Here is a 134,334-nt window from a genome sequence, read left to right as displayed (position 1 = left end):
CAAACGTGTTACTGTTGGGGCAGAGATCCAGATGGTCTGGATTGCCTAAAATTCTACAATTATCAAAATAGAAGTCTTTCCACATGATTTTTTGAGTAGGGCTATCAACGGCCGGGCCGAGTCAATTCAAAATTATCATATTGTCAGGCAGAGCCGGGCCCATTGACACCTCCATTTTTGTGGGGTAACATGGTTTTATCCTCCAATCAATGGCTTATTGGATTATTTTCTTTTCTGGTAGCTACGTCTGTCGTGCAGAGCGGATTACATAGAGTGACTCAGGACACTTTTAGGTTACTGAGTAAACCCTGTGGGGCCCAAATGTGATGTGTACTGTTTTTCAAGCCATTTTTATGGGGCCTGAGCCCAAAAATTGAAGCATATCCAAATCTCAAGTGGACCAGATCACTGGAAACAGTGGGGATGAGATTGAAAAATTCCTATGGCCCACAGTGATGTTTATTTGTCATTCTACCTCTTCATAAGATCATACATGCATGACAAATATCAGCTTCATCCAAAATTTGTGGCTCCCAAGAAGTTTACAATGGTAGACATTCAATTCCCACTGTTTACTGCAGTGTGGTCTACTAGCTTTTGATTTGCTTCAATTTGGGTTTGACCTGAAAGAGCTGGAAAAACAGATGAACAGTGTGGATACCACGTACCCGCTCGTTTTAATCAAGCCCTGGGCCGTACTTCAGCTAAGGAGCTGGACGCCTGCCTCACTGTTATTTTGGCAGCAAAAGTACATTAACCGCAATCAACCTATGTAGAAGTGTCATCAGAAACTTCTACACGCCACAATGGGTACTCAAACCCATGACCTTAGGGCGTGTTTGGCCGGACCGATCCCATGGGATTTGGTGGGATGGGATCAATTTTAAGGTAATGATGATGGTGTCAGTGGATTGTCTCATGATCCATGGGATTGCTTATATCCCTCGGAAGTTCACCGGGTCTGTTTGGCATGCCCCGCTTATCTTGGGATTTTACCGTCCAATCCATTCAACCAAGGGATAGGATCACTGTTAAGGTAATGATGGTGATGCCAGTGGATTGTCTTAAGATCCATGGGATTGCTCGTATCCCTGGACAAGTGCACCGGATCTGTTTGGCTCGTCATGCCGATCCCATCCCTCCTAATACCACCTAATCCCACATCCAGCGCCCGGCCAAACACACCCTTAGTGTTGATTTTGATCAACTTAGGTTATATAGACTATTAGGCATCACTTAATTCTAATCAACCGATGAACCAGTCTATAACATTTTGCCTGTAGGAGTTTAGTGCTCTTTATTTCTGGTCCTGATCCTGAATGAATCTGAACAACATAACATTTCATTTCAAATGGTCTAACGAAAGTTATGGCTAAAGTGGAAAATGATGGCGGAAATGGATTCATGTAGATGATGACGACGACGACGTTTTCCGGATTCAATTTTTGCAGCTCATCATTAGAAATAATAGTTCTCCAGCTCAACCTGCAGGGAGGATAAGAGTTTCGGGTACTGCTCATTGCACTGATGGGGAGAGGTTTCTCTTCCTGCAGAGTGAGAAGACGACAGAACCATTCATCTAATTGGCTTGGATCAACGGGCATTGGATTCTGCGAGTACAAAAGCTCCTATCCTTCATCAGGAACCTGCAAATCCTGATGAAAGAAAAGGTCTACTGGTAGCCATGCCAAAAGACAAATCTCCAATTCTCTAACTAGGTCTCAAGGGTCAGGGAATTGAAGCGTGCAATACCTATGTATGGGATATCACATTCTTCACTGTGTTATCCCCGTCAAGTGGCTCCATTAGGAAGGTGCATTTCAAGAACCCTGTCAAACACATGATCCTAACCATTCAATTGATAGGCTAGCTTGGTTTAACCATCCACTTGCAGGCTATGATGGTCCTTCCAACAATCCAATCTCAGGAATTTTGCACCATCTGGCATGGGTCCCATAGGACTGATCACATGAACCAGAATTTGGGAATTCCCTGCCTGCTTCGTCAGGCAACTCCAAAGCTCCCTAAGTGGAAGGATGGTCCAGTGCATTGCATGTTCCCCAGGAGCAACTAATTTGGTGAGTGAGCAATCCTGAGATTAGAGAGCTTTTGCAAACCTAGTTAGACCTAGAAGCACGAAACAAAAGCTTTTACCAGATGATTTTGAAGCTTCTGATGAGATCCCAACTGCACAAACCTTTTTATCTAAGTGCAAGATCAAACACATGAAACATGCTGTAAAAAGTATCCGAAAATGGGGCCCTCAGTTCTCATAACTTAATGCAAATCAAGACCTAGAACCGATATGTAGTGTATATTTTCACATGTAATACTAACCAAACCAAGCCCACATCAGCAGTCTGGCATTCTTGGTTGCACTATTTCATGTGGTGGCCGCAGTGTGCAGACCATCTCCTTTGTCTTCCCAAAGTAAACCTGCCCATAAAAGGTGCACATGAACCCAAAATGTATGCCTTCCAAAGAAGATTAGTCAGGGAGAGCTGAACTGGGATTGTGCAAGGGTGGTAAACTGATATTTACCTGATCCAGTGAGTTTCTCAGCTTACTCTCCATTTCTTCAATCATCCTTCCCATGTTACAGAGATGGCCCTCCACGACCGATAGGTCTAGATTCATCTGCAACAATTAAATATAAATCATCTCATCCTTCATTCAGAGGACAATTCAAATAATCCTCGTCAAACACTTAGTCGTGACCTTAGATCAGGGTCAAAGAAAATGACAAGCACATGACACATCATTAACTGAGATTATATCGACATGACAACGTAATGGAATTAATATCTGTGCTTCTTGGGGCATATATATATATATATATATATATATATATATAAAGTCAGAAAACCATGACTAAAGGTCCACTTCCAACATATGTATGGCCAACTTTCTAAATCAATGCTCAGTTGTTCACCTATGGCGACTAACATATGTATGCCAAGAACCGTGCCTTATCTTCATTTTTTTTGTTGGAGTGTGTGTGTGTGTGTGTGTGTGTGTGTGTGTATATATATATATATATAAGGAACACCAAAAGGCTCAAAGCTACAGAACAACTACGTCCCGGACAGCAAGGACCAACCACTTTGGTTGAAATCCTTAATATAACATGCCCACCCTATTACATTCAATTTAGCCCTCTTAAAGACTTCCACCTCCATCCCACTTTTGCTATGAAAGCACCGAAGGTTTCTCCCCCTCCAAATAGCTCAAATTATAGCCAACAAAACTAACCTCCACACCATTTTTTCTTTTCTCCCAGTCTGTTCCCCAAGCCAAGCCAGAAAAAAACCCTCAATGGACCCCAACATTACCCATGAAATTCCAAAGAAAGCATAAAATTTCTCCCCCGCCCATGTTATTCCATAACGGCCACCACCGTTACCGTTACAATACAGGCTGTAACGGCCATTACAGCTTCTTCTTCTTCTTTTTTAATCCTATATTGGGCCCAGTAAAAGCCATTACAGGGCTGCTATGGGCTGTTTTTTCTGTAATGGTTGTTATGGCTGTTACGACTTACAACCCCATAACGCATAATGATGACCACCATTACCTTTACGTAACGACCGCAACGGCTTGTTTTTGCATACCTTGCCCACACCTGAGCAAATGAACAATGGGCGAAGAAATGATCCACCAACTCTGCATTCCCCAAGCACATCACACAGCAATTGGGAATCACCATCTCTCTTTTCTGAAGATTGTCAATTGTGGGGATCCTGTTATACCAAATATTGTTCAAGTGTATCCAATGATTAGTCAGTTAATAACCACTCTATTGTTGTTTTTATAACAATGGTTGCTGATTATAAGGTTTTACCAAAAAATGCTGAACCATGGATTATTTGTATTCAAGTATTTGGTTTAACACATGGGAATCTAGTGATCTCTAAGCTAGAGGGGTTGATCTAGTTATGTTGTGTATGATTGAAATGGCTATTTTAGCCTTGAAAATGGTTACTTCTCATATCAACTTCAACTGCAGCTATGGCATCATTTCAGGACTTCATTAGGTTGAAATCAAACAAATATTAGATCTAGGGAATGGTGGCAAAAAAGTAGGATCAATCTAGATTTAGAAGGACCCAATCAGTTGCATCTTAAATTCCAAAACAGTGATTAAAGATAGGCCACAACAATTCTACCACAAGACATAGATCCAGTGATTAAAAACTAAATTCAGAAAGAAAGTTCCAACTCCAATAATTACAAACAATATCCAGCAACTATTGAACAGTTTCCAGCAGATAAAATTAACTTCTCGATGGTAAGTCTACATCCTATGAGATTCAAGAAAATGCGCTGAGGGGAGAGTATCTTCAAAACAAGGAAGAAATACGTTTAAACCCACTAAAATACTCAAATGTACCACATGTTTTATTTTCTACTGAAAGAAAAAATATCAATTATATTCTCCATAACCACTAAACACTCCATATGGCTGACTAAACACCCTTCATACTAGAAAATAAACCCAAAAATACAACTCTAAAGCTAGTTTATTCTCAGGCCTTGTAACTCCCATAACTAAGACTTCTATGGGAAAATAGAAAGGAAAAAAAAAAAACCCTAAACTCAAATTTTAGTATCAGGCATTGGCTGATTTAAGCCTAGCCATTGTAAAGATTCCTAACATTAGTTAAAATTAAAACTAAACTAAACATGTGGGGTCCATGTTTGAAAAGGTAGGAAGGCTCAAAGCCTTCCAAAAGCAGGTTGTTCAGCTCCATTTCTAATAAATAAGAGTTACAACCCACTCATTGTTTGCTATTGGAATCCTTGGTCAAACAAAACCCACACATGTCATCGACACACCACTTCGACAACTATCACTGACATGTTGAAAATCCCGCAACATATTCACAAAAATATCATATCATCATTTTAACACAAATTATTTGATTACAAAAATCATTACATACAAAAATAATTAAAATTTTAAAATATTTAATAATTTATAATAAATATGTAAATTTTTATTTTTAGTGAGATTCTCAGATGATATCTCGAGAAAGCTTCAAAATCTAAAAATCTCCCGAGAAATTCCCGAACTGAAAAATTGCCATGAATGAGATTTGTTGCTATGGTCCACACATGCTTCTGATGATGACAGCATGATGTTAGTTTCTGTTTAGGCCTCAAAAGAAATCTCATGTCTTCTCTTCCAAGCTGCTTGAACTCCTGAATGTGTCATCTTAAAGAGCCAAATCCAGCCCTCTTTGCTGTTGCTGTTGAAGTATCTGCTGAGCTGGTTTTAGCACTGTTTTTGGCCTGCTTTGGACCAGTTTCCTCTCTGACTGAGTCCTTGACCTCACTATCAAAATAAGCCCCATCTAACACTAAGCCTCAAACCCTTCTTCCTTCTCTCATTTGGATCATAAAACCTTAAGAATGGCTACTCATCAACCTTATCTAAGCGTTACAGATATGTAGTTGGAAGAATCTGTTTCCAGTTAAGAGTGGCCTTGAGTAGTTTAGTCTTGAGTCTTAACTCCTACAGTAATGCATACTAAAGCCCACAGATGAAGAAGTGGAACGAGTGTGCAGAACTTCTATACCTCAGTTGTCCAAATACCAAAGATGAACTCGCATACAGGACAATACATCTTTGCCAGACAAACTGTTTGACAAAACAAAGTTTAGCATGGGAAAATAAATATATAGTATTCACAAAGATACGCACCAAACAAGATCATTTAATCATCAGCAATCATGTAGAGAACTTGCCAACGCTTAGTAGAAAAGGTTGAACAGTATAGAATTGGAATATATATATTCAAGTCACCAACTTAGACATTATGATTTATGAAAGAAGCACGTACTTGTCTTCTGATTGATCCAGACAAATTGAAAGTTCCTGATGACTTGTCGTTCGTGGTTAATGATAGCATGACAGTACTAGTTAAGCAGTAATGAGCTGTTCCCTCTTCCTCAGGACCTACCTATTAAGAAAATTAAAGAAGATCATCTGTCATGATAATCATGGAAAGGGAACTACTATACATGCATAGGAACTTCGAAATTAGAATAGACAAGGCAGCAAGCAACAAATGAATGCCAAAAAACTATTCTATTACTTAATCACATTATATCATCTAACAAATAGATCTTACTTCGATAACATGAATAGCATCCCATGCACCTTCTTGCAAATAACCTCTCCGGCCATGCCCTGTCTTTGAGCCGTCTTCATCCCCAACAACCATCACAAATCAGTGCAATCATATAATATTTTTGGTGACAAAAAATATGCATTCTTAATTGAAAACTGACCTTTCTTTATTAAGAAGCAAGCCACAAAGCCTTCATTATCATCTTCCCACATGTATACTGACGAAATCCCCCCTTCATAATACCTACCAATGCAGTTGTGCAAAAGAGTTGCTATTACTTCTTCAGAAACAGAGAATGGTTTCTTTCATTTTCTGCAAACTGCCATTACTTGCCAGCTCATTAGGTGAATGTCATCACAGACAAACAATTAAGCCTACTGTAATATATAAAGAGTAAAAGGAGAATACAGTCATGTGGACATGCATGCGTGTGCTTGTGTGTGGCATCTAAATGAATATGAATGCAATCAATTATGAGTGAAGTTAAGGACCTCACTGGTCACGATAAACTGAAAAGATGTCATTTGCTTCAACTTCAAGTTTCCTCAAGGCATTTGATGGGAGGAGTCCATCTTCTAAAGGTGGGTGGTATTTATTGGACCAAGGTGACCTACAAAGTTAAAATGGTAAATCAAAGATCGATCTTGCAACATTCTGTTCTGAATATAACAAAATAGTGAATGGGCAGTGAAAAATATCCAATATCTGAAACATGATTTCTAAGTACAATGCATTTTTATGATTACCTATAAAAGAAATCCATGCATAAGCATTATTTGATAGCTTTGCTTGCCTTTAAAAAAAAAAAATAATAAAAAAAAAAAACAAAAAAAAAACTATTATTGGTTTGCCTACTTACCTATATGAATCAGCATCTCTGTTGTATTCGCACAATATGAACTCCTTTCCGGACTCCAGATCGCATAAGACCTGTTTGCTTGACCCAAAGCTTTAAATCACTCAAAGGCAGGAAGAAAATACAGAACATAACTTCCAAAAGAAGAAGAAGAAAAAAATAAAAATAAATCTAAAAATCAACTGTCCATCAGCAGATATTATGATATACTATAGGCTTCTATGAGGCTCCATTTCAGAAATGCACTAAAGACAGTAACGACGGTGTTTAACCAAGGAACTCAACTGAAGGTCCTTGACAAATAAGTTACTGGCCAACAGTGGCAATGTTAGATAGAAAAGCTGCACGTTAATCTGACACTTGTTTGGAGCAGTTCACTGCCTGATAGGCCTCGTTAAAACAATATCAGAGCAAGTACATGCAAGAGAGAAATAACAGGTTTGTTCAAGTCCAACCAAGCAATCAATCCAAGCAAATGAATAACCACAACAGTGCTTGTGCATGTACTATAATACTGACTACAAACTCAGCGCATCACTATAAACAGAGACAACCATATGTCAGCAAAAAAATATGTGGCAACTTGCTGATAAATAAATCCTTCTGGCTAATTCAATCCAACTAACACTAAATATGCCTCTCATCCAGTCTCTACCTGAGGAAAACATTGAATGGATAAGAATTCACCACCCTTTTGCTTTTTCTCTTCAATAAATATTAAATGCCAACAAAAAGCAAGAATTAACATTAGAAACACAATTTACTTATCAACAACCAGAGATCGATTTGACATGTCCAAGATTGAATATACAATTTAAATAGAATAAATAAATAAAATAAAATATACTGGATATGCGGGTCCTCTAATTTTAATTAATCAGACCCTATGATAAGATTGCTTAGTCTTAGGGGTCTAGGGGTTTGTCTCTCTTTCTAGGTTTTCTTCCGGGTGGTCCCAGCTTGGGCACTGGATTGTTGTATCTTTAGTTTTAGTCTTTTCTTCTTCTTCTTCTTCTTCTTTCTTTTCTTTTCTCTTTCTTTTCTTTGTAGAGTCTATCGAGTCTTTGTTTCTCGTTTGGCTTCTACCTAATAAATTTTCACCTTTCAAAAAAAGAAATAAAAAGATTCCTTTAAGAAAGCACCACATTCACTTGAATAAAGAATTATAAGGTTCTGTGCAGTATCAAACAAAGAGTCTGCTGATTTTTAGGATTCTATACAAGTGGAATGTGGTCTGTGATCCATACTGTTGATCTAATGAGCCTCACTGTAGATGTAAGAAATACTAATGGCCTGTTTGGTAGATGCGTAAAAATGAGTTCATCTCATTTTAGTTAATCATAATTATGCATTTGAGATCATGATTGTTGGTTATCAATATCATTTTTAATCGTTACCAAAAAAAGAAATTATCTCTAATGCATAATCGAGATGAACTCATGTTTAGGCGTCTATCTAAAAGGCCCTAACATTTAGTAGGCTTTTCCGTTGAACATGGACTGTAGCTGATTTTTTTTCCATTCACCATATTTTGAATCATGAAAAAACGGTAGTACATGCATGCATCCTGCACGTCAGCAAACCATACATTTCCTAATGTACAAGACCCTATAATTCCTCATCCTGACACTGCGTTTTAATGCACAAGCATATCGCGTAAGCATAAACCTAGATAATGGAAGGTGTTTTAGAATCAACAGGATTTAAAATAAAATTAGTCAGACAAAAACAGAGTATATGAAGTGCAATTTTAATAACAATAGGAGTCAAAGTGAGAAATTAGTTAAGATTGTTGACCAAGTAGTTTCCCCAAAAAAGACCGCTTTTGATACCTTGGGTCAATAATTTATGAGTGGAGAGATTGAGAAGGATATTGCCCATAGAATTCAAGCTAGGTGGAAGAAATGGAGATGTGCCTTTGGAGTTTGATGAGATTGACATGTACCACTCAAACTAAATAGTAAAATTTTAGAGGGTAGTTATAAGACCAGTAATGCTCTATGGCATTGAGAGGGCATTTCCCTAGTACAAGAGGACTAGGAAAGACGCACCTGTAGTGTACCAGTTATCATGACCACAGTAAACACTGGGTAACAAAAAATGGTAGACGTCAGAGACTCAAAATCTCAGGCTAAAGAATATGGATGTTCGAATTCTCTTCAAGAAAAAATGTAGGCAGTTAAGGAACAATATGTTCATAGGATGAGTGTAAATGAAATGCGGATGTTGAGATGGATGAGTGGTGAGATGAGAAATGATAGAATTATAAATGAATACATCTGAGGGAACTTAGGAGCAGCACCAATAGGTAATAAAGCGAGGAAAAGTAGACTTAGATGGTTTGGTCATGTGTAACGGAGACCAAGAACCGTGCCGGTTAAGAGTGAGTTCGTATAAGTTGAAGGCTCTAAAAGGGCAAGGGGAAGGCCCAAAAGGATGTGGAAGGAGATAGTAAGAAAAGACGATGATCTATGGTCTAACTGAAGGATGGCCCATGATAGACTTAATGAATTGAATCTATTTAAACTTTAAATGCACCCTAGTGATTTCAGATATGCAGGCAGTCTAGCCATCTATTTGGACTATCCATTGCCTCTGGCCAGCCATTCTTGGACCGCCATGAGAAAAAAAAAATAAAAATAAATCACATCAATTGGAGGATCCTAACACTCAGGATACTGAAATGTTCATTCTGTGCTATCATCAAGAGAAACCATATCTCAAGAAATATCAACTAATGAAGGAACTAAGCAACATTATTAATGCTCAAACAAACTCAACACATTTCTTTAGCTGGAACCTGTACAGATAGGTCCGCTTTCAGTGACCCAGGGCTTTCATCTGGTGGAAAATGTAACAAATGGGCCACGCCCCATGAATTTCCCTCATTAGAAAAGCTTTATCCAAACACCTGATGGACATTTTTCCTATCAAATGTTGACTGCCAGGCGCTGATCAAACCCTCCATTTGCAGGACACAATTCAGACAGCCCAGATCATTTCATGGAGGTCTTTGGCGCATGGCTTTTGTCCACCCGATGAAGAATATAGATCACAAAAGGCAGGGATGAACCCATAAATCTGCTCGTCCGAACAACAGATGCCACCTCATCTGCTCAAGCATCATATTATACCTCCCAAAAAAGAAAAGAAAAAAACATTCATGCAGAAAGCAATAAATAAGTGATATTTAAAAATTCAAAATAAAAACTGTAGGGGGGGGGGGGGGGAGTGGCTCTTTCTTCCAATACAACACAAGAGAGACCGGGTTTGCATTTTTTCAGAAATTCTAGTACAAGTACATATACCAAAATCACAAATTACTTTTCTCTGCTCCTGAAATGGCTGCAAGCTCTAAACAATCGATTCGGCCATAGACAGAGAACAACTAAAGAAATCCCTATTCACACTGGTCGGAGCTGAAAGATACAGGAATAACAAAATCAAGCTACGGAAACCAACCGCCGGAGCTCGAATTCAAATCAGACAAATCGAAACCCTAACAACAACAAAATCGAGCGGGAAAAAGAGAGATGCAAGAAGAGAAAATCTCATTCCAGAGGTACAAAAGACACAGATCGAGAGAGGGGGGGAAGGCACACCTGGAGCGGCTGATCGACTTGAGAGAGGAGACTGGAGGAGTGGTGAGGGAGAAGAGTTAGGAGAGCTGAGAGAGCCGTTTCCGCATGGTTCGGTGAGATTCTCCGCATCAGATCCAGCGCTGCTTCCATCTGTCTGATATTGCAGATGCAGATGCAGATGAGGAAGAAGATCTAAGAACGAAAGAGAGCTGCGGGGGTGCGCAGGATAAAAGATGGTTGTGGAGGGAAATGGAGAGGAGATGGCGTAAGATAGTGGAAGGTAGCGGTCTTCCAGAACGCGTCGTTTGAGCCGAGTTTCCCTCGCGGGAACCGCATTTTATAGTGGCAGTATATGATAGTCGGGCAGACGCCTGATACGCAGGCGCTCATTACACGTGGCATGAATAAACTCAAGTTAAACCGATTCAATTGTCGAACCCAATGTCAGAAACTCATGGTCTCAAAATCAGATTTTTTGACCAATCATAACCTCTGATCGTGGACATTTTTTGCTGGAATAGGACCAATGGATTCTTTTCATTTTTAACCGTCCAATAAATGTTCTCTAATCGAGTAGTCAAATAATCGAATAAGTCTAAATTTCGGATCACGATATGAGGACCGTAATTTGGGCAATTTGGACTTCTCGTGTGCCACGTATGCAATTTATAAGTAATTCTCAAGTGCCTGCGTAGCATCCACCACCCTCTCGCAGAGTATCAAAGTTTTTGCCCTTTTTCTATACTTCCTGAGAATTGTTTTTTCCTTTTGTTTTTGTTTGGCGTTTGGAGGTTAAAGGCGCTAGGTGGTGCGTATCTGCGGTTTTATAATGTGTAATGACTAAACTGCCCTTCTCATGTATCTCCATGAGGAATGATCATATGCGGCCCTTCTTTCCCATTCTGTGCAGAACATCAGAGCCGTCCAAAATGCGGGCCCCACTAAAAGATCGAACTAGTGTGAAATTAGGCCGATCTGCTCATCAAGAACAAGGAATATCTAAATCAATAGACAGCCGCTGCTATGACTCAAATTGATTTTCATGCCAGATGATCTTCATGGTGGGGCCCAACTTTTGAGCGGATCAGATTTACTGCACGTGCATGTCAGCGGGGAAAGGAAGGACTACATTCGACCATCTGTTGAGGAAAAGAAGAGAAAAAAAAAAGTGGGAGAGGATTAGGTAAGATCCCGGATCCACCGTGGGCGGGACCTGGGGACCACTGTGATGTATGTGACTACATCCACGCCGTCCATACGTATTAATATATCATTTTAGGGCGTGATCCAAAAAACGAAGCAGATCAAGATCTCAGGTGGACCATGATACAGGAAACAGTGGTAATTGACCATTAAAAACTCATCGTGGACCACAAAAGTTTTAGATCAAGCTGATATTTGTGTGCTCTCTTCATCCAGATCTTGGTGACCTTATCAACAGGTTAGATGGAAAATAAACATTCTGGTGGCCCATGAAGTTTTTAATGGTGGGGATTCAATCACTACTGTTTCATGTGGGATCGTCCACATAAGATTTGGTTCTGCTTCATTTTTGGGTCGTGCCCTAAAATTAGCTTTCAAAAAGATTGGACGGTGTGGATTTAAGGCACGTACATCACTGTGAGCTCCACAGTCAGGGTCCCACCCACCTCGTGGATCCAGGGTCTCACCTAATCCAGTCCCGAAAGAAGTACGTTTAAATGACTAGATTACCCTGGAACAGACCCATCATCTTGCATGACCAATCTACCGTACACGTAGCATGTATATGCATTGAGGGCGTTGAGGTTATTTTGTGAGGTTTGATGGTCAGTTCTAGAAAATTTGTCGTGGTTTCAGCTCCCTCGGTTTTTGTCAGTTGCGGAAAGTTAACATCAGACAAGCAAACTGCACCTTACTTAGGTGCAGCTACCCATCCACCATACACGTGGCATATATGCAAGCCAATTCAATTTTGACAGTCCAAAACTGGCACATTTGACACGAACGGTGGATGAGTGAGTAGCTTCATCTGAGTGCAGTGCAGCTCTGCGTATTTTTCCGAATATTAAGAATCCAAGAGAAAGCAAGTGGGTATTTTGGTAATTTTGATACGGTGCGTAATCAATTTTTCGCCGTTGCAGAGTTGTAATGGCGCCCTTTTTTATAGTTCAAAAGACGAACGCTATAATATGCGTTTGTCACGACGTTATTGCAACTCATTCACATCCGCCGTTCATTGCGGGCATGACCGTGCGCATCGTAGGCCTCAATGTCGATGGACCATACCCAAAAGTTACTGATTGGACAACCGGACCATCGTACTTCTGCACAATGGGGTAGGTCCTTCTTAACCATCCATGCGATGGACACCAAGTGAACGGTCGGATTGTCCAGTCAGTGTAATTTTCATATTTTTCTCCATAGACAATGGGCCCACAACTGAATGGTCGAGATTGACACGCACGGTATGCAAAATTCCACAAAAAAGCGACCGTGTTTATCAGAAATCTAGACTGTAGATATTTGTTGATATAAGGGGACCTACCGTTGATGGAGGATGCCCCAATAATGTCCGAGATTAGGAGATCCTGGCCCATTTGATAAGTGGCCTAAAAAGTAACATATAAAGTTCACGTAAAAAAAAAACAAAAAACTATTGCCCATGAAAAGGCAATGATTACACGGCCAGGATCTTCTGTTATGGATAACCTTATCTGGCCATCCCCAGTCCATAGCGGGGCAAATCATTTCAACGGTCTGGATAACCAAATCACGGGCCCCACGACTGGGCTGCATCACAACTGGACACACCCTTTTAAACGGTAGAACCGTCTATGGGTGTTAACAATAAATAAATAAATCTATGGGTATTAAAAAAATAATAAATAATAATAAAAGTACCCTGGTTTGATAGTCCACAGGAGCACCAACTTTCGGCACAAGGAAACCTGTAGGCCCACCCAACAAGCGGGTAATCCATCTTGTGTGGCCAGCCATATATCGTCCATTCAGCGTACTTTCACCTGGTGAATCGCCCAAAAGAAGATATGGACCATGCAGGTGGGGCGATGGACATAAAATCCAGATGAGGACCGCCGGATGCAGGGTTCTCCAGTTTTGAGAGCGGATTGTGTACTGGGTAACTCTGTGGGCCCACTGTATTGTATGTGTCTTATCCACGCCGTCCATCCTTTTTTCCAGCTCATTTTAAGGCATGAGCCCGAAATTGAAGCATATCAAAATCTCAAGTGGACCACACCATGGGAAACGGTGGGAATTCATACCGTCGAAAACTGCTTGGCGGGCCACGTAAGTTTTGTATCAAGCTGATATTTATATTTTCCATTCATCCATGCCCGTGTGACCCTATGAACAGGTTGGATGACAAATAAACATCACTGTGGCTCTAGGAAGGTTTTCAACGGTGGACACCATTATCCCACTGTTTCCCGTGGTGTGGTCCACTTGAGTTTCGGATATGCTTCAATTTTGGGGCCATTTCGTAAAATGAGCTTGAAAAATGGATGGACGGTGTGGATAAGACACATACATCACAGTTGGGCCGATAGAGTTTACTCAGTACGCAATCCGCTCTCTCCATTGTAATAGCATCCATTTCCCTGATGGGACAAAAAAAGAAAAGATGGGGGTATATTGGGTATTCAATTATCCTTAACCATTTTCAGTTGGGGATTTTGGGCATTATCAAATTGAAAAAAAAAAAAACAGAAGAGGTGACATGGGTTGAAAGCACGTTATCCACAGCTCATGGCTACAATCACCGCAAATGAGTTGTTGTTTTTTGCTTTTTCCTCCTTTCTCTTTTGAATAATAATAGTGAATGGAGTTGATTGGAAGGCACTCCAAAGAAATGGCTTTAGTCACACCACTGATGGCCCACCACAATCATTCCATGTCTTGTTGGCAAAAAGGATTTTGAGTGGGAGAATACAATCAACCTTTGACACGTGTAATGCACATGTCACAACCGGGCCCATATGGGTGCGCATGATGATACCCCTTGACAACTATGGTATAAGGTTCAAATCCGTGTAGAAATCATTGAATAGGCTCCACAACAGCTGGAAATGAACCAAGTGCTCGTAACAATAAATATCTTGAACAAATAATTAAAATAAATAAATAAATAAATAACGCAAGCCTTTTGATGGTACACATGCAAAGATAAAAACTTTCGTGCAGTTCGGCATCTCGCTTGAGAAAAATAATTTCACCCAATGGACTTTGATTCAGATCACTTCGTTCATCAGCTCATGTGAAGTTGAAAAGCTCGCGCTCGATTTGGCACGTCGCTCCTCATAAGAAGCTGGAAATAGTTCAAAAGCAGAGTGAAAATGAATGCATTCATTCCTTGCTTGCCAACATAACAACGTAATCATAAAGGGTGAAGAAATGCAAGTTAGGTATAACCCAAACAGAAGTTGTCTTATCAAAGTGTGAAATTGTCTTTAATGTTGGAAATCATGGAGTTCATTTTGGAAAAGGGACTCACGCTCCGTTGGACGTGACAGGAGAGGAACATGGGCTCGTTTTTTCTCACCGAGTTCCAAGGGACTACCACCTGCAATTTAAAGAATCATTGCATCAACAATCCACAACACAGTAAAGCACAATCCGAGAATATCATTGACTTGTGCACCTGGTGGAGGCAAGCTGCTCAGGGCCTCATCAAAGATGGTGGCTTGCAGCATGCAAGTTTGGAATTCACTCTTAAGGTGCTCATGCAAAGTTCGCCTGGCACCTATTTAATAATAAAATTTTAAAAAAAGACCTTAGCTATAGGGAATTTACATGTAGGCTGCATTTGGATGCAGTATTGAATTGAATTGGAATAACTAGTTCAAATAAATGGAAATGACCAAATTGTTACAAATTAGCTTTCATAATGAGGAAGCAGCCCACAAGCCAGGAATGCACAGCCTGATGACCCGGTAAGTGATTTGTGTGCAATTTGGAGCCTGCGAGCCTGCTCCCTCCATAAGAATGGTTTGGAGACACCGAGTTCTGCATTGGCAATGCCCACAGAAGAAGAAGAAAAAAAAAAAAAAGAATACCACCAGATGCATCTCCTTTAATAGGCATTTCTGAGGATACCTGATGAGCAGATGAAATCGAGACCTTTGAATTCACAGGATTGAAGAACCAATGGAAGCTCAGACGCCATGACAAACTGTGGTTTTCTAGGTGTCCTGTTGGTGTCCAGTAAAACATCTATAACCTGCATCATATCCAACAAACAGAATGAGTTCTTCTGACACATAGCAGAAGCAAGAAGAAAACATAGCAGAAGCAAGAAGAAAAGACAGAAGAAGCAGCTTGCTTGAAATCTCCATCCCTTCATCAATCCTGCTAAAGCCTCCAGGCATCGCACATTTAGAGATGAATCCTCATCACCAATGAAATGCCAAAATGTGGAAGGAGAGGGGGAGACAGCATAGAGATTAATATGATCAATTTCACATGATGACCTCTTTTTTTTTTTTTTTTTGAGAACAGGCCTGTGCTTCCAGCCTTTAATTCAATAATTAGGAAAAGAATGCTCAGCCAACAAGGGTGCATACCTTAAAAATGAACAAGCAGAAACTAAACTCTAATATCAAACAACCCGGCGAGTCTAAGAAAACCTTGGACTTCACATGCACAGGGGGCAGAGCAAAATAAGGAGGAAAAATTAAAAAGGGAATTCCACAGCCAATGTACTCCCCAATTAGCTAATGCATCTGCCGGCCTATTACCCTCCCTCCCTCAAGATGACATCCTTAAATTGGGCAGATCTCCATTAATTTGTACGAGTTCCAGGAAGCACTAAAGTCTCTAGTCTATGGTTGGATGAGGTCATCTTGCTGGTATTAGTATGACCACACTGCAAAATAATTGAGCACAGATTGGACTAGGTAATAGGATGTATGTGAATCATTTAAAAAAGTATCAGAGTATATAAATACCCAGATACCAACCCATTATTGTACAGTAGGTATTTATCATACTGTGGACAAAGCAGTCACTCTACCCAGAGATGGTAGGTAGAAGTTATTACTAAGACTAGGAGTCACCACAAACTGACTTTGAAAAGACTAGGAGTTACCACTGACTATGAAAAATCAAGGACAGTTAGAAACCTATAACCTAAGTTTTTCAAAAAAGGTTTGAATTGTGATATAAGTGATCTGTTACAGTCTGAAACATAGATTCAGCAAAAGGGCCACAATGATGGGGAAGCACCACTTGTGTTTCCAAGCAAAATTCCTGAGTTCATGTCAAATGCAGAGAGAGGATATAGAAACCTTGCCTTGCAAACTCAAGCTTCAAATGTACACCGGAGGGTCTTGTCTTGGAATGGATCATTTGGATGTACTAGAGCTATGGTATAGAACAAGAAACTAAGAGAATTCTAAGGGACGTGAGAGTTATTGAATTCCCTTTTTCTCAAGCCCTAGAGCCATGCTTCCCAGGTTTACCATTTTTCTATTTCTTTTGAATTTTGCAGGATTTTCTGTAAGGGTGTTAGCTAGGCTTCTAGAGACGGACTTGCTAAGAGAATTCTAAGGGACGTGAGAGTTATTGAATTCCCTTTTTCTCAAGCCCTAGAGCCATGCTTCCCAGGTTTACCATTTTTCTAGATATTTCTTTTGAATTTTGCAGGATTTTCTGTAAGGGTGTTAGCTAGGCTTCTAGAGACGGACTTGCTATAGCTAAACTCAGGGTTTTGAGATCAAGAACCTCCTCATGGGGGAAAGGGGGTTTCGATTTATAAAGTTAGAGAGGATTAGCAAGGTAATTGCTGAGAATTGAGATTCTTCTAAATGGCAGCAGGGATTTTGGATTTTTGACAAGTGGCTTCATCTGGATGGTTAATTGGGCAAGTAATCAAGATGAATTAAAGCTTGAAGGAAGTTTCCTCGAGGTCCTGGCTTGGCTGAACGAAAATTTGCCAAATGTCAAAATCCTATGGTTTTTGAAGGGTAGAAATGTGATTTCACAAACCACAAGATTAGTTGAGGTAACCTTGTAAAAAGAAGGAAGGTTGGGGACTAATTACATGTCCTAGGGTCAATCTGGTCAAAAATGAGCCGAAGAGGTCAAAACAAATGGAAATTGGGTTTTGGATTTTCGTCCAGGATGTCATTTTTCAAATTGTTTCTTGCATGGAACTCGCTGATTTTTAGACCATGCACTCTTCAGTATTTTGATAGGATCTAGTCATGCATCTGTTTTGGCTGATTTTTGGTTCATTGAAAAGCTAATTGGAAAGGCTGACTAATGATTTTGGTTTCCAGAGAAAAATTCAAAAAGGGTTAAGAAGCTACAAAGGTTGAGAATCAGATCATTTTTTCTGAAATCTCAGTCCAAACTATCTTAACGCACCTTCGGTAATTCGATCAAATCTCGGTACTCAGAAATTGGATTGGGCTGATTTTGGACTTGTTGGAAAGATTCCTTGATAGCCTAAACATTGGCGCATGAACCTTTGAAAAACAGATGGTAAAAAGCTAAGGAAAATTAAAGAATGGGGGATTCACTCAGGCGTGAAAATGGGACTTCCATGTTCCAAGAATTTGGAAAAAAAAAAAAAAACCTCTGAGGCATGGAAATTTTCCATGCCCTGGAGAGTTTTAGATCAAAGGGGTGTGCGCCCCAGATCCGGGTTAGGCTGGGTACCACAACACTTGGTCATCTTTGGGTAGGTTATTGAGGTTTTTTTAAAAAATATGGTTGCCTATGGGTTTTAGTAGGCAGGGTCGCTAATCCCTGGTTTACTTTAATCCTGCACAATTCAAAAACAAGAACAGGAGTCTCAGTCTGAGCTCCACTGGATTGCATAATCTAGGCTGCTTTTTCAAGATGGGGTGTCTACACAGTCCAAGCTCCTCAACATAGTTTTAGCACTTGATCACAGTATCAAACAGAATATAAAGGTCCACCAGATGGATCAACTCTATACCATCGACCATCAAGCAATGTTAACCTCACAGACAGCAGTAAGGAGAAGGTGCCCACACGCCCTTTGATTGGGTCCTTTTAGGCCATGGGACCCACACACCCAAGTACGTTGCCTTTTCCTACTCAGGTTGACTGCTGATTCAACCTCTCAAACTGCATGCAAGGACCATCTCACACACACGAATGGCATTAGCAGGGCTCTGATTTTTAAATTAGAAGCAACAGACTCCTCTTCTCACTTGACATTAATTTTGGTGTCCCATCTGATCAATCAACAAATATAAACTAATGCACAGAATGAAAAACACCAGCTATTGACCTGCTAAATAGTATGGTAGAGTATCTCTCAAAACCTACTGGTTTAGTAAGGATTTTGTGTACGCACTCTAGGAGATTCAAGACCTTGACCAATCATAAATAGCACAGCAACCATGCATCGGACCTGGTGCCATAGAAAAGCACTACCTTTAATTGTCATTGCCCATACTCCATTCCCATCAGACCTGCAATATCATGAGAAAGCATTACTTATGAGTAAAAACAGCATGCAACTAAAAGCATTGACCGAAATCCTGAAAGAGATGAATGGTATCAGCTCCCAAAATTGAGATGAAGTTGTGCATAGTGTCACCCCTTCAACAAATGGAAAATTAATAAAATTCTTTTGTAGATTACCTAAAGGAAATTAGCCAAGTAAGAAGTTCTAGCATGAAAACTATATCAACAAGGAGCCAAGCCCTCAATATGATGTTGTTGAAATCAATATGACGTATGTTTTTGAAACAAAATGGTGGGCACAGTGGAAAACAAAACAGATTCAAACAATAACAACCGTTAAACATGAAGCAAGCAACAATAACCCTTCAGTAAGTTAAGAAGTAATCCATAATATCCATTACTACCATATCCCATAACATTAGGCAGGATCAGAGCGGCCACACCTTTGCTCTAGGGGAAGGGACCCCATCAAAAGAAGAGAGAAGCAGGATGGGAGTGGGATATACATTTGCCCTTGGATAAGGGACCCCATCAAAGTGAGAACTTGGAAGGACTTGGTTGAAAACATCCTGTCAAAATTCTTTTGGCAATGCTACATCATGAGATATATGCTTCATCTAACCTGCCTAATAGCTGAAAGATAAACACCAAGTGCCACACTATTTAAACCCCAACATCTCATAACAATCCTCAACTAACACCCTTCAATGCTAGTGTGCTTCAAACAAAATGGCTCATGACCTGATCATAAATATTTCATCCCCTACATGCGCCCTAAATCCAATGCCTTTCTCAAACCCATTAATAATTATGGATGAGGACCACATGCTCCATGACCTCTCCTCTATCTACCCATAATTAGCCACAATAAGTTCCCTCCAAAGAGTCTCTTATTCTTCCCCAGATCTCCATAACCAATTATCCAAGAGAAATTTGTCTTCATTTTCTTCAATTCCAATTGCAACAGGTCCATTCATATTTGGTTTGTGGACCTCCAACTGCTCCAAAATGTTATATCGATGCCCTTACTTCCCATAAAAGATTAGGGATAATCTATTGACCAAATAAAATCTAACCTGATCATGATTGTTTAAGTGAAACAAATACATGTCACCTTCATCAAACTCCATTCTAGGAACTGCCAGCTATGTTAGGAAATCAGATCACACTATGGAATCATTTACAACGGGTCCATTCAGATTTGGTTTGCGGACCTCCAACCGCTCCAAAATGTGATATTGATGCCCTTACTCCCCATAAAAGATTAGGGACAATCTATCGACCAAATAAAATCTAACCTGATCATGATTATTTATGTGAAACAAATACATGTCACCTTCGTCAAACTCCAGCATGTTCTAGGAAATGCCAGCTATGTTAGGAAATCTGATCACACTATGGAATAATCTGGTTGAATGGAGACGGGTCACGCTGTATAAGAACGTGAATAAACTTGAGAAAGAAAAGAGAGATAGAAAGTTCAGATGTATTTTGTCATATACAATAGATCAAATGATGTATATTATAAAGGATATACAGGTGGATGGCATAACATGATCAGGGACATTCTTTTATGGATAGGTTTTTTTACCTTTCATTGCATGAAGAGATTTCAAAAGATGTGATCCGACGCCTGTAGTTGTGCACATTCACTGCATCCATTTTACAGAAGTTCCTGAAGTCATGTTCCCCAATTAATTTCTTACTAGCTATCTCCATTGCCTGTTGAAGCGTAGAGCAAAAGAATGTCGAGGGATTCTTGTGAGCGTCATTTAGGAATCACACAAGAAACATAAAGACATTCCCAAACAAGATTACAAAGTACATGCAATAGGTATGTGCGTACCGATATATCCAGATTTTCTTTCCAGAAAAGGTACTTATATTGCCTGCTTATACAGCTAAATCTGCAATATAAGAAAACACAAGTCAGTGTTTTGAATTCATTTTTCTGACATAACCCAGACAGTGCATTGGCCCATTCAAAATAAGAATACTGTCTGCATATTTCAAATCCACTTTTACGTGATACATGATTGCATAAACATTAATCATTTGAGTATAGTAGCCAGGTAACACTAAAACAGCTAGAACCTGAAATGTGGTCCAATCAACCAAGCCAGCCATTCTAAATACAGGTTATATAGTTGTTGACCATGGCTTACATATGAAGAACAAGAGCTATACAGAGGGATATGGGACATGTATTTAGTTCTCCTATTTACATAGCAAACTTCATGGCCATCATGATTTGAAGTGTATATTTACAAGCATAAGAACTAGTCTTAGGTCTGACCAACCTTACAGGCTATTAAAGTCAAACAGACTGATATCTATTAGAAAACAAGCAAGAGCATGCAATGATTTTGGCAACGTACAGATTCACTACTCTGTCTTTTTAGAGTTCAAAAATGAAGCCAAAAGGAGAAGTTGAGGAAGAAGAAGAAAAACAGAAATTAAAGAAAAAAAATTAAAACAGAACAACGCAGAACCTTGCGTGAAGGTTAGTAGGGGCAGGACACCAGCCAACGACTCGGATATCTTTGGGAAGTACTCTATTCAGCACCCTCACATAATCAATTTCTTCTTCTGGAGAGAAGTTTAAAATGGTTAACAATTCTGATATGCAATGCTGCCAATATACTTTGTGCCATAGAAATTCGTATCTCAGTGGAGGGTGTAGTTATATGAGAAAGCAGCAAGCAGTTTCCATGTTTATTGCCAAAAATCTGAGAAAGATTCCCATCTTAACTCTAGGAAATAAATTCTGCCTTGCTCAGTCCTGCACTCTTTTCTCATAAACTAACAGGATGATCAAAATGCAATTCTAGTAAGCATATCAAATTAACATGTTTATCAGATCACAAACTAACGAAGTAAAAAAGATGCACTCGAATAAGAAGAGAGGATAATGGCAAACCACATAATTGTTTTGGAGTGATTTCCTCATAATTTTCCAGGCCCCCAGTGTCCTTGAGATTTGATCGTAAAAATAGAGCAATCACCTACATCAAATCCATCTTGAATGAGTATGTTGATGATGGGAAGTCACAGAATTGCACGACTGAAAACAGAACTATGATATTTATTTATTTTTAAAAAAAATCCATTACCCAAACATAGATAAACCACAAAGACATGATATCAGAGGATAAGAAAAATATAATGACTTACGATCATATGTCTTTTGCGTTAAATAAAGAATGCCTTCACTTCCAAATCTTAGGAGTAGCAGGCAAACCACCACCTACAAGAAAGGACCTAGACACCAATCAGTTTTTACATGACACACTCTAGATATATCTAGCTCCAGGTTGGCTACCAATTGCCAACAGAGATTGATTCAACTCATTATTGCAAATTCCATTGCCTACTTGCAATGAAATCACAAAAACTTTGAAGAATTTTGCAAACCCTTCTTCCAATAGACATGTCCTAAATCTCATGTGGATATAAGATCATTACTTTTCTTTTTATTTTGACACCCCTTATACAAACTTTCTAACTTGTTCAAGAAGGTACAGAGGGAAAACTTTGAGACCAAATCACATATCCGAACACTTGAGTGGAGGTGCACACCTAACTTGTGAAATGATCAAATGAATTACACAAAACGCAAAGCATAGCACCACAGGCATACATCTTGAAGTATTCCTTGTGCACCTTGCCCTTGGGCAGCCCCTGAGGTGAATGTTTCCAGTAGTGTGTTCTTAAGTGCTAGATACTTGAGGAAAATCACTAATACAGCATAGGTACAATAGTAACTTAAAAGATTCAATCATTCCTTGATATGAAAGGGTACTAAATTTTCTGAAAATCACTGAAACAAGAAATATCATCTCCATGCTTTTGAAATCAACTTCATTTTGACAGATACTTTTGAAATCAACTGACCTGACCAGTAGCGGAAACCCCCTTGTCTGTTCTACCACACCGTGAGTACTGTATGTCCTTCTTGTCACCACCCAAAAGCCTTGTCTTCTCGAGTGCCTTGAAAATTTCAGACTGGCACAAACAAAAAAAAAAAAAAAATTTTTTTTTTTTTTTTAAAATAATAATAATTACAAACATCCAAAATGCACCGATGAAAGTCTTCTATAACCCCAAATGATGAATTATTTGTCCTCATATTTTCAGCTGCTCAATTTAAACAGCAGAATGCAATTTCATTTGAAGCAAATATTATTTCTTCCCACCAATAAAAGCATGTTGCTAGTTCCACCCGCACAAATGGTAATATGGTCAGAACATGGATTGTAAAAGGCAGATATAGTTACAAAAAACTCCATAACCAAAATTTCCCAACTAAAGGAAATAGCATCCCCTGAATTTAGTGTTCTAGAGTTTCCTCAGGCAAATTCTTTTCTGAACTTGACCTAGGTAACAATCCCAAGGAGCATCCCTAAATTATGAAGTCCTTAGAATTTTGTTTAAATGAGAGAAGTGAAAAAATTCAACGGACACCCCGAAAATTTAGGACACAATTACATAAGCAGAAACAAACATGTCGCAAGAAAAAACTTTGGATTGGACACTACTCTGCAAAAGGAAGGAAAAAAAAAAAGGAAAGCGAGAAAAACACGAGATTCTTCCATACCATAGCCTTTGCTCACGCTAGATATAACAGGATCAACAGCCTAGTTATAGATGGGTCTCAGATGGAGGACAAAGACAGAATTGCTGCAGAGTCCATTCGTTACTTCTCCTCTCTGTTTCGAGATGAAGGTTGGATCAAGCCGAAGTTAGATAATCTGCAGTTCGATGGCATCTCTGCTGAAGAAGCCTCCTTTCTAGAATCGAGCATCTCGAAAGAGGAAGTAAAAGGCGTGTTGGACATCATGAAAGGAGACAGCTCCCGGACCTGACAGTTTTCCTATAGCTTTCTTTCGCATTTTCTGGGAGGATCTAAAAGGGGATCTTATGGATTTCATTTCCGAATTTCAGGAGAGAGGTCGTCTTTCAAGCGATTTGGGGGCCTCTTTTATTGCGCTAATTCCCAAATCCTTGGAAGTCAACTCCTTGTCAGGCTACAGACCGATTAGCCTTATAGGTGGCCCATACAAAATCCTGGCGAAAGTTCTTGCTACTCGGCTGAAAGGAGTGTTAGGAAAGACAATCTCCGACAATCAAAGCGCATTCATTCCTGGTAGGCAAATTATTGATAGTGCTCTCATAGCTTCCGAATGTTTGGACTCAAGACATAAATCTGGCACAAAGGGTCTTTTGTGCAAACTCGACATCGAAAAAGCCTATGATCATGTAAATTGGTCTTTTCTCAATTACATGTTGAGTCGCATGGGCTTTGGCAACAAGTGGATAGGTTGGATGGGGGAATGTGTCCGGTCAGCGTATTACTTGGTTCTCCTCAACGGCTCTCCCAAAGGATTTTTCAGAGGCTCAATAGGTTTGCATCAAGGCGACCTGTTGTCTCCTTTCCTTTTCTTAATAGTAGCAAAAGCTTTTTCCAGAATGTTGTCAAAGGGGCAACAAGAAGGTATTATCAGTGGGTTTAAGGTGAAAGGTATGAGTTTCCCAATATCTCACATCCAGTTTGCTGACGACATGTTAATATTTAGTGAGGTAGAAGAAGAAAAAATCAGCAATTTGCGATTGATAATCATATGCTTTGAGGCAGTTTCGGGCCTTAAAGTTAATTTGGTAAAGTCCAAGATGTTCGGGGTCAATATGGAGGATGAAGAAACCGAAAGTTTTGCTCATCTTTTTCAATGCCCAATGGGAAAGTTGCCCTCTACGTTCGTCGGTCTTCCTTTATGCATCAGTAAGCCCCCAAAGGGCTCTTGGGACAAGGTTATAGAAAGATTTGGGAAGTACCTAGCTACATGAAAGTGCAGATATTTATCCTTGGGAGGCTGGCTCACTTTGATAAAATCAGCTCTATCTAACCTTCCTTTGTATTTCATGTCATTACATAAATGCCTGGCTTCGGTTTTGGCAACCTTAGAAAGACAAAGAAGGAATTTTTTGTGGCCCGGCAAGGAGGTTAAGAAAATCCATTTGGTCAAATGGAAAGAAGTGTGTAAGCAAATTCAAGAAGGGGCCGCAGGGGTGAGAGATTTAAAAACCATGAACATGGCCCTCCTAGGCAAATGGACGTGGAGGTTGGGAACAGAAGACAGGTCGTTATGGAATTCGCTTATAAAAAGTAAATACGGGAGCTCAGAGGGAGGATGGTGGACCAAAGATTCTTCGGCTTACAAAGCTTGGGCTATTTGGAGATGCATCTTGTCTTCGAAACGGGAGGTTCTCAAAGGGATTAGCATTGCAATAGGTAAGGGAGACAAAACTCGCTTCTAAGAAGACATTTGGGTGGGGGATTCACTCCTGAAAGATGATTTCCCAAGCATATATCGTCTCGCTCCGTTTCGATCTATTCTGGTGGCGGGGAGAATGGCATTTGGAACATCAATTGTAGAAGAAATTTACAAGATTGGGAGTCCAAAGAATTTGTGTCTCTTCATAGTCGTATCATTAGTTGTCATCCTAAAAATACGTTTGAACTCTACAATAACCTTTCCATGCACATACTTGCATTGCTACTTGTTCCCATCTTCATCACCTACCTCGACCGTCCATTCCATCCATTTTACTTTTCTAGGATCCTAGTAAACTTCATGCCGATTGGATGACCCAAACCATCCATTCACTGGCATTTGACAAGATCAGTCCAAAGAGATAGATAGGTTCAATCACAGATGTTTAGGACCATCTCACAACCTAGTTTTTTGCATGGTATTGTAAGAACATAGACTGGATTTGATGGACGGTCCAGATAGGTGATGTGAATGCCAACAAGCCCAAATGCAACAATTTGCATGGGAACCTTCCATGCACAGTAGATCATTTCACCATTTGAATAGGATGATATATTATAAAAGTCAAGATGTGAAAACTCTATATCCACCCCAAGTCCTGTTTACATTCAAATAATTTCCCATTCTATTATGAGGTCTTCCCTACCACGTGATGATCCAGACCGTTAATCTAGAAGGTCCTTTGAATGGTTAGTAGGGAAGAAGAAAGTTCTGACTGTTGAAAACTTAAGGAAGAGGGGCATGATAATTACCAGCATTTGTCCCTGCTGCATGGCAGATGAGGAATTGGTGGATCACCTTTTCGTTCATTGTCCTTTCATTGTTCAAGCATGGTAAGCATGGTCGGCTATTCTCAGCTCTTTCAATATTTCGTGGTGTCTCCCTTCCTCTTCAGATGGTCTGATAAAAGCTTGGCTTGGGCCTAAATTAGGGAAACATAGAACAATGATGTGGAGAATGTGTCTGTTGGCAGTCTGGTGGTCGGTTTGGGAAGAAAGAAATGGGAGATGTTTCACCGGGATCTCTAAATCACCGGGTTCAACAATTCAGAGAGTTCAACATTTCTTAAAAGAATGGGGTCTCGTATTTCCCAATCTATAGGATTGTATTTTGTTTTTGCATCGGAGGTTGCTTCTCCTGCTATCTCAGCAGGACTTCCCTCTTTCTCTTGCACTTTGATTTTATTAATATAACTTCCGTTTACAAATGTCATCCTAAATCTCCTATCAGCTATCGGCATGCACGAAAGCAGTCTGAGGGGCAATTTGGGAAGAAATCTGTTGATTGTGCACTGGCAACATGTCATGCACCTGCGCCGCAAACTACTGCTTAAGAAACTATACTTATATCTCCACCTTGAAACAAGAAATACATAAATTTCTGAAGGAAACAAAGATTGAGAGGAGCAAACTCTTGGCACCCTATTGCCTTTGATTATGGACCTAAGGTAGTCTGTAGCACACTAGCATGGGCCAAAGGGGATCTATGTTCAGGGTCTGCCGAGGAGGGAGGAACCATTGCATCCATCAAACATCTGATCAGATAGAAATTGCCAACCTCTCTCACATCATAGTTCTTCAGATGTCCTCTCCCCAAGGTGCATCCATTGAAAACCTCATCTAACAGAAACTACCAAGCTCTCAGTGCTTTAGATGTCTTCTCACCAAAGTGAGATGGATATAACTTGTGGCATGAGTAATAGAATAGTAAGGTTGAATTAATCATTACCAAATGAGGTTTAATATGGGTGATGAAGGTGGTTCCTAGCTTTTTCGGTGCTTTGGGCAGACAGTTGATAAATTAGGAAAGAGCAAATTGTTGAGAAAGGGGATGAGATTATACGTGGGTCATTTTATTTCAATATTCCAATTGTGAGAACAAACTCCCTAAATGTAATCATACTGCACTATTAGGAATATAGGAGTTTAGACATCCAACAGATGGAAAGACAAATCTTCTGTGATCAACTATGCTTCATGCATACTGAAAATCATCTGCAACTACCATGTAGTTTGTGTCTTGTGCGCTCATGAAACTGAAGATGGGTATTCAGATCCTCTCACACATCACCATGGAACCATGATCAGGCTGGCAGGAATGCACATGTATAAACGCATGCACTCATGCAAAAAAAAAACCCATAAAACCTGTAACATATATTCTTATTGAAAGATAAAGAAGATCACCTCAACAGTTGGATCCATGTGGGCCTCTGAAGCAAAACCATAAAACCTGTAAAATATATGCATATCAATAAGTCCTATAACATGAAATGGAAGGAACTGATACACACACACACACATACATATAAATGAGTTCATGATGCTAGTGTTTTAAATATGAACAACATGCAGTGTAGCATTCACCCCTCCGAAGTGTGAGGCGTAAGCCATGTAGTGTAAGCTGCATGTACTTCTGAGTTTTTAAATCAAATAATAGGAAAACAGGGAAATGAGTAAATATAAAGATTACAAAATAGTAACAGAACTGATTTAATACTGTTACTGATATTATTTCACTGAAATCATTCAAACGTTAACTAATTTTTAGTGACAATAGCAAAATGTAACAAATCATTGAAAAAATTAATTGATTTTACTATTTTAGTGGAAAAAAAAAAAAAAAAAAACATATAGTGGACACGAAGATGCAGGTAGACACTATGTAGCATGTAGCATACGCTACATGTTGTGTAGCGTAGCCTACATGCAAGTTAAGCTACTTTCATGAACATCGTAACGCAAAGACTTCGCTACACTACATAGCATAAGCTAGATGTACGTAGCCTAAGCTATTTAAAAACACCCTGCATGTGTCACTGTGCACGTGTGTGTTGTGTGTGTGTGTGTGTGGGTATGTGTGGGCATGCTCGTGTGCATGTCCACACATACACCTATGTGTGTATCACTATACTATACATACACGCATTATATGTATATTATGTGTATGGACTTTGATCCCATAATATCAACCTGGGGTGGTGCCCACCTTGATGTGTGTCAGACATCAACCATGCATCAGGGGTGATCAATCCAGAAAATGGGATGCCCCAAAAATTAACCAGACCCAGATTTCAGGCAGGCCCACTATCAGAAATTGTGTACAAACCAGGCATAGAGACCACTAAATCGTGTGGTGGGGCCACCGGAGTTTGGAATGGCCTAAGTTTTTAGCTGTCCCTTCATCCACATAAGGCACACAACAAACAAATCAGATGGTATGTAAAGAACATAGTGGACCACAATCAAAAATGAACAGCGGGCATCCCCTCTCCACTGTTTCCTGTGGTGTGGCCCACCTAAGTTATAGATTGGCTGTTTTGGGGCTCTAGGCCTAACATTGTGGGGAACGATTGATGGATGGAAATCCAGAACACATCATGGTGGTATGCAGACACCAGGAACTCGACACTATTGGATCAAAACACATCATGTACACAAGTCCATATGTGTGTGCACATGCAAACATGTGCGCGCACGCACCCACACACACACCCAAGGCCTATGCCAATATTAATATGTGATATGCAACAAGTAAGACTTTGTTTTTAAGAGAAGCACAGTAACTACTCAACAAGTTCAATGCAATCCAAGCATGGAATGAAGCACTTCCCTTCTACAAACATAGTTTCTTGACAGGACATACTAGGAAAAATTACTGAGGAAGAGGGAACCCGAAATCAACTTCCTATCAAGTTATAGCATCACCATCATTACCACCACCTAAGCCTTATCCCAAATAATTGGGGCAGGCTACACCTATCCTATCCTGCCATTCCCAGGTATTCGCATATGAAAGAAAAAAGAAAAGAAAAGAAAAAGAAAAACTAAACACTTTCCCATCAGGTAAACAATGATAGCTTGTGCAACAAAAGATGTATGCATGAAGTAACCTAGTAGTAGCCATGGGAAAATTAATTTGCCAAAGCAAAAATCATAAACTACATATATCACATGAGAAGGACCAAAACAAATAACTGCCCCACAAACAATGATTACATGGCACAATCAGAATTTGGAAGCAGTTTACAAAGAAAATGAGGAAGTAACCACATTGAGTAGTTAGAGACCACGAATGGACCCAAAAAAGAAAAAAGAAAAAAAGAAAAAAAGAAAAAAAAAAAGGATATTCTGAATTAAAAATGTACCTCTGACCAAAATACATGATTTTTAGAGCAACGAATCTCTTGACATTATGAGGCATGGTCCTCAGGTCACAACCTGTACCCAAAGCAGCCAAACTGTAAGGTTTGAGTTGTGATTGGTGTACTATGTTAAGAACAAATCCCATGAGAGACACTCAGCATGAACAGAGGCTAATTTAGGGAGATGCAATCTGCATCTACTTCTGAATATGTAACAGTAAGCATAAACAACATTGCCAGTTGATATTATTTTTTAGGAAAATAAGTGAATTAATTAACAACAAAGAACCTGCAACTCAGGCAATGGGAAACAGGGATCGGGCAGCAAGTGTCGCCACTCCCCCTTCTGCAAGGGAATGGGCAATCCTGTTCACATCCCTCGAAACATTTCAATAGATTACATCTAAATGAGAGGTAGGACCTCTATCTCAGAGATGATAAAAGCTCATTTTCATGGCCTGAAGAGGAAGCCAATTTAACAACATTTTGAGTCTCATTCAATCACCAAAACCCCAGATAAGGAATTACTGAAACTCGCACAGGAAAAAAAATAAATTAAGATATCTTTATTCGAGGATGGTCAAAGGCAGATCTCGCGGACCATTGGGAAGTTTTGTAGCAAGTTCTGCTGATTTTATGAGATCCAGTTTTTATTAATCTTATTGGAACGGCCTAGCTCAAAAGTGAAGAAGGTCACTTAAACGAGGGCCTGATCTATATGTAATGCTGTCATTTTATTAATGAATTGAAAAGTATCTACAACAATAAAAAATCCATGTTGATGTTGGTTTGTTATTTAGGCCTTGTACTTTTCTTTTCTCGTTTTCCTTTTAATAAAAGATTAAAGCAGTGCATCAAAAAGAAATCACAGACTTTAGATGACAGGTGAGAAATGCCCCTGCACCAATTACATAATCTGACGTCCAAGACAGTTCATGTGGGGCTTTTCAATATTAACATTTCCAACACAAAATAGAGAGCAGAAGTTACCTCGCAGTCTCTCTCTTGATTTTTTCCTTGTACATTTGATGGGCCTCTCATTGCATAATCCATTTAAGTGTCCACATGCATCCTTCTGGCTGGTGTCCTTATCTCTTCCATCTTCGGAACTTTCTTGGACAATATCCAAAGTACACATGTCTTGGGATGCAGTCAACCCCCTGCTAGAATCAAGAGAACCATCCACACACACAGCAGAGAAATCGGAAGTAAACCCATCAACAGGCTGCTCTGTTTCATCCTCTATCTGCATAGCAAAAACCTAATGAATTCATTCAGGAACCAAGTTTCCATGGTTCAAAGAATCAGTTTTTTTTCCCCATGGTTCAAAGAATCAGTTGTAGACCGGAAATTATAAAGAGATATACAACGCTTCACAAAGAGGATTCTCATTATTGCTTGGAAAAAGTTCCATGATCAGGACATCAACCCTCTTCCATTCACCGTGAGTGGATATTGCCCTGAGAATCTCACCCATCAAAAAATCCCAACCTTGATATCCACGTATTGTCTCATCAGTTATGAAAATTTGTCTAAACAGTCCACTTGCAGCCTACCATATCCATGCATGGGTCACCAGATAAACGGTCTGGATCACCAAAGGGTGGAGCCCATCAGTACAGTTTCTGGGCTCAACTGAGAGAGAGAGAGAGAGAAGAAGAAGAAGAAGAAGAAGAAGAAGAAGAACAAGAAGAAGAAGCATTGAGTGGTGAACCTTCTGGCAGCGGCAATCGGCCATCAGAGACGACAATCTCGCGTTCTCGAGCTCGAGTTCCTGAAATTTTTCATGAAAACTTAATCCAGGGCTTGAAAGAAAAGGAAATGCAGAACCCTAGTTCCGGAGAAATGCAATTGCTGAAAGTATCACCTCTACTCTGTAGCGGAGGGATTTGAGCTGAGACTGCAGGTTGATGATGAGATCTCCACCGTCCATTCTTTCCATCGGAGAGTCCAAAACCTCTGAGGTGCGATCTCCGCTCTCCGCCATGCTGCTACTAAGTCAGTCCGACCGAGGTTGCGCTGCGTTTAAAACAGTTGTTTGCAGCGGTGGCACCGTGCCAAGAAACCGGGCCAGGGCCCGACGACCTAAGCTCCGAGATGTTTGTTGGGCTTGACCCGAGCCTGTCCCGAAAGTTGATAAAATCTCTTTTCCACCTGATCCGTCCGATGAGAAACAGGTCACGCAGGCACAAAGAAACAGAAACCAGCCGTTCAAAATGGATAGGTCTATCAATCGAGGACTGGAAGTCTGGAATAGTTTATTTGTAGAGTGACAGGGCTGTACACGAAGGGTTAGCTCGGTTAGCTCAATCGACCCGACTGGAAAAAGCTTGATTCAACTCGGTTCCAAACGGAGTTCGAGCCAAGTTGGGGTCAGCAAGTCGCCAAGCCGAATCGAGTTGTGCCAATCTTGACTCATGTACACCTCTATTTGTAAGATATATAATACATGTACACAAAAAGTTGGGGCAGGCTGCGGTTGGCTAGGTCGAGCAGGCTACGATGTGACTTGAGGTGAAGCCCAACTTGAAAATTATTCAGCCACGCATGTAAGACCTAAGCCAAGCCAACGGGCCAAGTTAGTAGGTCCAAGCTTAGCCAAAAGCTGGTTCAGGTTCATGGGGCCAGGCAGGCTGCAGCCCATTTCCAACCTTACGTTTGCTTGGTAAAAGAACCCTGCATGCAAGATCCATGTGGCTCAAACTTTCATGAGATCAACCTTGTCCTTCGGTGCGCTGCGTTGTATTTATTTTGGAACCCAAAATTCATGAGCCAAGCCAATGGGCTTAGTTAGTAGGTCCAAAGCCAGCGGAAAGCCGGATCAGGTTCATGGGGCTAGGCAGGCTGCTGCCCACTGACACCCTTAAGTTTGCTTGGTAAAAGAGCCCCACGGCATACCTCATGCAAGAGCCATGTGGGTCAAACTTTCATGAGATCAACCGTATCCACCGGTGCACTCCTCATATTCACCTTAGAACCCAAAAATCATGAGCCAAGCCGACAGGCCAAGTTAGTAGGTCTAAGCCCAGCTGAAAAGCTGGTTCAAGTTCAACGAGCCATGCGGGTTGCGACCCATTGCCACCCTTACATTTGCTTGGTAAAAGAGCAGCACTACATACCTCATGCAAGAGCCATTTGGGTGAAACTTTCATGAGATCAACCCTGTCCATTAGAACCCAAAAATCATAAAATCAAGTGGGGGATTGTTGTAAAAAATATTGATTTTAATAAAATATATTTCAATAATAAAATAATATATAATATATAAAAAGTTATTTTGAAAAACACCTTTTTGTGTGTTTTGGAGTATTATAATATTTACTTACCTAGGACCTTGCGTGTTTGCTCGGTCTCGGTCTCATTGCACAACCGAAACGGCCATAAAAGGCTTAAATGGCTTAATGAAATTTAAGTCTCTGACCATAACCCCTAGCCACCATAGCCTTTATAAAGAGGGGGCCTGGATGGGTTTCCAAACCATCTTAACTCACTCCAGCAAACGCCAACCCCTCTCCACTCATATATTATAGTGTTTCCAACAACATAAGAAGGCTTAAATATTAGCTTTAAAAACAGACTAGCGGTGTGGTCTGGTTGAACTGACCTGTGCAGCAGTCGAAACTACTTTTTCTCTTCTTTTGAAAATTTTCTTTTATTGTAATATTGTCAGAAAGTGTGTAATTGAGTTCCATTTGGTGGGCCTTCGTGTCCTTCGTGTTTGAAAGCTGTTTGCCTGTAACCTATTAGCATACTCAATTCACTTGAGTAAGGGTAAATAACGCTTTAAGGACACGATTTGATTATTTTATAATTTTTGATTTCCACATTATACGAAATACATTAATATATATAATTTCCAAAACTACACCCTAGGAAAAAGAAAATGGAATGGAACATTTATCATTAGTTTTTGTATTGGCCCCACCATGGTATTTATATGTTATTTAAATCATTCATTTGAAGTGTCTCCTCCCGTGTGAATTTAGAGAATTTTAGGCATGAGTTTATGGGTTGGCTCATTTAAGTGGTGAATGAGCATTTTTTATTTTTTTAATTTATTTTTTATTTTTTAAAAAAATCAAAGGTGATGCGCCTAATGGATGGGGTGGATTTCATGCGCATCAAGTCATTTACCACATGTAAGAGAAAGTGACTCCATGGGTACCTAGGCCGGATATGCCAGCACCTTTCTTTTATGAATGACCCTTATTCCTTATTCTTATTAATTTTATCCACACCATCAAAAAATAGATTTTATATTTGTCATATTTATAGATGACAAGTGAAGATTCTAAATTCATTAGATAATTAATTAAATGAGATAGCTTAAATTATGGATAAAGTTAATAATTACTTTGTGAAATGCATATATCTAAAAAGAAAGCATTATCTTGAATTTTAAAGGTCAGCATTTTGCAAGGTAATGGTGATTGATGTGTGCTCTCTCCAAAATCTGCGTCAGCTTGCTGATTCAATAGAAGTCCCATCTGAAGGAGAGGGCATACGCCATTGTGTCACATGTGAGTGGTAGGGTAGGCTAAGGCGTGTGGCATAGCGCCCAACTCTAAGTCCTTAGGGGCTTAAGAGGCCCAAACTAGGCTGGTTTTATAAGTTAAAGAAAAGATAAATGTTTGCCATGTTTATAATTGGTATACGATTATTTGTATGAGAACTCCATAGTCCATACAAATACCTATATATTATATGTAATATATAGTAAAGATTAGAGAAATTGGTTGGCTGCTCCGAGCATGGTGGAATACTCATCATTGGCTCTAGTCCAGCCCAACCTGAGCATTGGACCTAGATTTCAAGACTTAGCTCGACTCATGGGCAAAGTTTAGTGGCCCAAGCCCTAGCCCTTGAGGGCAAAGAGGAGTTGAACAAACCAACGCATTGTCACCCTTAGCCGCAAGAGCACATAGTCATGATGTATCCATACATGAAAACATGAATTCACTATACAAGTTATCATGAATGATGAGCTAAGGCCCTGCATGAGTGTGTTAGTTAAAAGCAAGTTCAACTCATTCTAGTTAATAGTAAGATGCTTGTGCCACTCCAAAATTCAACTGATTATAAATTTGAGGTTATTAGATAAATAAAATATCATTTCATAAAATTTTCACTTTATGTTTATATTTAACTTTACATTTACATTAACTTTCTTGTTCATATTCACATCCATACTCACATGAATTAAAATTAATAATCATACAATTCTTTGCACAGTGCCAACATGAAACTTCCTTATTTGGTAGGGAATCTAGGGGGAAAATGATCATTTTCAAGTAGTAACCATCGTAAACATGCAATGACCTAAAAATAAGGATGTTCGTTCATCAGGTGGGCCCCACATATTGAATGTAAAATGTGGTCCAATTTTTTGAAACTTTCCAGCTCATCCGCTGAGTGGAATTATTGTACCCTAATTTTGACAATTATGAGAAGCAATAAAAGAGTGACATGTGACATTGTATAAAAAATAAAATTAGATAAAAAAAATCTTCAAAGATTTGGAGTACTTTTAGAATTTACAGTTGGCATAAGTCTATTTTTATACATCAATGGATGATCGACAGAATATTATGATCGATATATAAGAAGTGCAATCGAGCGCAACCGAAGACAACCAAACAAGAGGATTTGGGCGTTTGGAAGAGGAATGGTCATAAAACTGAAACGTAATAAGAAAATGACATAGAGGTTTTTCTATTGTTATAACAATTGCAGTAATGGAAGATCCAGATCTAGATGAATAAAAAATTTATAAATTAAAAAGGAATTAACAAAGAAAAGAGTCATATACTAATCAAACTAAATAGATAAATTTATCAATTTACTTTATCTGTTCTTTATCCAATATCAAATCATTTTTTCAAGAGATCATTCTCACAGTTGATCCTAGTGATCGATTGTGACTTTTTTCTTTTGTTTGATTTACCAGTATTCTAAAAAGTCATTCCTTGTACAAGGCATAAAATAACCCATTTTCATATGAAGAACCCCACCCTTATCATCTAATCATTATCAAATTTTGCAGTAGCCGAGTAAGTGATTGATCTTCTGAGAATTTAGTCATATATATTCATGTTAGATGTATCTACTTATTTTAGCGCTTGGGGTTAAACTTGATCAATTTGGATCAAGCTGATGTATCGATTCTAGCAAGCCTACATAATTAAAAACAAATTGAGCAGCCAACATAACAAACTTTAGGGCCTGTTTTGGGGCGTGACAAATATACATCATTATTTTCTCCATGGCCTACCATGAAAAGATAACTTAAAACCAATCTCAACCGTCCAAACATATAAACATATGCGCCCAAGTTCTCAGCCACACATCCCAACACCAATCACCTTCCTACTCAAAAGAGAACTTGTACAACATGTGGTGACTGTAAACCTTCCCAGGTTTCACAATCTGTGAAGGAAAGTTGGGGTGGTTCACTGCATCTGGGAATCCTTGAGTCTCCAAAGCAACCGCTGCATGGATCTGATACACATAGCCATTCTTGCCAAGGACACCATCCAACATGTTGCTAGTGTAGAATTGCAAGCCGGGCTGATTAGTCCACAGCTCCAACTTCCTACCAGTCTTGTTATCCTTCAGCACAGCTGCCTTCCTGAGGTGGTGGCGGCTCAGTGGCAGATCGAGCACGTAGTTGATGTCATACCCATGGGGGAGCTTGTCGATCCGGCTGCCGATTGTGTTGGGCTTCATGAAATCGTATGGTGTGCCCTTAACCGGCACAATCTTGCCGGTTGGGATGAGGGAGTCGTCGACCGGAGTGATGTGAGAACCGAAGAGCTGGATGGTGTTTGATAGGATATTACCACTGTTATGGCCAGCGAGGTTCCAGTAGGTGTGCTGGGCGAGGTTGATCGGGGTGGGCTTGTTTCGTGGTTTAGCTTTCATTGAAACAGCCAGTTTGTAGTGTCCAACGATCTTGTAAGTGACCGACACATCAACATCGCCGGGAAAGCCTGTGCAATTCCAATACAAATCAAGCGCGAAAATGAAAATAGGATGAATCTAATAAGAAATTGTTACCTTGTTCACCATCAAAGCTGTGATAAGTGAATGTGATAAAAGGAAATTCCCCATGACTATGCCTTTTAACAGTCCAGATGACCTTGCTAAATCCTCTATGTCCACCTGAAAAGAAAAGAAAAAATCTACTAAATTGCTTAACAAATATAAAATTATATTTAAGAATTAAAATTAAATGAACATATACCATGAAGCATGTTGTTCCCTTCATTAGGGACTAATTTATATTGAATCCCATCGTAGCTAAACTGGGCCCCACCAATTCGATTTGCGACCCGCCCAACGATGGCCCCAAAATAGGTTGTGTCATTCTACAGGATAAAGAAACCAAAAGAAAAATGACAGAAAATTGTATTAAGAAAAAAGCAGCAATAATGAATGTAATTACTGAATTAAAAGAGGATGGTCCATTTTATAGTCCAAGGACCTCCATCAAAATGGGAACCAACATTGATTTGGTGGGCCATACTGTAGATGGTCCATAGTTTAAAATTCAATTCGATCATAAAGTCCCAACCATCCATCAATGGAACCACAAATTGGAAGCGGATTGTATCCCACCTACCTGAACGATAATCCATCCAGGCAGGGCTCTGTGTGGGGCCATCATGATGCATGGGGTTTATCCACACCGCCGGTCCATATTTCCATATCATTTTGGGTATGAACCCAAAAGTGAGGCAGACCTAAGGCTCACGTGGACCACAAAGTGGGGATTGAATACCCACCATTAAAACTTCTTTGGAGCTGCAGAAGTTTTGGATGAAGCTAATGTTTATTTTTTCCCTCCATGGCAAATAAACATCCCAGTGGCCTATATAAATGTTTCAGGGTTGGGTGTCATTATCACCACTGCTTCCTGTGGATGGTCCACTTGAGTTATGGATGTGCCTCCTTTTTTGGCACCACAAAGTAGGGATTGAATGACCACCATTAAAAACTTCTTTGGATCAAGTTAATCTTCATTTGTTTTTTCCCTCCATCAAAGGGATATTACCTCATGAAGACGTTGGATGGCAAATAAACATCCCAGTGGCCCCTAGAAATGTTTCAGAATTGGGTGTCATTATCACCGTTGCTTCCTGCGGGTGGTCCACTTAGAGCTATGGATATGACTCCTTTTCTGGCCCATGCATCATGGTGGGCCCCACAGATCCCTGCTTGGATGGATTATTGTTTAGGTGGGGCAGGACATTAGAAAATTGGGCCCCACTCAAAAAGTAAATGAGGGATACAGTTTCCCTAGTGAAACCAAAAGCAGCCAGCTAGTTGGTGTCAAAGCTCAGTGAGCAGCACCATGATGTGTTTATCAGCTCATTTCAGGGCATGAACCCAGCGAAGGCAAATCCAAATCTAAGGTGGAACACACTGCAGGAAACGGTGGGGATTAAATGCTTACTATTGAAAACATTTTGGGAGGCAAAAGAAGTGTTGGATCAAGCTGATATTTGTGTTTTCCCTTCATCCAGGTCTATGTGACCGTATCTACAGGTTAGATGGCAAATAAACATTATATTGAGCCCTATGAAGTTTTTAGTGGTGGATGTTCAACCAACACTGTTTTCCAAACTGTTGATGGACTTGATTTTTTTATCTATACCTACATTTTAACACTGTATCTAACAATTGGAATGGATTTGATATAATTATAATGGTGGCCTTGAAAAATCAAAGGGTGAGTGTCTCTCTCCTAGCTATTCCCTTGGTATGGCCCACCTCTCCCACCAAGCTGATTTTGTGCTCTACGGTTAAATTAAAGGAGCTCTCAGGTGGTGGTAATGCAGTTCGAAAACACACCTTGACTACACCTTTAGCCAAGGAATTAAAAACGTGTGAAAAAATGATAAATGAAATTAATTTACCACTCCCCAAACACACTTACTTTATGCCTTTATCATCAATTTCACTCTTTTACCATTGTTTCCACTGTGCTAAACAACTAGTTAGCTATGAACCGACAGTGTTGTGTACTAAAAGCTAACAAAAAGAAAAAAGAAAAAACGCTCCTTAGCTATGACCCCGGATCTAGCCATATGGGTGAAACCTTGACCATGAGCCCCACATTGATGTATGCATTGTATGTCTACACCTTTTTGTTTTTCAAGATTATTTATGTCACGGACCACAAAGGACAATGGTGAATGAGCATTTAAAACTTTTTGTGGGTCAAAAAAGGAAGCGGATTGCGTACCGAGGAACTCAGTATGCTAAGTGTACTGTGCAAACTCTGCGGTGATTTATGTATTTTATCCACTCCGTCCATTCATTTTAACAGATAATTTTACGACTTGAGCCTAGAAATTAAGTATATCCAAACCTCAAGTGGACCACACCATAGGAAATAGTGTGAATTTAACATTTACTGTTGAAAATTTATTGGGGGCCACAGAAGTTTTAGATCAAGCTTGTTTTTTTGTTTTCCCTTTATCCATGTCTGTTTGATCTTATGAACAGGTTAGATGAGAAATAAATATAGCTGCAGGCTCTAGAAAGGTTTCAAGGGTGGAAGTCATTATTCAACTATTTCCAGTGGTATGGTCCACTTGATCTTTGGGTATGTTTAAATTTTTTGATCTTAACCCCTAAAATAAGATGGAAAAACGGATGGACAGCGTGAATATATTAGATACATTTATGGTGGGCCCAACAGAGTTTACGCATTACCCAATCCGATTTCGTCAAAAAAGTATTGGCTAAAGCTGTTATTTATGTTTTTCCCTTTTACCTTATCCATATAACATTTGGATGACAAATAAAGGTTAAAAACGGCTCTAGTTTTTAATGGTTAGCATCCAATCACAGCTTCTTTGCTTTTTGTGGTGTGTTAGCATTCAATCACCACTTTTTTATATGGTGTGGTCCACTTGAGATTTGTATCTGCCTCATTTTTAAATTCATGCCCTAAAATGATTTATATCTGCCTCATTTTTAAACTCATGCCCTAAAATGATCGCATGGCCCTAAAATGATCTGAAAAAATGGCTTGACCATGTACATAAAACATATACATCATGGTGCAGCCCACCTAGCACTGTCCAGTGACCACCTCGCTACTGGTAGCTTCGGTAGGCAATCCGCGTCCAGCTAAGTTTCGCTGCTTGATGCTTTGCATGCATGCAAAGTGTAAAGCAGATAAGCTGTAGCTGGTTGTCCTTATCCCCACTAGTCACGGACGCGGATTAGATACTGACAAGAGGTGGCTACTGAAGTGACGTCACCAAGCTCTGTGGACCCCACCATGATGCATGCGTTGTATCCATACGGTCCAACCATTTTTACATATTTTTTTATGGTATTAAAAAAAGAATGAGATAGATCTGAGTTCAAGTGGACCCACCACAGAAAACAGTGGGAGCAGTCACCCACCGTTGAAACGTTTATAGGGCTGACCGTGAGGTATTTTTGAGATCCAACCTATTAATAAGTTAACATAGATATAAACGAAGTTAAAACAAAAATATCAGCTTGATTGGAAACTACTGTGACCCCTAAGAAGCTTTGAACGGTGGATGTCACTGTCCCCACTGTTTTCTATGGTGGGGTCCAATTGAAATTTAGATCTATCTCATTCCTTTTGTAATGACATAAAATTATCTCTCCAAATGGTTGGACGGTATGGATACAATACATGCACCATGCATCATGGTGGGGCCACAGAGCCTGTGACGTCACTTCAGTAGGGATTTGGCTACTGACCTTGTCAATATCTAATCCGCGCCCACTAATCACGAAATCACGTGACTGAGGTTTCCTAATTCCACAAGACTGTGGGCCTTTCACATCCACACGCAGGTGATGTTCCACAACGTGACGTGTGTGTGAGATCTGAGCTTCACACCAGGGAAACCACACTGTTTAGATCTAGTCAGGCAATTCCACGGAAGAATTTTTCAACCGTCAATTTACTTTGTAAATCGTGGGCGCCGACACCTCAAGATTGATTTACTCATATCTCACACACGTATTCATATTGCACATGTGCCTGCACGCGTGCATGCGTAAAATTAGCAAACCTCATAGTAATTTACGTGAATGCCACTCTCATCTTAGATGCGTGTTTGTAGAAATAGAGAGAAGACTTACAACATACGGTGCAAGTTTATCAAATCCAAGAACAACATCAGCCAAATTCCCTGCAAAAATATTAAAAAAAAAGAAGGGGGGGATTCAAAATCTACCCTCAAATAAGGAGGGAAAACATATTTGAAGCTGTCAAGTCCAACGGTTGGAACACAAGTTAGGGTCCACGCAACCGATAACCTCCAACCTGTTAAGTTCATGTGAAATCCAACCCTTCCAATAGGTGGGCCACACCATGAGGATCATTTTCTAAGAAAATACCACGATCTACCGATCAAGTGGGCCACACCATGCAAAATAATCTCTAACCATTGACAAATGGAAAATGCAGATGTGGTCCACTTGACAAGTGGATGTGGCTGATTTTTACACAAAGGTAAATCTCATGATCCTGTAAGAAGGGTTGGATGCTGCATGCGCTTAATAGATTACAAAAGAACCCAAAAAACAAGAAGAAGAGGAAGAAGAAAAGAAAAGAAAAGAAAAGAAAAAAAAACCTTTCGAGTCCGGAAGAATGACCGATACAACAGTTGCACCCCAGTTAGTGAGCTTTACAGAGAAATTCCCTTTCTTAAGCTCATACATCCCCACATACTTCCTCGTTGCAATGCAACCATCAAAGGTAGCAAATGCAAAGATGAGAAGGCTCAAGATCAGACGGATCTTCGCCATCTCTGAAGTATGAAAAGGATGCCTATGAGAGAGATGCACCGTAAATTGCTTATATAGAGAGAGAGAGACCGGATTAGCTGTTACCCGGGGAAAAGCTTAGTGGGTGACCCTGACAGTGTGGGCCCCATATTGATGTATTTTTTATATATCCACGCCGTCCATCTGTTTTTCCATTACATTTTAAGGTCGTGATCCCAAACCCTAAGAAGATCCAAATCTCAGGTGGACCATACCACTAGAAATTTTGATGAATGACTATTAAAAACTTTTGGTGGTCCACAAAAGTAATCTTCTTGACGTTATCGACAAGTTGGATTGCAAATAAACATTACTAAAACCTTATAATAGGCTCTTTGGAATTTTTAACGGTGCGGCACCCGATTACCATTGTTTCCAGTGGTGTGGTCCACCTCAGATTTGGATCTTCATAATTTTTGTAACCTCGTTGTAAAATGGGCTGAATAAACGGATGGACGGTGTGGATATAACACAAAGACCTGTATGAAGGGAAAACATAAATATTGGCATGATCCAAAACTTCAATGGCCAAGCTTTCTATGGTTAGCGTTTAATCCTATTGATTCCTGTGGTGTGGCCAATTTGAGCTTTGTATCTTCTTTGTTTTTGGGCTCGTGCCTTAAAATAGTCTGAAAAATGGATGGATGGTGTGGATATAATACATACATCATCACACTCGAGCATCATAACTTTGCCACGTCAACACGCAACGGGAGCTGGTGGTGTGGGGGCGTGGATTGGATACTGACATCACCAAGCTCTGTGGACCCCACCCTGATGCATGTGTTGTATCCATACCGTCCAACCATTTTTAGAGATCGTTTTATGAAATTACAAAGAGAAAGAAATAGATCTAAATTTCAAGTGGACCCACCGCATAAAACTGTGGGAACAGTCACACCCACCGTTGAAACATTTGCAGGGCCCACCGTGATGTATTTTTGAGATCCAACCTATTCATAAGTTAAGATAGAGATAGATGAAATGAACAAAAAAAATATCAGCTTGATTGGAAACTACTATGGCCCCCTAAGAAGATTTGAAGGATGGATGTCACTGTCCCCACTATTTTCTATGGTGGATCCCCTTGAACTTTATATCTATCTCCTTCTCTTTGTAATGCCATAAAACGATCTCTAAAAGTGTTTCGACGGCATGGATACAACACATGCATCATGATGGGTCCAAAATACTTGGTGACGTCACTTCAGTGGGGACCTTGTCATTATCCAATCCGCTTTCGGTGGTGTGGGACACATTACGCGATACGATGCTGTTTGAATTAGGAAAACTACTAAAAAACCGGAAAGTAGATACAATCTTATAAAAAGATAAGGATGAGATTAATGAGAGATTTATCGGGATTTTGGGTTGACATTGTCAAAGCTGGACTTCGATATTAACGAGGGACGCGGATGCCTGCGACACCCATGGCAGCAAGTAACTGCTAATGTGAGGCCCACCGTGATGTTTGTGAGAAATCATCTCACCCATCCGTTTTTCTAGCTAAAAATGTTAGGCCACACGATAGGAAACAGTGAGGATTGAACATCCACGGTTGAAATTTGCGGGCCATAGAAGACCTGGATCAGGTTAATAGGTTTGTGTCTTAAGTTCATCCTGGTAGGAATGACATTATGAACGGTTTAGATGGCATATAAACATCATGGTGGACCCATTAAGGTCTCAACGCTAATCATTTGGCTACCCACTTTTTCCTTAAATTGCGGCCCACTTTCGGATCTGACTCAGGCAAAACAGATGGATGGGGTGGATTTCTCACAAATATCACGGTGGGCCCACCTTCCATAAGAGAACAGAGACTTCATGCGACACCCTGTCCACATCCATTTATGATAACATGAATACGCGGAAGGTGGGCCAATGTGGGTGGGAAAGGTAGCGAGTGGGACCGGATGTGAATCAGCCGCTGAAATTGACGCAACCATATAATGTCAATGGCCTGCAAGTGTGACGTGAACACACAAGGATTAGGCAGCCATTGAATCTGGGTTCATATTTTTATGATCAGAACCGTTTATATGATGGGCCTCATATTGGGGCACCCAAAAACAAAAAGTTTTTTTAAAAAAATCAAGACAGTATCTCCCGCGTTGAAGATTCTAAGGGCTTGTTTTGCTTAGGGGATTAGGTGATATTAAGTGGTATTTTATTTCAAATACTATATCTTAAAGTCATGTCTTTCTTTCTCCACCATTTGTTTTAATGGTTATCGTTGAAAAATGTGCCTATATTAAGAGAGATTTCGGCAATTCCTCTTCTCTCCTACCAAATCTATATTTTTATATATACATATATATATATATATATATATATATATATATATATATAAAGTCATGCTCCCCTGCACACCTTTGCACACGTGCCATGGGTGTCTAATTTGAACTATCCATGTGATGCGGAATCCCATGAAACCATATGTGACAAATTTCACCCCGATCTAAAACAATGGTGGGCCATAGCAAAGAGAAATGCAAATCAAGGGAGGAAACTATTTTCATTTTTCATGGCCCATCAAAGTTTTAGATCAAAGTAGAACTTGGGTCTGGGGGGTTTCACGAGGTGCTGCTTCACATGAACGGTTCAGATTTTGGATCCACATCACGTATGATGGGTTCTTGAAAAAGTTCGTACGTAGTACGTACGAATTGGTTCGCAGGTGAGCGTTTCCGTGTGTATATATATATGTGTGTGTGTGTGGCAAAAAGGTACTATGCGCTCAACTTCACGAGTCCGTCCCATGAGGTTGAGCTATGTGGGCCCCACCGTGATGCGTTTCAAACATCTACCCCATGAGTCAAATGCACTATTCCATCGTGGGCATAGGTCTCAAAAATCAAGTCAATCTATGACTTGTGTGGGCCACACCACATACAGAAGTGGGGAGGAGCCGTACACCATTAAGACATTCATAATCATTTTTTGGGCCCACCGAGATGTGGTTTGAAAATCCAGCTCATCCATTATGTGTGTCCCACTTAGATGAGGGTTCAGACCAAGTTTCAGCAGCATTTAAGACTCAGGTGGCCCCGCCAAGTGTTTTTATATGTTTTAACGGTGTCTTCACATGATTTTATATGGTATGGCCCACCTAAGTTATGTATATGGCTGATTTTTGGGATATCCCATAATTTAGAGGGGAACCATCAAATGCACGGTGTCGATGGCCGACACGCATCACGGTGGGGCCCACACAGCTCAACCTCACGGGAGGCGCTTATAGTGAGGTCGAGCACATAGTACCTTTTCCATATATATATATATATATATATATATTTTTATATATACATATATATATATATATGTATAACCTTTTCAAAATTATTTTAAGGCATGGTTACAAAAATGAGAAAAATACAAAACTCAAGTGGAATAGGCCGAAAAAAGAAGTGAGGACAATAATGCCCATTGTTAAAGTCTTCCCATGGCCCACCATTATGTTTATTTGTCATCCAACATGTTCATAAGGTCACACTGACCAACATGAAGGGAGATTACAGATACCAGCTGGATCCAAAACTTTTATGCCCTTGAGAAGTCTTTAATGATAGGCGTCCAATCTCCACTACTTTGTAGCATGGTTTACTTGAACTTTGGATTTGGTTTATTTTTCAGCCCAAGCCCTTAGATGCTACCACAAAGTGAATGGAGAGTGTTGATACAACGCATACATTATGATAGGGCTCACAACTTGCTGGCAATCTTATATCTATAATTCTCAGTTGAAGGCAATACCATTTTAAAAGCCGTACATCAGATGTATCGCTGACCACCCATAGATATCTTACGATCAAACATGGGGTAGAATTTTGAAAAAACATTGGTGTTATAAGACATTCCATTGCCACATGTGATAATTACTTTTTTTCAAAATACATGCCTTTGAATACCATATGATTCACGATAACCCGTTGTTCCAGCCATAAGGTACCGGCCCGTAATCCCACGGCTCAATTGCAGCAAACTGGAATTTCCTTTCATGTACCGAACCCGGATGGATTGCATTTCATAAATCACACACGTTATACAATTCTAACCATTCGATCTCTCCCCTCAAAGCGAGGGTAGAAAATGAAAACAGTTAAATGGTCAAAAATCCAGTGGGTTAAAACGAAGAAAAGTCATGGGTAGATGCTCATGTATGTTTGGTTTTTGAAATACAAGTCATCAATTACAATGATCATTAGATGGATGGGTTTGATTGACGCCCGTACAGAGATGACACCTGTGGGGCCCACAATGTTATTTGAGTTTTATCGGCGATGTCCATCCACTTTTCGAGTTAGTTTTAAGATATGATATATATGAAAAAAAAAGGCAAATCAAGAACTAAGGGCTTGTTTGGCATTTCTACTCAAATATAATAATAGCTTTTTATGCTTACTCTCATTTTAAACAAGTTTGTTTGGTAAATTAGATGGACGGAGTGGATTTGTCACAGACATATATGTGGGCCGCACACAGCCCCTAGCCTCTCCGGTTGGATGATTAAACAAAAACCAAAATTACAAAGATTCCCAAGAATAAATCATTACCATTTTGAAATTAGTGATGACTCGTTACATGTGGCATTCAATTACATTTATACGGTCTATCTAAGTTGAGGGGCACCTTGTGGACGGATCAGATCTCTAAAATCTTAATGATCAAAAGAATTCTAACCATTCAAACTGATGCTTATGGATGGTTAAAAGTAAAACACTGAATGTTACGAATTCCGGGGTCAAAACCATATGGTTGATACCATCTTATTAACGTAAAATTTGAATTATACTCCCTTTACGATCGAGTCGGCAATTTTGACGGTTCTTATATTTGTAAACATGAATATGGCTGTCTAGTCACACCCCATTTTAAGATGTGGTGAACTACCACAGGAGTGTAGTCGTGATTTCGTAATCGGGCCGTTGAGTCGGGAACTCCGCTTCTGAAGGCGATGAAAGCTTTGATTCGAGCATTTGAAAAGGACCGGATCTGGATTCGACCGACGGATGCCGACTGGTTACAGTTTTAGGATGTGGAGTAGGTGGAGACGTTTTTGTCAGAGAGAGGAGGGGCCTCGTGATGCATGGGTTTTATCCACGCCGTCCATCATTTTTTTATATGTCATTTTAGGTTACAGACCCAAAAGCGAGACAGATTCAATTTCAAGTGGGCCACACCATATGAAGCAGCATTGCTAATGGTTCCTACCGTTGAAACCTTCTAGGGCCCACTGTGATGTTTATTTACCATCCAACCTGTTCATAAGGTCATATGGACCTGGATGAAGGAAAAAAAAGTATAAGATTGATCCAAAACTTCTGTGGCCCCACAGAAGTTTTCAACGGTAAGAGTTTAATCCATATTTTGTGGTCCAATTGAGTCTTGGATCTCCTTTCTTTTTTGTGTTGTAGCTTAAAATGACATGGAAAAAATGGACGGACGGAGTGGATAAAACCCTTACATTACGTGGCCCCTCAGAGCCCCAGCCTGCCCTGAGCTCTGGACAGGCAGGGGAAGTACCCAATACGCGTCCGAACGCCCCTTTTCCACCACCTAGCTGGGTGGTGTTTGGGTCATCACCTAATCCGAATCCGGCGTTAGCCAGCGTTTGTACTTCGACCCTTCGAAAACCCCCCCAAACCCTCTCTCTCTTTTGATCGACTCTCCCCTTCTCTCTCTGATCGATCTCTCCCTATTCCCCTCCCTCTTACATTGGCCAGCGGCGCTCTACCGCAACCCAGCGGCGCATCAGCCGCATCGTGACGGTGCTCTGACCATACCTCAGCATCTAACGAATAGGGTTTCTACCCTGGAAGGTAATTTTTTTTCTTCATCTTGTTTATATGCTTGTATTGGGGATTGGAATTAGTGTTTTCTGTTTGGGATTGGAATTAGGGTTTTTCCTTTTGGGATTGGAATTTGGTTTTTCGTTTGGGATTGGGATTTGGATTGGAATTAGGATATTTCTTTTGGGATTGGGATTGGAATTTGTGGTTTTTCATTTGGGATTGGGATTGGCAAACTTCTCCCCCATCACATAATCTCAGCCATCTGATTAGTGGTCTGCAATTGGTCAGCTGGTAAAAGAAAAATCCACCAGATGGCCTGTTGTGATGGATGAGATTTTCGGCCATCTGATTGTAATGAAGGAGATTTTCGGGGCATGGCCTGTTTGTGATGGGGCTCACCAGATGGATGCTGTGGATATTAAAAACACAGGACAAATGTTCATTGCAGACCAATCTGGCAAGTGCACATAAAGATATCAATGGGCCAGAGTCTGTTTTTGCTCTACTGATCCATTGGCAGGCTAAATCATCAAATGATTAGGATGTTCGATTCGATAATTTTGTTGATGGCACATCTTGGTGGCCCACCAATGACCAGACAATGTCAATGCATGGTTTAATGGCACCCATGGCTTCTGCAGTTCGCATTTCAGATGCATTCAAAGGTTTACTGTCATTGCAATGCACCCATGGGTTGATTTGTTTTTCTCCTTCTGCATGCATTCTACATGGTTTGTAGTTCGTATGCATCTGAAGATTGACAGCATCAGTTCTATAGTTCATGAAAATATTGTTGCTTTTCTTCTCTCAATTTCCTTTTCTTCAGGCAAACTGGTTTTTTTTTTTTTTTTTTTGTTTGCATGATGCTAGTTTGAGTTGATGGGCTGCTTTCCTTTAATGCATGAATTTTATAATTGTAGTTCGTTATGATGAATGGTTGTTTTACAATGTACTTCAATTTTATTGTAATCTATGAAGATCTCGTACAATCTTTATTTTGGGAACTTTTCAACAAACAAACTGAATAAGGAAAATAATTTGTTGGTATTGTGTGTGTATGCATTTAGATGATGATAATATTGGTTGTAGTTCCATGCCTATATATAATATTTACTGTTAATTAGGCCAATTAGTGGTGTAAATTCCCATTTATTAATTCATCTACTCATTCAATAATTCATATAGAATAATATATATTGTCTAATTTCTATAACAAGCTTGTGCAACTTAAATAAATGCGTTTTATAAGCCATTTTGTTATAGTTATTGGATTGAAAATGCCTGTTCTATATGGATTCTTAATTGTCCAGATTGTGGACAATTTGATACAATATCATGTGCATAGGATATTCTCTATACTATACATGCAGTTTGAGCTTTGAGGCACCACCTCTTATATTCTCCGAATATATGCCTCTTTATTGATTGAATGCCTCCTCTGTGAATAACGATTTGTTGATGGCAACAAATCAATAGAGAACTGTTCATTTATTTGGAGAATTATTGGGAGATGTTGCCTAGTTTTTGACTCGCATGTAAATTGTGTGAGGACAATGCATGATATGTTATTCAATGTGATAAAAAGTGGAACTAAATCCATTCAAACGTTAGATAGTTAAATCATCACATGTATATAATACATTATGAATGGTTTATTTAAATGGTTTGAATGCCTTTTATTTTTGAAGGTTAGGTGAAATGGATGATGATACTGTGGAGAGTCCAGCATTTTCTCAACCATGTCAGAGGTTAGATTCTAACATTGAAATTGATGATCAAGTAGCAAGTCAACAAGTAGATGACCATGAAGAAAGACAAGATGTACCGGTCAATATAGATGAGGAGTTAGATGAAGAACCAAAACTAGGAATGGAGTTTTCTTCGGATGAGAGTGCATATGAGTTTTACAATGGGTATGCTAGGAAGAAGGGGTTCAGTACTCGAAAGTCATGGGTAAAAAAATCAGATGATGGTGTCATAACTAAGAGGCACTTTTGTTGTTCTAAAGAAGGTCGGAAACGTGAAAAGAAACATATTGATCAACCAAAGTTTACCCGCCCGATTACAAGAACTCAATGTCTAGCAAGCATCATTATTAAGCTTCAGGTGAATGGAAAATACACTGTGACTAAGTTTGTGGCAGAGCATAACCATGAGGTTGTAACACAATCGAAGGCGAACATACTAACCCCTCAGAGTAGCTTGACTAATGCTCAAAAAGCTAAAGCGCATATGGCGAATGATTCAGGAATAACACCCAAAGTTTTAGATTATCATAATATAAAGGTGCTTCATCCTCATTATATTATGAAGAGATGGCAAAGAGATACAAAGGTAGGTTTTGATAGAGATCATACTGGGTTAACAATACCAGGTGACTGCAATATTCCTTTAGGTAAGCGGTACAAACATTTGTGCCGCAAGCTTCTTAAAATTGCGGCAATGGCTGAGGAACATGATGAGGTCTTCAAATTTGCTGATAAATATGCAGATAAATTTTATGATAAAGTGATGGAATGTATGAAAAGGATCAAGGAAACTCCACAAATGTTGTCTCAGGTTGTTGATGAAAGTGTAGATACTAAACGAACATGCCCTGAGCCAATTGAAATTGTAGATCTTGAACGTACACCCCTTGAGCTGACTGAAAGTGTAGATACTGAATGTGCACGCCGTGAGCTGACTGAAAGTGTAGATATGGAACGTGCATGCCACGAGCCGACCGAAAGTGTAGATATTGATTGTGTACACTCCAAGCCAACTGGAAGTGTAGATACTGAAGGTGCACACCTTGAGCCAACTAAAAAGCAAGTTACTTCTGTTGATAGTTTGAGTTCACAAACTGTATGTGGGATTAAAGTAATGCCTATAGTTAAGGACAACCGTGGTGCGCATAAAAATACGCTAGATAAAGTAAGGAAGAAAAGATCTCGAACTGAATCCGTTCAGCCACAAACAGATCAAGAGAAACAAGAAACAACTGAAGCACCAAATATCATGCACCCTCCTTCATTTCAACCTTCACATTATCCATTTACATTTCCTTCATTGAATCATTTCAATCAGGTATCATTAAGAACTTGTTTACTAAAGCTTGTCATGCCATATGTTTATGTCGTTAAAGTTTCCAATTCTTTTATTTCCTCTATTAGGGTTCACATATTGCGGTTGTGAGTCCTTTTGGATTACCAAGTGGATACCATGCGGGACATGGTCATCATGTGGTGATGGGCTACACTACTGGCCCTAGTGGATCTATCAATGCATCATTGCCTCAATGTGGGTACCAACTACATAATGTTAGCATGTTTCAACAAAGCCCTTTCAACGTCGGATCTCAAGTAAAAGTAAGATTTAATTTAGTAGACTTATAATATTAGACATAACATTCATATCACTTGTAGTTGTTGAAGTTTTTATTACCGTGTTTTTGCTATACTAGAGTTTGAATGTTACCAAAGCGAGTCGTTTAAAAATACCCAAGAGTGGTCCTAGTGGATCCATGAGTGATCCCTTATGTCAAGATTCGTCTAAAGGAAGTGTCGCATTTAACCAGGTAAAGCAGACCATTTCTATTTGGCATAATATTGAATAAACTTTTTGAATTTAAATATTGCAAGACATCTTATTTATTCAAATGTGCAAATTTATATGCAGTCGTCATCAGCACCATCCGATAGCAATCAATTGGTGGGGTGTGAAGACCACCACCTACGTTCGAGTAATTAGATTTTCTTTTATCAAAGGTGAGCGTATGTTCTAACCCTTTTATGATACTTCCGCTTTCAATCCTTTAGAAACATTAGTGATCTATAATTGATTAGACCTATTTTTATGTTGATGATCTTGACCGTCCATCTTCTTAGAGAAGTGATGCTTGTTAGTTTTGATTAGGCGCATTTGACTGCATTTGTAGTGGTTGAGTTGATTCTGGGCACATATATCTAATTATCTGTAGTCTATTGGTTTTTTTGTATACTAAGTTTATGTGCCTATATTTCTGAACAATTATTTTCAGTTGAGACTGGGATCATGAACGCTGAAAGGTCACATGCAGGTGACTGCCCAAATTTGTTGTGATTTATCATCTGTTCTCACATCTTGCAAATGAAACTGCTTGTCTTTTCCACAATCCTGATCTATTCTGAAGTTATCCCACCATCTATAAGCTAACCTTGCGCCATTGTTGTCTCTAGTAACATAACCAAGAAGGCCCTAAGATGTAGGCATGTAGCTGAGTACTTTTTTCTTTTTCTGTCTGAAGTATACGTATCAACAACGATCTCCTCTTTGAAATTCTGTCATGAATTTTCCCTTCCAAGAGGCTTTACTTTTCACGTGAAAGTTACCATATACTAGTAAACAATTATACATCCACATGCCAGAACACCAAAACCCCATGGACTGTACTTGTCAGGTTTCAGGAACATATAGACGGATGTATGCAGATGTCGATCTTTTAAACAATCTTTGTTCTTCACCTTAGGAATGTGGTAACTAATTATGGATTTTTTTTTATTTTGTCTACCTTCTGGAGAACACCATTGAACTGCTATCATCAAATGCACTGTTCATCTATGCGCGAAGAGTTGATTGGTCTGGATGGGCAGTCTAGAATCGTTGAGGGAACCATCATTTTGTCAAATTCAACTCACAGCCCTATACTAAGGCATTTACTATTGTGAGAGTGCTGGGGAGATCATACTTTCAACCTTCATGTCCATCCGATTTCTGAACAGGTCAACCTTTAGTGACTTGCTAGAGTTCTACCTGAAGATTTCCTTGCACATTATGACCTATCACCCTTCTGAATCATTTCTTCATTGCAGTTATTCTGCATCAGCATGGAGCAGGTGTCAAGCACTTTAGGCAGAACCTGTTTCTTGATTCATGCAAAGTATCTTATAATACTATATATTGCACTTGCATGTGCCATTTCATCAGGTTCAATCACTAGGTCTCCACAGAAGCAGAAGATGCTGCAGGTCGAAGTTGGGCGCCAGCCGCTGCTGGGATCCAAGCTTAGTGATGTCATGAAGTTGTCCACCACAAGACTTGCTCAAGTAATTGTTCTGTGTCAACTGTCTATACTGGCTTGAGAGAAATGAGGGGATAAAATCTAGGGCTATTGTTGATGACTGCCGGTCAGGTGGAAGGTTGCAAATATCACTGGATTGTGTGCAAAGGAAATTTGACCATGTCAAACATGATGAGCAGTAAGGATGCACCGAAACACTAAGGACATGAATTACTGTGGACATCATGATGTGTGTATGTATATTGGGAGGCTTTTTTTTTTTTTTGGGCTGTCAAAGCCCAAAGACTTGCTAAGTGGGCCACGCCAACAAAAAAAAGTAAATAAATAAGGATTGGCATCACCATGCCATCATTCAAGAATATTGGTCTGTTTCAGTCTGTGACTGGGTCCCCTGTAGGATGTGTTATTACAAGGTGCATGCTTAGATACAAAGAGTGAAAAAAAAACACATTTCATTGCTCAAAATAAAGGTTCTTAAAAATCTATCTTGCATTCTAAAACTCACCACAAGAAAGAAAGAAAGAAAAAGACTGACCCATTCTCTCTTTTCTTTAGAGGCACTCAATTACTGAGCTATGAGTCTCTCTTCTTGCGAAGAGAGCATATTTCTTTGCTCAAAACAAGAGATCTGTGAGAAGAGAGCAAAAGCAAAGGTTAAGTGCTTATTTTCACGGATGTGAAGGTGTAAATCTTCTCCTTCTGCAGTATCTAAGGACATTAGAAACAGACCTTTCCCTTTCTGTGATTTTCTCCAACATCCAGTAAATGCATTATCTGGATTGCTAGAAAGAGGAATCAACCGGTTCTTGACATGAGGCTTTGCATGCTATATTATTGGTTTTCTGTTCTGAAAGTAGTGCCATTGGTAAAGTGATCAGATGCTGGTTTCTCGGCCCCATCATGGATGCACTATACCCCAAAAACCTCCTTCATGGGACAATCCTAACCTCCTCTCAATTTTGGCCTAAAGATGGACAGTTTGGAGGAGAAATGCAGACACCATCCAAATTCAACTGAAAAAACCCCAACATTGGTGGCCGGGGTCCTCCAAATCTGGGATAATTTTGGGGCATGGTCTCTCCATGCTGGAATGCAACAGACCAATGGTATGTAATCTTTGGATTACTTGACAATAGACCGCAAAAGTCAAAACTACAAACCCCAGTATAATGCACAAAGCCTCGGGTTGACGGTTTATAATTCTTCATGATAGCAAACATGTAAACTATAGGAATTCTGATTTTTGTGACCATCTGGTGAGTTTTCAGAATAGAGTGTCCCATTCAACTATATATCTCTCTTCTCATGTTCTCTTGTATTAGATCTTTTTTAATCCAGGATTTTGCTGCCCTTTCAATTTCATTAAAAAGATGTATAGATATTCAGTCTATATAGTAGCATTTATGCATTAACAAGGTATCTTTTTTCAACTTAATGATATTTGTTCTTCATTACATTTTGTTCGACTGATTAATTACATTTGAGGGTCAGCACATTCTTCTATAAATCTATTGGAGGTTTTGCCTCTTTCACAATCAATGAAAATAGCATATCATTTTCAAATATGTGGGTTGGTTTTCTTGATCGATAAATGTATGTGCTGAACAAAGAGCGGGAAACAGGTCCCTTGGAATCTCACTAGAAAACCATTTCCTCCTTTGTTTTTCTTTATCACGAAGCTCAACATTAACATCTTCAACTAAATCCTGCATCTTCTTTCAACTTCATTGGTCTAAGGGGCATGTGCATGTGCAAAGCATACATCCAACTCCATCTAAATCAGATGGCTGAAAACCTCACCCATTACAACAGGTTATTTGGTGGATTTTTCTTTTACCAAATTGCCGGCCACTACTCAGATGGCTGAGATTACGTGAATGGGGAGTTTTGCTAATCCCAATTCCAGTAGAGGGTGGACGTGGCTCTCTCAACTGTTTCCTTTGGTTTGGCCTACCTGAATCACAGCTCAGCCTTTATTTCTTGACCCTTGGCCTAAAGTTGGGGGCCAAACGTGAGTTTACACATCTAGTGGATGGGGGTGGATAGCATCACAGTGGGACCCTTCAGAAATCCAGGTTAGGCATCCCATAAAATTCGTTTTTTGTTTATGAAGTCTCAAATCCAACCGGTTAGATTTTAATTTAAAAAAAAAAAAAAAACTACAGTCCAGCCATCTGATAGCTTCTAATCATCATGCACATGTGACTTCCAACCAGCCTAATGGGTTGTTTACATCACCTTGCATGAAAATCAGCTCCATCAAGTGGTCCACAACATAGAAAATAATTCCTAGCAAAATCTAAATTAAAAAAATATAAGTGCGTTCCGTCTGATGGGTGGATGTGGTGATTTTCCCATATAATGATCATCATCATACTGAAAATTTATTTGACGGGTTGGATGTAAAACGAACAGGATAGATCGGAAGTTATTTATCAGGTGGTCTGCACCTATTGTCCAACTGTGGATTTCTCAATAGAATTGGAAACAGCTGGGAGAGGGACATCGCAATCACACTGTGATGTGTAAAATCAACGCAGACCATTAGATGTGTAATCCCACATTAGGCATAGGGCCCAGCAAAAAGAAAACAAACGGCCCCAAGCAAACGATCTGTCCATTGATTCAGATCATCCTTCAAATTGGACGCATCAGGAATTGCTCCCGACTCCCCAGGATCAGGTACATCACACAATTTGCACAGTACATTCAAGTATCACTACGATAAAACTATCCCATCCATCCGATCAGCAGACTTATTTTTTAATCAGCCCATGCTAGAAAAAGTCCAAAGTCGAATATCATTCATCAATCTTGACCATCCATGAGGACCATCACATCAAAGGCCAGGACAGCATATGATCATTGCCCCGGAAAATCAATCATTTGGGGCACACATTTGATCTGCTTATACCTCCTATCCGAACAAATGAGAAACATATTATACTTGCCCTGCTATAGGGCCCTTGAAATGGGCATTTCAAATGTATGGTCCTGTAAGATCAAGCACAATGCAAAATAATAGCACTTGAAAGCAAGATGGATTAGAGACGTCCAGATGCAACGAAAACACAAGTTAAACCATCGATCAGGACTGTAATGGTGGCCAACATGCTCAGTGATCCTCAGAATCAAGGATTGAAAATTAGATTCGGTGTGTACCGTAACATTGACAACAGAAACTGGGTTGTACCAACCCATATCACACCATGTTGGGGCCCGTCACAGCCATATCATCTATGACAGAAACCAGTTCTTGTATCGGGCAGTAACAGTTTTCCGGCAATACTTCTAGGCGTTGCTTGGCACGAGGCATTTAGATTTTAGAAATAAAGTAGATTTCAATAACACCATAAAAAAGTTCAGAGATGGGAACAAAACAAAAACATACCAAACATTCAAAATCATCTTACCTCTGAGTCTCTCAGCTACAGAATCTTTAAAAGAAAACCAATAACAATCCGGCTTTTGAAACAAAACTGTCATTCTAGTATTTCAATGGGGCCAAGATTTCCAACTGGGGCCCAAGCTGCTCCTCTGCAGCCCTCTCTGCCCTCACACGCAGCTTGGTCAGCTGCTTCTTCCTCTCATAAGCGACTTGAGCCCTCTTCTTCCTCTTATCCTCCAGCTCCTGCAGGAAATTGCCAAATCACATGGTCAGAGCAAGTCCTAGGTTACAAATAGGACCCACAGTCATTTCAAACGAGTGCATATGGGTCCCGCCCGAACAAGGGTGCAGTCAGACTGTTAAAATGAAGGTTGAGAAAGGAAGGCCCCGCAAACATTGATTGGTTTTCAGCAGGTGGACTTTAGGGTCCCGCCCGAACAAGGGTGCAGTCAGACTGTTAAAATGGAGGTTATGAGAAAGGAAGGCCCCGCAAACATTGATTGGTTTTCAGCAGGTGGACTTTAGCACCAATATCAATGAGCAGGTTACCAAACCCTCATTTGTGGGACTGTTTCCAAATAGGCCATGAAACCCTTATTTAGGATGAAAATGAGGGTTTCAGCTAAGAACCCTATGGACCCTAAATGTGTCTTGGATCCACTGGGTCAGGATTCAGTCCAAAAGCGTCCTAATTGTCTAAGTGGTCGGGTCTGGCACCTCTCAGCGTTAAACCCACTTCAAATGGGTCAGATTTGGACACCAAACATGAAGAGATCTAGAACCAACCTTTATACCCCTTCCACAGGTAAAATGTAAAAAATAACATTTAGTTGGGTTCTTTACAGGTCCATAAAATAGGAAAGACTTTTTTTTTTTTCCCATATACCCACTTATTGTTGAGCCATTGAACAAAAACAGCACGCTTTTCAAAACTTTCCCTAAAACAGTGTTGTTACTATTGGAATTGTTGGTCACATAGGTACTGGCTGTTGGAGTGGGACACTTATTAAAATCCATATTTTGAAAATCATAAAACTGCAGCTACTTAATATCCTACCAAACTTCATATGGGAGATGAAATCCCTAACAAACCAGATTCCCTCTCCAGCTCTCACTCTCATCGTGCACCCCCCTCCCCTCTTTTATTCTCACCGTACGTAGATCCAATGGATGTTCCTACCAAAGCATTTTCCTCTCCTTCTCTCCAGAAGATGTCATTTCTTACAGATGTACCAAACCTCTTCCTCTCCTCTCTGTACAGAAGAAGACATTTGCTTTTCATTTTTTTGGTTCTCATTGAATGGGGAAGTGTCGTGTGTGGGCCCCACCACATGATGATCCGGACAGTTCATGTAGCAATTCACAAGCTCTAATGAGAACTATGAAGTTCTTATCATGTATGAAACCATTCAAATCCATGAGTTCCTGATCAATTCACTCTTGGATTTTGAATTTCATTGTGTTGGTTGATAAAGCAGCAGTTTCATGCATCTATTTAGAAGATGAAACAGCTCGATCATGTGTTTTTGTTGTGGAAACACTCTCCTCATATTTATCCCCATAGAGAATAAATGCCTCTGATTAGGAAATGACCTTACACAGCTTGTAGAATACTTAAATAAGAAGTCTGCATTTTTTTTCCTCCACCAAGGAGTAACACATTGAGGACATCTGAGTCCATGAAAAACGCGACCCTGTCACGAAGATCACCCCACCTGAAAATCGTGCAGATGCTACTGATCCACATATCAGGCAGAGCGGAGCATGATGTCTTTGTGACATCCACTCTGTCCATCAAGATGGGGCCTGAGCCCAAAACATACGCAAAACAAAAAACCAGGTACTCCACTCCGGAGGAAACAGTGGTAGGTGGCAATGACAACTGTTGAGACGTTCATGGGGGCCATCATGATGTCTCTGTGAGATCCACTCCGTCCATTAATTTTGCCACCTTCATAGGACCCACTGCAACCAAGTAGTCTTGCTGTGTTCAGATAGGACCTGAGCCCAAATAGCAAGCAAAACAAAAGCTCAAGTGGCCCATCCCACAGGAAAAAGTGATGGGTGGCAACACCCATGGTTGACACCTTCATGTGGCCCACCATAATCTATATGTTGTATCCAGTCCGTACATAAGGTGCTTCCTACAGGGATGAAGCTAAAACTCAAACAGCAGCCACAACTGAAACTTCTATGGGTTTAACTATAGTTTCAATGGTATGCATTCAATCCCGCCTTTTGTTGTTGTACGGGTCTCCAAACCATTGGATCTGTTTATTTCTTGGCCTCACATCCTACCGTCAATGTGGTGAAACTGATGGATGAAATGGATGTCACAGACTCACAAGGACATACGAGTGCGCCCCACCAATGGACAGAGTGGGAGTCACAAAGATGTCGGAAGGTCATAGGTCGTCCACTCGGTGGAAGGGTAAAATAGGGGATTCTTTGTAAAACAAGAGAAACCTGTCTTTTCTGCCATTAACAGCAATTTTTGTCAAGTAACCATGAGTGAAAGTCAAAAGTAGGTGAATTTTAGAACATATTCTCAAAGGTTGGTTGTTTTAAGGAAAGTTACGAAAACAGCTGCTTTTTATCAATAGTTGAAACAATAAGTGGGTATATGGGAAAAACCAATGGGAAATTAGAAACTAGCCCACTTCACAGCTTAGACTCGACCCAAACCCTATCTAAGGATAAATGGTTTGGTCCGGATCCTGCAAGTTTAGATCCAACACAAACCCATCATACAGCTTGAACCAACTCAATCCTCATCGGTGTGGTTCTTGGTATCCGTTGCACATGGCCAAATAATCCAAGTCAATTTCTCCTCATCTAAGTTCCCTTGAACACATTCATTTCTAATTTGATCCTTCCTTGCCTTATCACTCATACATCTCAACATCCTCACTTCAGCTATGCTCATCCCATGAATATGTTCCATGACTACCCAACATTTTTTAACATAAAACATGGCTTGTCTTACAGCTATCCTATACAACTGGTAGCCAATTATACAAAGTGCAGGCACACATGCATGGGTTGAATCTTTTTTACAGTGGGTTATAGGACATCTGAGCTTTGTGGAGCCCACCCTCGATGTTTGTGTAAATCCACAATGGTCATCACAAGAAGCCCTGTCATATTCATCATACACAACAAAAATCTGAACTCACACATGGCGCAGGTGCACAAACGGACATTACCACTGAAATTTTGTGCAAGATCCAAGCCGTTTGAATCATATGGGCCTTGATCTCACATGTGTGCACCATGTTAGAGTGTATGCCTACTTTGTGCACCATGAATCTACCAAAATACCAGCCATTTTCTCGCATATCCTCAAGAGAAAGGACATCAAAAAACAAAATCTATAACGCCTATTGTATGTAGCCTGTACAACAACCAAGCTCTAGGGGTCACTGTGATGTGTGTGAAATCCACTCCGCCCATCACGTGATACCCATTTATGTTCACTGTGTAGAGAAACAATTAGCTCCATCTCAAACTCGGGCAGGCCATACCTAATGACTAAAACCTTTAAGTTCACGTGGTGTGGCCTCCCAAGGCTTTGGATCAATCTGAACCTTTGAGTGTCCCTTCATCGTGGTTGGCGTCCCCTCCCATTGTTCCCTGTTGTGTGGCCCCCCTAACTTGCCGATTGGGCTACTCTTCTGCCACTGGGCTTAACTTCTATATTCCAACATGATGATCAGAGTAGATTTCATACATAAAATTGTAGACCATGCAGAGATGTAGTGAGAGAGACTTGAGATGTGATGATGTGGGCATGATCATTCCCCATCGTGACACTTGAGTTTGGATAGAGCTGATATTTTCTCTATACGGTATGGAGATTACACAACGGACAGAGTGGATTTCACAAACACGCCACAGTGGGTTCCATGGAAATAAAAGGAGTGGGTAGTTGGAGGGAGATACAGAGGTAAGGCCTAAATGAAAAGGAAGGTTGCTGGCGAGACAGATTAGAGAGATTGAGTGGGTGAAATCTATGCCGATGATGGGTCTCTTGTGTAGAACCTGAACTGTGGGTTGCTAACCAGCCGCACAACTCCAATTTTTTAATTTAAAAAAAAACCCTATGTTTAATTCAAACGCATTCCTATGTCCCTAAAATACTCAAAATTCAGTAATTTGGCAAAACTAATTGTGTGGGTAAAATTGTAGATAACCATTAGCGTTATAGATAACAGATATGAATCGTTTATTTTGGGCTATCTTTGCTGAAATTCTGGTACATACTGATTTGTGATTTCAATTTCTGCAGCTAGTTCCATTCAATCCTAGATTGTATTAGATTGTCCGACCAGCAACATCATTGGAAAACGTCACATCCATGGTGGGGACCCGACACTACATGGCCTCAACCTGACAGATGTACCCCAAGTATCCCCTTGGAGTGCGAGTAACACTGTCAGTCCTCCATGAAAGAATATCCCATAGAGCCACTGGCAGAAAAATGCATTTGATAATCAAATAATTGCAATGATCCTCAACAAAATCTTTCACCAAATCGATCAATAAAATGGAACATAAATAGGCTAGAACATGCTCCAAATTAAATAATAATTTTTTTTAAAAAAAACCCAGAAAAACTAAAAAAGACCCGAACACAAAAATAAACAGAGGACAGCCATTTATGCGAGAAACAGAAAAAAGCTGTCCATCTTACCTTGATGGCATCGTAAAAAAGAATAGATAAAACAAACCAACTTAATAAAAAATAAAAAAAAAACAAGTAAAAAATAAATGCAGAACAGGCATTTCTGCAACAAAGAGAAAAGAGCCGTTAATCTTACCTTGATAGTATCGTAATGATTCCATCCGACCTCTGAAGAAAGACGTCCCAACAGGCAGTATTTGTGACCCGGTTGAAGCCTCAAAACCCTATCATCAATACCATCAAAATCCACAAAATTCATGCATTACGAACTGACCCAATTCAATCTACGGTCCGAAAAAACGAAAAAAAAAAAAGAAAAAAAGAATCAGAGAACGAAAAGTCCTGACTTCAGTGCATCAGGGATGACCATCCTCTTCATCCTATCGTACGGTCCAGGAACTCCCTCGTAAGCCTTGAGCCGAGCAAGAGCGGCGGCACCGCGCTTCGTCTTGTGGGGAATCATCCTGCAAGACCACCAGATCCATGTGCACCTTCACACAAGAAAGAAAGGAAGAAAAAAAGAAAGAAGGAAAGGCATAGTAAGGTAGGTAGATCCAACGGTGGAGAATTTACATACCCACGGATGGTTCTCCAGAGAATCTTCGCGGGAGCACGGAAATGGATAGGGCCGTGGGATGGTTTGGTGTTCATCCTCTTCCTTAAGAAGCGGAGATATTTCATCTTCTGGCGGACGAGACCGCCAGAGAGGCAGATCTCCTCGCAACGAACCACCACTATTTTCTGGCCGTTTAGGAGCTCCTTGGCCAGGATCGAGGCCAGTCGGCCTAGCATGTGGTGTCTGGCATCCACGACGACACGACGAGCACAGATCCCTGAGCCGGAAACCATCTCTCCTCTCTCTCTCTCTCTCTCTCTCGCGTCTGCTTCTACTGCGTGAAATGGGAGAGAGGGAGCTCTAGGGTTTTGGATTTTGGGTTCGTTGGGTTTTTATAGGTGGGATAGATTGGCGTGCATATTTACATTTTTGCCATTGGGGCCTCGTGGAAATGACGGAAAACGAATTCGTGCCCGCAAAGCGTGACAATGTAGCACGCGTGTGAGAGATCCCGGCCGCGTAACTGGTGGGCCCTGAGTTAAATATCCTGTTCTGAGATGGTCCGCTCATCAGATGGGAAATCTACGTTGTATTTATGATGTCAATTTGCCACGCCCACCTGTTGATGGTCCCCGATCTCTGCACCTACCAAGTTGGCACGTGTCGTGATTCTTCTTCATTAATCCAGACCATCCATTGTGTGTGTCCCACTTGAATGAAGGTTCAGATCAAGTTTTAGCCGCATCCAAAACTTAGATGGCCCCACCAAGTATTTTTAGGTCGTATGGCCCACCAAAGTGATTTTTGGAGTACCCCGTGACCTAATGTTGACCCCGTAAAATACACAGCATTGATGCTCAACACGGATCAAGGTGAGGTGGCGTCCACACAGCTCAACTTCATTGGAAGTTCCTGCAAGATTTTATATATATATATATATATATATATATATATATAACACGGTCACACACATCTAGTTGAACAAATCAAGCAAAAATTTCTTTTTCTATCATATATTAGCATTCATAACATTTACTAACATTAAGTTTTACACAAGTATAACGGGAAATAAATGTTAAAGATCCAGCTTGTTCACAATAGAGCCTATGTTTTGAGGCTACTAGTTATATTTTATTTGCTAAAAGTTAATAAACGATTTTCATTATTGAAGCCACACATACAAGTTAAATATGAAATTTTGAAATAAATTTTCAATAATCTAATTTTATTGTCAAAAAACATATCATACCATTAATCATTAAAAAATTATTTATGTATTTCACATGCTTAAAAGAAATCCTATCTAATTAATTGACCAAATTTCCTATACATTTGTGCATCCCACAAATATATCACATGTATGTAACTTCAAGAGTCATCCCGTTTTCTACATACATTGCCTAATTTAGATATCAATTAGGGTTAATAGATGCACTAACCTGCTCAAATTAACTTTGCAAAACAAGTAGCCAGCTTCGGTGGGCCTCACTGTGGTGTTAAAGTGAAATCCACCTCAACCATCGGGTGAGTTACCACATGTTTGATCCAAGGCCAAAAAATCAGCTTATCTTTGTGTTGAAAATTGTGTTGGATATATAGAAAAATAAGAAATAAAATAAGGTTTAAATATTTTATTTCATTAGGCTGAATCACATATATACGTTGTCCTTAACTAAAAAGTTGAAATCATTGAAACATTACCCAGATACAATGGGTGTCTTTAAACTACACACGTAATGGTGAATAGAAACCACTCACGAGCGCCTTTAAACGTCCATTCTTTTGCACTGTAGTGAGCCACTTAACAACGGGACCAGGCCAGCCATTCATCATTGACCGAAGCCAGGATACTGGCCTAGATGTCAAGCCAAGCCCATTTAGGAGCCCAGCCCTGACTCTAGAGGTGTCGGGTCAGGCAGCCCAGCCCATTGTCACGCTAACCATTGGAACCGCCCTGGGATGTTAGAACCTGAGCATCACACGGAGAAGGCGGTCCATAATAAGCTGTGATAAGCAACATGGAGACTGTAGATGAGACCATCTCAGGGCATATCCTTCATTAGAGGGCACTGGTTTGACAGGTAGGATGATTATTTTGGTTATAAGGCTTAGATGACTATGGTGATAGTCTGATTAGTGTTCCCTTTCCTGCATTAGCCAATCGATGATGAGGTCCATTCGATGGTTGGTCCAGATAATTGGATCCTTGTCTGTTGTAATGCAATACAATTTATGTTATCCATATGGACATCAAACTCATCCGTGGCCGGCCTATCCTCAACGTCTATGATTACAGCTGTTAAAGTGGTGGGCCCACTGTAAATGGACTATGAAATCATTTACAGACGGACTTTTTGCCCGTTGAATTTGAACAGTTGGGTCCTTTTAAAGCTTCAATTTCAAACCCATGAGCTATTAAATGGCCCCATCCCATTATCACAGCCATTCAGTGGGCGTTCGGTTAAGATCATCCAATCAATGTGATTCTTGAACTGTAGTCCGTTCATCCTCAGTGGTGGCCATTTATGCAGTTCATGGAAAAACCTACACAAACGGACCGATGAAAATTTTATGCAATCATCTGTCCACAACGTGGCCCACCAAACGAATACAAGCGCCACATGCATTCACCCAGGGAGAGATTGAGCTGACCCATTTTGCCGAATGCACTGAACTCTCCCAGCCTGCAAAAAAGCCCCCTAAGAACCATCATCATTGCAATTCTGATTTTGGGCAGCAAGCATGGCCCATCAGCATTTCTGGGATCATACAAACCAGCCCTAATGTCCATGGATTGCTGACAGAGGACATCATCTAGTCCGCCAATGAGCCTGATAACAGAATCTTAATCTTACAAATTTTGGTCTCTTCACCCAATCCATTCAATGACACATTCTACTAAAACCATTTTCCTTCCAAGATTACTGCAAGAAATGTCTTCAAAGCACGAATCATTTTATAATGATCAAGCAAGCCTGTGTTCACAACCATTTCATTTGTAAACCATGAATCCCACAGCCTGCTTACAATACCTGCAAATGGAGGAAAAGATGCATATGCTTCCAGCATGTCTCCTGCTCAGTGAGCGGTCAAGAGGTCACAGTCTTCTTGAAATCGATCTTGTCAACCTTCACCTCTCCATCAACGAGCTCGTAAACATACACCACGACGCGCAGGCCGTCAATGTCCATGAGGATGAAGCTCGGGTTGACATCGTAAGTAATGCTGCTGTAGGCACCCGTCACAGAGCCAGGGTTTATGACGACGCCTCCCTCGTGCTTGTATGCCTTGAATTGATGGGTGTGGCCTGTAACAAGGATGTCCACATCCAACTGTCTCTGGAGCATTGCTAGAGAATCCAAATCCCCCCAAGGGACAACCTTCAGATATCAGCAAAACATGCTATAATAAGTGAATGGTGTAAAAGTGAGGTCGTGGTATCGATTAGCCAGTGGGGGTGGCTAACAGTGAAGTGTGAACAGACAGTGGGTTGTACTTAAAAATAATAATAATAATAATAATAATAATAATAATAATAATAAAAGTGAATGGTGTAAAATGAGGGAAGTTCACCAAGTTAACTGAGAGCAAGTCACCATCAACATGTCGCAATTGTGCAATATTAAGCTGTTTAAAAGGTCAGCCCCACCACGAAGTCAACCAGTGAAAAAATTAAGGTCATTAGTGCAGGCTGTACAGCCCCATGCAAAGACAATGGACAGACAGCCATCTGATTCAATGACATGTCTGGCCAACCTGATGTGTGATCTGCCTATTATTTGGGCCAGGTGATCTTCATGGTTGGGATCACCTTTAGGGCACCCGGATGTTGTACACATTGGCACATGTGTGCACGGTGGATGATAAATGACCATTGTGGAGGTTTATGAGAACACACATTACTAAAGTAAACATTGAGAAAGCAAAGCAACCTACTTTTTTTTTTAACCAAGAGAACCCCCAACTGATTGGGATGCATCACCAACAGATTGATATCCATTTTTAATGAGAGAACCCCCAAAGTTTTTATTTGACACATGGGAGGACCAATCATCAATTTGAACTGTCCATTCTTTGATACAGCAAGGGACAAAGCCATGGCCAATCAGATGATCCTAAGCATCCAATTAATAAAAATGGAAAGTGGATAGTCAAGATTGACCGGATAAACAAAATAGGTCCAATCATCATCTTGAACCATCTATTTGATAGATCCCGGCTAATGATTTGAAAGTAGGACTATAGCTTGATGATTCTAACCATGCGATCTATGGCTGGTAAAAAACAGATGAATCCAACAAATTGGCCTCATTCATATATTAGGATCATCTAATGGGCATGTTTCTCGAACCATGGGTTGTTCCCAATGATAACTATTGAGTGAATCATCCAGATTGATGATTGGGCATCCCACGTGTCATTCAAAAGCTTTGGAGACATTGTCAGAATCCCCATTAAGGCGGGGACATTAGTAAAACCCATATATGCATGTATGAATATGTTTCAAGTGAATCCCGTTGTACAAGGTTCATTAATTTTAAAATCTTAACCTCATATGCATGTCAGACGAGCATGTGAGTAGGGATGGCAATTTTTGGACCTGGAAAGCTATCAAGCCTGATTTTAGATGGCAGCTGTTGGGTTTATCAGATACAACTGGGCCTAGTAGCAATTACACAAGCCAGTCCAAGGCACGGGTAAAAGAAGTCAATATCAGGTGGGCAGCTGGTCATCAAAACTTTTTGCAAGCTACTACAATGAAAATTCTAGTTTTGAATCTTGAACGGTCGGTGAAACAGGATTCATAAAGCCGACCCCAAATAGCTAGGACAAGGCTATGATGGTGATGGTGATGGTGATGACGATGAGGTGCTGGGCCTATCAGGCCAGGCCTATTCAAAAGTTTGGTTTTGCTCTGCCCGGGCCAGGCACATTTCTAGCCCCAGATGAGAGAAGAAGTGTAAAATTCTTGCTGTAAAAGCTTTACAGAGTATAAAAATTAATAGATCAGTTGCACCTAGCATGCTAGAAAAACTCAAAGAGAGTAACCTATTTCAGGGTGCATTTGGTTGCACCAAATATCATGAAATTTCATGATTGATCAGTCTAATTTGGGGCAAATTGTTATGAAATTTCATGATATTTGGAGCAACCAAATGCACCCTCATATATAAAAGGAAATAAAGTGATCCGAACCTGATGACCATGGCAGAGTCCAAGCTTAAATTGACCAATGGTAAGAGTCTTGGTCTCAGGGTAGCGTGCATCCTCGTCGTATTCTCCTCGAGCAACATGCATGTCAGGGCAAAGACTCTTCAAGTAATCATGGACTTCCTATGTACAACAAACATCGTAAGCTTCTTAAGATGTTTGGTGTTATCGAGGTAAAAACAATTATGCTTTGTTTATCAAATGGAAATCATTAAATAAAACATCCACAATAGAGGCATATGGTGCCATAAAAGAATTACAGTCGACGCTGAAGTTTGCAAGTCCACCTGCCTTTAAAAATTGGCATGCTCCAGAAGTACCAGTACCTGGCCCAAATGATGTATTTTCACCATTCAACCTATCTCTCAGATGCATCACCTCCGGAAATCACTGGTACCTAAAACTCACCCCAACCCAAAACTAATGTGGGCCACAGCAAATGGAACAAGCTGTCAGGGAATGCTCACCCTTGAATTCTACAAGGGCCCACCTGATTTGCAAAACAGCCTGAATCTTGTCATGACCCTTCGCCAGGACTGGATGAAGGGTCTGAACGACCTTGATTATATATATACAACATGGTGGGTACCCCACACCAACCAATAGTGGCCATTCCCTCTCAATATGTTCCCTGTGCTGCAGCCCATCTGAGTTTTGATTCAGTCTGATTTCTGGGCTCTGGAAGTTTTCTGGAGTGACACATCTTATCAACGGGTTGGATTCTGTAGATGCATCACTGGACCTCACATCTTCCCAGTACCACTAGAGTGTGCCCCTCAAATTGATTTCCTAAAAGGTTTGCTTTCTGGTTGAACTTCTTTTGAAACTCAGGAATGCTTGCGTGGGCATGCGATTGATGACTTGAATACAATTACCATGTCATGTCGCGTTCTCCAATGACAATATGTTTGCAAATGCGAAGTAGCTGAAAAAATTTCAACCAACATGACCACCAAGCATGTCTTCCTCTTCTTCTTCTTCTGGGAAGGCAGTGCTTAAATTCTCCATATGTTGCCTATTTCAGCATACAAGTATCATCCAATAAAATTATTTCCATGGGCTGAGAGAATCAAGCATGAGAAGAAGGGAATAATTAGCGGACAAATCAAAAGTATCATATCCATCAACTGTCCTCAGCATCCAGCCATGAAGCCGAGAACCATCATACTCAAATTTCACATGACCCTCAATGATAAACCTCTCTTGGATAATATTTACATGTACAAGGTTTGCTAAGCTCACCTGTGTGAATAGCCATTTGCCCTTCTGCACTGCATGCCAACACATATTCCATTATGGCAAAAGTGAAAGATCAGATGTTACAAACTTACATCTGGTGGGCCACACAGCGTAGATCTTCTGGCCCAATGGTCAGGCAGATCAACATATCAGATGGAACATAATGAATGAAACGAATGGATGATGTATGGTTAAAACAATATTCCCTAGCTGTCTAATTGTTTCATTCTCTATGGTCCACCTGATAATTTGAATTTCCTGATATTTGAGCTAGAAGATCTATATGATGTGGCCCATCTAATGGAACTCCCAGATTAGGCACATGTGCTCCATGTACATGGGCAAAGCTATACACGTGTGTGGGCTTATCAGCCCTCCTTAAGTTACCATGCTCTACCACAACTTATCTTGAAATCAACGAGACCTTACGACATTTCATTCAGATAATGTTAATTCCTAACTGATGCTCCCATTGCATTTAGACATTTATGTAGGATATTGTTTGGAGCACAGCTGGGGCCCAGCACTTGAAACCCCTAACTTCATGTGATGTGGCTCACCTGGGTTATGGAATGGCCTGATTTTGGGATGTCCCGTTCATCCCGGTAACGCGCATTTGATGACAGGATTGGATGGCATATAACAGCATGTTAGGCCTCACAGACAATTTGGAAGTTTCTAGGGTGGGCATCCCCGTCCACTTGCTCATTGTTGTTCCCTATGGTGTAGTGCACCTAAGTTTTGGATCAGGTTGACTTTTGCACCTCTAACACCCCGGTGCGGCCTGGCTGTGGTCCGAGCGTGGGTTGTCATCTGGGTCCCGTTGGGATCGGTCGGGCTTCGAAAATAATGCTCCAGTTCGTAGGGCGCTGGGTAAGGTTAGTCCCACATCGGATGGATGGGCGCCCTGACCCTGGGCTATGTGTGGAGCTCTCACCTTCCCTGTATGAGGCCTTTTGGGGGAAACCCCGAGATCAAAACCGTGCAGGCGCGCGCGTGCGTGCCCAAAGCGGACAATATCGTACAATGTCGGTGGGGCTATTACAATACCTTTTTCAAATGTTTACTGGTGTGTGCGTGTGTGCGCAGGCATGCATGTTCGATGGCACAGATCATGGTTAAAAGAGTCAGCAACTCAGACTGACTTGTTTGGTCTCAAGCGCATAGCGATTCGGCTGAGTCAGAGGTGACTTGTGTCAAACCTGATGGGGTCCGACCAAGCTCAAGTCAACTTGAAGGAGTTGCACAAGATTCGTCCAAGTCTTAAAACCATCCCACAAACACATCAAGGCAACCCCACATCGCCCGACCGTATAGGAACACACATGTTGTCGAACGTACGTGATCATTACCCTCAATGGGAAGATAACCATTTATTTAGGTATAACTTGGGGTAGAAGATCTTACAAGCAATCACATATATACTCAAAATAGTGTAGGGGAATACACAAGGGTTGCTCGTTAGGCAGCCAAACACTGGCAAAATGCCTGTCAATTATAGCTTTCTACAATAACCCATTTTATCATGTCCAAGGAGGCCTTTAAAAAATCTAGAATCAAATGAAATGAAGACAAGAATGGCAAAGTACAATTGGGATCCATCTACCTAGCATCTCAATCTGTTATATCTTCCTACAATCATTGCAAGAAGAATATAAGGGGGAAAAGCATCACAAAAATCAAATTGAACTGATAAAGCCTGAGAATATTGGAAGAATTGTGCAGAACACGTACTTTGATGCATAGATTTCCAGTACATATGATGTGTTGGATTTTCCCAGGAACAAGCATGGATTTGAACTTTGCTGGCAAATCAGGTGCCCTGTGAGGGATGTGGAGATCTCCCAGTGCTAGGACCAACACCATTCTTCTCAGATTTTCAGGAGCTTGTCAAAGTTTAAACATCTCTAAAATCTGCAAAATAAACAGATATAGGAACCCACTTTCATAATCAAATGCCTATGAGAGAGAGGAAACAGTGTCATGACGATGAACTGAATTGAGAATATTGCATCAATCACCAATAATTTATAACATCTTGCAAAAACAAATAATAAATGACTGAAACAATAGAAAGAAAAGAAAGGAAAAGTAATTTTGTTGATGAATTGCCCTGAATCCATTATAGAAATGCGATTCTAACCCGAACACAGGACCTCAATTTCCTTTTCTTGCACACTTCTTTAAAAGTGGACGCATAAAACAATGAACAATGACCAGGACTGTTCATTAGATTGTCCCCGCTGCAGTTGGGCGCCGCCCATAAATCACACAAACTGGAGTTATTGGACAATCTTGCCCATTTGAATGGGTAACCTTTGCCATTGAATTGTGGCATTGCCAATAATCTCTCCTCCTATTTGTAAGCAACAGATTGGACGGGTAAGATCATCTGGATGATGGACCACTTGCCACGTGTCCAAAATTTGTGGAGATTGCAATATGAAGCATCCAACAAATAGCCTCTTCTAAACTTCAAAGATCATTTCAAACTAGAAACACCTTCAAAGGTTGTGTTTGGATGCATCATCAAATTGAGGGGGAATGATGACATATGGTAATTACCATACTTTTGACTTGTGTTGTTGCCGACCGATTATATGTGCAGAATCCAAACAGCGCATGTGGTGCAGCCCTTCTTGTTCATTGTACATCCCAAGAATCATCCACATCCAAAACTCAGGTGGGGCACACCATAGGGAGCAATGTGCAATCATGCCTAAAACCTATATATTCACTTGTTGCCCCCCACCTAGGTTTTGAAATGGCTTGAGTTTCAGTGTGTCCCTTCATCTTGGTGAGGCGCACTTGATGAATATGGGTGAGAAACACATTCATAACACGGTGGACCCCACATTCCGTCTGGAAGTTTCTATAGTGCGTGTCCCCTGCCCCAGTGTCCCCCATGGGTCCCTTTGTTGTGGCCCACCTGCGTTATGGATCAGACTAGATTTTGGCATCTAGGCCTAAATCGCAAATTATGGTACTCTCAGGTTGGTTTTGAAAGAAATGTAACTACGATTCAAGGGTGAATTCTTCAGTATGAATACTATGGGGTCGTTTGGATGGTGGTAAATGAGGCAAGTTGTTAATGATTTATTAGTAAATCATTTACAACTTGCATTTGGATGCCCTAAAATGCTTGTAAATCATTTACTAGTTGTAAATGATTTACCACCTTCTCCCCCCTTTTCATTTGCTAGCAAAAAGTTGGGATTTCATTTGCTATTACCAGCAAGAAGCACCTCCCTCTCTCCATTGTATCTGAGAACTCCAACAGCTCTCTCTCTCTCTCTCTCTCTCTCTCTCTCTCTCTCTCTCTCTCTCTCTCTCTCTCTCTCTCTCTCTCTCTCTCTCTCTCTCTCTCTCTCAACAAATCTTGATACCGGCCTTATAAAAGAGCATTTGAATTTGTGGGCCCGCTTCTATAGCTCACCTACTGCTTGGATTTATGTGAGGATAAACCCTAAGCTTTAGTGAATGGCCTTAACCCAATGATCCACTTTAAAATCCACTCTTACATGCCATTTGAATGTTTTTTAATGTATTACTTCACTAAACTATCTCAAGTGTGATAAACCATTTACAGGTTATCCAAACACTGAAAAACTTAAAGCCAAACATCAACTTAAAGCCAAACAGACAGGCCTGTAAAATGATTTACTAGTTAATCATTTACAACTTAAACCATTTACCACCATCCAAACGACCCCTAAGATATTATTTATTTTGTCGTTTCCTCTTGATGGAAACTGAATTTTTGCAATTCAATTCACTTTTGCAAACAAACGCGCCCAAAACGTACAAGGAAATATGCAAAAGAAGAAGAAAAAAAGAAAAAGAAAAAGGAAGAGGTGAAATTGCATTTTCCAATGGTTTGGATTTGAACTAATTACAAAAACCCAGATCCCCATTCAAGTAATACCAGGAATAAAAATAAAATCATCTGAAGGGTTTTAATAGGACGGCGTTTTCATATTAATTTCGAAACTGCCATTGTAGATGACCTGATGGATTGATCTGAGACAACGCCCGTATTTCAGTTACTGATAATAAGATGGAAGATTTGGATATCGAGAATTACCTACAAAAAGAGGGCTTCGAAAAGGAAGAAATTACAGAAAAACCGGATGCCATTTCCAGTAGATCGCTTCTCTTGAGGCTGACTTTCGGAGCGACAAGGGGCGTACGTAGTACGCGCTGCGCGCTTTATAGGACGAGTGCCGGATTGCAGCATTTAAACGTCGCCTGCGGAAATGGTAATGCGTTTTACGCACTCCTCGCTTCATAAAGAGGTAAAAAGCCCATTAGTCGTTCGGACGGGCGGCCCTTTACCACTTAAGGCCCAGGCCCAAGCCACTAAAAATGTTAAAGTCCCTCCTTCCCACTTGAATGTTCCTAATCCATCCGTTGATCAAGTGGGCCACATTGCATAAATAGAAATTTTAGAGGAATGAAACCAATGGTTTGATGCATGGTGTTTCCTGGCCGAGGATTGGAGTAGGGGATAATAAGCCCAAGCCCAGACCATGGCCCAATCTAGCAGGTCCAAAGACAGGTCACTCATCAGGCTTTCCCAGCCCATTCTCACCCTTAGTTGTGTAGTGCTGTCATAAGCCCGGAATGCATACTAGAACCCAGAGCCCAGTCTAGGCTGGACCCGTAACCGATTAGATTAAACAGGCCCAAGCCTAGTCCAAACCAGGTTACGCTGAGCTGACAGACTCTTTCATGCAGACCGAGACCGGACTGATTAATGAGTGGGCTTAAGTTTTAGGCCTAGGTTCAGCCCTCAGTCCTAGTATTTCAGCCCGACCCAGCTTGCTTGACAGGCCGACCCGACTCATTGACAGCCCTAGTTGTGGGTAGGGGTGGAAATGGGCAGACTTAGGCAAATATAGTTATCACACCGGCAGGGCATTGCAGTCCAAGCTTGAGCTCAAAATTTTGGTTGGCCCTCTCATCTGCCTGGCTTAGCTTGCCTGAAAATCAATCAAGTCCTTATTTCCCATAGTGAATTTTATTAATTCATCTCTTGATAAGGTGAGTCGCACATTTACAAAGAAATACTCATTTACAAACGTAGAAAACAATGTCTGCATGTAAGTTGCATGTGTTAGCTTACCGATGATGGAAATCATGTACATCTGAAGTCTGACCATGACAGATCGGCTAAATGACCTAAACCCAAGATTGGCCCAAAATATGATGGGCCGTACATGCGGAGAAAATAGGTCTGAGACTAATCCAATGTTGGGCTAGGGTCACCGAGTTGGGTGGGACCCATTCAAGAATTTGATTTTGCTATGCCTTGGTGGCCGGGCCCAAGAGAGACTTAGTTGTGGCAATAGAAAATGTTGAGAATTCACAAAAGCAAACCTTAATTTTGGATCACACGAGATTAATCAAACGTAAACCAAGTAATCACAGAGCACTCGATTTTAGGTGATAAAATCCTTATTGGAAAAAATCATGGCACAAAATGATGCGAATCATTGTAAAAGCAAAGGTACAAGGGATTGAATTACTTACAATACTTGAAAATATTGGAATATTAGTTTTGACCTTTCCTCATTAGAATAGCTTAGGATTACCCTAATTTCACAATTACACCCATATATAATGGCACACTCAGGAAACAATTCCCGCAATTTTGCAAAACCATACGCTTCTGTCAATGAGATTGACAGTCATTGAAGGCCCTTCAATGGCATCGAAGCCACATTTGATCAGAATGATTAGGACTAAAATATCGTCCAGCTAGCAAAGGCCAAGAAACAAAATTTTCTCAATGGAATCGAGTGGCTGTTCCGGCCAGATTAAAGACATCTGACAACAGGAAATACACCTCTCTTGCTCCCTCCGGTTTCCAAAGAGGTTGGCCATCTCTTGGAGATGTAGGCTTGATCCGCTTCAATATCTCCCCTGTGTACATGTGCTTTTTGGGCAACTTGGACCGTTGATCTACTAGGCCACCACGGGAAGGGAAAATATACAACGATCATATTATCAAAGAAGTCACACTAGTGACCTGAAAATGGACAGATGAGAAAGATAAAGTTGAGAATTGAACGACGATGCATACTCAATGCCCAAAAGTTACACTCATCAAATGGCTTGGATTTTCGAATCACCAGTTTGTTTGGGCTACAGCCTGTCCACATGGTGGCCCACCAGATTGACGGTTCCAATCGAGACAGTCCTTCAGCTCAGTTATTACATTGTGCTCTCGTGGAGTTTCATTTCGCCTTAACGATTGTACAAATGGGACTTAAGAAAATCAGAAGAAAGATGTAATGGAATGGTTTTCCTTCAATGATAAACCCAGTGCACTATAATGTCGGATCAATCCAATGAGTTACAGGTGGGAACCATGAAAGTGGGTGAATCTCTCTCTTCTTTATTTGAGAGGCATGGAGGTATTGACGGTGATGGAGATTCTGGCAATGGGTGGGACTTGTCCACGGCCAATCTAGATTATAAAATCAAACACCCATGAAAGCCCCCATTGATCAGATGATAAGAAGGAACGGAGGACCGCAGCACATCAATCCTCTTCTCCAGCAAGCCAAGCTTCATTCCGGGCAATCATGGCAGAATAAGGTAAGGTCTCGACCTTGGCTATAATGAATAATGATCCTTGAAGCTAAGATTTCAGGTACACCTTGATTACAACTTTACAACAATACACGATTGATGTTTCAAATAGGTGGTCCAAAACCTCATTTGATGGTCCTACCGACGGTGGGGAATGCCCCAAAAATCTCCCAGATCAGAAGATCCCAAACCCAGCATAAGCAGTGTCTGAATGGACAGTTAAGATGGGAAAAAAAACAAAGCAGCCGTCCAAAATCAAATGGTGTAAGGCCTAGTATCAAAAGGGTTTGTGGGAGATATCAGGGACATCCTCCATCCACGGTGGGCCTCATCAAATCAACAGTCTGGATCTCTAGATTCAGGAGCAACAATACATAGATGCAATAACCACACTATTATAATCCCCAAGGGAATGATCACATGCTTTCGAGCTGTGCAGGCCCCACCATAATATGTGAGTGCCATCCAACCTGTCTATTAGATTTCCCTCCTCATGTTGGTCTAGATACCAAAATCCGTTCTGATACATAACTCAGGTGGGCCACACCAAAGGGATCAATGGGGGTCATTGAGGTGGGTGACGCCCACCATAGAAACTTTCAGATGGAACCTGACATCCACTGTGATGTTTATATGGCATCCAAAACCATTCATCAGGGGTGCCCCTACCATGATGCAGCAACCACCGAAGCTCGGAACCATTCGAAAACTCAGATGGCAGATGGCTTTTGGAGTGATTGTACATTGCTCCATGTTGCATCCCATCTGAGTTTTGGATCAAGATGCTTATTGGGATGTACTATGAATATAAGAAGGCACAATAGATGCATGGTTTGGATACTACATAAGCATCATGACTGGGACCCACATAGGTTGGATGTGATCAGTCCCCTCCTAAATCAGATACAATAATCACATGTATTCAGCAAGACATATTATAAGCCGGCATGGTGCATTGTGGACAATGCCAACACCCTACACTGTCAAAACACAGCTATCAAACCAGCACGAGGAAGAATATGATTCAAATTTCCTACCAAATATACAAGGAAATACCAGATCCGATCCATCCACTTGTTACCGTACCCGTGGTGATTGTCGGTAGGATGGCAATGGGGAGCCACCGGGTGTCAGATTCAGTGGCGAAGGGATGTGTCTCATTGGCAACTTCCGGATAGGACTAGAAGCTGCTTGCTGTGCTGTTTGGGAGTGTTTGGACACGTTCTTTGTGGTTTGAAGCTGTTCAAGTGTTGCCAACACCTCAGCCATGCGTGGCCGAGCTTTTGCTTCGGAGCTGAGGCACTGTAAAGTGATGCCGGCGGCCGTATAGGCTGCTTTCTGTGGATATTGGCCCTCCAACTTGGTGTCCATGATTCGGAATAGCTTCCGCTTGTCACCCAAATGCGGCTTTGCCCAATCAACTAGATTCTGTTCTATGCCTACTTTGGTTTTGTCCAAGGAGCGGCGTCCGGATAGCAGCTCCAACAACACGACACCAAAGCTGTAAACATCACTCTTTGCAGAAAGTCGACCTGTTTGCCATTGAAAAGATTATTACAGATGGGAACCTCAACGGCACTTGATATGGAAATATGACTCTAGTTATACAACTGTGGATGCTGACATAGTACCCATTTCTGATTTTGTGGATCTAGCTGGCCCGATTACTTGATGGTCATCACCTAAAATCGCCCCTATCAGATTGTTTGTTTGTTTGTTTTTGCGTGCATGCATGTGTGCATAATTGGAATTATGGTCCCATAAGAAATGAAGAAACTACGAGTGAAAAAGGGGTGCAGAATCTGTGAAATAGCAGTATTTCAAGGGGGATCTTCTGGTGGGTTTGGATGGTGAGATGTATTTTGGCCAATGTTTTAGAACCCAGACTGGACCCCATCTTGTTTTTATTGGGCAGTTCAGTCCAACATATGAGACCCATTCGGATCCATTTTGATTTGGGAATCTACTAAATATTGGGGGTGGGGGGGAACAACACCAGCTTGTGGAATAGTTTTGGTCTTTGTTTTACAAGTAGAGGTCATGCATACAAAGATTCCCAGTGACTTTCGCTTTCCCTTTTTTCTTTTCTTTCTTTTTTTGGTCTTAAGAAAAACAGTCAAGTGCCTGGTTGCCCTGGATTTTAAGAAATCCAGCCCATTTTATAGAAGGTTTCAGTGACTTTGAGCCGAAGAGAAGTGATTTATTCACTTCTGCTGCTGACTTCTACACCTTCATGTATTTATCTTCTTTTAAAAACAACAAGCAGTCACTCCACGATTTTTTTTTTTGAAAAAAAAGAAAAAACATCCATGAGCAAAATGTAGCCCTATTTTTCTTTCTTTCTCAAAATCTTGCAATAGTAATGACTCATGCAATAAGCAAATCAAGCTCTTCAATGTAGAAAGTCAAGAAACCTGTGGCGATGTATTCAGGAGCTGCATAGCCATGAGTACCCATAACTTGCGTGGAGACATGGGTCCTGTCCCCAGTTGGGCCATCTTTTGCCAAGCCAAAGTCTGAAAGCTTTGGATTAAACTCCTACACCAGTCAAAGAAAAATAAGTTACAGCCTTCTAGGGGTGGATGTATTTCAGAAAATAGATCGACCTCAATGACAACAAAGGCTAGCAATGTATATATGCTCCTTTTTCTTTGGCCTACCGAGTCAAGAAGGATATTCGAAGCCTTAAAATCACGGTAGATGACTTGGGAATCGGCATCATGTAGAAACGCGAGTCCTCTAGCAGCACCTATGGCAACCTTCATCCTTATTGCCCAAGAAAGTGGCTGAGCACCTCCTGCATAAAGGCAGCCCATTGAAAATTTTGAGGTTGGAATTGCAGAGTTCCAATTTCAGCAAAAAACCAGCAAAGATGAAAAGTGGATGGGACCAAGAGAATCATGATCGAGATCGGAATTAAGTAAGAGATTGCTGCAAATAATGGTAATAAAGAAGTTCTTATGCACCATGATGACAATCACGAATTGTGGATGCAGAAAGTTGTTATTTATTACTAAGAGCTGTCAGTAGTAGAAGGAAGAAAAGAACTTGGCGGTTATACACAAGGCAGTATGGCCTGTGTCTTTCTAAATGTTTTTTTTTTTTCTTCACATGGGTGTGCCAGGTCTATGATCACTGCAACACATGGGTGTGGTTGTGGTTATTGACTTGGCAACTCAGTATGACTTTTTTGCTTCCAAGTTGCCTGAGACCCGAAATTAATTCAGTATCATGTGGTCCTATGGACCCAAGGTATTCAAAAATGGTTATGTGACAACCATAACGGCGGTGCCCATTATGCAATACGGCCCGTGATGCCTGATTTGAAAAAGAAAAAGAAAAAAAGAAGGAAAAAAAGAAGGCCAGTGAATTGGGATGGGCTTGCAACAGCTGCAATGGATTGATACGGGCACGATACTTTTTTCTCCTTTGAAATATTTCAACCGTCATAGAGCTGTAGCGGATGTTACGGCCCGTTCGTAACGAACATATGGCCGACCGTTATGGACACCATTACTGCTATTGAGTACCTTATATAGACCACATATCAGATATTACATTGGTAACAGATTCTGTACTTGATCTTAGCTGAAAGGCCAACAAAAGTTTGTGGAAGATGTAATAATTCATTCAAGAATTCCAATGTAACAGTAGGATGTGTGCTCATTCAGATTCCTCACTAGAAACACTAGTGAGGCAAACATATCAGACGTGGGGTGTTTTACTACTTTTTTGAGCTGCCTTCTCTTGTTTTTCCTGTTTTCTTGAATATATTACAAGTACAGGTCTATATATTTAGGCCCTGTTTGAGATTAAGGAAATGAGAATGTGAATCTGGTAAATCCATGAACTCATCAAATTCATGGATTTGCCTTGGATTTGGATTTGGCAAATTCCAAAGTCTACAAATCCATGGATTTGGGAGCATCTATTGTAAAGTAATTACTTTTTTGCTTTTAAAAGATCTCATAATTTAGGATTTGCCAGGTCTTTAGTTTTTTTGATAGATTTGGATTTGCCCCAAATCCATGGATTTATGGAGGTGTAGATTTGCAAAATCCATGGATTGAGCAAATCCCCAACACAGAACAGGCAGGGGAGATCTGAAATCGTGGATTTCACAAATCTCACCGCTCGTCACCCAAAACAGCCCCTTAGATGCATTTTGGGCATATGGCATATGATGCTGTTACATTTTTCTGTTAACATTTAATAGCACGAGAGATGTTATATAATGATATGTTGATTCATCTCAATGCATCAGTTTCAATCATCATCATGTCAAAACTCAAATACCTCACATTTTTACACACTGACATACATGTGGTTGAATCCAAGTAATATAGAAGCAATAAAATGCTCAGACTACTCAAAAGGATGAAGTGATGAGCAATCAAATCAACGAGATGTCTGATGAGAATTATTACTTACTTCTAAAGAGGTGATTCTCCAAACTGCCTTTTGGCATGAATTCATAAACCAAAAGACGGTTGTCTCCCTCCGAACAGTATCCAATGAGCTTAACCAGATTTGGATGGTGAAGTTGGCCAAGATAGTTAACCTCCGTCTGCAATCAAACATGGAGCAAACCCATTAGAATATAGATATCGATAATGAATGAGAAATTTGATAGCTACCTGCATAAGTAGGAATTCCAATCCTGCTCTGCCACTGAATGAGATCCAGGTTGTTCATCTGGTGACCATGGATGTGCCATGGCACGAAATTCAGGCTGGTCTGATTTGCTGGCGCTGGGATCACCACCACCCGCATGCAGAGAGTATGAGGTATGTTACTGGTATATGGTACATTTTTTTGTACCAATTTCCTAAAACTGTAGAACCAAGCAAACCTTGGTAGTTTTGGTACAGTAGGTGGTGATGCACCTTAGGTAGGGTACATGCACGCATGCACACAGAGAGAGGGCGAGAGGTGCCAGTTAACCCTTTAGATAGGGGATACAGACATGTACACACTGACAGGTGCGCGCACGCGCACACACAGAGAAACATCCGAACAAGCGCAAGCACATACATACATATAATTCAAAACTATTCCCAGCACAGGGTACTAGGTCTTTTTGGCAGGTAGAGTGCCACATAACGTAGAACTAGCACAAAATAGGTAATTGTGATCTGATCATCAAAGGGGCCACACATGGTTAAAAATTGGGCAACTCTCCAAATTAGTCTTACATGCTTGGCCCACTTGATGAACAGAACAGCCTGACCTTCGGGCTACAGCGCATGCGCAGTGGTTACACCAGATGAAAGGCCCAGATCTCACACCCACGTGCCACATTGGCACTGATGGGGAGAGCATGATTCAAATTTCTATTCTTGCCAGTAGCCATAGCCAGGCTTCAAAACAGAAAACCAAGGATAATGTGACACTGATGAAGAAGAAAAAATAATTTTGATATACCTACCAACCACTCTTTGTGACCTTGGAAACCCTCTGGTTTAAGTTTCTTGACAGCAATGACCATGCCAGATCCGGGCCTTGCAGCAGCAAGAGTTTGCTCATCTATCCATCCTTTAAAAACATAGCCAAATCCTCCTTCTCCAAGAAGACTCTCTGGACGGAAGTTTCTTGTGGCATTTTTTAGCTCATTGAAGGATAGGGCCTTCAAATATGGGGATGATAATATCTCAAACTCAGTTCGTGGAGTAGGGAGGTTCTCGTTGGTGCTCTTTCCACTGTATGATGACACTGTTAGATTGGAAAGCACTGAAACTGTTTTGCTGCTGGCTTTTGATGCGTCTGAATTTTTGCAGAAAATAATAAGGGAAGTTAGAGTCCACCAAAAAGAATACTTATGCAACAGAAATGATAAGAACCTGTCTTGAAACTATCTACTAATGGATAGGTCTGGTAATGGGCTTGGTTGGTTGTCAGGCTTCCTCGCGCAATCAGCCATTGGCGAGCTTGGGCCGACTTTCTAGCCCCATGGTCAGGCACAAACCTGAACTTCAGGCTTGATTAATAACAAGCTGGAGTGGGACCAGGTTTGGCAATTTTTTCCATGGAGGCCTGGCCCAAGTCTGGGTCAAGATCATTTCTGACTGTTACAGATTAGGCAAGGACCCCATCTTCGGGCTCAAAAATAAATTACCCAACAACTGGCGGGCCTGACTCAGTCTGTTGTCATTGCCAGTATTAGTCAGTTTCCACAGTAACCACGAATAAAAATGTCAAATCAAACTGATAGGAAACATAGATTTCTGTCAAACACTTACGGATGAACAACCCAGTGTATCAAATAGCGTTTGTAACATAGCGGTAGCGTACGCTACGTAGTGTAGCGTAGCGATTTCGCTACATAGCGTTCGAAATAGCGTTTTTCCCCTGTAGCGCATGCGTACGCTACGGATATGTAGCGTGTAGCGCAGGCAGCGTACGCTACCTGTTTGGTTTTTTTTTTTGATTTTTCAGTGCAGGAAACAGTGGTGAACTCACACCACAAGCTAAACTTAAGTTAAAAAACAAAAAACTTAATTCTAAAGGGCTTTCACCCCCAAACCGCAGCAGCCGACGCAGCTGCTCTCCCCACCCTTCCATTTGGAGACCCAAAATCTTCTCACAGGGCCAATCCGACGCTGCCGACGTTGCTTCTCTCCCCACCCTTCCATGCTGTGGTCGAAAGTCAGCTGCCAGGCGCAAACCGACGCTGCTGACGTTGCTCGTCTCCCCACTTTTCAATCGTGAGTTGGAAAAACTACTTCCAGAGGCAAACTGATCGCTGTGTAGCTTCAATATTTACAGTTTTCAGCGATTCAATCTCATCTTGAGACCAAAAATAGGTATGCTCCTTCTTTTTTTTTGAATTTTTTCAATGTACAATGAAAATAACTTGGTATTTTCAATTTTTTCCTCATTTTTTCCCTTTTAAAAAGCTAGTTACTGTCGGTTTGGTGTTCTTTATACTTTTTTCTTTTTTTTCTGTGGTATGGCCCACGTGGGCCCCGCTAAAGTGCGTGAAGGGGTGGGATGTGCGTTATTTTCTATGGTGTGGCACACGTGGGGCCCACTGAGGTGCGTGAAGGGGTGGGATGTGCATTATTTTCTATGGTGTGGCCCACACAGGGCCCACTGAGGTGCGTGAAGGGGTGGATTTGCATTATTTTCTATGGTGGGCCCACTATATAGTATTTATCATATATATATATATATATATATATATATATATATATATATTAAAAAATTAAAAAATAGAAGTATTGTGTAGCTTACGCTATACGCTACGCTATTTCGCTACACGCTACGGAGGGTTGAACGCTACGCAACACGCTACCGCTATTTAAAACACTGGAACAACCCAACTTTCATGGGTCTTTGACGTGAAAGTTCCATAACTCGAAATTGGATCTAAATCAACATGAATTTAAGCTAATTAGAGAAGTAAAATGAACGTCTTTGTTCATGGTGTAATCTACATCCTTGTTTTGTTTATAAGTAGCTTTGGAGTGTTATGGCAATTAGAGAGAGGGTTTCATGTAAGTCTTCAGTCAATCTCCATTTGTTAATTCTCCCCTTATTTCCCAGTCCCACTTTTAATGTTCTCCTTCATGTTTCTCAATATTCTGATCCAAATTATAGTAGGTCATAGAAGTACTATGCATCTCCCTCTCAGGGGTGCATTCATCAAATGTGGTGACAGGGACCGGAGAGCTGGTGGGGCACCTCTTAAAGGGCTATAGACCAAAAATTGCAGTGATTGGGCAACTCAGACCATCAAGTTTTCTTCTTCTTTTTTTTTCACACATGCACACACACCCCTACACACTCACACTGCAGTGGGATTTCACCACCTATGGATATTCAAACCCTTGACCGGGTGTAGAAACTCCATAGGTGTAGAAACTCAGACCATCAAGTTGTTCACCGCTTTGCCAATTGCATGTGGACTGTTGCTATGTTTTGAGCTAAACCATTCCTTTTGTGGGTAACTAATGGGATGGCTACCACAGTCCGATCTCCTTGCTTTTGGGATCTGGCCTAATCCATATCGTAATCCACCATATCAACAGTCAAGATCGCTGACATGTTTGCCATGTGTGTTCAGTGTTCAGACAGCTGCATACCACTTCTATGATGCAAGCTGCATTTTAGCATGCTTGTGGTAAATGAACTGATTCTTTTGTGAATTGGGCATCCTCAGGAACATCTAGATTTGTTATCCGCATGCCATTAACCACGAATGCTATAAACCAGGGAAACTCATCGAACTTCAACTCAACTGTTTTAGGGCTTTCACTAGATTAAAATCCGGTTATCCAAATCTGGAAAGGTCATAAGAGTCCAAAACTGTTCCCTGAATTTCTCTTAAACCTACCCCATCGAAGTTCCATAAGAAAGCTAACTGCATCCGGCAATTGAGACGATCGCTGAAAGGAGTTCCATATGATTATTAGAGTCGAACTAGTACCTAACTAAATGGAAGGAAATTCATTTGGAGAATCGACATGGATGTGAGAGGGACTTGTGTTTTGCACATGGATGTGTGCTTCAATCCAAAATCAGCTGGTTTCTATTAGTTTAAAATTGCTATAAATCAACAGAGGTTTAGCTTTTTTGTGAGCATTATCTACAACAAATGCCTTTTCACTGGGGATTGAAATCTGAATCATTTGAATAAGTAGAAAGGACGTTGTACCCAAAAGACAATGCGCTCAGATCCATCCAAAATCCATGACGAATTTGCATTTATGGAACAAACGAAATGCATGAAAAGGTACATCTACATAAATTTTAAACATCAAATACCATGCCCCGAACCACATCATAACATCCACTCTCCAAATCAGACCCATGAAGAATTCATATACGTAGCATGAATTAAGCCAATAAAAGTACGCCTTAACAACAATTATGCTTCTACACCTCAATTAGGAACCCAACTTAAATCCACATTTGCTAAAAGACAAAAACCATCAAGACCAACAAAGAATCACATCTATAGAGAGAACTAAACCATTAGGAATTGTGAACATCTAGACCAGATTTCCAAATCTGAAATGAGGAACTACATTCAAATCAGCGAAAACCCACAAAGAACTTCCTTCTCCAATGGGAATTGAATAAACAGAAACTTCATTTTTATCAAAATATTAACATCCAGACAACTCATCCCATCAGCCAAAACCCATCAAAACCCGAAGCAAGTCCACATTTCTACCACAACTATACAGGTACGCTTTAACCATTTTTAATCATCTATATCTAAAATAAAGAACCCACCCACCCAAATTTGCAATCTAAAGGCAAACGCCTATCAAAAGCAACAAAGAATTTCCATTTCTATCGCGATGTTTCTGTTTTTTTTTTTTTTTTTTCCTTGCAAAATAAACCCATAAAAAGTGTATTCATATGCAACTTAAATATCTTATGCACCCATATCCAAATTAAAATCCACACCAGAAACAACCAAAAGCCATACAAATCCATGGGGAATTCACAGCTCTAACATGAGATAAACTTTATTTTATTTTATTTATTTTTATTTTTTATTTTTTTATTTTTTTTTCTTATAAAGCTCTAAGAGGCTTGCAGATCCCATGTACTAATAAGGCTCCTCTACATGCAACTACAAGTGCCGGCCTCTCATAGGGTGTGAGATCCAAGTCATCTGTCAGCTGGCTCCCACCATGTCAATGCCCTGGCCCAAAAATCAGGCTGGCTCACTCATCAGGCATGTCACAGTGTTAAAAGCAATGGCATGATGAAAAAGGAGCAGACCAAGTGTTTTCCGCCCGTCTATTTGTTCCTATAACCATAGTCCACCTGAAGAGTGGATCCCGTGATTTTTGGGCCAGGAAATGAAATGATGGACAGCTTGGATGTTCACAACATTTTCACCATACACACATTCAGACATGAAGTGGGGCAAGGCTACACACACACAAGCAAGCGGGATCAACGAACCTCTACAGATCAAAACCTGAAGATCCAAAATCATAGACATCCAAAACTCATTCATGCACATGAAGAATTTGCATTTATAACGTAGACTAAACCCCCAAGGGCTTGCCCCCTGAGGGCTTGTTTGGATGCCACTTAAAAAAAATGAATTCATTTCATTTTAGTTAATCCTAAATATGTATTAGAGATCTCTTTTTTTTCTCTCTCTTTTCAACTTCTTTTTTTTTTTTTTCGTGGAATTAAAAGTCATCATGATAACCAACCATTTATGATCTCTCATCCATTACTAATATTAACTAAAATGAGATGAACTCATTTTATGCGGCACCCAAACATGCCCTGAACCCTTAATAGGAAAGCATTTTCTAACCAGTTCTACAAATCTAAACATAAAATCCATGCTAAATCGAAGATCGAAAACAACCAAAACCCACGAAGAATTAGCCCCTTCCTAATGCAAATCGAACTCACAAAAACCCATCTTTTCACTGAATTTTATCATGCAAAGATTTCAACATCGGTAACTAACTACAAAACCAAAACCCATGAAAACCCACTGAGAATCAGCATTCCCTGCGCAAATTCAACCCACAAAAAGTCATTTTTGTTACATTTTAACATACAAATGAAAAGGAAAATACCAAACACTGACTCGATTTCGCAAACACCCAAAATCCATCAAAACCAAAAAAAAAAAAAGAAGAAGATCTCATTTCTAACTCAAATCGAGCCCACAAAAAAAAATAAAAATAAAATAAAATAAACCCATCTTTTCACTGAAAACTCAACATCTAACCATCAAAACACACATAGAGAAGAAAAATACAATAAGCAAAGAAAACCCACGAAAATTCTCATTTCTGGGATGAACTAAAACAACCAAAAAAGGACCTTTTTCACCAATTTTAAGGAACCTAAAGAAGATAAACATATCCAAAAGAGGAATTACCGAAAGCATTTTGAGAGCTCTGAGCATTCACAACTCTCGCAGAAGCGTCCAAGCAGTTGCCCATCTGGGTCTCAAACCAAGGTTCTCTGTTCCTGTCTCTACTTCTCTCTCCAGCAATCAAATAGCCATGAAAAGAAAGCTCGAATATTGTCAAGATGAACAAAGACAGAGAGGGAGAGAGAGAGGAAAGAGAAGAGAAGAAGCTGAGAAGCAGCAGCCGCCTTCGGCCTCACCCCTGTAAAAAGCGACAAACGGGCGAGTCTTCGGCAAGAGAGCACTACGGTTATTTATAATGACCAAAATACCCTACCTCATCTATTTGCACGTTTGCTTATGGGGAATTATATTTGATACTCTCGTAGAGTATGACGCTTGATACGCGGGTATTCATAAATTGTACACATAACAACGTAATTATAAAGTAACCCCACTTAATTGTGGAAACCACTTTAAATGAGTCGCTGACTCAAAATTACTTTGATTGGTTGACGTTGTACTCTATTTCTGAAGTTTCTAAAATAGCCTGTTAGAAAAGGTGCAAGAGATTTTTTAAACTATTTAGAATGCTTTATACAGAATTGTAGCTGGCTCTAATCTAATAATACATGCTACCTAGTGATGGGGCATGACTGGAAAGTCTAAAAAGAGTAAAGTAACTGAGCAAGAAGGAGCAGTCAAGAGGATACCTGTCAATATGAGAAAAAAGATCTAAAAAAACCAATATATCAATAATTCAACTGCCACAATTGCCAAAGTAACAAAGAGAAATATTTGAAAAAAAGTCATAATAAAAATCTATACATAACTAGAAGTTCATCAAAATAAATCATCTCATACTAATTCAACGAACCAATTAATTTTATCTTATCAATTTTACCCTCCTTATCATGTCTTGACTTATCTATTTTACCGTTGATTCTTGCGATTGATGGTATGTATTTACTTTTTGTTTAATTGATTCTTTTTATAAAATTCATTTTGTACGGAAAGTAAGAAGCAACCCATTTTCAAATGAAAAACCCCACCCTCCCATAATTGTCTAATTATTCTATAATTATCTTGTGAGTGATTGAACAAGTAATTGATCTTCTTAAATCTCGATCATTTATTATTGCATTCAACATCTGCTTATCTTGACACTTGGAGTTAAGTTATTCAATTTGAATCGAGTCACACAATCAAATCTAGTACACCCATACATAACATACGTGATCAAAACTAAACCAAAAGCCAACATGATCAATTCTATCCCCGTATGAACTGTGGAGATTTATTTATTGAAATAAGAGCATTGGATATTTTTATTTTTAACTGTCCAATAGACAGCAAATCCAATAGTCATTTACTTTTAGTAAACAATACATCTAAATTGGAACCTATTATTTAAGCAGTTTAATTTGAATGGATTCATTAATTCCACTATTCCATAATGCATGAGTCTCAAGTACTACTATTTGTGATGCTCTCGTGGACTACTGAATTAATAACTGTTTTGGGTGATAATATTCCGGTCGGTAAGCCTGACAGCGAGTATTTTATACTCCAGCAGTGCATGATTCTTGATACGCAAGCGTTTAGAAAGTGAAGGTGTAGCGTACAACAAATCAGATTGAAAAGACTAATTTGCGAACCAAGCCGTTGCCAAGTCATGGCTGAAAAATAATATGGTTAAGCAATCCCAACTTCCGATCCATAAACACTTATTGCGGAAACAGGATCATAATATATTTTTTTATTTTGGACAGTCCAGTACATCCGCCAAACCAATAGGGTCAGATAAAAGAAATAAATATAATGTTTAGTTCATAATACATTTAAACTGGACCAATAATGTGAACAGTTTAACTTAAGTTACTTCTCTGTAAGTTTTGCACGTCGGGCAGCAGTAATAAATGAGGCTCATGCAAAGCATGTTTTAAAATCATCTTTTTCAAATAGTGGCCTACTGCCCAATAAATTAAGAGCCAACCAAGCAGAAACATTATCCATAGTTTTAAATGTATAATCCATTACTCTACTAGGGTACGAGGTCTTGCTCAAGCCCAAGATGCAGGTTCACATCTGCCAGAAGGCTTGTTCTACGTTAATGTAGAGAAACAAATAAGCTTGTGGACCCACATGCTGTATAAGTAAAATTCAGTATAAGTAAAATTCACTCTATACATCGAGTTGTATTCTTGATTTTAGGACTTATGGGAAATTATCAGCGATATCCACAATTCAGGTGGGCCACACTACGAAGAATAATGGGAATGCGATGCCAACCATAGGTTTGTCTTTCATCAAACTCATTAATTAAGGTAACTAGCCAAATTAAATTATAAAAAATAAAATAAAATAAATCTTGATCCAGATATCATGGGGGCTACACCGTGTGAACTTTAGAGGCTGTATGAGCAGTTTTACATTGCTTCAGGTGGTGTCGCCATCAGTCTTTATCAGGTTAATCTATGTCCTGTTCAAAGAATGGTTCTCGGCTGATGGAGGAAGTGCATTTACATGTAAAACATGGTGGACCCCACATAGGTTTGGTGTTGGAGACATTAAAAGGAAGAAAAAATACAATGGCTCTGTGAACCGGTGATTTAGTGGTCCACATGTGCCGCACCATCCAACAACCGGATTTGATGGGGGACTTCTGAAATTCTTATATTTGAGTGTTTAGATATTCCCACCATCGGTCTTTGAATGGTCTAAATGATTAGTGAAAGTGCGCTGCGGGTGATGGTACAATTGGCAATGCAGCATTTCGAATCTGTGAATGACGTAAGTATGAATATGATGAGGTTGACTCCGTGAGTGATGCAGGGACTATTCACAGTGACTTTTTGAATCCACAAGAAAAAAACAAAAAAAAATATAAATAAATTCTATAAAATTTGAAATTTAATTGATCAATAAAATAAACAAGTTCACATGAGAGAATTTTCAGAATCATACTAAAATTAAAACTCTTAGAACAGGGATACTAGAGAAATTTTAGAATCATGCTACAACTAAAACTCTTAGAACAGAGATACTAAGCAATGAGAGAAATTTCAGAGTCATACTACAACTAAAACTCTTAGAATTCGCAACTTACTATAAAGAATTTGCAACTTACCATAACATACTATAAATAGTAAACTTATTATTTGTAGACGGTCGTAATGTTTACTAGTTCACAAGATTTTTGGCAAAAAATAGTAAGTATCATATTCTCCTAATTATTCTAAGCACTTTTCACGTTGGCACAACTGTTAAAGCTCAATTGATGAAGAGTTATAATCAAACTAAAACTTACTATTTATAGTAAAAATGGAATTAAAATAAAGAAACGATCGTGGATCTGATGGTATTTCGCAAGTTTGACTTGTGCAACCCGACGTATTAGGTAGCTAAAGTATCTCGTTCAACCTCAAAATCGTATATTTTACGTTTGATAACTCATTCTGCATTGTGAGATACGCCTGATTTAAGATCTGACAGTCTGGATCACTTTTGTCGTTGACCGGGCCTTTTTTTATCCATCTCAGCCATAAAACCTTACGTGACCCGCTTTACATTGATCAATGAGACAATATAGTAGAGCCAGAAGAGCTGGAATATGGTAGAGCCATCTTTCCACCAAACACGTGGCAGGATGATTTAGAAATTGGTCCAAACGTGTTGCACCAACATGAGCTGCTTATATTTTAAAGCTTAAATCCACGAGACAATCGTAGTACTGGTTGCCTTTGTACTAGAGTTTAACCGCTACATGTTTGACAGTTAAATGTTTGTGTTTTTCGACTGATACTTTAGTGGCCATATCAGATGAATGAGCCATGGCTCAAGAATTCGAAAACCTGACTCAGCTCAACTCGATGTAGTCAATTTAGAGATTTGACTGAGTTTTAATCAACTTAACCAACTGATGTTTTAATAATTATATTTTATGGGTTTTGCTTATGTTTTCACCTTTATTGCTAAGTAATGTCTACAAAATTTTTAAATGACACATGGTATGCTTAATCATTAATTTATACCCATTATGTAATAACACTACAATTCAGGAAGAGCTTGAAACAATGAAGATGAAGGTTATTGTCCTTTTCAACTATTCAAAATCTTGAATCCACAATGATATATTTTTAGTACACAAAAAATAAGAGAGAGAATTTAGGTCAGTTTATTGAATAAAAAATTTAAAACTTTTTAATTACATCACTTGTATATATATGATCCAAAATTCTATGTCAAAAGTTACTTAAAATGTAAAATTTTAACCATATTTTTAAAGTTACCTAAAATAGTAAAACACTCTCTCAAAGCTTAAGTTGCAAAAAAAATAAATTTAAAACTCCAAAGAAACCTTACTGGAATATTCTTCGCTTAATTATGAGAAACTTTTAAAAAGGAATTTTTTTTTAAACTATAAGGAAATAGGAAATAAGAAATAGAAATAAAATTATTTAAAAAGAAAAAGGATAATTTTTTCCAAAAATTACAGTATTGAACCAGAGGGGTGCATTTTCTGTCAAAAAGGATGTATTTGGCGCACACAATTTCTCCATGCTCGAAATGAATTTATTCGATCTACACACACCTAGGCCCAATTACGTCATGCCCCACATAGGATTAGGATCGGATGTAACAAATTACTTTCGCTTTTATTTGAGCTTCTTTTGATCCAATTGTGTTAAAAATGCATCTGTGACCCACCCTACATCACACCACAAGTAACAAAGCATAGTAAGGGTCACACAAACTGGATGAAAACAACTAGGGGTGTACATCAAGTCGAACCAAGTCGAGCTAGCCTCAACTTAACTCAACTTGGCCACTAGTTGACCTTAACTTGAACTCAGCTCAGCTTGGTTTGTTCAGCAGCTCGGACCAGATCGTGTCAAGATCGAACCGAGTTCACCTATGCAAGATTTCCACAAATGCCTAGACTACACCTTAAAAAACCCATTGTATGTAAAACAACAACAAAGGTTTTTTAGGTATTTTATCAAACACCTTCTAAGCAACATAAAAATCAAGAAAAAAATAATATTTGTTTCATATACATACCTTTCTTGCAACCGGCCACACTTCGTTGAGTCATTTCATCAAATACTTGGTGAGCAACATCAATATCAAAGTAACCGGGTCACTAAATTGGTTCCATTCAAAGCAACATCAACATTTTCTAGCTCAAAAAATCGGCTCGGCTCGGCTCGAACTCCTTTGAACTGAGTTGAATCATGCTTTTTCAAGTCCAGTCGAGCTAGCTCAGTTCATATACACCTCTAAAAACAACTATATGAATGAAGCTAATTTGTTCAGTCTATTTCTCTATGAGCCATAGATTTCATGGTAAAAAATCATTGAAACAGAAGTGTTACTTTGGAAACATAAATAGTAGAAAGTAGGATTTGTCCAATAGATGGTTCCAGACGATGATTGGGCTTATTTTGTTTCTCCACTTAATTTTAATTGTCCATTATCCATGTTGAACAGATGGTTAAAATCATACAATTGACATGATATTTGCACTGTGGCTTGTCTCAATTGCATGAAATAATGGGCAGTTGGATTTAATGATTGGCATCCCATGTGTCATTTAAAGCTTCAAGGATGTTACAGAGGCCCCACGAAGACGTAGATGTTAGCAAAACTCTATTTTCATTATTTAATGCATTAACAATGTTTGGAGACACTTAAACACTTGAAATAATGGACAGTCCGATTTGACTTGATGATGGGAATCCCACCTGCTCATTCGGTTCTCAAATGATTGAATAAGACTTTATTTAATAGCTCTTGCCAAAGCTTTAAGGACGTTGCGGAGGCCCATGAAGATATTAGATGGAGCAAAACCCTAATTTCAATATTTAGTGCATTTACAATCTTTGGGGGCACTCAAGGTACTTTTAGTACCCAAGACAAACCTGTGCATGATGGTTTGGTGGCAGCATGCTTCTTGGTTTGAAGATGAGGTTATATCTCTTTGATTTGCACATTAAGTTTTTTATTTTTTAATTTTATTTTTTTTTTAATTTTGTAACTAATCTAAAAATGAAACCCATTGAATGGGTCATTGACTTGGTCAGTCATGCCGAGTCATACCGAGTTAGCCAAGTTTTTAAGCCATGTTGTAATGAGCTGGCTGAGTTTTCAAGCCAACTCGTGATGAGTTAGTTGAGTTTTCGAGCCAATTCAACGAGTCTTGTCTAAACCCAACCTAGTCTTGCTAGGCAGCGAGTTTACATGAAAATGGTCTCAAAATCTCGTTGATTCATGTGTTCCGGAACTATGACATGAGATAAACCATCCAATGGTAGGGACTTATATATGGCCAGACGACCTAATTTGTACATCACCCATCCATATGTACTGTAGAATCTCTCCCACAGGTTGGACCACTGTATCCTATCTCACTCTAATCTACAAGTTATAATCTTATGTTTGGAAATTATGAATTTTGTTATGGAAAATTTAGGCCGACCTCAAAAAAGGCGGGCTTGGCTCGACCGATTGAGTAGACACGCCAAGGCAAGTACACCATCGACTCCAATTGAGGAAAGCACAACACGGTTAGTTGAGCGGACTCGCCATAACAGGCCGGACGACAAATGCCAATGAGCTGAACCTCAGCTCGTCAATGATAGCTCGTCTATTACAGTTCGGTCATAGCAACCAAAGTTCGTTTTCCATGTTCTTTTATAGAGCTTTCACATCAGCCTGGAACTCGGAAGAAGCCATTATACATCTCATCCATTGGCTCCGACCCGATCCTTGCCGACAAACGGCCAGGCTTGACCTGCTTATGGGTTTGGATTGCCAAAGGAATGATTTAGACTATGGGGTCGGCTCAGACGGTGGCGCTAGGCTATAGGGTCGGTTCAGACGGACATGGAGCATATGGTCACGCTCAAGGATCAACTCTAGTAGTGCCTGCATGGAGTAAGATCCGACGCACGATCTTCGGGTAACTGCCAACATTAGCGCATACTTCGTTCACTCTTATTGACAGAGATCGTGCTGAGAATGTCGGGCACAATTACTTTGATCAAAAGGTATAAATAGGAGACATATCCACAAAAACAGGTATGCAAGATCTCACACCCTAACCCCCAACTACACTACTTAGATCTAGATTTTTAGCCTGACTTTGACATCGGAGGGTCCCCTGCTCTAGTCAGTGTCTCTTTGTCCTTCTCCTGTACAGGCTTACAGGGCTCGGAGCGAGTGTTCGGAGCTCAGCAAGGGTGAACCAGATTTTTTGCATCAACAAATTCTATTCCAAACACTGGAAAAGGGAAAAAGGTTTTTAACTTGACGTGATAATTTATTTATTTTTGGCTAATAAAAATAAGGCTTGACTCTCTATGAAATTATTATATTTTTCATAGTTTCAGTTCCCAATATAAGAAATTAAATAAGTATCATGTGATGAATATGAGATTTCCACTTGTTATTTAAATAAGAATATTTTAGTAGTTTCCATGAAAGTCATCTTTACAATTATTATTTTTCCCTTCTTTCTCTTGGAATCCAAACAACATAGATATTTTTTATGCAAGTTTCTAATTATTTATCAGGTAAGCCCAGCCATCTTTGTGCTAGTTGTCCTCGATGCATACACGTACGTCAGGCACCTGATGAGTGGAACAATCTGACGGTTGAGTTTAAGGGGTCGTACATGGTGGGGCCGATCTTATAGGCATTGAGGCAAACTGCTGAACCTGGGTTGTGAGCCCCAGCCCATTTGCCATCCCACCGAGCGGTGTGGGTCTAGTGCATTCGGGCCATCATTTGCAAAATTTCCATTTTCTCACCCAATCATCCACCATCCACAAGCGGTCACTGAAAAGCCATCTCTTTTCTTGAATTTTCACAGGAACAACCATTTCTTTATCAGATTGCCAAAAATGTGGACCGCGCCGCAATGATAGCCTGGTTTTAAAAATCAGGCCAACCTACACATTTGGTGGGCCACACAAGCATGTTGGCACTAACGATCAGCTGTAACTGATCAATTCTCTTTTACAATTTGGATCTCTCAAACAGAGGCCCCACAGCAAACCACCGTCAAAGTGGGGACGCCTCAATCCTTGCCCTTGTTCCAGTGGTAGACTCTTAGGAGTTTCAACACCTGGTCAAGGGTTGAGTACCCATAGGTGGTGAAATCCCACTACAGTGTGAGTGTGTGGCGGTGTGTGTGGAAAAAAAAAAAAAAAAAGATCAGGCCAGTCCAACTATTAAGTGGGCCACCACATGATTTCGGAATTTTTTGAGTGGTCATCCATTATTTTCCATGGTCTGCGACCCAGTGATTTATTTAGCTCTGATTTTTCTTGAATATAAATCATGTCGGGGTCACTTTAGTGAGTGGGGATGGCCTACACTCAACGAATGGGCCCATGCACATAGCTAATAAGTAGGTGAGTCGCTTTTACACTAAGGTGTATAAGTTATATAATTAAACTTATTGTACAAGGATATGTAGACGAACCAGCCTCATGCACGTCTGAAACGCTGGTGCGTGTATTGAAATCGGAAAGGGCGTGCGCAGATAGTGGCTTCCAGGCAGATTGCGAGAAAATGCGCGTGTGAAATCATTTCTCTCGCACGTTTTGTTTGACCTTGTTTTGTTGTATTTTATTATTTCTTTTGCTGCAAGGGAGCGTATTAGCTGGTACCCGGGTAACTCCGTGGGTGTTACTCTTACTCTGTGGAGCCTAACTTGTTGAATTTGTATCATGGCCAAGCCGTCCATCCCTTTTTAAATATCATTTAAGGTGGTTATACCAAAAAATGAAGAATATACATATATCTTGTTGTTGACCATACCACTGGAAAAAGTGGTGAGTTACTATTAAAAGATTTTTGTAGGACACAAAAGTTTTGGATCAATCTAATCTTTGTAATTTCCCTTCTTCCATTTCTGGTTGACGTTTTCAACTGACTGGATTCCAAATAAAAATTAAGGATCTTCTTATAGTGGGACTTGGTTAGTTTCTAATGGTGACCGTTCAATCATTACTGTTTCCTGTGGTGTGGTCCATCTGAGTTTTAGAAATGCTTATTTGGAAATACATTATGAAATTGTCTGTAAAAACGGATGGACAGAGTGGATATACAAAATATAATCAAGATGAGCCATACGGTAAGGGAAACTGTTACCCCGGTGACAACTAATCCACGCCCGTGCGGCAAGGACTCTAATTCGGTAGTGGCCCGCCAAAGTACCATGGCCCCACCGTCATGTATGTATTTTATCCCTGCTGTCCATACATGTCCATACATTTTTACCAATCATTTAAGAGCAGGAGGCTAAAAATGAAGCAGATCAAAAGATCAAGTGAACCTACTGAAGGAAACAATAGGGATTGAACGCCCACCGTTGAAAAATTCTTGTGAGCTACAGAAGTTATGAATCAAGTTGATATATATATATATATTTCCTTCCTCAAGGTTCATGTGACTTTATGAACAAGTTAGATGGAAAATAAACATCACAATGACCCCCCAGAAGGTTTCAATGGTGGCCATCACTATTTCCACTGCTTCCTGTGGTGTGGTCCATTGGACTTTAGATCTGCCTCATTTTTGGGCTTGTACCCTAAAATGAGATGGAAGAAGGAATGGACGGAATGAAAAAGAAACAAACATCATGGTGGGGCCTCCAGAGCTCTTCGAGAACCGAGCTCGGTACAGGAGAGGTCACTGGCGAATCCGTGTCCGTGCGGCAAGAGAAATTTACGACTATATATCCCACCTTTTACCGTCTTTTATAAATATTCACAAACTTTATTTTCTCAAACTAAACTATTATGTCCGGGCATATTTTTTAAAGGCGGAAATACCCTTCTCTATAGCTACGAATTATAGCCGTAGCTATAGGTAACCGTGAAATTCGACCACATAAAAAATTTACCGAGCCAACGTACAGCTACCGTTATAATCCGTAGCTATAGTTTCACGGTCCACATAACTGCAAGGGTATTTTCGTCTGCAAATAGTATATCCGTACAATGATTTAGACCCGGAAAGTAAAGTTTGGGAGTGTTTAGAAAAGACGGTGGTGGGTAAAAGGTGGCATTACTGTTGTAAATATCTTGTGCGGCAATAACCATGTATGGGCCAGGTCCGGGTCAGTTGGATCGCGGCTGAGTTAATGAGGCCGAAAAGTCGGGTGCGAGCATGGCCTGTTTGTAATAACTCACGCTAAAGCCTTGCCATTAACATCAAAGACAGCTGTTGTGGGGCTTGGATTGGCCCTCGATGGAAAAATTTGCAAAACCTTGCGTGCAGGCATTCAGACCTCAAGACAGGGCCCGTACCTGACCCGCAATCCTCCGGACGCGGATCACATGCAAAAGCCTTTGCAGTAAGTTCCTTCCTAGAAACCTAGGTGGGGCTCATTGTGATGTTTGTGAGAAATCTATCTTGTCCATCCATTTTACGAGATCATTTTAAGACTTGAGACGAAAATTAAACATGATCCAAGACTTAAGTGGGCTGCACTAAAAGAAAAGGTGAGTAAGAATATTTCTAGCATTAAAACCTCTCTAGGGTCGACATACATGTTTAAATGCTGTTTAAATACCATCCATACCGTTTCATAACACCATTACTACCTAGATGAACTGAAACAAATATTACCTTGATTCAAAATTTTTGTGTCCCACCAATATTTCAACAGTGGAAGTTCAATCCTCATGTTTTCGGCTTACTTGAGTATTGGAATCAGCTTATTTTTGGTCCCATGTCTTAAAATGAGCTATTAAAAAAAAGAAAAAATAGTCGGGGTGGATTTCTCATAAACATCACAGTGGGCCTAACCTATGTTTTCAGCGTGCAGAAACTTATTGTGAAAGGCTTTTACAGGAAATGCGTGTCCCAATCCTCTCGTTTGAGACGTATTGATCTGGCACCCGAAACACGATATGTCAGCTGGCCTGCGCTTGGACCTGTTTTCACACACGAGTGAAGATTTGGGGCTGATAGGATTTTTATCTGCTTCGATCCATCGAAGTGTCCTGTTACAGATACACGGGCTGTTGTTATGGCGGGCCTGAGATGGTCGCAATGCAGTTACGACCTCTGGCAACTACTGTGTGAGAATTTTTGAGCTGATCCCATCCATCAAAAAGAGTTACTAGGGCTACATGGACCGCTCATTGGGTGGGTCCCTAATGGGATGCGACGAAAGGACTGCGACACAAAGTCACTGCTCGAGGCAACTAGTGAGTGGACTGCTGACAAAGGTTTCATACTATTAGTCAAAGGTGAGTGGAGAGCTCCATGAAATTTATGCAGTAATGGACGACTCCTTTTTTTCCCCATAAAGGAGATAATATTATGGAGAAATAGAGCTGTGTAGCGCAATCCTGGCTGTACACTGCATTGAGTATATCAGTGATTGAGACCGTTGATCTGATGGGTCACCATGTGGATGGGCTCCTGGCCAAAATATGCAGTGATTCGACGATCCCTAACTGCCCGGTTCCAAGTGAAACTTTCCTTGCCTGGCAACTGATATAATTCCTGTTTGGATGCTCTTGCTTTTCTTGTGGTACCAGGCTCTATGCAAATCAACGAACCCGAATACGGTAGAGCCATCTCTACACGCGGGGTGGGGACTGAGTAATACTCCCACCGGATGCTGGTTAGAGATGGACGGTCCTGTCAAGGGCTTTGTGGAAACCATTGTGATATGTGTTTTATCCAAGCTATTCATTTTGAAAGATCAAAGGCATGAGCTTAAAAAGGAGGTAGATAAAAGGCTCGAGTGGACCCCATTATAGGAAACAATGGGTATTGAATGCCTATTGCCGAAGTCTCTCAGGGCTACAAAAGATTTGGATCAAGCTGATATTTATGTTTTACTTTCATCAAGGTTTATGCGGTGTCATGAATAGGTTTGATGGCAAATAAGCATCATGTTGGGTCTTTGGAAGGTTTCAACATTGGGGCTCACTGTCGCCACTACTTCTTGTGGTGTGATCCACCGTAACCTTGAGTCTACTTCCTTTTTAGGGCTCATAGCTTAAAATGGATGAACATCTTGATAAAACACTTCTATCATGATGGGCTCAATGGAGATGTTATGAGATGTCTTAAATCTATACATGCAATAGAGGTTGATCAATCAATCAATCGAGTGAGCCTCAAATTATATAGACAGGTCTCTGGACAATTTTAGACAATCTTGATCGATCAGAATCTCAGCTCGATTAGTCAACAAAATTCAGAAATTACTTGCAAATTATCTAACAAACTCAATATCAAAACTTTTATTAAAGACAACAACAATAGAAAGAACGCCCATATCCATAGCTCAAGCGGTAGACTGAGGGAAAGATACCTCTTTTCAACACTGAGGTCTTGGCATCGATTCCCTAGTGGGGGTGGCTAATGAAGTGTGATCTGACAGTGAGTGTACTAACAAGCTAATCAAATAAATTTATAAAAAAAAAAAAAACACACACACACAACAATAGAAAGAGTTTCAAAGACAAGCAAAAGATTTTCATTGTATATAAAATGGAGTGAGAGAAGTTTTTATATAGATTTTGAAATGGTCTAAATCGTTAGGTTTAAACCTAACAGATGCGATCAACCATTCATGTGTCTCTCTATTTTAAAAAAACAAAAGGGTGTGAGTATGAATACACTCTTGTATAAAAATAAAGTTTAGTGAGTATACATACACATACCCATGTGAGTACATCCGTACTAACCGCGCCCTTGTCCCATCCCAGTGCACACACTCGGCTTGACTCACGCATGTGGCCTATGATTTAGATTAGGGCTAATGTTGTAGCTCTTCACGTAGCCAAATTCACGTGCCCCTAAAATGGGCTAAAGCCCTTCTAATAAGCATGGAAAGTTTTTTTGAACAAAGTCGACATGGACTAAGCCCATGGTACAAAAGCAACTCAGTTTCTAAATTTCGGAGAAAAAACAAAATATTTAAAGAACTTTTATTTTGAAATACAAATACAACAGTTGATCTGACCTTAGTACATATTTTCCCAGAAATATAATATGCTATAATCAGCATGTGGAACCAAATAGTGGAAACATGTAGAAGGGTTAGAAAACTTCAGGCAAGTTTTTTAAGAGATGTACACTTGTTTTGCAAGCTGTGGCCCACCTAACTAGTGGATCAACCTGATTCTTGGCATAGGTCATCAATATCTTAGTGTCCTTATGATAGATGGATTAGATCTCGGACCCATCGCACTATGCTGGCACATGTCTGGCATGTGCATGATCTTTATTGCACAATCGTGTGGACTTTAGCAAAGCTCTTTTTGGAAACTGGGATAAAGCGAGATACATCAGGAAGAGAGAAAGATTGGCACTGGCACTGTTTTGACTCGTGAGTTGACTTGCCCGAGTCACTGATCCACTAACGCACCAAGATTTTGAACGAGTCGGGTTTCCAGAGTTTAATTTAAACACTAACCCACTCATCTTGTGGATTAAAAAAAAGAGTATAAATTATGAGGAGAAGATCACATCCATCCATCTCAATGGAGGTCAGCATTACCATCTATTGAATTACATACTACCTATATACGTACATGTGACATCTAAGCCGCTGAAAAAGGCTGCCCCACCTCAGAAGGCCGTTCATTTATACCAACTTAAGCCAAATATCCATCAAAAGGATGACACTGCAGGAAAAGTAGAAAATGATGGATAGCTAATGATCTAGTCAATGCCCACGTGTGGTCTACTAGATGAATGTGGCCTGTTTTTATGTAATGGTCTTTAAGGTAGGCCCAACCTTTTTTTGGTGGCTGATAGAGTGTGTAGATTAGAGACGTTTTGGTCAATGCTGGCCATTGACCTATTGTGGGCTATTTAGACGACTGTGAACATTCTTCTGTTAAAAAAGACCAATGGTCCACATTAAAACGAGATCTTGTAGGATTTTATTAATTAAAAAATGGCTCATTTGAGATTTACTAAGTTAAAAATAAGATTTTATAAGATTGTAATGTAATATCAGGGTGTCTTTGTTTGGGTTGTCTTATCACAAAAATATAATAGCTTAAAAAGGATGTAATACATCTTTCATTAGTCTATGAATTTGACTCCTTGGGAGCTTTCTGAGGATGTTGTTTTTGCATAAGGATTAATGGATTTTCATCACTTAGTATAAGAGCCTAGGCAGAAATATGTTGGCAAGAGTTAAAAGTTGTGGCGAAGCAACTTAAAGAAATGATAGGGAGATATTTGAAAAAAAAGAAGAGACAAGCTATGGGGGATACCGATCCACGTGTGTGGAGTTTTCATAAGAATTTTATAAGGTGGGCTTTTTTGATCAACGGTCTAAAATGCCCTAAGGGTTGGATAGTGTGATTGGGAATACTAGTGGATCCTAGTAAGTTGTGATGCATCTAAAATTTGTGTAAGGGGCGGTATGCAAGAATTATGATACACAAACAATGTTCTAGTGGAATTGGAATTATCAAATTCGTGTGAAGCCATAAGAAGAGGAGTTTCAATGACCTTCTAATCTATATTAACAACGTTGGGTAATCTATATTAACAAAGTTGGGTCCCCAATCCTATACATAACAAAAGTTTCATTTCCATTCTTGTGCTTCTCTAAGGGTGTAAGGTGCATGCGGAAGACTAGGGCATCAAGCCTACAATAATGGCGTCTTAACAAGGTACGCTATATAGTTCATTTGATTTCATTTTTGATTCATAGCACAGTCTTTTACAATTCCGCATATAGATGAATATTTCATAGTATGCAAATTGGTTTTGTTCACCACTAACGAGGAGTCGTATAGCACCGTATCACCAATGTATTGGTTGGTTTCAGGTTGCTACAAGCATATTGTTCATGTATGATACCAAGACATGTTGGGCAATTACATAGCGGTATTAGATACATCAAACCTTAAGGAGGTTCTAACTAATTGTATTTATCGTGTAAAACAGTTCTTTGGCTAGAATCACAACCAGTATGCTAGCTTGTTACATTGACACCATCATGAAAGAGAAGTGTTATGGTCTGATGACGTCTCTTTCTCTGTTACCCTAAGATGACAAGAGGCGTTGACATAGATGAATTCACCAAGGCAACATGCAACGGGTATGGTTATAGAGAGTTTGGAATTTTCATAAAAGCTACCACCAAACTCAAGCATACCACATACCCACAGGTATACCGAACTCAATTTGAAAAGCTACCGTATCCGGTAACATATTATGAGCCATCTTTCATCATTTGCCTTTGAGGCTGGTTTGGGAGCTTATATTTAGAATGCATTGCAATTCAAAATACAAATCAAGGTGATTCGGAATCGGCAATTGTATTTGACAGCTTATAATTGAAATGCATGGGAATCTAAAAATAAAAATGGATTGAAAAATTATAATATATTTTTATAAACTTGAATTTGATTATCAAATCAATTTTAATATTTCAAAGTACTATACATATGTTATATTTCACGTAATGATTCTAATAAAACTATTGAAATACATACTTTAGTAAAAAAATGATGAAATTCCAAGCCTTAGGTGCTTGTGCACTTCATCCACGGGAGAAGTTAGGACTGAAGACAGATTTTTATGAAAGAGCGACCCACCCTATCTCCTTTATACATTCTTCAGCATAATTTACTTGACTATGCTTTCAATTTGAATGAAGATTTATCTTTAAAATGATTTACTTGACCTCTGAACCTTCAAGTTATTTAAAGGGCATTGTCTTCAACCTCTTTTACAAGCACAAGGACCATAAATGAGTGACTCGCAGACATCTTTTAACCATAGATTCATGTGAACCATACCTAGACAATTTGGATCATTTTATTGATGTGATTTTAATAATCAAGCTAATATTTAGATTATTTTGGGATATCATCAGCCTGCCACTCATATGATGGGTTTTTTTTTAAAAAAAAAAAATTAGCCAAGCACTCACACCCTACACACACCTAGACACTCACACCAAAATGAGATTTCACTCCAGTGGACACTCGAACCCATGACCTTGTGTTGAAATTCTTGTGAGTCTACCAAGAAGCTTTGAGTAAGAACCCACTCATACAATGGATTAGTAACCCAACAATATCTTTATTACATGTATGAATTTCTTATCCTTAGAAACGGAGAACATAAAAAGGCATAATATTCGAATGTTAGGAAAGGGTGAGATCTAAAAACCGCTGGAGTTGTATATTTCATTTACTCTAGAATCCATGCCCATAAACGACATTTGAATTCCAAATAATCTCAAATACACTTAAACTGATGTTGCAAACCACCCTTAAGTGCCCTCGTAATGAAATTACTCGGACAATGGCCAGGGAAGCACCACTCACACAACCGCTCAACAACCTTTTCTCGTAAGCTACAAAACATTGAAGAGTTCTGTAGTTGAGTTGAGTCTAGGCCATGATCAAAAGGTTGATTTGGATAGTTGTGGAATGATCAGATCCAATCTCGAGGACAATGTGATTGCGGCTTGCATTTGGTGACTATCTTTATGGGCCGAAGTGGCAAATGCCTGCATGAGGCTGGCTGTTTGTCAGGTGGCCCACGTACATATGGGCTTGACCAAACGGACAAGACAGTCTGCTTACCCGCACATTGCACGTGACAAAAATGGATGGTTGGGAAAAGATTGACCATTATCATTTTTCACACACGTGGCCCATCAAAAGACTGGATATGCCCCATTTTCAAGTCGCTATGCAGATAACAAGAGGCCCACCTGACTAATGGCCTGGATGTCACACATGCCAAGGATTGTAGGAATCGACGCTATATTCGTGCCATAGTTTGTGTGATCATTTTTCTGTTGCTCCAAATGGAATGGCATACACATAAATGCGCATGGGATTCGAATGATTTCACCGAAAAATATCTGGCAATATGATGGATAATGGCTCTAAGCACTGATGTTGAAACTTTAATCAAACCGGCTAAATCATTGGAGCCACCTTGGGTAGCTCGTAAGCCCAATATCATATTTATTAAGCGGTACCAGACCTTGATTAATTGTTTTTTGAATTAGAACTGTTTTCTTAATTTTTAATTAGCTGGCCACTAGAAGTTATTTTTTTTGAAGTAGGGTCCATGATCTGGACGGTCTTGTATGAATTTATTTCCAACCCCAGTAGTGGAGGCAGGTGTCTCCGAAGCCTCCATGCCATTTAAAAAATCGTGCTTAACGCGCATTGGATCCTAAAAACCATGTCCACATGCAGAAAAAAGGGTACGAAATTGCACGCCTTGTCCGAGAACGTGTCTTGAGTTCGGATACCGTCCGTAGCAACCTTAGACTGTGGCCTGTGGGCCTAAAATGACGTTTATGTTTTATCGACACCGTCCATCCATTTTGCATCATTATTTTAAGGCATAAGTTCGAAAATAGATAGGGCTGGCAATGGGCTGAGCTCGGGCCTACCAAAATTAAAATTTTGAATTGCCCGGCCAGACAGCCTAATCCAAAACAGTTTAAAATCTGGGCTGAGACCAACATCAGGCCCACCCTGTTGATGCCCTAAAAATAGGCAGTTCCAAATCTCAAGTTGACCATATCACAGGAAAATAGTGATTGAATAGCCCGTGATTGAATAGCCCGCTATTAAAAACTTCATAATGCTTATTTACCATCTAAACTATTAATTGACTTGGATCAAAGGAAACAAAAAATATGGCTTGATTGACGTGACCACATTATGTGGGCCCAACCATGATGTGTGTGTTGTATCCACACCGTCCATCCATTTGGAGAGATCATTTTAAGGCATTAGCCAAAGAATGAGGCAGATCCAAAGCTCAAGTGGACCACGTCACAGAAAACCGTGAGGATTGAATGCCTACCATTAAAAACGTCTTTGGGCCATAGAAGTTTTCTATTAAGCTAATATTTATGTTTTCCCTTATTGCATGTCTGTATTAACTTATAAACAGGTTGGATCTCAAAGAAACATCATGCTGGGCCACAGGAAGGTTTCAACGGTGGGCGTCACTGTTCCCACTCTTTTCTGTGGTGGGGTCCATTTGAACTTTGGATCTGCCTCGTGTTTTGGCTCATGCTCTAAAATGATCTCTCCAAATGTATGGATGGTTTGGATACAACATATACATCATGGTGGGGGGCCAAAGAACGTGGTTACCTAACTTCAGTAGCGAGACCGGCTGCTGTAGTGGGATCAGTAGCTAATCCGCATCCTTGTAGCCCCTAAGAAGTTTTTAATAGTGGCATTCAATCACAGCTATTTTCGTAATGTGGTCCACCTACATTTTGATATGCCTCGTTTTAAACTGATGATCTAAAATAAGGTGGCAACATGGATGGACGGTGTGGATAAAACACGTACATTACTACGGCGCTTGCAAGCAATCCCCATCCACGGCACTAGCCTTTTGCTACCGCAAGCTATGAGCAGCCCGCGGTGAATCCGGTGATGTTTAATCAGCTCTTAGGATTTGATCCCAAACATGATGGAGATTCAAATCTCAGGTGGACCACACCACTGCTAACGGTGGTGATTGAACGCCCATCATTAGAAACTTCTCGAGGGCCACTTAAGTTATGGATGAAGTGTATATATGTGCTTTTCTTCATCCAAATCTGTCTGACATTGTCAATGGATGACAAATAAATATTAGCATGAACATTGAATCACCACTGTTTCGTGTGGTGTGGTTCACCTGAGAGTTGGATCTGCTTCATTTATGAATTCATTTGCTAAAATAAGGTGTCAAAACAGATGGATGGCATGGATTGAAAACATATGAGTGGGCCCCACAGTCACAGATCCAGTGGTTCCATTTCCAGATCTAGCTGCGTCCGATTGCTAAGGTTTGTCTTGCCTCTGACGTGAGTTAGAACCAGCGTTTGCCGCCCACCGGTGAAGCATTCTCGTATGGTCAAATGATTTGAACCCTCCATATTTTCTTTACTACCGTAAATAAACTATTATCCTTGTAATTATACTTAATTGAAGATCCTATCCTTTGATTTTTTGCAGATGAATGTTATCCATTGAAAATTTTCTTTTCATTGTTACAAGTTTATCTGCAGAGGGTGATAGTATAAATCATATGCACAAAATAATTTTTTAATTTTCGTCAATATGTATAGACTCCACAACATGGACGGTTCCGATCATTACACACTTAACAGGTGGGCCCCAGTAGGCAGCGACAACACGCTCGATTCTCAGTCGCGACAGACGCAGGAAAGTCCTTTTAAAATGGCTTCCGAAGACGAGACGGATTCTGTTTCGTCCGAAATCCAAATCCGATTTCCATTTTTTTTTCCTAATTTCTTCGTTTTTTTTCTCTCTTTTTTTCTTAAATTTTTTTTTTTTGCGGGAAAACCCCGCGGAAAATACTCTCGCTTGGATTTTCCGGCGAAATCTGCTGCCGGATGGAAGGTCAGGGTGCTGGAATCGGCCGAGTTCTGGTTCTGGCCTTGTGCGTGGCCGGAATCTGGTCGGCGTATATAACGCAAGGCGTTCTTCAGGAAACTCTGTGAGTTTTCAGTTTTTTCTTTTCTTTCCTTTCCTTTGATCTCTGTCTTTTCTTCCATTTTTTAAGCGATTTGATTTTAAGGAGAGAAACGAGTCTTCCCATTCGGTGGCGTTCGGAGAGATTGCATTCGTTTGAGAATTTTCTGAATTAGAATCTTTTTTTTTTTTTTTTGCTAGGGCACGAAATTTTGTGATTTTTGAAATCTGTAGATTTTCATTTGATGATTTTTGTTTGGTGAAAGTTTCGGGTGTGCATGTTGTGCACCATTTGTTGGTGCGCACATATCTCCTACTATTTAGTAATTGCAGTGGAGATATTGATTCGAATTCCAAAATGGCAGTTTTCAAAAATTCGAGTTTTGGAATGTTTGCTGGATTCCCGCGTACCACAGTGTGCGGTGTGAGCATTGAAGTTGGTGCTCATTTTCTTTTCATTAGTTGATTGGAATTTGGCCTTAAAAAAAAATAAAAAAAAAAAAATAAAATTTAAGTGATGGTGCACTGGAACTGCGAAGCGCCTGGTGTTAGTTTGAGGGTTTTAAGCTTAATAAATTAAAATGATTGGGAAAAAGTACCTTTTTCCCTATTTAGACTCCCAGGCCCTGTTCGGACGCTTATAAGTTTTTAAGATGTAATTAAGTTAAGGCGAAAGAAAGTTATGTGAAATCATGTTTGGATGCAAGTTGTAACTTACTTACAGTTAACTCAGTTATTGTGTTTGGATAACTCTTACATGTAATAAGTTGTATATTTATACAAACTAAAGCTTGAAGTATGGAATCGTTGAAAAATCAGATTGACACATAAAAAAGCTTGGATAAAAGTATTCCATTTTGTTGAGCTCATGTAAATGAGTAGCTTGGCTGATTCTTAGGCTAAACTAATCAACAGGTGGGCCATAAAAGTGGGCCCATGTTTTCGAAATGCTTGTAATGTGGAAAAAAGCTTAAGGTAGCATATCCAAGTAAAAATTTCCATTTTCTTTCTAAAACAGGTGTTTTTTTTTTTTTTTTTTTTTTTCTCTACTTCCCATGCACATATGAGAAACAAACACTAGTTGGATGCATGCATAGATCAAAGGCAGTCGAATTTACAGTATATAATCTCTGTCCAAGAATTGTATATCAAGCACACCAATGGCTGAATCTGACATTACAGGAGCAGCACAAAAGCAATGGCTTGAGATAACCAAGCCAACAGAGGATCTCCTTCAAAAGCAATGGCTTGGGAATAGGTTGAGGTTGAGGATAGGGGCTGTTTCTTAGCTGATTTGCACTGGTTATAGGTCTCACAAGGCACTGGAATTAAACAGATTTGGGAGCTATTTGGGGACAGGCTGTACTGAACAACAAGCCCCACTTGTACGAAATGAACATTGGAATGGCCCATGTCTGTAATATGTGACTTGCTGTCGACGGCCCATGCACCGAAAATCACCAGATGAGAAGATCCTAGCCATGGAAAATTTGGCCTTTTATTGGTTGGGTGGAAATCTTGCTGTATTTTCCCTTTGAACCCTTGACTTGTCATCTGCCTGTTGAAAGGTTTATAATTTTTCCATCGGGGACATTTTTGGTGCATGAGCCAGCCACGGTCAGGTCCATGATATCAATGGTTTGGATCACTGAACAATGGCCCTGCTTGTACAACTAGAAACAACAAATGAAATACTATGTGGTAGCTTCGCCAAGCATTGCTAGGACCATCTCAGCCGTTCAACATGTGAAATGTCCTGCTAGGACGATCTTGACCGTTGAAAAAATTTCATGCCTATCTAGCGACTTTAATGATGGACTTTCAATCATTATTTTTTTCTTGTGGTGTGGTCCACATGAGATTTAGATATGCCTCATTTCTGGAATCAACCCGTAAAATGATCCGAAAAAATGGAAGGATAGCACGGATAAAACACATACAAGATGGTAGGCCCCACGGACTACCAACCATTACCCACTCCTCCTTGCCTTGCCAAACCACGTCCGTCAACCCCGGCGCCAAAAAAAAAAAAAAAGAAGAAGAAAAAAGCAAAAAAAAAAAGAAAGGAAAGAAAGAAGAAAGAAAGGGTTTTTCTTAGGGCAACCTTGCTAGAGCTCGATGGGAGATGGAGAAGGAGCTTGAGAGAGAGAGGGAGATGGAGACGCTGGAGGGGGAGAAGCTGTTTATATAGCAAAAGGGCCACCAACCGGCTTCAATGCAGCTGCCATTCTCCTCAATGGCAGTCTTGTAGTCTTCATTGCGTCTGAATGCGGCCTCATAGCCTTCAATGGCCGCTTATAGCCTTCAATGGCTGCTCAGCCTTCACTCTGTCTGCATGTAGGTAGGCCTCTTCAATGCAAGCTGTGTTTCTTCCTAGAAATTTCGATTTAAAAAATTCCAACCATTGCCTGTATCTTTAATACAGGTAACTTGAAAAACAACTCAAGTCCCTGTATTATTTTCGCCCCTTTCTCCCGTAACAAAGTCATAGGCATAGAGAAAGTTACCTGTGACTTTCCTCCCCCAAACAAAAACTGCAACAATCTCACCTGTAACTTTCTTACATTGTAGAATGTTACAAGCATCCAAACGGCCTGCTATATTTGATGAATTCCCATGCTCTATGGGCAGTTAAATAGGCATGTCAATCTTTTTTTTTATTCCCTTGAAATTTCTAGTTGTGTTTACAAAAGAAGAAGAAGAAGAAAGAGAGAAAATTCTAGTTGTGTTTGGTAGGGAAATGGCTGGAAATTTATTTTCTTAGCTCTTGCTTATCTGTAAGGAGGCAACAACCATACTTGGCTTGAACTGATGGCATTTTTTGCCTGAGGCAGCATTCTGCGTTGGTGGGGTCGATCTTTCAGTGATCCTGACAATTTGTTTGGTGGGGCATACCTTGGATAAGTGTCTCTGCAAAAGAAAAAGAAAAAGAGCCATCCTGGTTGGACACTCTCAGCCATTTTATGGTGACCTGCTAATTGGTAACTAAAAGTTATAGCCAATTGTCCATAAGCAATGAAACAATATTGACCTTTGACCCACCGAAATGGCTGTTATTTTTCGACAAAGTTACTTTATTTGTTGTCCATCCTCTGAGAGGCCTATCAGATGATTGGTCTTGGTCACTGAAAGGTGCACACTGCATGAGTGGAATGCTAGCGTGAACAAAAATGCAGCTGGTTCAGGTGAGCATTGCATATTACTTTTTTCTGTAATGTTCAAAGCAGGTATTCTTTGACACAGGACATGCCAGGGGATTTAATATGAACTTGTCTTGTTTACAGGTCCACCAAGCGATTTGGGCCAGATGGGAAACAGTTTGAACAGCTTCCATTTTTGAATCTCGCCCAAAATGTAGTTTGTTTCATTTGGTCGCTGATAAGTAAGTTTCATTACTTAGCATGTGTGCATCATTTGACTTCCTTTTTTTTTTTTGGTTTCTTTAGTAAGATGTTTGTTTTGGGCAGAATATTTTGTCAGTTTGAAGCTTGTGTTCACACCTCATTGATTATTATTTATCGAGAATTCACACCTCAATTATTTATGGCCTTATTGAACAGTGATAAAGCTTTGGTCTGGAAGCAGCAGTGGTGGTGCTCCATGGTGGAGTTATTGGAGCGCCAGCATCTCAAACACGATTGGTCCTGCAATGGGAATTGAAGCACTAAAGTACATCAGTTACCCAGCCCAGGCATGTTTAATTGTTTCTGAAGTTTACAATTTTTCTCGATGTTTTTGCACCACTTCCATTACCTTGAGGCAATTACAGCATGCAATCTTTTTCTTGATTTTAATATGCTTACTTGAGTTAGTCAAACTTCAACTGAATAATGGTTGAAGTTTGAAGTTTGAAGGCGTGGGTTTTTCATTTTTTTTTCTTGGTCATATACCCATGTGCCTGCTTCTCTTTATAGTACTATAAATTGTTCTATGACTGTCAGGAATCCTACTTGATTCCATACATGCTCCTTCACCTACTGCTTTCAAGTTAGTCACATTCTAGTTTCTAGATGGATAGAATTGTAGGCTCCAAATAGATGTGAGTAGAATGGCCATTTCTGTATATGTCGGAAGCTTGACCTAGTACAGAGAATGTTACATATGTTTCTCGTGGACATCAAACTTGGTGCCGGAAGTTGAAGAACTGGGTTGAGTTCATAACAATATGGGGTTGCAAGTACGGTATGGAAGAATTTGAAATTCTAAACACTGTGTTTCAGTTGGCTGCTTTGTGGTTGTCAATGAAATGCTTACCTATGATAAGCAAGATAAAATGCTCTATAGACTTGAGAGGCCTAGGAGCCTAATGCTGTAAATTTCTCTTTAGGTTACTCTAATGCTCCAAAGATGAGTAGCTACAATTGCTCAAGCATTGGAGGAACGGGTTCTATTGCAGGGGCATTTTCACACAGGGCTCGAGTGGGGTGGCCTGTGTGAAGCGGGGGCACACTCGGGATGGCCGGCCTGTGTGAGGTGGGACTCATGTGAAGTGGGGCCCACGAGGGGGGTTCGGCCGAAGGCCTGACCTGGGCTATGAGATAAATGGATTGATTTGCCATGCTATATCAGTTCGAGCTTTTAGAGCAAGTGGTTAGTTGTCATGCGTCAGCTTCTTGTGCGAACCTTGTTTGTGTTGGATGAGATCCCTATTTTATATGATTCAAGTACCAAGCCTATCACCTACCCAATTAGTGGAGCAAAACACGCTTTTGCTTCTCTTCCACTATCATTGTCTGAACCATTTAGCTTATTGCTTTTTTGGCAGCTTTTCCATCTGAACAATTAGCGAGTGGAATAATTGTTTATGAGTTTTTGCCACTGTGATGGTTTGAACCATTTGCATGTCCTCTTTTGGCAGCCCACAAGCTAATGATTTGAGTTTATTTCTTGTAGCACATTGGGGTCAGAGTTCAATCTTCATCTTCACTTGCCTTAAAAGAGTTAACTTTATTGCCTATGATTTTCCTTACACTATCTGTGGAAGAGTAGGTTTGCAAAGTCTGGGTGATCCATATCCGAACTTAGGTTGTGAAACTATGGAGAAATGCCACCACTGCAGTGTGATTTGGATGAGTCTAAGATCCAATTCATGGCCTTGTTTCTTTAGCAAACATTAGCTTGAGCTATGAGCTCTGTTGCTATTACAGTTTGTGTTTCACAGATCATTTAATCTTTCTATAGTTTATATCCTGACCACTGGATTAGCTGAGTATCAGATACAAGAAATGTCAGATTTCTGGCATCTGCAAATTGGATAATATTACGAAATATTGTAGCTCGACAATGTTTTTGCGTGGTTCCTGGGAAGTTGGTTCACGGTTTAGTTTGCAGAATATGCTGTCAATACTATTAATTGTGAAATAACCAGCAACTTTCTCTGAGAGCTCATGCTAATGCAGTTTTTCTTACTGGTGTTCAGGTTCTGGCGAAATCCTCTAAAATGATTCCAGGTGATTTTTTCCCCTAATTTCTTCATGCAAAGAAGTATGAAAGAATATGTTTTCAAAGATGCATGCTCAAGCTGTAGTTTTTTGCTTTTCTTTTGGCCTTTCCATGTTGATACTTGTGAATGTGGGTATTATATGGGACACTGCATTAGTGCCCTTCAAAGTTTAGAATGCCCTTTATACAGTTCAACTTAGACAATAAATAGGGGAGATGATTATGCAAGAAAAGTTTGCTGTTATTGTGAGATATTTGAATTAGTGTTAAATATTGAGTGGCTGCCCTTATATTAAATATTAATGGCAGATTGGTTGTCACTTTTATCTGAACTGGTATTAGTACATATGCATGCCAATCACATGGTATTTTATGCTGATTGTGCATCTAACCCATGCAAACTTATGCTCCGGTGGATTGTGTCTACAAAACAAGGAACAAAATTGGGAGGAGAAATTTTCTTTTGAAAGATTTCCTTGTTCAAAAGTAAGTTCTGAAAGCCATTTTTCCAACAATCAGTGAGTGTGAAAACTTCACATAAGTTGAAATAAGAAACTGATCAGTTACTGCTTATCTGATGGTCACTGAGGGCTGAGCAAAGTGTTAGCAGTTAAAAGTTAGAAAATGCGAGTCTTGCAGAAGTGACTTTTTGACTAACTCCAGGAAAAGTGGAGCAACAGTCCTCAATAAACCCTGCACAAACCTATGGCTCTGGTCCTGTGTAAACAACATTACAAAAAGAAGAAGAAGAAGAAGAAGATGATGGAGAAGAAGTTAGCAGCTCCAATTCTGTGTTAGTAGCATGATAATCAGAGAGACTTAAGTGTTCATCAATCAAGTCCTTTGGGCGGGATATGCCTGACCAACCACTATATTGGATGGTGTATGACTGCTAAACACACAACCAATTGACTGTTAAAAAGATGGCCAACAATGGAATGGTGAGTAAAACGACAAACATACTTTTATAGTTGTTGGATGTTTGATGCATGTAATGCAAAAGAAAAAGTATGTTGAGACTGGCCATGTCAAAATTTTTGCAACAATTAGAATTCAGAGTACCTAAGCACAGTTATTTATCTACACCAAAATGTATGATGTGTGAACATCTAAAGATTAATACATTTGCATTCAGTCAGAGGTTTACTGCTTCATTTTGGATCAAGAAGTTTCATAGATTAATAGCTGTCAACTTGTGACTGATCAATGCATTTGTGGCCTTCATGCAGTGATGCTGGTGGGCGCGTTGGTTTATGGAATTAAATACACTTTTCCTGAGTATGTATGCACTCTCCTTGTCGCTGGTGGAGTATCCGCCTTTGCACTTTTGAAGGTAAGAATTATATCCATTTAAGGTATTACATTAGGCTGGAAAACATACATTAAGTGCTAGCATTTTACATACACCATATTTAACTTTTGCAAAGCACAAATTTCAATTCTCACTTTAGTTTAGAAAAATAAATGGGTAGTTTCCTATATTTTTCACATTAAACCTTGCACTGCTAGGAAGCAGGCTGAATGACCTCGACCATTAAATTTTAGCTCTTACCCATACCTTCTGTTTGGATTGGCTACACAGACAAGCTCGAAGACCATAAGCAAGCTGGCTCATCCAAATGCTCCTTTTGGTTATGGCTTGTGTTTTTTGAACTTAGCAATGGATGGATTCACAAATGCAACTCAGGATTCCATAACTGCAAGGTTTGTCAGTTCATGAGTTGACTGTTTCTCCTCTTGTTGGCGAACTTGTGCTTTCTGAAAATATTATCTTTCTGGACGAGAACATTATTCATTTAGATCTTGCATCTAATTTCAAAATTTCTTTCTCCTTTTCTTGTTACCATCAGAATTTTCATTTCATGCTTATCAAAGGAAAATAAAAATATTTTTTCAGAGATGATGAAGCTCTTTAATGTTGCATACCATTCCTAAATGGCACATGACGCATGCCAGATCCTAAAACCTCCTATAATTGGCACTCGAGAGCCACCATTTCATAATACCACTTTTTATACATACATCATGTTGGAAATGCATGCAATCTTGACTTGGAATAGACATTACTTGGTGTCACCTTGAGTCACTCCGTGATCATTCCATTTGAAGTGACAATAATCTGAGTAGCATTATTTTAAAAGAGGGATCACGTACACCTTGGTGGTCACTATTTTAACATCTACCCTAATAACATGTGGCAACATGACACACGTGCATGGCATCTGAGCCATTCATAAGATGGGCCCCACCATGAAGATCATATCCACAAAAATCAGTCTGGTCCAGACATTATGCTGGTCCCACATGTACATTGAATCAGATTAGTGGCAAGTCTGATTTAGACTGTCTACTGTTTTTGTGCAGGGCGGCCTGCCTGATGAGTGGGCCAGCCTGTTTTTTGCGCCAGATGATCATCATGGTGGGGTTCACCTTATGCATGGCTCTGATTCCAACACATGACACCTTGGCACGTGTCCTAGGGTTGGGCACTAGCATAGGATCTGCTGTGCTGTATATGGTGATTGCTCACTTGGAAATAACTGCCACTTTCACTTCACTGAACGGAGGCTATGCTAACAGAAAATATAAATATGGTTGAATGATTTCTTCAGTTTAACTTGATCTTGATGCTTCTTGCAAGCAGGAGGCCTAGTTTGGTCTTTTCAAATTAATACTAGACCCCAACGCCAAGATCTTGATGAAACATGATTGCAGTATTCATCAAGCTGATTTATGTGGTTCAGTGCTAGCTTTCAGAACCAGACTAAGATAGGATGATAGGACTGCACCGATAATCGATAGTTGATCCACCCATTAAGAAAGCAGTCCCACCCACCATATACTCAATTCTTTCATAGATGTCACTTTAGATGATACTGACATTCTTAAATTGAAGAAAGATGGCCCATGCCTTGATGTCCATTGTTTTCACATGCCTTTGACAAAACATAGTTTTCTCAAGCATCATTCATCATGTTTGTGTTCTAACTTGTCTCAACCATTGCAGTTGCTGTCTTGCTTTTATCTGAAATGCCAAAGAATATTGTTATTTGTTATCATTCCATGGAGTAGAATGCACATCAATTGTGCTTTCATGATGAAGTTTTGATTCATGCACTTCCACAATAAAAAAATTCTCCACCAGACATGTACATAAATACATATGAATACCTCCTCTGAATCATTACATGGCACCATCCTTAAACCTCAATTCTTTCTCACTCAGGTACCCGAAGACAAGTGCTTGGGATATAATGCTGGGGATGAATCTCTGGGGTACCATATACAATGTCATCTACATGTTCGGTTACCCGCGTGGGGGTGGCTATGAGGCAGTCCATTTCTGCAAGCAGCACCCGGAAGCAGCATGGGACATCCTCCTCTACTGCCTCTGTGGGGCAGTAGGTCAGAACTTCATCTTCCTGACCATCAGCCGCTTTGGCTCCCTCACCAACACCACCATAACCACGACCCGCAAGTTTGTGAGCATTGTTGTGTCTTCGCTTCTGAGTGGAAATCCCTTGTCTGGAAAGCAATGGGGGAGCGTTGTCATGGTCTTCAGCGGGCTGTCATATCAGATCTATCTCAAGTGGAGGAAGCTGCAAAGGCAGCAGAAGAAGAGAAAGCCCATGTAAGGTATATACAACGATTTTTATTTTTTATTTTTAAATATATCATTCAATTTTGTTTTAATTGAGGTCCAAGATCTTAGTTTAGGTGGTTTTGGAATGTATATTTTTGAAATTTTAGCAGCAAAGTCACAGTTTTGCCTTATAAAGTTGTTTGACTTTGTAACATGCACTTGAGATTGTAGGTCCTAAAAATATTTTTGTTCTTGATATTTCATCTTCCTTAGTGGGGAAACATGTTGGCACTCCACCGTAAACTTATTGCATGGTGTTAGCTAGCAATGATGTGGCTTGAGTGACACGATTATCTGGGCCATTCCCTGTGTTGGGCCCACTGCTACATATGCTGGCCCAAAAATCAGGCTGCTCCCTTCATGAGGTGGGCCGCACGTGTATTTGGTATATCATTTTACATTCTTTTGGACTGTTCATTCTCTGTACAGACACGTCGCAAGCCTGATTTTTTGAATTGGGAATATTCATGTTGGGCCCCACTTTATGGTCGGGATCTCGCACATGCTACTTGGTTAAACAACCTGGGCCTGGTCTGACAGATGGGCCCTAGCTTTGCCTCATGTGCTGTCGGGTGGCTGTTTTGGCCTATCATTTCAGTAATGGGCATGGCCTTATGTAAGACGTGCTTTTGCTTGGAATGGTTTTGGGCTTGGGACCCCGCCCTCAATATGCTCTTTTCTGTTGCCCCGGCAGCATTCATGGACAGGGCGGGCAATGGCTGCAACCAGGTTCCGGCCTGGATTCTAAACGAGTTGGGCCTGCCCAATATTCACTTTGCCTGGCCTATTGCCACCCTACCAACGGTCACAGCTGGGGTTCAGCCCACCCCCGTTCTTAGTGGGCGAATGAGCCAATGGGTTCTGAGACTTAATAATACTGGGCCGTTTGGGCTTAACTAGTGTGGGCCTAACTGATGAAGCCGATAACATGTGGGTGCGTAGGCAGAGGAATAGCTTGTTACTGAACATTATGTATTGCTGCTATGGATCCACAGATAAGTGCTGTTGTAACTGGAACGGTGATGATTCTTCCCTTTCAAGGATCCCCTTGATTGCCATTGGTGGGATAAATTGATGAAATTTGGGATCGCCCACAACTTGGACGGTGAGGGACGGGTGGACGTGGACCGACATTTATGCGGTGTGCTGATGGTCTACCATGTTCTTGGGTCCCACAGGCATCACTACTGCATGTTGGGCGTAACGGTTGCAAGCCGTCCAACGTATGGGCCAGTGGTCATGAATTCGACGTCACACGGATTAGATAATTTCAGGTAGTTGGTCTCTTTTACTATTCAACATCTTTCCTAATAACCATCCGAATGTGGGCTGACACTTGGACCGTCATGATCATCTGGTCCCTGCAATTTTATGGGTGTAGCCCACTGGTTGGATGGTTCAGATCCTTGTGCCCTCATAGCACGTGCTATGAGCGCTGGACTGAAACAACCCGTTGAGAAATTACAAAGAAACTGGACTGATGACCCCATGTGCTCTAGGTAAACTTTTTAAAAGGAGTTGTGGGCAGCTACAAGCAGCCACACCTCAAGCTGTGTGCTGCATCATCTTTCTTGCCAACTTGCTAGTCGTTTAGAAAATCCGGACCACAGAACAACGTGAAACCCACTGAAGATCTGCTGATTAAAAAATCAGGTTGGTACGCTCATCAGATGCGCCATATCTTCTGAATCAATGGACAACCGGCTGTCTGAGTCAACATACAGGTGTGACCTACTTATTGAGTGGATCAGCCTGATTTTCTTCAAGGATAGTCACCATGGTGGGGCCTCTCGTTTTTATTGTACGGATGCCGTACAGGTGGTATACTAGAGCAAAGAAAGATGTTGCGGCACCACAAGTTGTGGTGCCGTTGCTGCAGGTGATCAGTTGTCTTTTAAAAGTTATTGCTTTGCATGTTGACCCAATCCCTAACAAGGTAACCCATTATATCAAGATCGACGAGAGGATATGCACAATATCTTTTGGTTTTTAGTTTGCAAGTGGGGCATATGGTTTCAGTGAACCAGAGCAATAGTCTGATGGGCCCGATGATGGATGAACCAAGATGAAATCAAAGGATCTCCTTCATAGGACAACCCTAGGCTTTTGATCTGAGGCCCACCACATTATTTCCCATGGGTGAATACGAAAAAACCCACTTTTTAATTTTGTGTTGCCTTCCCTCTCACTGTCTGCTTTTCTCTCCCTTTCTTTGCTTTTTAAGACCTAAAAGCTGCGTTTCGTCCTCAAGAAACCATACAAACTAAACTCGGAGAGAGTGAGAGAGAAACCCTCCTCCAGAGAGGGAGAGAGAGAGTTCCGAAAGGCAGACAGGCAGAGGAGAATACAATCCTTAGTAAGTAAATCCAGCATTCCGACAATTCTCATTTCGTCTTCCTTCCCATAACTCTCATATATGTTTGTAGATATCTTTTTTTTTTGGGTTAAAGATCTTCTCTTATTACATTTTCCCCTTTTGATAAATGCAATATCTCTCAAAGCATAAGTTTTAGTCCTCCTAGTTGCATTGGGACACTTGTCCAATCCATTGATCTCGACTCGTCATTAGGTCCGAATCACATTTCATGGGCTATCATAAAAAACATCACACTAATCCGATAATATTAACCATTTGATCAATGGCCCTAACTATGGACGGTAAAGATCATTTCCACAAAAATAGGTCTAAGCAACAATTTGACCCATCTATTCGTTTAGGGGCCATCCTGAATTGATTATGATACTAAAGAATAGCTTTGTTAGCCAATCGTAACCATCCCAACCATAGCTTTGAGAAATGGATGGCTATAGAAAATGTGGCGATATCAAGTATGGATTGGATCATCTGACCAGTGATTTTCCCAGGGTAGCTCAAGAAATTTGTTCTGAACTTAATGGACGGTTCAGATCGGACAAGGAATCGATGCAACTGGGAGCATTGGAGCATTTGTCTTCTCTTTTTGTTCAGCTCTCAAATAAATATAGATTGCAAAGCATTTTTCATCACCTATAGCGGTCTGGCATGCCAGCCAATGTGTCACTTGACATCTGAGTCATTCAAACCATGGGCCGTGCCTTGAAGATATGCTGATTTGAAAAATAAGGCTGATCCACTCATTCGGTGGGTCACAGCTACCTCCTGTATAAGGTCATTGGCTTTCCATTGATTTTGATGGTTTGGGTCACCTGATCAGTGGACTGGCCTATTACTCTGCCAGGTAATCTTCATGCTGGGGCCCACCTCTCAGATGCCCTACACAAATATATTGGCAGTAAAGATGGAGCTGCAGCTTCATGCTAGGTTCTATAGGCGATCAGTTCATTAAAGGAAATCTCAGTAGCTTTGCTAGCTCACCAAACCAACACGTGTGGAGATATCTGACCATGCGTCAGGTGGGCTCCACCATGTAATCAGTTAGGATCCACAAGGACCGCTTGAAAGAACTTGCCAACAGTCCACATTCAACATACATTCCATTTGATCAGTGGACTCACCTGATATCTGCATCGACTCATCTGAACAGTGATGCATGAATGGCTCAGATGTCTCCACACGTGCATGTGGGGAGATGGTGACGATGGGACTAGCAAAACTTTGGAAAATAGACAACAACATCCACTGTAAAACACAAAACCTATATCAAAATCCTCATTTCCAATCATATAAGAATACAAGGCCTACTTACATCCATTAGAAAACCAAAACCTCTTATCTTTGTTAATACTCTGCACACACAATTCAAACAAATAGGAATCCACTTCAGCTGTCCTCCTTCTCTCTCTCCCTGTTTTCTCTTTTCTGTTTTTATCCTCCACCTTGTGATATGGTGGCGCCAACGACTATAATTACACTCTAGAAGAACTAGGGTTTTATCATGTAGTTTATGTACAAATGATAAATCAATATTAAAACCAGACCTTGAATATCAAAAACCACATCCAAGAAGAAGAAAGATTGGTGTGATTCGACAAGCAAACAGAGTGAAATTCAGCGTAAGATGGGGCCAGAAATCGGGCAAAATACGAGAATCCTCAGAGCATGTTGCAGAACATTCTAGAATCTAGAACAATGTCTCTTTGGTAAAGCATCAGGTTGGAAAGGTCTGCAAACTATCAAAACTGAATTCGAGAAGCAGACCCCGGAAAACGACTTAAGAGCGATTTTTAGTAAATTCAGACTGAATGCTGGAATGCCAAGAGGATGTTCCGGGACTTCCTAGAATATCCTAGAGAACTGAGTTTTTGAGCAGTAGATGATAGGGCTTTATAGGGGTATGGGTCAGAGACTCTGGAGGAGTGCTCTTCTGCAAGAAGGGTTGGTGTTTGTGTTTGGGGATGCTACACCAAGCGTCCTCAGTAGGAAATGCCTCTCCTGAACAATGCATCACAAACCAATTGTTAGTATTGCATCGAATAAATATCCTAAGAAAAGAAGAATCTTTTGAAAGTCCTTGCTTCAGCTAGTCACAAGAGTAGCCAAACATGTATATGTGTGTAAGATATAGACGTTTGGTAGGTGGGCCTCACCATGTATGTGCTGTGGTCCAAGCGGGGTTGGGCCATGGTACATGTAAGGTGGTTGCTACCAGATGAACAAACAAGATTTCAGGCATGCACCACATTGGCACATATTGGGAGAGATACTGTTGCAAGTAGCGATTGCATCTCTTGGAATCAGAATTTTCTATGATTTAACCCCAAAGATAACAGCTTCTGAACATTAAAAAACACAAATGCTTGGTTTCTCTGGCTGATAGTTTAGTCACTAGTTGCTTTTAGTCAGCTATGGTTAAAGCTGCGTGAGAGCATATGACAATGATGATCGCCATACTACTAGACCAATCTCACCATCTGGCTGAGAGAAGTGCTGGTGGTAGTTTAGCTATGTTCAGAAAGTTGCTGATTGAGACCAAACTCTGCCATTCAAATTGGTTTGCCAGGTTGTGACTGTGGTCTAATCCACAAGCTGTCCAATTCTTTTAGGACGTGTTTGGATAACAATCGGATCAGATCATAATATATTCAATTCGATAGAGTACATGAGCATAGTGGGGTTAGCCCCGTTCCATACCTAACTAGGAGCTGCCACTGAATCGCAATTGCTACAATTTAGGTTCCAACTTGAGGCAAACAGGATTGCACAGAATTTCCGTTGTTGATATGAATTAAATGGTGATAGCACAATGTACACATTTCCACCATAATGAGTTGAATGAATTGCAGTTCAGTTCATTCGAGCATCAAAGCACATGGTCATAGAAAATCTGCATGTTTTTCATAGGCTTAGTTGAGTCAAACTCCAAAAGAACATGATTCCTCAGGCAATTTCTCTCTCTTTCTCTAACATACATTACTCCCATTCCCATTTAAATTTGAGCCACATAATCTCACAGGTATATATATGTTTTTCTTAAGCGATGCTTTTTTTGAAAATTCACTGAATATATATATTAAAAGATGGGAGGAAAGAAGAAGACAGGGGGGCATAAACAGGAGCAAATGGGGGTTGCCGAGCAGGCAAACAAGCCATTAAACCCCAAGAAAAAGAAAATCTACTTCCTTAAAACCAACTACATAGACCATCCATTCAATCAGAAGGCGCTTGGCTTTTTAGGGGCTTTACTGTCCCTAAAACACCTATTGTTTCTTTCTTCCCAAACCGACCACCAAATAGCTATGATCGCCATGCGCCAGATCTTCGTCCTATGCTTGCCCAGACTGACCCTATGCCAAGCTTTGATAAGAAGAGAGACCGAACCAATAGGCACTGGACATGTCATATACGCAGACTTTAGGGTGTGTTTGGATGCTCCATTGAACTGAGTTGCAATAGTCTAGTTCAATATAGAAGAATTGACCAAAGTCAGGGATGCGCCATTTAATTCATGATAGTGACCAAAATCCCAACTACCAATTCCATGCATTTCAAGTTGGATGTGAAATGATTGCAATTTCAATGGGATAGCCAGTGTGATTCATCATAAGTATGGAGGGGAGCTAGCCTCACTTGGGTCATTTTCCACTTTAATTGGTTTGGGTTACTGTGTTATGGAAATCCAACGTAACTAAGCATCCAAGCATAGCCTAAGCTATCCCTTTTTTATTCTTTTCTTTTCTTTCTTCAAAAATAAAGTTATGAATATGGATGTTTGAGTTAATTTCAGATTAACATTTACGAGCCATGATTTTTGGGGTTAAATGGTATAAAAATTTTGAGATTCAAGAAATCAAAATTACTTACACTCTCTGAAAATTTTGGGCTTGGAATTCCCTCTGCGAAGGTCTGGAATGGTGGGATCATTTGAACTGGGGAGCTGAACTCAGTATTCATTAAGGCAGACATGATTCCATCACCATCTTTTGGTTCATCAAAAGATGGAAGGACTGCCACTGCAATAACAGCAGGATTTTTTTAAACCCAAGATCATTTAGCATAATCTGATGGAAATCTATTAGAAGCTGAAGAAAAAGGAACATTAATTCGGCATATCGATTACCTTGATCCGCGCTCTTGCTAGCACAAAGTCCATCATCACAACCACTACCAATCTCTACTTCTCTATGATTCATGTGCATCTCAGTATTGGTATTGTGGTTTAGAGAACATTCCTTGGCTTGATGCCCATCCTTCTTATTATCTGAGGCAAGCAACTGGTGTGTTGATTCAGTGCTATACTCAGAACTGCCTTGGGAATCCTCACATAAATCAGGTTGCCTGCATGGTCCATTCATTAGATGCCAGGTCAGGCAGAAAAAACTGCTTAATTAAGGGTGTTAGTTTATCATTTCTCTGTACCTCCATGATAGCGTATTCCCCATGTTACCACTCTTTAGTTCCTCCACTAGGTCCTTGAAGTCTTCTAGTAGAAAATCCATTCCAGCAATCTTGCTTCTCAGCATCTCATTTTCTTCAGTTCGCAGTAAGAAATCTTGGAGTTCCTGATTGGTTTAGGTTTAATATGATTACTCAATATATGCTGAAAAAATTTGAAAAAAAAAATGATAATGCAATATACTAAAATCTATCCGTACAGATTTCTTTCTTTATCTTGCTGTTGCTACTGGAAATTCAAATTCAAATAGGAATTTTTCCTCACCTTCCAAGCATTCTCAATGCTCTGATTGGTATTCTCTGTGTTAACTTTCACTGCGAGCGAGCTGAGTAGTTCTGCTTGTTGAATCAAAGCGGAAATCTTTGGATCATCCCTTCTAAGGAAGGTTCCCTGAACCTTTTTATTTAATACTGTTTTTAGATTGTGATGAAAGAGAAATGTTAATAAGGCATTCTCATTCATTTATCTGTTACCGATGCTTCAGTTAATAAGTAATGTCAGTAATGCTTCAGGTACATGAAACAGGAATCTAATTGGATTTTTGGAAATAAAAAAGATAAAAAGAAGAAAATTGAAGTTCGAGATTGTTTACCATCACTGCAGGCTGGATCATTGTTGGTGGCATGATGCTGCATTGGTAAGTTGCCTGCGTTATTGAAGTTTTGAACCAGCACTGCCAGAGGAGGTCTTAGCTGTTGTTTTTCTGTTCCACAGCCCCCAAACAATCCTTCTTTCATGTTGTAATTTTCTGTGAAGTCTGAGATATGGGTCCTAAATTACAGTAAATACATATGCTTAGAAACTGTTTTGTGAGCAATCTCTACAAATATGTAAAAGATTGTATTCTATTGTTATTGAGAGTGGGCAAACCCCAATGTATTCTATACCTGATTTTCTTTAGTGGCTCTATTGATTCAGACATTCTGGCTGCTATGCAACCATCTTGAAATACAACCATGTTGTTATTTGGAGTGATGTATGCATTGTTGTTCTCCTTTGACAATGCCTCACGTTTTGCTCGTTTCTTGCAAAGGGTAGAGAAGCGATTCTTCACCGCATTGTCTGTTCTGTAAAAGGGGCAATACAGAGTTTAATCCATGATGACAAGTTCGATGTAAAGCATGTGCAAACTGATTCCCTATAAATACATATATGGAGGATAATCAGCTAGTTCTATCTGGACGAAGGGACAGGTTTTCCTTTTCCTTGTTTTTCTTTGCTTGGTGTCAGAAATATATAAGAAGAAAGGGGAAATACCAAGGCTACAGTGGTAGTTAGTTACCTGCCTGAAACCACCTTTGCAATTTCAGTCCATCGGTTACCAAATATCTTTTGAGCCTGCACATGAGTTTCACACTTTTAGGATCATATCCAAAACCCATGTCAGGGAGATGCTGGCGCTCATATGTGGAAATGCTTTCTTTGTTCTTTTTTCTTTCTTTCTTTCTTTCTTTGTTTTTTTTTTTTTTGGAAAGTTGAAATTTTATTCAAAACCAAAGGCAGAAAAACAACAGAAGAAAGAACACAACCCAGCACACCACTACATACTCCACTCCCTTATACAAGAGAACCCCTTCCTAGCAATGGACCACTGAGCAGGGAGACAAAACAGAGACATACTACGTGTAACATTGGTTTAAGCTCTTTTTTATTTTTTTGTTTTTTTGTGAAGAATTAACTGATGAATTCACACTCTAAGTAACTTCCTAAACAATACATTGATACCAACTGAAGGGAAACTATACCTATACCTCTGGGTATAAAGCAAGACAGAGAGCATGCTAAGGGAAAGAAAAACCAATAAAGAAACTTCACTAATACAGAGTCTAGTTCCAGTTAACACTGAAATACTCCACTCTTAAGTCACCCTTATATGAGGAAACACACTAAGGAGTGAAACTCCTAGAGAATGGTTCTAACTTCAAATACTACTATTATAGATGAACTACAATTAGTGGCTAAAATACACAGAGCACTTCTTACAGATAGTTGTCTCTATCAACTCCACCTTAAAATAATCTTCTAGTAGCACTTACCTCGCATAAGATCATGTCTTCCTCCGGCGTCCACCCTCCTTTCTTGCAGTCTGAATTCAAATATGTGTACCATCTGTAATAATATCATGTTATTGACATTAGCACAAACAGGAAAAAAATGCCAATGATATTCAAAACATCCATGTAGTATAGCTACCTTCTCCTGCACTGCCTGCCTGTTTTATCCTTGAATTGCGCTGCAATAGCTGTCCAGCTGCATGTGACAATATAACAGAACATATTAGTTCTTAATTTCTGATTTTCTTGAAAAGGAAAAGGAAATTCTTCTTCTGTCTACCAAACAGGTATTATTCTACCTTTCAGTTCCATGGATGGTGATCTGCTCTCTAAGCATATCATCCTCCTGCATTTTCAAAACCTCATTAGAAAGGCTTGAAGCAATTAACATCAAAACATTGAAAGAAGAAGAAGAAGACGCTTTCTAGTCAGAGGAATTTGCCTGAGGAGTCCATGTTACGATGTGCCGATCCCTCGGTTTTGAGGTCTCTGACTTAGGAGCGTCATTCGGCTTCATGGCATGCATTTCTGGCTTGCTTTCCTTACGTTCCTCCTGCCTTTATCAACATCAACCGGCATGTTAAAGCAGAATGCTTTTCGGATTGATGATGAAGTTTTCGCGGCTTTTTTGATTATAAGAAAAAAAACCTTGAAAGGACTTCTTTACATGCTTTTTCTTCCACACCCATACTGTTCCGTTCAAAAGGAGCGTGTCATCCGCTCCAAGCTCTCAAGCTATCCGCCGAACTGAATTGCCTAGGATTCCAGCTTTTCAATCACCTTTCTTCCGAGATCCATATGAAATACAGTAGGCAGATGCGTATCTGTGTACTTGAATTGTATTCCGGATAAAAATACGCGTATAAGCACCGGAATTCGGCAACGGACTGGAATAGGGAGATAATTCGTAGAGATCTTCGATCGAAACAGGGCAATTTTCTCTAAATTTCTCAAAACGCTGTATATCTGGTCTTGATCGGTCCGTATCGTCAAGATCTGTTAGAAAACGTAGGTATCTACTCCTTGGAACATCGATCTGTCAGCGATCGGTGAAATTAAAGCTGAAAACGAGAACAATCGGCGAACTATTTCATGATCTGCATCTCCAAACAAGCGGAATACGATCAGAATCCGGTAATTTCACTGAGATGGAGAGAAGATCGTAGGGACGGAGGTTGTCGGAGGCGTTTTGAAGCTGAGATGAGAGATCTGGAGCTTTCTCTGTATCGACGGATAGAAATAGTAGGGTTTTTCTTCTCTTTTCTTTTTTGCTTCGTTTTGCGCGCGGCTGTAGGGAGTTTGAAAAACGCTGAAATCCACGAGGGTGTATTAATAGGCAGACGACTACCAACACCACGCCCACTCACACACTCTCTCTCTCTCTCTCTCACTCTCTCACAGAGAAGGCCTTAAGAGTCCAACCGTTTGTACCATCATTTATGGTCCACCTATAAAATAACTTCCAACCTTTGATGTATGTGCGACATCTAATCCGTCTAATAGGTTGGCCCAGTAATTAAAATTACTTTATACAAAAATCAGCCACATCCACTTGCCAAGTGGACCCCGCACATATTTTGTTATTTATCAATGGCTAAACACTTTTTTCCTATGGCGTGGCTCATCTCATTATTCGACTGGTCGGATTTTTGTACAAGTTGATCCTCGTGGTGTGGCCAACCGATTGGAAGGGCTGGATGTGGCACGAACATAGTAGGTTGGAAGTTATTTACTGGGTGGACTGTGAATTATGGTCCAACTTACACGTGAAACCTTCTCCTCTTCACACTCCTTTTATTTATTTTTTATTTTTTATTTTTAAATAAAGATAACTGTACATGGCCTTCTTCGTGAGCTACTTTTACTGCGACCGAATGCTCCCTCCCTCTCGGAGCGGCCTTTCCCTCCATCCCTTTTACGACGTCCATATCAAAATCCATGATTATACGCTCCTCTCGCTCTCGACCCGTCTTTCCTACAACACCTGTTACAAAGGGGCCGTGCAACAAAAACTCTGTTGGGCCCACCGCGATGTCCATGTGACATCTCTTCCGTCCGTCAGTTTTGCCATCTGAAAAATGAGGAAGATTTACAAATCAATTTGATAAATCACACGAAACAGTGGGGATTGGACGGCTACCATTGAAACCTTATGGGGACCGCCGAAGTATTGGATCATGCTGATTGTTGTATTTTCCCTTCATCCTTGTGGGAATCAACTCACGAACGGATTGGATCGCATGTGAACATCACGGTAGGCCCCAGGAAGTTTTAAGTGGGGGGCCTTTCCATCCCCATTGTTTCTTGTGGTGTGCCCCACCTGAGTTTTGAATATGCCTCAGTTTTGGACTCGCGTCCTAAAATGAGCCGAAGAAACTGACGGACGGAGCGGATGTCTCACAAGTTTCACGGTGGGCCCACAGTTTTTGTTGCACGGACTGGATGCTAACAAGTGTTGTAGGAAATTCCCGGCCTTCCTTTCACTCTCTGAACATGTCCTGTATCTTTCCACAGTGTACACGAGTTTCCAGTGTTTGACAAGTGGGGCTGATGGTTCAGTAATCTGAACCATTGGTTTGCTGAGTCTCACTGTAGATTGAGCATGACCCGTGAATCACAGTGGCCAATACTCGATCTTTCTTTCGTCTGTCGATCGTTGTCGCATTTCTCATCTTAACCGTCTGTCTTTGAGCCACAAGTGGATATGTCAAAGATTGTCCTGTGGAGAAACCTGTGGCGTAATGATCCACTGTGGGAGGCAACAGATCAACGGTCTAGATTGCCGAATCATGGGTACATTTGTAATTGAAAATTCCTAGTCATGTTTGTGGTATAAAATCTAGGGCTAATCAACGGTTGAGCCCACAAGATGCATGGTTCGGATCACGATTCTCGTGTGGCATGAGTGGTATAATAACATCTGTTGGTACGAAAATGTCGTGCCTGTGGAGACAGGTCATCTAGTCCCTGTGTCAGAATCTCTTTTCTAAGATAATCTTAACCTTTTGATTTGTGGGCTTAAAAATGGACGGCTAATAAGAGAAATACAACACTGCTCCGTATGCAACTGGAAAGGTCGCAATTTTTGTCCATTTCAACCAAAATGGGAGATTTTTTAGAGAATGCTCCATCGACGGCAGGGCTCAAAAAGACCAATGGCCTGGATTACAGAATCATGGTCCCACGTATCAGAATTAAAAGCCGTGTACACTGAAAAGATACGGTCCTCGTATCATCTAACTCGTGTTTTTCAGCCCACACGGGATTTAAATTATGACAATTAGGGCTCATGGTTGGAGAATCCAGACTGTCACCTTCGATGGAATCTGCCCGTAAATATTACTATATTGGAATATCCTGATTGCCACAGTTGAATGTGGACCGTTGATGTTTTTTAAATTTTCAATCGTGTATAATTGAAAGGTTAGGATTGCCAGGAGATTTTGATGGCATGGTACGACTTCTGATAGATTCTCCAGAATATTGTAGAATCAGAAACCCGGGAAATACTACACTGGGACGGGGGAGTTATTTGAGACTCTGGCGGAGTATGATGATTGATACGCAGGCACTGAGATATTATATACGTGGCATACATTTCCACTAATTAAACCGACTAAATTGTGGAACCAGTGTGCTGCTTTCCCAAAATTAGATTGGTTGAAAAATCCTAAACTCTGATGAGTGGACACTTATTTATTAAAATAAGGCCACACGATTATTTTCATTCTAACCGTCCAATAAATGTTCACGAATCCGATAGACAGATGATCTGGTAAGCGTGATTTTCATTTCGTGATACATCTAAAATGGTACCCACGTTCTGGTCAGTTTATTTGAATTTCATACATGCGATGTATGCAATTTCTCAATGCCTGCATACATCCATCACACTCTTCCAGAGTATTATTATTATTTTCTCCACCATTAAAGGCCTGCATCGCAGATCCTACAATTCCTCGTCGATCCTCGCGTCCCCTTTTCAGTTTGTACAAGTGGGACCCATGGTACCATGATGAGCGCCGTTGATCTTCAGCGATTAGTGGGCCATGGACGGAAGATCTCGGAGATCGCATGATCCTCCCCACTAATCTTGTGTCTTTTTAGTTGGGTATGGGATGCTGGGAGAATGACATTGGCTGGGGCAGAAATTACGTTAAATTGCCACTGGATTTGAAAACGAGAATGAGTGACGCCGACCAAACTTACCTAACTCTGCTGCTGACTGTAGGTGCGTACTTTCTGCAATGGGCCGGGAGGTCATCAAAAGTGCACAACTTTGATATTCTGTCACAGTGTGATGGATGATACACAGGCACCTACAAATTACTTAGAAATTGCATATTAGGAATGCAGATAATTCAAATTAAACGGTCCAAATTACGGGCCCCGGTATATATTGACCATGAACAAAAATTACAATTATTTGATTAGTTGACTATCCGATTGGTACACATCTATTGAAATCTTAAAATTAAAAAATCCAACGGACGTATTTCAACAATAGTTATCCACGGCTCAGAGGTTACGCTTGTTAGACGAATCTAATTTTGGGACTTTGGATTTGCGGCAGATGAGTCCCATAATTTCGGTGGTTTAATTTGAGTTCATTTGTGCCTCTTGTAAAATTTTTGAGTGCCTGCGTATCTAGCTTCCCAGGCGGTCAGTGTATCAAATAACTTTCCCTGCGCAGATGCGCCGGATTACAGTTGAAAATTACAGAAAAGTATCTTCAGTTTTAAATAATCGTTGCAAGCGTCCTGCGCTTCTCGCTTCTTATTGAATGAATTGATGGAACGTAACCTATCAGCCCAACCACTTTTTACGGGAGTCTCCTGTCAGCATTCGTGGCTTACGCGTGACAACCTGGCAACCCTGTAGGAGATCCAATCCGTTCATCAGGCGGGCTACACCATTTAGATGATATTGCCCAACATTCGTTTTGATCTCCTAAAATGCCAGGTCATAAATGCATAAAAGATTAGATGTTTGAAATTTTTGACAAATGGTCCATGCTCAACATAAATGTACGGCCGTTTGGATAATACGAATGGCCTATTTTTTGGGCCATAGCATCTTTATGGTTTGTCCCGGTTGATGAGCGGGTCGGATCTACCATACATGTGCCAAGATGGCACGTGCAAGCCATGAGGGCACTTGCAAAGGGAGTCCTATTCGCGCTTCGTCCGAACAGCCAGTGCTTCGTCCGAAAAGCCACCCACATTGCTCATTTCTTTTCGCCGGCTAGCTGGAAGCGGATTGCGTACTGAGTAACTCAGCACGAGTAAACTTTGTGGGCCCCAAAGTGTTTTATTTATTTTATCTACGCCGTCCATGCGTTTTAACAGATCATTTTAGGGTAACATCCCAAAATTTAAGTATATCCAAGCTCAAGTTGACAACACTACAAGAGACAGTGTGAATTCAATGCTTAACATTGAGGGCCCGTTTGGCCGGGTGGATTGGAAGGGTTTGAATGGTATTAGGGTGGATGGCATGGATTTCTAGGTAATAATGGTGTTGTCGGTGGATTGTCTGGAGATCCATGGGATTGATATATCTCTGGATTGCTATATCCAGTCTGTTTGGCGCGCCGGGCCAATCCCGGTTTTAAACTTTCTCATCCCTTCTAATCCCTCAAACCAAACACGTCCCAGGCAAAGTTGAAGGATTAGGGTGGATTTGATGGGATTTAAAGGTAATGATGGTGATGTCAGCGGATTGTCTTGAGATACCTGGGATTGGGATCAGATCACCGACTCTGTTTGGCACACCAGGCCAATCCCAGGATTTGACTTCCAATCCCTTCCAATACCATCCAATCCCTTCCAATCCGACCGGCCAAACGGGCCCTGAAAGCCTCCTGAGGGATGTAGAAGTTCTCGATCAAGCTGGTATTGATATTTTCTCTTCATCCATGTCTGTTTTACCTCATGAACAGGGTGGATGACAAATAAAAATCACCATGGCCCTAGGAAGGTTTCAACTGTGAACATAATTATTCCCACTGCTACCTGTGGTGTTGTCCACTTCAGTTTTGGATATGCTTCAATTTTAGGCTCATGTCAAAAAATGATATATAAAAATAGATGGACAGCGTGGATAAGATGATATGTTAAAAAAGGATGGACAGCATGGATAAGATACATACATCCATGTAGCCCCCACAAAGTTTATCCTCTGCGTCTAGGAAGCGGATTGGCTGCTGTAGCTCACAACAGCTATATAGGTTCTGTATTCACATCAGCAAAGCTTGTGGGTATAACCACGAGGTATATGTTATATCCAAATAGTCCATTCATCCGGCGAACTTGTCTTAAGGCTTAGATACATATATAACTTTTCAGTAGAACACAGTGAAAAAAGCAGTGCGGGATTGAACGTCTACTGTTGCAACCTTTTTGGGGTCACTGAAGTTTTGGATAAATATGGTAAAACAATTTTCCTTCTCATTCAGGTCTTTGCGACCTAATGAACAGATTGGATGGAAAATAAACCTTATGATGAGCCTTATGAAGTTTTTAACGGTGAAAATATTATCTCCGCTACTATTTGTGGTGTGGTCCATATGATCTTTGGATATGATTCATTTTTCTGATAATGCTCTAAAATGATCTCTAAAAATAGATGAACGGTGTAGATATAATAAATACATCAATATGGTAACTTTGATATCCTTTGAACCGTTCGTATAACTCGAGCTCGAGGTGCGTCTCGTCTTCTCACGCAACGTACCTACAGCAGCTATATACCTGGCGTGAGGTACACCAGCCATCCAATTCTCTGCTTTCACACCTGTTTGACGCGGGAACGGAATGGGCCCTGCCCCCGCCTAGTAGATAATCCGTCCAGGCAGGGATCTGTGGGCGTACCGTGATGTATGGGTATTATCCACTCTGTACACCTATTTTAACATATCATTTTATAATACAAGCCCAAAAATTAGCCAGTACCAATGGTTAACTGGACCACACAGATAGGATTAAACATCGACAGTTGAAAACTTGTTTGGGGCCACAGAAGTTTTGCATAAAGCTTATATTTGTTTTTTTTTTTTCCCCCCCTTGATCCGGGTCTATGTGACCTTATGAACAGGTTGGATGTACAATAAAGATCACGGTGGCTCGTAGGAAGGTTTCAATCGGTGGGTGTCATTATCATCCTATGCTGTGGTCCACTTGAGCTTGGATTTGACTCATTTTTGGGTTCAGACGCTCGAATTGTATTAAAATATGAATGGACGGTGGGGATAAAACCCATACATCACGGTGGGCCCCAAAGAGCCCCTGCCTTGACGGATTATGGTTGAGGCTGGGCAGGACGCAATCCGCTTTGGTTTTACGCAAGCACAAGCTCTGTGGGACCACCATTTTTATATGTAAAATCCACTCCGTTCATCAGGTTCTGTCCTCGATTTTAGACCGTTGAAGAAAAAATCATCATGATTCATAACTAAGATGGTCCAGAATAGAGGGACACAATGCTGACACGATCCTAACCATAGATTTCTATTTGGGCACACCATGGTCTGTATCTATCATTAAAAAAAACTGTTAATCAGATGTAAGTCACAGGAATAAAAAAAAAGGTAGAAAAATAGGACTGATCCAAAACTCTGAATGAAAAGGTTTTAGGAGCAGTTTTACACTGTTGCCATCGGCAGGGCCATGTGATTTGTGATGGGACTGATATTTTCATTATACAGTGAAAATAAGGATTCTAACCTGATGGACGGAGTGGATTTACATATACAACAAGGTGTGCCGCATAGAGTTAGGGTGTTTAATGCCTAAAACATGTATTGCAGTCGAGTCATAGGATTCTTGTCAAGAGGCAAGTAATGCCTTCCAACATCAATATACACGAACTCGGTGTGTGCACTATCACTCCCGACAACCAATGCATACGTCAGTCCACAACATGCAATTGATGCGCCATCTTTTAGGTAGAACGTACACATTACAGCAATAGCTCTTCATAACCGTCCGATCAGTTGCCTTTTTTCGAATTTTTTTTTTATTTTTTTTTATTTTTAAATAAAATTTCTGGATGGTTAACAAAGCTATGGACAATGGTCCACAAAAAAATTCCCATAGATCAGAAGGTTTATGGACTATGGCCCATCCAAAGTAGATGGGCATGGTAACGGTTGGACACCCACTTTCAGGACTTGTTACCTGATTACATAGACCTCCAGTCACTGGAGATACAAGTGGCAACATCGTAATATATTAGTATATCTCATGGCGTTTTGATATTTCTTATCACCGTTCATTTCTTCATACGTGGCATACGTGGATTAGTTTGGAACTGTTCGTACAGTAGTCTTACAGTCACTGAACCACAGACCAGAAATCACACTTTGTGGACGATCCTAGCCCTAAATATGTGGTTTGCAAATCTGCCATAAAAAGGCAAAAATCTCAACGGCTGACATTCGTTCATAAAAAGTTCGCCTAGGAGAAGCTTTTGATGGACCAATCAATGCAACTTTTTGGTAGGGAGCAATCAATGGAAAAACGTGCGTGATGCATGGTTCGGATCATCATGCATGTACACCACGTGTACGGTACAAGATATAGAGGCAAGGAAATTCCAGAACCCGGAGGCATTGGATCCCTGCCCTTTAAAAATATTTTCTTTTAAATGCATCTGCGGTTATGGGCATTGGATGGAGAATCTGAGAGGGGCATTGAGGCTTGTGACGCTATCCTATAAACAGCCTTGAGAGGGTAAAGGGGCCTACCTTGATAGAACCCTATGAAAAAGACTGCATAATTTTCAAAAAGAAAATTTCCTAATTATGTCCCAATTTTCTTTTGTCATTTTGCTGAATTGATGGATTAAATCTCTAATCATTTTTTTCGTCGTGCCTGTGTTTTTATTTCTTTTAATTGGCGTAAGCTTGGGGCTTGGGATAGACCATTATCGGAACTCGGCTCAATTTTCTATATTTTGGTCCGAAAGTGGGGTTATGATACTAGGGAATTGGCACATTTCGTGGAGAGGATGGGGTTTGCAAGGCGGGTGAATTGTTTGCAATGAAAGCCACATTACTTGTAACCCTAACATGGTGTAATAACACCCTGATCCATAGCTGAAGTGGTAGACTGAGTGAAAGATATCTCGTTTCAACACTTAGGTCTTAGTATTGATCCCTAGCGGGGGTGGCTAACTGTGAAGTGTGAACTGACAGTGAGATATACTAACAAGCTAACAGAAAAGAAAAAAACATTGTGTAATAAACATTGAATGTAGATTGCCTTTGGCCCCATGCAAAGCAAGCTCCTATAGTTGGAAGTTGTTGATGCATAAATATGGGTTGCCTTCCCTAGACTTTCGAGTACCTGTATAGGGAATCATATCTCGAACGTGTTGTGCGTATCTCTCAAGATCCTTGGCGAGGATATCAAGTAGATCTGTGTTGCAATCGTCTTCCGAAACCCTTGGCTAGGATCTTGGATAGATACAGTTGGAACTGGGTTGGATTTAGTAGAGGCACGGGATAAGAGCGGGCGGTCGTTTCGAGGAAGGGTTTTGCCAACTTAAATTTGTATAGACCTGGGCCCTTTAATGGACAGTAGTCGAGCTCCTTTTGGTATCGGGTGGACCAATGGGTTTTTCGACCTGCCTTTAAGGTATGATGAAAGCTTGGAGCTGATCTTATTTCCAGCTCGGACTGGAGGCAAAAGTCGGATTCTTAGTCATATTTGTTGTTGACAGACTTGACAAAGTGTACAAAGTCTCGGCCCGACATTTTTTTATTGGTTGTCCCATTTTACCCAAAACAGAAGCATCGTGGGGCTCATAGAGATGCCCATCACAAATTCATTGTGTCTATTAACTTTGTTTGGCAACGTGGATTTGGATTACTTGAATTAGAAATTGAAATATCCTCAATTTGGAATTCTCTTGTTTTGTTTGGCACCCTGGATTTGGAATCCCCTACAATTCACAAATATGCATATTTTACTTATAGGGGTTTGCATTGAATCACTAAATCAAATTTAATATCCTCAATTAATGCACATATGTAATGTTTGACACAGTGATTATAGTAAGCCCATCGAAATATATACTTTGACTTTAAATAATTAAATTCTAAATCTCAAATGGCCATCCATGTACAAGCATAGAATCACAACCAATCAAACTAACCTATGAAATTTAACTGATGATTTACGCGTACAATGTTTGGATTGCACAAATCATTCTATTAAAGTAATTTTAATGATGCAGTTGATAATTTAATTGTTTTGGGATATTATTGGTGGGCCATGGGCCTAATAAATTAGTAGCCTAGTGACACACGATGTTATACACATGACTCATGGGAGGATTTTAGATGAAATCCTATCTTTCACTTTGGATTTCAAATCATTGAAATCCTTCGTTACTTTATGGTGACATGATGTTTATGTTGTGTTTTTTTTTTTTTAGAATAAAAATAAATTTCAAAAATAAAAGTTATTTTTAAAAAGTAAGTAAATATAATAATTATTTAGACTTTCTATAAATAGTGTGTATAGCCAATCAGTAAGAGGAGGTTTTTGCTTATGCAATCAGGGTTCAAATCTCCTTTGTACCGTCCGCGCACGCGTACACGTGACGTGGTTTGTAGGGCTGCTCAGGCGCTTTTTGACACTTTATTAGGCGCACTTAGCAAATAAGTGCATATATATATATATATATATATATTAAAGATCAAATCATTCTCTACCTATACGTAGATGATCTGCTAATATTTAGACCAAATGAGGACTGTGTGAAAGAAACTAAAAAGTTTCTAAGTAGCAACTTCGACATGAAGGATATGGGTAAAACCGATGTAATATTAGGTATTAAGATTTATAATCTTAATGATGGAATAGCCTTAGCACAATCTCATTACCTAGAGAAAGTCTTAAAGAAGTTTAATCATTATGATGATAAACTGGTTTCAACCCCATTTGATCCAAGTATTAAATTGGTTAAAAATACTGGTAGATGTAAAGCACAACAAGAATATGCGAGTGCTATTGGGAGTTTAATGTACGCAATGAATTGCACTAGACCTGATATAGCATTCACAGTAGGAATGCTAAGCAGGTATACCAGTAATCCAGGACAAGTACATTGGAATGTGATTTCGAGAGTTTTAAAGTATTTAAGATGAACCATAGACTATGGACTGCATTATAAATCATATCCCGTTGTACTTGAAGGGTACAATGATGCAAGCTAGAATGCAGATAACATAGAATATAAACCTACAAGTGGTTGGATATTCACTCTTGGAGGGGGAGCAATATCATGGGCATGTAAGAAATAAACGTGCATATCTCACTCTACAATGGAAAGTGAGTTTATTGCACTTGGTGCTATTTGTAAAGAAGATGAATGATTAAGATACTTATTGTTGGAAATCCTGTATTGGCCAAAACCTACACCTGCCATATCTATCTTTTGTGATAGTCAGGCTACTCTTTGTCATGCTATGAGTAAGACTTATAATGGTAAATCTAGAAATGTAGGTCTAAGGTATAACTTTGTTAAAGGATTGCTCAGAAATGGAGTAATCACAGTGGAATATGTTAAATCCATCCTGAACTTAGCAGATCCTTTGACAAAAAGGTTTATCAAGATCAAATAAGAAGAACAACTAAAGGAATGGGACTAAGATCCATAAATATGTAACTTTCACTCTTGATGGTAACCCTACCTATGTTTTGAAATATATGATAAGTTCAAAGGGACAAACAAGTCAAGTATGTGATTAAAACATACACTAGAAAAAGAAAATTTGAATCTCATTCCTAAAAGTCTAGTGCTTGGTTTCTGCATTTCATAAGAGACTGAGTACTAACTCTTAATAGATCTATAAGCAGACTTTGCTGAGATGAAGAAGAATCATCTTTGATAGATCTACCTATATGAGTAGAGAAGTGAGACCGCTTTTGAAGAGATTGGGATCGTGTCTAAAATACTCATGAAATAAGGACACACACAAGGCTAGAAATGTGCGAACTTTTAGATCTCCAGTTATATATGAATAGATGTGTGTTATGTGTCTGGTGAGTCACATAAGGTCCTTAGTTCAAGACTAATAGGTCACTAAGTACCTGGCATAACTTTAATACGTATACACTAAAGTAAATGTTCAAATCCAAAAGATACCTTTACTTATGCACTTATTTATACTGATATGCCATTCGTTCTAGAATTTGATTTTATTT

The 134,334-nt window shown here is 40.1% G+C and overlaps 9 protein-coding genes and 1 long non-coding RNA gene across 32 annotated transcripts; 2 read left to right on the top strand and 8 right to left on the bottom strand.

Moving 5' to 3' along the window:
- Positions 1 to 1,240: 1,240 nt before the first annotated feature.
- Positions 1,241 to 10,891, bottom strand: LOC131242153 (probable F-actin-capping protein subunit beta). Of its 13 annotated transcripts, none has more exons than XR_009169522.1 (11): positions 10,593 to 10,891; positions 6,994 to 7,064; positions 6,631 to 6,744; positions 6,295 to 6,377; positions 6,135 to 6,208; positions 5,844 to 5,963; positions 2,542 to 2,637; positions 2,338 to 2,436; positions 2,155 to 2,235; positions 1,753 to 1,829; positions 1,241 to 1,655 (listed from the first exon to the last, which is right to left on the bottom strand). XR_009169522.1 is itself a non-coding variant. In XM_058240601.1 (10 exons), the coding sequence occupies exons 1-8, from the start codon at positions 10,719 to 10,721 to the stop codon at positions 2,353 to 2,355; spliced, it is 771 nt and encodes a 256-aa protein (XP_058096584.1). In that variant the 5' UTR covers positions 10,722 to 10,891; the 3' UTR covers positions 1,241 to 1,547; positions 2,155 to 2,187; positions 2,338 to 2,352. The 13 variants fall into 13 exon arrangements, 5 of the variants coding, with proteins under 5 accessions (XP_058096584.1, XP_058096585.1, XP_058096582.1 ...); XR_009169523.1 differs by having other exon boundaries at positions 1,241 to 1,610; XR_009169521.1 differs by having other exon boundaries at positions 1,241 to 1,547.
- A 3,698-nt stretch (positions 10,892 to 14,589) lies between these two features.
- Positions 14,590 to 31,720, bottom strand: LOC131242151 (uncharacterized). 3 transcript variants are annotated; one of them, XM_058240597.1, is made up of 15 exons: positions 31,357 to 31,717; positions 31,204 to 31,263; positions 30,480 to 30,735; positions 29,493 to 29,565; positions 27,532 to 27,577; positions 22,908 to 23,018; positions 21,934 to 22,018; positions 21,506 to 21,599; positions 20,860 to 20,920; positions 20,605 to 20,735; positions 18,901 to 19,018; positions 15,669 to 15,792; positions 15,214 to 15,315; positions 15,067 to 15,135; positions 14,590 to 14,880 (listed from the first exon to the last, which is right to left on the bottom strand). In XM_058240597.1, the coding sequence occupies exons 1-15, from the start codon at positions 31,474 to 31,476 to the stop codon at positions 14,804 to 14,806; spliced, it is 1,527 nt and encodes a 508-aa protein (XP_058096580.1). In that variant the 5' UTR covers positions 31,477 to 31,717; the 3' UTR covers positions 14,590 to 14,803. The 3 variants fall into 3 exon arrangements, 2 of the variants coding, with proteins under 2 accessions (XP_058096580.1, XP_058096579.1); XM_058240596.1 differs by having other exon boundaries at positions 21,506 to 21,602; positions 31,357 to 31,716; XR_009169520.1 differs by lacking the exon at positions 14,590 to 14,880 and adding an exon at positions 15,445 to 15,578 and having other exon boundaries at positions 15,114 to 15,135; positions 21,506 to 21,602; positions 31,357 to 31,720.
- A 4,037-nt stretch (positions 31,721 to 35,757) lies between these two features.
- Positions 35,758 to 41,331, bottom strand: LOC131242150 (uncharacterized). The gene is made up of 5 exons (XM_058240595.1): positions 41,123 to 41,331; positions 40,629 to 40,678; positions 36,733 to 36,856; positions 36,546 to 36,650; positions 35,758 to 36,478 (listed from the first exon to the last, which is right to left on the bottom strand). Exons 1-5 carry the CDS (start codon positions 41,295 to 41,297, stop codon positions 35,856 to 35,858), a joined length of 1,077 nt encoding a protein of 358 aa, XP_058096578.1. The 5' UTR covers positions 41,298 to 41,331; the 3' UTR covers positions 35,758 to 35,855.
- Positions 41,332 to 46,815: 5,484 nt separating this feature from the next.
- Positions 46,816 to 52,507, top strand: LOC131242148 (uncharacterized). Of its 7 annotated transcripts, XR_009169516.1 has the most exons (8): positions 46,821 to 47,137; positions 48,799 to 50,176; positions 50,263 to 50,457; positions 50,553 to 50,666; positions 50,768 to 50,856; positions 51,129 to 51,167; positions 51,648 to 51,849; positions 51,940 to 52,507. XR_009169516.1 is itself a non-coding variant. In XM_058240593.1 (6 exons), exons 2-5 carry the CDS (start codon positions 48,809 to 48,811, stop codon positions 50,837 to 50,839), a joined length of 1,749 nt encoding a protein of 582 aa, XP_058096576.1. In that variant the 5' UTR covers positions 46,821 to 47,137; positions 48,799 to 48,808; the 3' UTR covers positions 50,840 to 50,856; positions 51,940 to 52,507. The 7 variants fall into 7 exon arrangements, 2 of the variants coding, with proteins under 2 accessions (XP_058096576.1, XP_058096575.1); XR_009169518.1 differs by lacking the exon at positions 51,648 to 51,849 and having other exon boundaries at positions 52,055 to 52,507; XR_009169517.1 differs by lacking the exon at positions 51,648 to 51,849.
- Positions 52,508 to 55,450: 2,943 nt separating this feature from the next.
- Positions 55,451 to 61,145, bottom strand: LOC131242149 (large ribosomal subunit protein uL13w-like). The gene is made up of 4 exons (XM_058240594.1): positions 60,798 to 61,145; positions 60,568 to 60,684; positions 60,357 to 60,444; positions 55,451 to 55,779 (listed from the first exon to the last, which is right to left on the bottom strand). Exons 1-4 carry the CDS (start codon positions 61,067 to 61,069, stop codon positions 55,636 to 55,638), a joined length of 621 nt encoding a protein of 206 aa, XP_058096577.1. The 5' UTR covers positions 61,070 to 61,145; the 3' UTR covers positions 55,451 to 55,635.
- A 2,524-nt stretch (positions 61,146 to 63,669) lies between these two features.
- On the bottom strand, positions 63,670 to 71,494 carry LOC131242146 (vacuolar protein sorting-associated protein 29). Of its 2 annotated transcripts, none has more exons than XM_058240590.1 (4): positions 71,311 to 71,494; positions 68,961 to 69,112; positions 65,973 to 66,110; positions 63,670 to 64,156 (listed from the first exon to the last, which is right to left on the bottom strand). In XM_058240590.1, the coding sequence occupies exons 2-4, from the start codon at positions 69,090 to 69,092 to the stop codon at positions 63,866 to 63,868; spliced, it is 561 nt and encodes a 186-aa protein (XP_058096573.1). In that variant the 5' UTR covers positions 69,093 to 69,112; positions 71,311 to 71,494; the 3' UTR covers positions 63,670 to 63,865. The 2 variants fall into 2 exon arrangements, with proteins under 2 accessions (XP_058096573.1, XP_058096572.1); XM_058240589.1 differs by having other exon boundaries at positions 68,961 to 69,140; positions 71,311 to 71,493.
- Positions 66,177 to 68,954, bottom strand: LOC131242147 (uncharacterized). The gene is made up of 2 exons (XR_009169514.1): positions 68,277 to 68,954; positions 66,177 to 67,990 (listed from the first exon to the last, which is right to left on the bottom strand). It is a non-coding gene; the product is annotated as an uncharacterized LOC131242147 (long non-coding RNA).
- Positions 71,495 to 74,742: 3,248 nt separating the features above from the next.
- Positions 74,743 to 84,959, bottom strand: LOC131242145 (probable serine/threonine-protein kinase PBL3). Its single transcript, XM_058240588.1, has 6 exons — positions 84,694 to 84,959; positions 79,252 to 79,586; positions 78,255 to 78,390; positions 76,484 to 76,620; positions 76,238 to 76,361; positions 74,743 to 75,355 (listed from the first exon to the last, which is right to left on the bottom strand). The coding sequence occupies exons 1-6, from the start codon at positions 84,755 to 84,757 to the stop codon at positions 74,901 to 74,903; spliced, it is 1,251 nt and encodes a 416-aa protein (XP_058096571.1). The 5' UTR covers positions 84,758 to 84,959; the 3' UTR covers positions 74,743 to 74,900.
- Positions 84,960 to 103,962: 19,003 nt separating this feature from the next.
- On the top strand, positions 103,963 to 121,040 carry LOC131242144 (UDP-galactose/UDP-glucose transporter 3). Of its 2 annotated transcripts, XM_058240586.1 has the most exons (8): positions 103,963 to 104,172; positions 107,432 to 107,529; positions 107,708 to 107,838; positions 109,567 to 109,597; positions 110,819 to 110,922; positions 111,172 to 111,293; positions 112,816 to 113,225; positions 120,669 to 121,040. In XM_058240586.1, the coding sequence occupies exons 1-7, from the start codon at positions 104,069 to 104,071 to the stop codon at positions 113,222 to 113,224; spliced, it is 999 nt and encodes a 332-aa protein (XP_058096569.1). In that variant the 5' UTR covers positions 103,963 to 104,068; the 3' UTR covers position 113,225; positions 120,669 to 121,040. The 2 variants fall into 2 exon arrangements, with proteins under 2 accessions (XP_058096569.1, XP_058096570.1); XM_058240587.1 differs by lacking the exons at positions 103,963 to 104,172; positions 120,669 to 121,040 and adding an exon at positions 106,274 to 106,488 and having other exon boundaries at positions 112,816 to 113,430.
- Positions 116,855 to 123,486, bottom strand: LOC131242143 (transcription factor MYB124). The gene is made up of 12 exons (XM_058240585.1): positions 122,562 to 123,486; positions 122,419 to 122,465; positions 122,259 to 122,315; positions 122,102 to 122,174; positions 121,348 to 121,403; positions 120,953 to 121,132; positions 120,658 to 120,836; positions 120,330 to 120,475; positions 120,029 to 120,171; positions 119,730 to 119,947; positions 119,474 to 119,622; positions 116,855 to 117,604 (listed from the first exon to the last, which is right to left on the bottom strand). The coding sequence occupies exons 1-12, from the start codon at positions 122,643 to 122,645 to the stop codon at positions 117,512 to 117,514; spliced, it is 1,425 nt and encodes a 474-aa protein (XP_058096568.1). The 5' UTR covers positions 122,646 to 123,486; the 3' UTR covers positions 116,855 to 117,511.
- Between the last annotated feature and the right edge of the window lie 10,848 nt (positions 123,487 to 134,334).

The sequence above is a fragment of the Magnolia sinica genome, chromosome 4, assembly GCF_029962835.1.
Source record: "Magnolia sinica isolate HGM2019 chromosome 4, MsV1, whole genome shotgun sequence".
Classification (NCBI taxonomy): Eukaryota; Viridiplantae; Streptophyta; class Magnoliopsida; order Magnoliales; family Magnoliaceae; genus Magnolia; species Magnolia sinica.
This window is presented reverse-complemented; position numbering and strand designations above follow the sequence as displayed.

Excerpts from the sequence above, each read along its gene's own strand:
- LOC131242151 (XM_058240596.1), bottom strand. The coding sequence starts at position 31,476 with ATGGCGGAGAGCGGAGATCGCACCTCAGAGGTTTTGGACTCTCCGATG. Across the intron at positions 27,578-29,492 it reads ATCATGTATTTTGGTCAGAG|GTTTTATGGTTTTGCTTCAG; the intron begins GTACATTTTTAA and ends TATATTTTACAG. Across the intron at positions 22,019-22,907 it reads GGGTTTCCGCTACTGGTCAG|GTGATTGCTCTATTTTTACG; the intron begins GTCAGTTGATTT and ends GATTTGATGTAG.
- LOC131242144 (XM_058240586.1), top strand. The coding sequence starts at position 104,069 with ATGGAAGGTCAGGGTGCTGGAATCGGCCGAGTTCTGGTTCTGGCCTTG. Across the intron at positions 109,598-110,818 it reads ATCCTCTAAAATGATTCCAG|TGATGCTGGTGGGCGCGTTG; the intron begins GTGATTTTTTCC and ends GCCTTCATGCAG. Across the intron at positions 111,294-112,815 it reads CAGGATTCCATAACTGCAAG|GTACCCGAAGACAAGTGCTT; the intron begins GTTTGTCAGTTC and ends TTTCTCACTCAG.
- LOC131242148 (XM_058240593.1), top strand. The coding sequence starts at position 48,809 with ATGGATGATGATACTGTGGAGAGTCCAGCATTTTCTCAACCATGTCAG. Across the intron at positions 50,177-50,262 it reads CATTGAATCATTTCAATCAG|GGTTCACATATTGCGGTTGT; the intron begins GTATCATTAAGA and ends TTCCTCTATTAG. Across the intron at positions 50,667-50,767 it reads GAAGTGTCGCATTTAACCAG|TCGTCATCAGCACCATCCGA; the intron begins GTAAAGCAGACC and ends ATTTATATGCAG.
- LOC131242145 (XM_058240588.1), bottom strand. The coding sequence starts at position 84,757 with ATGGGCAACTGCTTGGACGCTTCTGCGAGAGTTGTGAATGCTCAGAGC. Across the intron at positions 76,621-78,254 it reads GGAGAATCACCTCTTTAGAA|GAGGTGCTCAGCCACTTTCT; the intron begins GTAAGTAATAAT and ends GCCTTTATGCAG. Across the intron at positions 75,356-76,237 it reads TCCTGAATACATCGCCACAG|GTCGACTTTCTGCAAAGAGT; the intron begins GTTTCTTGACTT and ends AATGGCAAACAG.
- LOC131242150 (XM_058240595.1), bottom strand. The coding sequence starts at position 41,297 with ATGGCGAAGATCCGTCTGATCTTGAGCCTTCTCATCTTTGCATTTGCT. Across the intron at positions 36,857-40,628 it reads ATAAACTTGCACCGTATGTT|AATGACACAACCTATTTTGG; the intron begins GTAAGTCTTCTC and ends TTTATCCTGTAG. Across the intron at positions 36,651-36,732 it reads AGGGAACAACATGCTTCATG|GTGGACATAGAGGATTTAGC; the intron begins GTATATGTTCAT and ends TTTTCTTTTCAG.
- LOC131242143 (XM_058240585.1), bottom strand. The coding sequence starts at position 122,645 with ATGCATGCCATGAAGCCGAATGACGCTCCTAAGTCAGAGACCTCAAAA. Across the intron at positions 121,133-121,347 it reads GCAAAGGTGGTTTCAGGCAG|AACAGACAATGCGGTGAAGA; the intron begins GTAACTAACTAC and ends CCCCTTTTACAG. Across the intron at positions 119,948-120,028 it reads GGGAATACGCTATCATGGAG|GCAACCTGATTTATGTGAGG; the intron begins GTACAGAGAAAT and ends TGGACCATGCAG.
- LOC131242146 (XM_058240590.1), bottom strand. The coding sequence starts at position 69,092 with ATGGTGTTGGTCCTAGCACTGGGAGATCTCCACATCCCTCACAGGGCA. Across the intron at positions 66,111-68,960 it reads CTGGAAATCTATGCATCAAA|GAAGTCCATGATTACTTGAA; the intron begins GTACGTGTTCTG and ends TGTTGTACATAG. Across the intron at positions 64,157-65,972 it reads GACTCTGCCATGGTCATCAG|GTTGTCCCTTGGGGGGATTT; the intron begins GTTCGGATCACT and ends TGATATCTGAAG.
- LOC131242153 (XM_058240601.1), bottom strand. The coding sequence starts at position 10,721 with ATGGAAGCAGCGCTGGATCTGATGCGGAGAATCTCACCGAACCATGCG. Across the intron at positions 6,745-6,993 it reads AGAGATGCTGATTCATATAG|GTCACCTTGGTCCAATAAAT; the intron begins GTAAGTAGGCAA and ends TTAACTTTGTAG. Across the intron at positions 6,209-6,294 it reads TTGCTTCTTAATAAAGAAAG|ACGGCTCAAAGACAGGGCAT; the intron begins GTCAGTTTTCAA and ends TTGGGGATGAAG.
- LOC131242149 (XM_058240594.1), bottom strand. The coding sequence starts at position 61,069 with ATGGTTTCCGGCTCAGGGATCTGTGCTCGTCGTGTCGTCGTGGATGCC. Across the intron at positions 60,685-60,797 it reads CTCTGGAGAACCATCCGTGG|GATGATTCCCCACAAGACGA; the intron begins GTATGTAAATTC and ends GTGGTCTTGCAG. Across the intron at positions 60,445-60,567 it reads GTCATCCCTGATGCACTGAA|GGTTTTGAGGCTTCAACCGG; the intron begins GTCAGGACTTTT and ends TATTGATGATAG.